This window comes from Carcharhinus amblyrhynchos, chromosome 2 (genome assembly GCF_965287045.1).
Source record: "Carcharhinus amblyrhynchos chromosome 2, sCarAmb.v2.hapA, whole genome shotgun sequence".
Classification (NCBI taxonomy): domain Eukaryota; kingdom Metazoa; phylum Chordata; class Chondrichthyes; order Carcharhiniformes; family Carcharhinidae; genus Carcharhinus; species Carcharhinus amblyrhynchos.
Window position 1 is genome coordinate 13,211,300 of NC_137325.1, and position 144,179 is coordinate 13,355,478.

The 144,179-nt window shown below is 44.9% G+C and overlaps 2 protein-coding genes across 3 annotated transcripts in view; one reads left to right on the top strand and one right to left on the bottom strand.

Moving 5' to 3' along the window:
• Window positions 1–6,756: 6,756 nt before the first annotated feature.
• glb1 (galactosidase, beta 1) lies at window positions 6,757–80,786 on the bottom strand. Its single transcript, XM_080202468.1, has 16 exons — window positions 80,674–80,786; window positions 74,698–74,867; window positions 73,081–73,231; window positions 72,936–72,996; window positions 71,041–71,135; window positions 70,024–70,204; window positions 67,716–67,774; window positions 66,172–66,293; window positions 66,029–66,069; window positions 63,283–63,395; window positions 58,844–58,918; window positions 57,131–57,220; window positions 47,128–47,241; window positions 37,110–37,241; window positions 28,646–28,873; window positions 6,757–7,663 (listed from the first exon to the last, which is right to left on the bottom strand). The coding sequence occupies exons 1-16, from the start codon at window positions 80,746–80,748 to the stop codon at window positions 7,394–7,396; spliced, it is 1,977 nt and encodes a 658-aa protein (XP_080058594.1). The 5' UTR covers window positions 80,749–80,786; the 3' UTR covers window positions 6,757–7,393.
• A 10,370-nt stretch (window positions 80,787–91,156) lies between these two features.
• LOC145352517 (regulation of nuclear pre-mRNA domain-containing protein 1A-like) overlaps window positions 91,157–144,179 on the top strand; it is a 60,038-nt gene continuing 7,015 nt past the window's right edge. Inside the window, exons 1-7 of one of the 2 annotated variants that reach the window (XM_080202488.1) lie at window positions 91,157–91,424; window positions 103,102–103,231; window positions 111,832–111,938; window positions 112,049–112,146; window positions 117,536–117,662; window positions 117,780–118,022; window positions 118,100–118,188. In XM_080202488.1, coding sequence (XP_080058614.1) covers window positions 91,274–91,424; window positions 103,102–103,231; window positions 111,832–111,938; window positions 112,049–112,146; window positions 117,536–117,662; window positions 117,780–118,022; window positions 118,100–118,146 — 903 coding nt within the window. In that variant the 5' untranslated portion in view covers window positions 91,157–91,273 and the 3' untranslated portion in view covers window positions 118,147–118,188. Of the gene's footprint in view, window positions 91,425–103,101; window positions 103,232–111,831; window positions 111,939–112,048; window positions 112,147–117,535; window positions 117,663–117,779; window positions 118,023–118,099; window positions 118,189–144,179 lie in introns of those variants that run through there. The other variant, XM_080202479.1, reaches the window with a different exon arrangement.

The window sequence follows — 144,179 nt, forward strand, 5'->3', positions numbered from 1 at the left end:
CTTGCACAATTACGCAAAAAAACCAGAAAACTAACTTCTTTTAAACCCACATGACTATTGCGCTTATCAGGTGCAATATCTGTTTGATACAATTCTCAGCAACAACATAGCGTGGGTTTTGTGAAATAATGAGGGCATCAACTCACCGGAGTTGCTGTTGTTGCATACTGACAGGCAGTAAGGGGCAACATGAGAGAATGTCAACATTTTCCTCCGAAAGTTAGCAGCAATAATTATTGAAAATCAGATCTTTCCGATTTGGCAAAGGGCGACATAGTTCCCACAATTATATTTTGTCCCTTTGTTCCACGTCCCTTCCTCTCCTTTCTAAGCAAAGGTCAATTGAAAACAGTCATGACAACTTCTATTAAGTTTATTTATTAGTCACAAGTAAGGCTCACACTAACGCTGCAATGAAGTTACCGTGAAATTTCCCCCAGTCGCCACGCTCCAGTGCTTGTTCGGGTTAATGCACCTAACCAGCAAGTCTTTCAGACTGTGGGAGACAATCAGAGCACCCTGAGGAAACCCACGCAGACAAGGGGAGAACGCGCAAACTCCACACGGACAGTGACCCAGGCCAGGAATCAAACCCAGGTCCCTGGCACTGTGAGGCAGCAATGCTAACCGCTGTGCCATCGTGCCGCCCATAGAACCATAGCATGGCGACAGTGCAGAAGGAGGCCATTTGGCCCATCGAGTGCACTGACTCCCTGAAACAGAATCTTACCATGCCCAATCCCTGTAACTCCACGCATTTACCATGGCGTGTCCCCCTAACCTACAATAAGGGGCAAGTTTTCATGGACAATCCACCCAACCTGCACATCTCTGGAGTAGGAAACAGGAGCACCTGGAGGAAACCCAGGCAGACATGGGGAGAACGTGCAAACTCCACACAGGCAGTTTTTGAAAATCCAAGGATTGTTTGAATAGTTTAATATTATTTGAACATCCAGGGATTTTCCGATTTCCATTGGGACAGGGGCGAGGTGAAGAACCAGCCATGTATATCGAACACCCTGGCTAAAAACCTACTGACTTTCAATAGGACCAAACAATCCCAGTGGTGGGTGGGGCAGACTTGTCTTTTTCTGGGGGGGTGGATAGTTGGGGCGAGGGGTGTGGAAGAGTTCCAGATTTCCGTTACATTTTGCATGAAGAAGTGTTCCCTGATTTCGCTCCTCAGTGAGGTAGCACAGATTTTAGGATTGTGTCCTCTTAGCCTGGATACTCTGAACAGAGGAAAGCATTGCCAGATATCATTCCTTTCTGACCTCTCGCCACTTTCGCTGCACCCCTCCTTTGTGTTTTACAGTTCCCTCAGTTTGCTGGATGCTTACACTTACTGGCATCCATGAAAGCCTTTTATTAAATCTTGACATGGTCTCCTCCCTGATCTATTGCATCTGGTGCTTAACCACTCAAGCTCACTTTGCTTTTTAGTGATATGCAAATTCTAGAGACTGAATTCTTTAGATTGATACTAAATAGTTCTTTGAATGCATCCCACAGTTTGTCTTTAAATTACTCATTAACAGCCCTGCCAATGTGACTGTGGTTGGTTAATTACTCATTCCTTCAAAGTCGTTCTTCCTGAAATTTAAAACGTTAGCATGTGGCTCCCTTCTTCCTCGTGAGGCGAATATCAAATTCAGTCACATCTGGTCAGTAATTTCACAATGTTCTCTTATGCTCTGATTGTTAAAGAGATAAAAATTAAATGACATCTTTTACGACCACCCTTTGCTTCAGAGCATTTTACAGCCTATGAAGTATTCTTTAAGTGTAGTCACCATTATAAAGCAGGAAATATGTCAGCCAATTTGGATAGGCGGCGGCACAGTGGTTAGCACTGCTGCCTTCCAGAGCCAGGGAACCAGATTCACTTCCCGACTTGGGTCGCTGCCTGTGAGAGTTTGCACATTCCCCCCGTGTCTGTGTGGGTTTTCTCCGGGTTCTCCGGTTTCTTATGTAATGTAGAGACAAGGCATAGAGGAGAAGGAAAGGACAGCGCAGGATGTAATGTTACAGTCATAGCTAGGATGTAGAGAAAGGTCACCTTAATAGGAGGTAGATCCATTCAAAAATCTGCTGGCAGCGGGGAAGAAGATATTCTTGAGTTGGTTGGTACGTGTCCTCAGACTTTTTTATCTTTTTCCCAATGGAAGAAGGTGGAAGAGAGAATATCCGGTTTGCATGATTATGCTGGCTGCTTTCCCGAAGCAGCAGGAAGTATAGACGGCGTGAATGGATGGGAGGATGGTTTGTGTGATGGACTAGGCTTAATTTACAACCCTTTGTATATTCTTGCAATAGACCATATATGATGCAGTGGACCTACAATCACTGCTGACCGTGCCAATTTATCAAACTTTAGCTCGAACCAGAATAAAGCTAATATTGATGATGCGTGTCAGCTGATGCTTTGGGTGTGACTGTCATTGTTGGGGGTGGCACAGGGGTTGGGGGGGTGGGGCACAGATTGGTGGCACAGTAGTTAGCACTGCTGCCTCACAGCTCCAGGGACTCAGATTAAATTCCAGCCTTGGGTGACTGTCTGTGTGCAATTTGCACCTTCTCCCCTGTGTCTGTGTGGGTTTCCTCCCACAGTCCAAAGGTGTGCAGGATCGGTGGATTGGCCATGCTGAGTTGCCCCTTTGTGTCTGGGGGATTAGTAGGATTAGCATGTGGGCTACGGCAATAGGGTGGGAACTTGGGTGGGATTACTGTCAGTGCGGGCTGGCTGTACAGAACTGAAGAGGGATAGGAATGTGATGAATTATGTAGTTGGAGAGATGGATGGATGAAGTGGGACAGAAAAGGAGGACAAGAATAGGTTGGAGAATAGGACCAATTGACAAATGTTCAAGGATTTCCTATCCCTAGGAAATAGGAATTAATTTTATTAATCTAACCTATCCCTGCCCTTTCATTCTGCCTGAGCTCTCTAACTACATAATTCATCATACTTCACCCTCCTTCATTCTGTAGAAGGGTCATATGGACTCGAAAGGTTAACTCTGTTTCTCTCTCTCTCCACAGATGCTGCCAGACCTGCTGAGTTTATCCAGCATTTTCTGTTCTTATTTCAGGTTTCCACCCCCCCCCCCCCCCCCCCCCCCCCAGTTCTGCTTGTATTTGTTCTGAAAATTGCCTTGAACGCAGTCTGCAAATCCGCTGCCTTTACAACCTGAGCTGTCCCACGCCCACCAGTCTTTGTGAAAATTAAAACCTTTCATTTTGCTCTTGCTGTGTGCTTCCCTGATCTCGGCGCTCATATAACCTTTCCCACACACCTCGCATTGCCACTGACACCTGTTCTGCAGGTGATTCCCAGCAGAACTTTGTTTTTCACTACCACCCTATCCAAAGCTTTACCTGACTATTCTGGCTGAAATCCTTTATTTCCTGTTGTGCCTATCACTCTTGTCCCTCCTCTCCTAAAAGGACAGCACAGGAACAGCCCCTTTGGCCCTCCAAGCCCATGCTATCCTTCCCCTTCTACAGACATGACGATCTCTGATTATAGCCACCTCCCTCCAAAGGCAATGACCTTGGAGTCAGCACGGCATTATATTCTGTGGGTCCATCCATCCATTCTGTTTTGCAAAATTTGCAACTCAGTTCTGCTAAATGTACAACAGGCATCTTTTGGTTTTTGTCTTCCGCTGAACTCAGCTAAAACCAAGGTTAGGCTGTTTAATAGGAAAAAGTCTACCCCTGATCACAAAAGGTCACCACTATCTGTGCGGAGTCTGCATGTTCTTCCTGTGTAGGTTTCCTCCAGTTGCTCCTGTTTCCTTCCACATTCTGAAAGACGTGCTGGTTAGGTGCATTGACCTGAACAGGCGCCAGACGGTGGTGACTAGGGGAATTTCACAATAACTTCATTGCAGTGTTAATGTAAGCCTTGCTTGTGACTAATAAATAAACTTTAAACTTTTTTAGCTTCTGTTAATTTATCGAATCTTGCTTGGGAAAACACCTGCCCATTTGAAAACGTTGTTATGTTTTACTGTCTCTTCTTATAAGCCGGGGTCACGTAACTTGATCCAATTGGTCATTCCAGGAATGAGTGCTGTCCTTGCTTTTAATTAACTTTAGTCTGTGGTTTCCAGTGACAGGAACCTGCTACAGCTGAAGACGGGTAGAAATGTGATGAATTATGTAGTTGGAGAGGTGGGTACAACCTGGTACAGCTGAAGCAAATGCCTTTTATTACCTTGGATCCCTCTCGCCAAAGGGTTAAGGCTCTGTTGACTGAGGGCGGCATGGTGATTAGCACTGCAGCCTCACAGCGCCAGGGACCTGGGTTCAATTCCTGGCCTCGGGTGAACTGTCTTTGAGGATTCTGCACGTTCTCCCCATGTCTGCGTGGGTTTCCTCTGGGTGCTCTGGTTTCCTCCCACAGTCTAAAGATGTACAAGTTAGGTGGATTGGCCATGCCAAATTGCCCCTTTCTGTCCCTAAACGTGTAGGTTAGGGGGATAAGCCCCGTAAGAATCTGGGATTACAGGAATAGGGTCTGGATCAGATGCTCTATCGTAGAGTCGGTGCAGGCTTGATGGGTCGAATGGCCTCCTTGTGCACTGTGGGGATTCTATTCTAGGACTGATACTTGGACTTACTAACCCATCAATTCTCTTTCGCTGCTCACTTGTTTTTTGTTGTTTTTAGTGTTTCAATATTGTCACTGTCGTGTAGCTCTTGTTACTGTGGCTTTAGCCTCTTGGCCGGGCTGTAATTGTAAATGAGAGGTTGGTTCTGAATTGACTCACTGCCTAAATAAAATAAAATTATTAAATGATGGGCGGTTTGGCAGATGCTGGTTCTTTTATTGCTGCTGTTTTGGATATGCAATATTCAATAAATTTTGTGAGTGATGCCTCACCAAGTCTGTTGTATTCTCTTTCCTCCTTTACTTAATCTTCGAACAGTGAAATTGGGAAAATCTATCTGGCTGTATAGCTGGCAAGAGCCAGTTCACCAAAGGTAATCTCCTTGGAGATTCAGTCATGTTTCCTCAGAGATTGGATTGAGAGTGATTGTTGAGGGAAACTGCACAGAAACGTTGCCACGTATGTGTAACGGTGTAGCCCCCGTGCAGACAGTACTGCAAGAGGCCAACGTTCCTCGAGAATAGTTTGGGTGTAATTCTTTGCAACACAGGGTCCACGAGTGTCACTTCCTGGCTCTAAAATGACTTCCCAACCGGTCTGCACAACCCCATTCCATGTCAACCACAATCGCTCGCACTGCATGAATTCCTGACCTTGATCAGCAAATGACTGAAGTGCCTTTCACAGATCGATGCCAGGAACCATTGGGCCTCTTAAAGGGGAAATTGGATCAATATTGTCAGCATGGGTTGTGAACACATGCTGTGCAGGGTAGGGGAATTGGCCATGATAAATTGCCCTTTAGTGTCCAAAGATGTGCAGGTTAGGTAGATTGGCCATGGTACATTGCCCCTTAATGTCTAAAAGATGTGCAGGTTAGGTGGATTGGCCATGGTACATTGCCCCTTAATGTCTAAAGATATGCAGACTAGGTGGATTGGCCATGGTACATTGCCCCTTAATGTCTAAAAGATATGCAGGTTAGGTGGATTGGCCAAAGTAAATTGCCCCTTAGTGTCCAAAGGTGTACAAGTTAGGTGGATTGGCCATGGTAAATGTGTGGGTTAGGACAGAGGGGAGGTCATGGGTAAGACACTCTGTCAGAGTCGGTGCAGACTTGATGGGCCACATAGCTGCACTGTAACGATTCTATGGGTTAAGATTTGTACATGAGGTAGTGGGATTACTTATAGATTGTACTGCAAAGGAGAGCGCAGGCACAGGGTGAATGGTCTTCCCCTGTGTTTCATTGATTAGAATTCATCATTCCCTCTGGAATGAATTGCCACTGAAAGGTCTACACTGAACCCATCCATGATCTGCCACCTTAATTCAGCTTCGATTAAAAAACCTTCTATCCCAGTAACATGGGAAGGGCATCCCAAACAGTCATTGTGCCAATATCTAATTGTGACTGTTGACTAATCCTTCCAACCACAGTGGTTAGCATTGCTGCTTCACAGCGCCAGGGACCTGGGTTCAATTCCTGCCATGGGTCACTGACTGCACTTTCTCCCCGTGTCTGTGTGGGTTTTCTCTGGGTGCTCCGGTTTCCTCCCACAGTCCAAAAAGACATGCTGGTTAGGTACATTGGCTATACTAAATTCTCCCTCAGTGCACCTGAATAGGCACCGACGTGTGGCAACTAGGGGATTTTCACAGTAACTTCATTGTGCTGTTAATGTAAGCCTACTTGTGACACTAATAAATAAACACAAATTAAGCAAGATGTGGAGAGTGGAGTGACTCACCTGATGAAGGGGCGGCGCTCTGAAAGCTCGTGATTCCAAATAAACCCGTTGGACTTTAACCTGGTGTTGTGAGATTTTTTACTAAATTAAACAAGATACCTCCCCTTTTGAAGTGTTTATATCTCTTTTGCTCTGTTAACTAGAAGTTGCTACTTTACCAAAGCGGTTTCCCTGAGGTTGAAAGAGGACAGGAGGATGGGAGGTGTGAGTCACTGTGTCTCAGAGCTTGCCTCACCGGTGGGACCAGATGTAAGGTCCTTTGCTGACTATCTCTGTCTACTCTCCAACATCTTGTGCAAGAAGTAACTGACAGCAATAGATGTGAAACATTCTGCAGACCGCCCACTCGATTCCAATCAAAGACTCCATTGAGACTTGCACAGTCAGATGAACAAAAAGATCCCGGAGACTTTTGTTTATTGCATTAAAAATGCAAGAGGAAGTTTGACAGTAGTCAGAATTTATTCCTTACATTCATTGATAACTTGACAGCCGTGCCCTGATTTTCTGTGAAGCTCATTTTTAAATCGAACAAAAGTATTAATCTAACCAGTGTCACATCACCTCAAAAGCAGTCTCATTTTTGAGCGATTTTACTTTTTAAACACATAGGCTGCGATCTTACCGCCCGTTCGCGCCACACTCCCGCTGCAGCGAGGTCGCAGAATTTGGCGGAATGGCCAAATCTCTATTCACCGTGGCGGGATGGGAAAATCCCGCCAGCGTGAATGGTTGTAATGTTCCGGCCATTATCTGCTCCTCCAGTGAAAGGCTTCTCAAGGCTTAGTGGGGCTTTCACCATTTTTAAGAGTGGAGAGAAAGGCGCGGGTCTGTGCAAATGAATCCTTACTGTCCTCTCTCCGTACAGTGTTTTCCCAGGATGGTTCTATGATTGCAACACTGGTTATGTATCAGCAGCTTGAGTCAATGCAATGAAAAAGAACTGATAGAACAGCATTGTCTTCCATGGAAAACAGGCAGCATTGTCAGTAACCACCCCTGCTCTCACATACTGACCCTTCACATCAGGGTGACAACATTCATTTCATTCTGAGCATTCAAAGATCCGCTGCCTGAGTGGATGGTGCCATTCAAAACAGGGGTGTCGACAAACTGCACAGCACAGCTGGAGTTCGGCGCTCCTCCACACGGCGCTCTCTCCAGCTCCAGCACGGTGACGTTGTTGGCTGCGGAGGTGCTGAGAATGTGAGCAGGGACGTACAGGGTGATTTGGGGCCCTCGGGTCGGCCAGTAGCGACCCAGGTTGAAGCCGTTGATCCACACCTGACCCTGAAACAAAATGCAAAGGAACATTTTTACCATTCACGATCCCGATCGGTGGCCTCACAGTCCCGAGACCAGGCGCTATGCAAATTGACAAAGTGGGAAAACACCTGACATCTCGGGCTGAGTTTCACCCTCTGGTTAATGATGATCCAGTCATATAGGTTCATGGGGCATTAGCCAGAGCAAATCCAGATTTGCTTCCCTGAAGGACCATATAGATGGCAAAAAACAAAACAGAAAATGCTGCAAAATCTCAGAGGCTCTGGCAGCATGCGGGGAGAGAGAACAGAGCCAATGGTTCATAGAAACCATAGAAACCCTACAGTGCAGAAGGCGGCCACTCAGCCCATTGAGTCTGCACTGACAACAATCCCACCTAAACCCTACCCCGTAACCCCACCTATTTACTCCACTAAGCCTTCTAACCTACGCAACCCCGTGACACTAAGGGACAATTTAGCAAGGTCAATCCACCTAACCCACACATCTTTGGACTGTGGGAGGAAGTCAGAGGAAACCCACACAGACCACGGGGAGAATGTGCAGACTCCGCACAGACAGTGACCCAAGCCAGGAATCGAACCCAGATCTCTGGAGCTGCTAATGTGTTTAGCAGTGCTAACCAATGTGCCATCGTGCCGCCCATTTCGAGTCTGGATGACCTTCCACCACATTATACACAAGCTGGGTCTTTATCACAATCCAGTAGATATCACAGATACCAGCTTCTTCAACCAGACTCTTAATTAACTGAATTAAAATTGCCCCAGCTGCCAGCTGGGCTTTGAACCCAAGTATTACGAGTTCAGGCTTCTGGATTATTAGCTCAGTGACATAACCACAATGCTACCAGACTGGCGCACATTGGCTGCAAAGTGGGCATGAAGAGACTGAAACATTATATATATGATACACACAAAAATAGAAGTTTATTCTTTGTGTGGTACAAGTTCAAACGGTGACAATAAGGGGGGGGGGGGGGCATGGTGGCATAGCGCCAGGGACCCTGATTCAATTCCTGGCTTGGGTCACTGTGTGGAGTTTGCATGTTCTCCCTGTGTCTGCGTGGGTTTTCTCCCACAGTCCAAAGATGTGTGGGTTAGGTTGATTGGCCGTGCTAAATTGACCCTATTGTCAGGGGATTGGCAGGGTAAATATGTGGGGTTATGGTAATAGGCCTGAGTGGAAAACTGTGATCAGTCAGGAAAACGGGGCTGAATGGCCTCCTTCAGCCCTGCAGCGATTCTATGGTTCTATGAATAGTGGGGTGGAAACAGGAGACTGTGACCTTCTGCTTGGCCATCTCTGCATATTCGATTCCACCTGAATACCTGACTTTGGCTCCATGGTGTACATTCACACCGAGTTCCTGCCCACTCGAATGGCCAGTGATTAATGGGAGATCATGCTACATGTACCTGGAATTTGGGAGTCTTCTGGAGAAATTTCCAGGAGGTTGTAAACTATTTAGGCCAGGATTCCAGGGAGACAATGGCCTAGTGGATAGACTATTAATCCAGAATAATCAGCTGGGTTCGAATCCCACCATGGCAGATGGTGGAATCTGAACTCAGTAAAAAAAAAGATCTGGAATTGAGAATCTACTGATGACCGTGAAACTATTATCGATTGTCCAAACACCTCATCTGGTTTACTAATGTCCTTTAGGGAAGGGAATCTGCTATCCTAACCTGGTCTAGTCTACACGTAACTCCAGAGCCACAGCAATGTGGTTGACTCTCAACTGCCCTCTGAAACAGCCCAGCCAAGGGAAACTAGGGATGGGCAATAAATGCTGGCCAGTCAGCGATGCCCATGTCCCACGAATGGATAAATAAAAAGGTCTCGTCTGCCCTGCTACCGCTGCCTGCGAGAATGGAGAATTTTGGCGCTTAGCAAAAATTCCACTCACTGCAGCAGGACTGGAGAATCACAGCCACAGGTGAGGTCGGAGAATTCTGGCCTTAGAGTGGGATTTTCTGCCCCCCACCATTGGCTGGCGGTGGGATCTTCCAGTCCCGCTGATGTCTAAGGGGTTTTGTGTGTCCTGCAATCTCGCCTGTAGGGGTCACCATCAGCAGGACTGGAAGATCTCACTGGTGGAAATAGCCAGAAAATTTCAGCATTAAAATGGAGATGGCAGGGGCAGTATCTTGGAAGGAAACCTACCCTGAATTAGACAGGTTACAGCTGTCTCAGGGTCTGCCATTTCCTCATTCCCCATTAGAATTACATTCACATTTACTTTACTAATTTCTTCCAAATTATACATTCACAGAAACATTTACAATCTGTTTTTGTGTCTCTTCCCAGTCTATCCTCTATTCCTTTTCACTCTATTCATTAGTCCTCATTTACTGAATTCTAAGCTCCTTTCAATTCCCAGCCTTTACTTTTTTTGGGAGGCAACAATACAAGTCTCTTCCTTTGATCTAATATGACATTTTCATCTCTTCCCAGTAGCACAGCTAGGTCACATTTTCAATGGTTTTTTTTGTGCCCTAAAATGATGCAGGTGATGTATTAATTCTTTAAATACTCACCATTGTTATCCACCATCGCATCTTTTAACAGTTTTGCAACCTGCCTGAACCAACTTCCCCTTATGTCTGCATAGTTTGTTTTGTTTTCTGATTATTCTCTGCTCTACTCCGGAACTATTGTTAGAGGACATATAAATAATTTCCGTCCCTTGATGTTTCTCAGCTCGCCTGTCCAAACTGCTTCTAAGCCTCGATTTTCTTTCTAGTGTCTCAACACGTTCTTTATTACCATGCTTGTTCCTCTTTTTCGGTTTTGCCCACTCCTTCCAATAGTGTTCTTATATTCCGATAATGAGCAGAGGCCACGCAAAGTGGGGCAGATTGCTGGAAGAGGGAGGAGAAGGGCTTTTCAGCAGCAGACTATATCTGCCCCGTGTGTTGATGGAACATTCTTCCTGCCTCTACAGCGACAACCAAAGTAAGTGATGTCTGAGTTTCATGAAGGATGTTGGCATTGAAATCGGCCAATTGCTGCAGCCACAACTCCAGTCTCAGAGCAGTGTAAACACCGCATTGCCGTCGGCAATGAAGGTGGCCATAGCTGCGAACTTTGATGTTTTTATCTTCTAGGCGTTGTTGGTTAGCAACGCACTCCTCCTACACGGACATAGTTCAGAAATAGGACAGCAAGAAGCTTTGAGATCTGTGGAGGACTATGCGGATAAGGTGAGCCAAAAGTGTCCCACACCAAACATCCAACAAAAATCACTCAATCAAACCAATTCCTTTGTTTGTGGCGTGGAACTGCAATTTCACGGCTTCACGCTCACTTGAAAGACCAAACACTCTTGCAACACCGTGTTGCTCCCTAACCATTTAATCGCACACCATGGATGGGTTCAGCTGTCAGTGAAGACTCTGTATAAACTAACAACAACCCAGTGCTACTTTTCCGTTCACAGACCAATTTAACAGGAGATATAAAAGTCTGAGGACACTTACCAGCCCACTCAAGAACAGCTCCTTCTATGCTGCCTAGCTATGACTGTAGCACTACATTCTGCACTCTCTCCTTTCCTTCTCTATGAACGATATGCTTTGTCTGTGTAGTATGCAAGAAACAATACTTTTCACTGTATGATACATGTGACAATAATAAAGAACAAAGAAAATTACAGCACAGAAACAGACTCTTCAGCCCTCCCAGCCTGCACTGACCATGCTGCCCGATTGAACTAAAATAATGACAAATCAAATCAAACGTTACCTATTAAATGTGATTGAAATTAAGGCTCGGACTTGCTGTTTTGGTGAAGGCAAACGATATCTTAAGAATATTAAGATATCTTGGGGGGGGGCGAGCGACACGGTGGTTAGCACTGCTGCCTCACAGTGCCAGGAACCCGGGTTTGATTCCCAGTTTGGGTCACTGTGTGGAGTTCTCTCCGTGTCTGCGTGGATTTCCTCCGGGTGCTCCAGTTCCTCCCACAGTCCAAACGACGTGCTGGTGAGTTGCATTGGCCATGCTAAATCTCCCTTAGTGTACCCGAGCAGGAGTGTGGCTACTAGGGGATTCTCACAGTAACTTCATTGCAGTGTTAATGTATGCCTACTTGTGACTGATAAATAAAACTTTATTTTATTTCTACATCTCTGGTTAATAATCCACCTTTGGACAACGACACCCAAATAACTGCAGCACCATTTGTAGGAACAAGCTGGACAGATACCGGCTGCAGTTCTGACCTGCAGTGTGACTGTCGCCACGAACCCAACCTAATCCATTGGCTGCAAAGATCTGGAGGTGACAACGTGAAGGTGTGAATCATGCTGTAAAAATACACAGGCTGGCATGATCCTGAAAGAAATGTCTTGATTCGATTCACCATTCATGGTGCGCACCATGACTCAGTCTGGTTGCGGGTACCACTGGCCAAAGTGCCAATTTCACAGGGCTACAGACTTGGTGGGATCAGCAGCAAGGGGCTAAAGGCAGATACAGGGACAGGTCTCCTTTCTGAATTGGGTAAGGGTGCCAACATCCACTACTCTCACCCTTTACCCTAACCTCTGGCATTTCATTTGTGACAAATCACATCCACCGCTCTCCCAGCCTCTCCCTGCCCCATTAGCTTTGGCTGCACAGTCTTCAGGGAGTTGTAGCCTTCTCTCCACCATGCAGCGATGGAGAGACCAGCTGGTGGGATTTTAGGGCCTTTCCTGCTGACAGGATCTTCCAGTCCCACCGAAGATGATCCCGCACCTCCCCCTCTCTGGCTCCCCAGGCCGGCACCTCCTTCCTTGATCTTTAACGTCTTCCATAGCAGCCTCACTTGCCTGCGTGGGTTAAACCCCCCTCTGGCTGCTTTGTTGCTGGGGATGGCTGAATTGAAGGGCACCGTGCTGTGGTTGGTACTTCAGAAAGAGCGTTCAGACTGCTTATGGAGTCTACTTGTCGCCTGAACTGCGAACAAAATGGCAGCCAAAACCAGTGCCCAGTGAGATGCCTCCACAGAGCCTTTAGAATCCTTACAATGCAGAAACAGGCCACTCGGCCCACCCATTCTCTGAAAGAGCATCTTACCCAGGACCACACGCCCTCTCCACTCCAGTAACTCCGCACATTTACCACGGTCAATCCACCTAACTAGCACATCTCTGGAGTGTGGGAGGAAACTGGAGTACCCGGAGGAAACCCAACGCAGACACGGGGAGAACGTACCAACTCTACGCAGATAGGCACCCGAGGCTGGAACTGAACCTGGCTTCTTCCTGGAGCTGTGAGGCAGCAGTGCTAACCACTGTGCCACCCTCTTCGCCCATAATTCAGGTAAGCTTTGAGCCACTTAAGGCCAATATCGACACGGGGAGGGATAAGATTGGGATAGGCACAGAATGTCATTGTGGTGAGGAGGGACTGTGATTGGTGAAGGGATTGGTGAAGGGATTGCTAAGGGAGTGTTCCCCAAACCACGCACCCCACCCTCGTCCAGTACTTGTACTCCTCCCAGATCAAAGACATTGCTACCAAAAAACGTAGTTGGTTGGTTCCTGTCACCATTCAGCTGCCAACTTTTCCAAGGTTCGCCACCATTAAATTTAAATTAGTGACCCACCCATTCCAACCCCCCCACCCCCCACCCCCCACCTCCCCTCCCCCCCCCCACCCCACCCCTCCCCTCCCCCTCCCACCCCACCCCTCCCCTCCCCTCCCCCTCCCTCCCACCCCACCTCCCCCTCCCTCCCACCCCCACCCCCCACCCCCCCCACCCCCCACCCCACTCCCCTCCCCCCCCACCCCCCACCCCACCCCTCCCCTCCCCCCCCCCCTACCCCCACCCCACCCCTCCCCTCCCCTCCCCCCCCTCCCTCCCACCCCCACCCCCCCCCTCCCCTCCCCCCCCTCCCTCCCACCCCCACCCCCCCCCTCCCCTCCCCCCCTCCCTCCCACCCCCACCCCCCCCTCCCCTCCCCCCCCTCCCTCCCACCCCCACCCCCCACCACCCCCCCCTCCCCCTCCCCCACCTCCCCTCCCCCTCCCTCCCACCCCCTCCCCCTCCCTCCCACCCCCACCTCCCCCCACCACCCCCCCCACCCCCTCCCCACCACCCCTCCCTCCCCCCCCACCCCTCCCCCCTCCCTCCCCCCCCCCTCCCTCCCCCCACCTCCCTCCCCCCCCCACCCCCCCACCCCCTCCCCACCACCCCTCCCTCCCCCCCCCACCCCTCCCCCCCTCCCTCCCCCCCCCCTCCCTCCCCCCACCTCCCTCCCCCCCCCACCCCTCCCCCCCTCCCCACCCCACCACCCCTCCCCCCCTCCCCCACCCCCCCCCTCCCCCCTCCCCCACCCCCCCCACCCCCACCCCCCCCACCCCCCTCCCCCACCCCCCCACCCCTTCCCATCACTCTCAGACAACCAAATGAACTGTGGAGCTCTGAGTTAAATATTGCAATCTCGAGAGTTGGATATCAATACACTGGGTGATGATCCTCTACTCCAAGGCTGGCAACAGGTAGCTTTTCCTAATTTTGTAATTTTAATTTCCCCCCCCTCAGACCTTTTCTTCCACCTGTCGTGGTGGAGTCACCAGTTAGCACCAACCCCAGGAAGCCTGCAATGAAGCATTTCTTTAGCAGACAATTCTCCGTATCTTGGCTGCTTTAAATTTAAGTCCCAGGACTTCCCCCCAGAGCTGGGTGTATTGCCTGAACGAGTAAAGGGCACAAATGAGTCAATTGTACTGACTGTGACCTTTTGAAAAGACTTTCTAGACACTTAACCCCCGAGAACATCTTTCTCACCCTCCTTTTGAGTAATGGGAGAATACTGAGTCTCACACCCTATTACACATCTCCGGTGCTCTCAGTCGATGGACTGCCAGCATTAATGCAAAATCTAGCAGGTACTCAATAAACAACTTATCATTGAATCCCTACAGTGCAGAAGGAAGCCAGTTGGCCTATTGAGCCTTCACCGTCAACAGCCCCACCCAGGCCCCATCCCCGCAACCCTTCATGTTTATCCCACTAATCCCCCTGACACTAATCGGGATGAGTCACACGCGCAAACTACAGTGGCAATTTCCCTCTGCCATTTCCATAAACTGATACGAATTCTCCCAACGCCGGCACAACATTTTCTGTGGTAATGTGATTGGGAATCCCTCTGCCAGGAATTCCTGGCGCTTAGGCTCAGTGATGTGGAGATGCCGGCGTTAGACTGGGGTAAACACGGTAAGAAGTCTCACAACACCAGGTTAAAGTCCAGCAGGTTTATTTGAGTAAAACGCCACTAGCTTTCAGAACGCTGCTCCTTCGTCAGGTGAGTGGGGAGTTCTGATCACAAACAGGGCATATAAAGACACACACAGTTTACAGAATACTGATTAGAATGTGAGTCTTTCTGCGGACTGTGGACCACTAAACCTGCCTTTTAAGACCAGCCCCAACTTTTATATAGAGTTTAAACAAATGAGCAAGGAGCAACAGTCACGATAAAACCATATCTCAGCAAGCTTTGCTACAATAACAGTGTTTATCTCAATATATATGGAATGTTGGAATTCACAGATGAGAAGGTTATATGAGCCACTCAATGGCTATTTAATGAATGGCAGGGCACGGGGAAGCTTCAAGGAACAGATGGATCTTGGAGTACTTATCCCCAGACCCCTGGAGTCAGCAGAGGTGAATAGAGTAAATTCAGAGGCATATGGGACACTTGCTTTTATTAGCCATGGCACAGAGTATAAGATGTGGAGATGCTGGCATTGGACTGGTGTAAACACAGTAAGAAGTCTCACAACACCAGGTTAAATCCAACAGGTTTATTTGGTAGCAAACGTCACTAGCTTTCGGAGCGCTGCTCCTTCAACTTGCAACTTGGCCAATATTGTCTACCTGATACGCTGCAGGAAAGGATGTCCCGAGGCAAGGTGCATTGGGGCGACCATGCAGACACTATGACAACAGATGAATGAACACCACTCGACAATCACCAGGCAGGAGTGTTCTCTTCCTGTTGGCGAACACTTCAGTGATCACGGGCATTTGGCCTCTGATCTTCGGGTAAGCGTTCTCCAAGGCGGCCTTCACAACACACAACAGCGCAGAATCGCTGAGCAGAGACTGATAGCTAAGTTCTGCACACATGAGAACGGCCTCAACCAGGATCTCGAGTTCATGTCACACTATCTATAATCCCCACGACTTGTCTGGACTTGCAAAATCTCACTAACTGTCCTGTCTGGAGACAATACACACCTTTTTACCTGTGCTTAATGCTCTCTCCACTCACATTGTCTGTACCTTTAAGACTTGATTAGCTGTAAAGACTCGCATTCCAATCATTACTGTGTAAATTGAGCTTGTGTCTTTATATGCCCTGCTTGTGAACAGAACTCCCCACTCACCTGAAAAAGGAGCAGTTCTCCGAAAGCTAGTGGCTTTTGCTACCAAATAAACCTGTTGGACTTTAACCTGGTGTCGTGAGACTTCTTGTAGAGTATAAGAGCAGGGAGGGTATATTGGAGCTGTACAGAGTTCATCCGGCTCCACAAAGACCAATCCAAAGGCTCCTCCCACCTCCTAAGGAGCAAGTGTTCCATTTCCAAAGCCAGCGTGGGGATAGCTGTGGGACAGACAGTGACCAGAAAAGTTCAAAACTGGCGGCTATTTTGTGCCCTCCTTTCTGGGTTCATTTTCCTCAGCCAACTTTGGGCACGCATGCCCACTCCAAATGTAACCTCAGCGCACAGGCTGCTTGCAAGCAATGCCCCTGTTTTGGGGTAAAGATGGAGTCAGACACAAGAGGAGAGGGGAAGAGAAAAATCAAGCATTTATTATTACTGAAACCTCTAAGCGCCGATGTAATTCTAACCTCCACTCTTCCAGCCAAATTCTTAATTGCCAACACCACGCTCAAGCAACAAATAAACTTACATAACATTGTGCGTTAATTTCTCTGTGCCAACCTCTTCTTGACATGCAATTGGAATCACAATTATTATATTATCCTTGCAAAATTCTCAGTACGCGCAGTAAACGTTGTGAAACAGTCAGCTGGTAGCAGGCCAACATATAGTCCTACCCACCCCCCCAGCCTTTCAAAGCCCCCTCCGTGCTCCCCAGATCCCCTGCCCTCTTGTCACTGAATAAAGTGAAGGATTTACACAGGATGGCAACGTATTGAACAGGAGTTGACAACACGGCAAGTCCACGATATGAACTGCTACGCTATTTTAAAATTCATTTCCACTTATTTAAGGGGGTTCCTGCATGTGTTAAAAAGACTATTGGAATTTTTTTTTTATCCATTTGTGGGCATTGCTGGTTGTACCAGCATTTACTGCCCATCCTTAGTTGCCCTTAGAGGGCAATTGAGAGTCAACCACATTGTTGTGGCTCTGGAGTCACATGAGGGCCAGCCCGGATAAGGGCGACAGATTTCCTTCCCTAAAGGACATCAGTGAACCAGATGGGTTTTTCTGACATTCGATGACGGGTTCATGGTCTGCGGTAGATTCTTAAGTCCAGATATTTGCACGACAGGTGATGAGGACGCAATAGCAGATTTATCTGATGGATATAAAAAGCGATAAGCCTGTATTTGTACAAACAATGAGAAGTTATAAACCGCTGCGATTTTTTTTCGCACGTCCACCTTCTGCAGCTCAATTTAACTGAGCAAACAAAGCAAGTCAAACTACAGGAATTATCGTTTCACCAGCTAACTGATTGCTTATTCTCTAACTTAATGATCAGTCAAGTCAAGAGCAAAAGTTAGCAGACACCTCGTCACACCAAGAATGTTGTTTTATGATATTAGTCTGCTTCGTGCCATGACTGAGTAAGAGCTGAATTGTGGAAATTGAAGGTGTTACCTTGCAGACATGCGTGAAACCTGAATATTTTGAGATGGTGTCAGATTTATTTCCAAGTAAAAAAACAGCACAAGCCCTCCTTTTCAATGAAATGATTTTTTTTCGTGCTGTCTTACACAAAAGAAGAAGAACTAAGGGCATTTTTTTTTCTCTCAGGAAGCAGCATTAGGGGGTAGTGGGTTTAACTGAAGGAAGAGTGAGACATCCTGATCAATGAGGGAGGGCTTAACGAAGCAATTTAAAAGTGCACAGGAGGCACATTGATAGGAGGACAAGTGCTCTTATGGTGCGGTGGAGTCATGTCCCTGTCTTTCCAAACTCAAAAGCTCTGGGTTCGAGTCCCAATCCAGGACTTGACGGACAAAGGAGGTGTGTTGAATATCAACTTATAAACCTTTCCAACATGCCTATGGCAAGCAGTAGGAGTGGGAGAGTCTCCTGGTGAGCCAGAACGTGCAGAAGGCAACTGCAAACCAATGCAGCACATTGCCAATGCCACCCTTGGGCACGGCACGGAAGGTTGTGTCCATTCCTTCCGGCTTTCTGCTAGACCATCTCTACTATAATCCTAAGGTATAGAATCCCTACACTATATAGAAGGAGGCCGCTTGGCCCATCAAGTTGACGCCGACTCTCCAACAGAGCATCTTATCCAGGCTCACCTCTCACTACCTCCATAACCATTGCTAATCCCGTTAACCTACACATTCTGGGACACTAAGGGGCAGGACGTTTAGGGGGGAAATGTGAGGAAAAACTTTTTTTACCTGGAGGGTGGTGACAGTCTGGAATGCTGTGCCTAGGAGGGTGGTAGAGGCAGATTCCTTCACATCTTTTAAAAAGTATCTGCATGAACAGTTGGCCCATCATAACACTCAGGGTTTTGGGCCAAGTGCTGGCAGATGGAACTAGATGGGAGTTCGGGTGTTTCTAATGTGTCAAAGCAGACTCGATGGGCCGTAGGGCCTCTTCTGCGTTGTATGGTTCTATGATTCTATGAATATAGCATGGCCAATTTACCTAAGCTGCACATCTTTGGACTATGGGAGGAAACCGGAACACCCGGAGGAAACCCACGCAGACACCAGGAGAATGTGCAAACTCCACACAGACAGTGACCGAAGCCGGGAATCGAACCCGGGTCCCTGGCACTGTGAGGCACTGTGTCACCGTGCTGCCTCTATGGCTCCCCAGATCGCTAGGTCTCCTAATTCTAATAATTGGCTGTTTGTAAATGCTGTGGTTTCTAGTTCAACCACATTCTCTCTCTCTCTCAATCTATACCCCAACAATTCTTTTTTTTTTAAACTAACTTCACTCTCAGTGACAAATTTAAATTGAATAGCCCTTTAGGGTTATGCTCCCCCCCATCCCCCAATCACAGGGAAATGGTTTTACCTCATTCACAATTCCTAAATTTAATATCCTTTATTCAATTTCTGCTCCAGTGCAAATAGCCCTCATACACAAGGGTAGGCTGGTTCTATCACCTGCTATTCACCTGTCAATTGGCCCCAGCAGCCAGACATTGACACATCTGAGTCAGAAAGGTGGGGTTCGAGTTCCTTGCCAGAGCACAAAATCAAGGGTGACACCTTAAGGCCGTAGGTGCCGTTTCGGCTGAGATGTTAAATCAAGGCTTTAATATCCTACCTATCCGGCAAGATCCGCAGGTTAGGTCGATGGGTCAATTTATCGTGGCCATAGTGTCAGGGGGTTAGCCGGGTAAACTGGTGGGGTTACAGGAAGAGGGCCTGGGTGGGTTTGTGATCAGTGCAGACTCGATGGGCTGAATGGCCTCCTTCTGCACTGTAGGGATTCTATGAAAAGACCTATTGACCAAAGACGAGGAAAAGTAGGACCATCCTGGGCCATATTTGTGCCTCAACCCAACACCACTGAAAGAATACAAATGTGCCGGTCCTTGTGGGATCTTGCTGTGCGTCAACTAGGACATCTGGAGGCTGTGAAAGATGTCATATTAATGCAAATATTTTCTTTATTTTTTTTGCCTCTCAGCTAAAGAGGCTAAGGCAGCATTGGTGATAAAGCAATGTTTGGTTGATTGAATGTCGGAACAGGCTCGTAGGGCAGAAAGGCCTCCTCCAGCTTCTAGTTTCTATGTTTAAGTCCATCTCAGTTTTTCTCTGTTCCACCACCAGACATTGCCTGGGGGTGGACAGCAGGGAGGAATATCGGGCAATGCATTATATCTAGGCCCCCAAGGTATGATGCTGTACAGGAGGAATTTTATAATGGCGACACGGGTCTCGGCCATGTTGCTGGCTTTGTTTCCAGATCAGGTTACAGGGACAAGGGGCATTTTAACACAGCTTCATAACCACATTGCAGAATACCCATTTTGATTTACGACCGAGGCAGATTTCCTGCATCCAACCAGGTTGCTGACATTTGTCCTTTCCTCACCCCGGATATTTGGAACCACAGCTGTCAACCCAAAAATATTACTTTGTGCAAAATACTGAAGAAAGCTAGAACGTCTATACAAACAGCACCAGTTGGAGGCCTTCTTCAGTCTCTTTGTTCACATGGCCATTGGCTGAGTTTTTTTTAAAAGAGCTGATTACACTCCAGGGTCTATTTCCAGTGTTTTGTGGCTTTCTCTGTGGAGTTTAATGGGTTAGAATAATGGTGGTTGGAGATCTCACTATCTTCTCACCTCCAGCCTAGTTAAGTTCCTGGTGGGAAGAGCAGGCCCTTCCCATCCCCACCGCCAAGTGTGGCCCTCAAATAGGGTGCACGACAGGCAGTCCCGTGAGAGTTGCTGGTGGTTTCCTGTGCCAGCTTCAGGGAGTGTGTCCCTGTCCTGACATCCCAACTGCCCCTCCACTATGATCACCTCCCCCCGCGCCCCCCCCCCCCCAACCCCACCTCCCTCAATCCCCAAAGGCCTCTCCTGCCATCACTGACCACTGGCCTGGGTCACTCCTCGACCCTACCACTGAGCAAAGGAGAACTGCCAGCCTTGGATTGGCCGGCTGCTCTCAGTGGGCGGGACTTCCCCTGGCCCTGCAGCCTTGGCCCCGTAGAGAACCCGCTGGTGGTCTATCGCGTCTATCAGAGTGGCCCGCGATTTAGCGGCAACCAAAGGAGGCAAAGCAGGTCTCTCTCTGACCCGCCGACCAGCAGGTGAGTTCCCTGCCGCCACCATAAAATTCCCCGGACAGCGTCACACCTTGGGGGCCTGGATGTAATGCACTGCCCAATATTGCACCCTGCTGCCTGCCCTGGGCAATGCTCAATGGTGGGACAGAGAAAAATTGGTGCCTTACCTACAATCTTGCTGCACTTAAACTAGAAGCAGGAGGACGACATTCGGCCCATCGAGCCTGCTCCGCCATTCATCTTGAGCATGGCCGATCATCAAATTCAACATCCTGATTGTGCTCCCCCCCTATACTGCTTGATCCCTTTAACCTCAAGAGCAATATCTATAGAAACAGAAAGTGTCACCACTTCCTGCTTTGAATCACAGTCCATTGATGCAAGCGTGGCGCAACAAGACCTGAGTGCAGAAGACGGTCAAAGACTTAGCACCGGGATGGCCACGTTTTGCAACATTGGCAGACTTGCCTGCCTGTCTGCTCAGACTGAAGCAAAAAAAAAACAAGATTGAAACTATTTGAAGAACAGCAAAACATCCTGACCACAATCAGCAAAAATAGACTAACCGGTCAGTCTTTACTTTGTTATTTGTGAAATGTTAGTGTTAAAATTGATCGCTGTATTTTACCAAAGCAAAACTACACTTTCAAAAGGAATTCATTGGTCTGGAAATGCTTTGAGACATTCGGGGGAGGGGTGGGGGGGGGGTGAAAAATGCTTCGTAAATGGAAGTAACGTTCATGAAATGCACAGAGGCTGAATAAATAATGCCTGAAGCTAAGCAACTCCTGGATTCCTATGGACCTGAAAGAAAAAAGGACTTTGAAAGTTTCAAAGACACTAAATACAAAAGCAAAGCAGGTGCTGGAAATCTGTCCCACTGTCGAGCAGCGCAGAGAGACAAAAACCTGCAGGAAATGCAATGAAGAAACATTGAAACTACCATAGCAGAGAAGGGTATCAACTTTCCCAAACACAGCAGAACCACAGTACAGCCACAAATCTTATCAACTGAATCAGCACGTAAAGCCTGTTATCTGTCCCAACACCTTGAAGGCGTAGCAGTGATAACATCTGTATGTTTCTGCCCCACTGTAAGAGTCTTCTCATAATCTTCCCCCTCCCCCAGTCACTAAACTTGATACTTTGAGTCAGAACTTTCTATTGTTCTCTTTACTATCAAAAGGAAACTTGCTCACACACCATACATCCAAACTTAGCCAAAGAGAAGCCCAGAGAGCCTAAACCGCTTAAAAAAGGGGAACTTAAAATCGCTATTTTATGTTACAGCTCATTGTTAAATGTTAGAAATGATTACATCTGATCGACAAAACAGAGGGCGCGCCATCGATGCGGGGAAGGCAACTTGCCTCGTTGTTAAACATAGTTTCGGGTGGCACAGTGGCACAATGGTTAGCATTGCTGCCTGACAGCGCCAGGGACCCAGGTTCAATTCCAGCCTCCGGTCTCTGTCTGTGTGGAGTCCTGCACATTCTCCCCATGTCTGTGTGGGCTTCCTCCGGGTGCTCCGGCTTCCTCCCAAAGATGTGCAGCTAGGTTGATTGGCCGGGCTAAATTGCCCCTTAGCATCAGGGGGACTAGTTAGGGTAAATGGGGCTGTGAGGATGGGTCCTGGGTGGGATTGGGGTCGGCGCAGACTCGATGGGCTGAATGGCCTCCCTCTGCGCTGTACGGCATACGGAATGAAAAACACTGTAGCAGTGTGCTGATATCTCAAATCGAGGTTGTATGGTGAGGTGGTAAAGGTAGTTGTCTTATCAGTCACAGCATATCTTAGCTGACGTGCGTTCACCCCCTGGTGAAATTGGAGCTCATGTACCATTGCAAAAAAACCCACGCTGCCCTGTGCAACACCCTGTAGGAACTGCGCGATTGTGGAGCTCCTCCACTCACTCAAAGACGTTAAATACAAAAGCAAAATACTGCAGCTGCTGGAAATCTGAAATAAAGGCATTTGATGCCAGGCGCGGGCCTGAACCATTAACTCTGCTTCTCTCTTCACAGACACTGCCTGTGCTGCTGAGCATTTCCAGTGTATTCTGCCTTCTAAACAAAATAACCTCAAAAACATTTTAAGGGGGAGACGATGGCCTGGTGGTATTATCACTAGATTGTTAATTCAGAAACTCCGCTAACGTTCTGGGGACCCGGATTCCAATCCTGTCACGGCAACTCGAATTCAACAAAAAAAAAATCTGGAATTAAGAATCTACTGATGACCGTGAAACCATTGTCGATTGTCGGAAAAACCCATCTGGTTCATTGATGCCCCTTAGGGAAGGAAATCTGCCGTCCCTACTTGCTCTGGCCTACACGTGACTCCAGGCCCACAGCAATGTGGTTGACTCTCAACTGCCCTCGGGCAACTAGGGACGGGCAATAAATGCTGGCCCAGCCAGCGATGCTCATGTCTCACGAATGAATAAAAAAAAAACAACAGTTCAGTAAGGGTCAGAAACTGCTGCCTTTAAATTAAAGGTGCTTAAATCCTGGACTGGAGCTGAAACTTGAACAATTAGATTCAGATGTCAGTAAACATATTTCTTTAGCGGAAAGGTAATGGGATCGTCACTCCCTGGAAATGGGCAATTCTGTACAACGGGTTTGATGTTCAAAATCAAGCCTAGAGCTTTCTGCAGTTTTGGTCTCCTTTCCAGAGGAAGGATGCTCCTTGCTCTCGAGGGAGTGCAGCGAATGTTTACCAGGCTGATTCCGGAGATGGTGGGACTGATATATGAGGAGAGATTGACTAGGTTAGCATTGTTTTCACTGGAGTTCAGACCAATGAGGGGAAATCCCATAGACACTTATAAAATTCTAACAGGACTAGACAGGGTAAATGCAGGGAGGATGTTCTCGATGGTGGGGGAGACCAGAACCGGAGGTCACAGTCTGAGGATTCAGGGTAGACCATTTAGGACGGAGGTGAGGAGACATTTCTTCACGCAAAGAATGGTGAGCCTGTGGAATTCATTCCCACAGGAAGTGGTTGATGCCAAAACATTGAATGTATTCAAGAGGCGGCTGGATATAGCACTTGGGGCAAAAGGGATCAAAGGTTATGGGGAGAAAGCAGGATTAGGCTATTGAGTTGGATGGTCAGCCATGATTATGGTGCATGAAGGGCCAAATGGCCTCCTCCTGCTCCCATCTTCTGTGTTTCTAATCAAGGCGACCACAAAATAGAGGCGTGTTTTTTTTTAAACACCTGGCGTTGACAGCCATCCCTCTCCAATTTCTTATCCCAATAAATCATTTCATATTTACTGTTCAATTGTTTGATACTCCAGTATTGTCTATATTTCCAACAATCCCAACCACCCATAATCAAACCACATAGCGCTCTTGTCAGACAACAGACAATTCAAGTACTGCGTATACAAGGGAAACATCAAAGTGTTCAAACATAAAAAACATGCTCATCTTAATGTGGAAATAAGGGGAACGACCTTACCGGCTCAGCATTCTAAAATAGGGCGAGAGGCGAAAAGCTGGGTTCGCGCCCGGTTTCTCGCCTCTCCAGATCTTGCCAGCTCCATTTCACCGGCGAAATCAGCCTCACGTCCAGAAGTATATTGGGAGATTGGGATGCCTGCGCAATAGTGCCCATATAGCTCAGTGGTCGGCTTTACAGATGAGCTGAGGCTCCACCCCCACTACTGGCAAGAATCGCATTATGATCTCTGCATTGTGCAGAGTGCCATAAATTCCCATTGCTTACCTTGCGGAAAAATAAAACGGCAAGGAAACCTACCACTTCCTCACTCGTTTGACACTTGGAATTGTTTTGAGAAAATTCTGTCCAAGGTGCATTGGAAATAATCTTAGGGATTTACAAAGAACTGATTTCTACAAAAAAGGTAAATCCAGAAAATGAAATTAAGTTGAGGACACAGACTGAAAGTGTAAGACTTGGTGGAGCAGGCTCGAAGGGCTGAATGGCCTGCTCCTGCTTCTAGTTTCCATGCCTGAAAGCACTTCAATACACAAAGAATGATCAGGACATGGCATGACTTTCTTTTACAATAATGGAGGCAAAAACTCCTGCTGTTCCAATGATGCCGCCTTCCATATCAGAGCTTCCAATCTGTCTTTCCTTTTCCTCAACTGAGGATTCCCCTCCACCGTGGTTGGCAGATCCTTCGGCCAATCCTGTTTCCATTCCCACATTTCTGCCCTCACCTCTTACCCTCCTACCCAGAACTAAACGAGGATTCCCTCTTGCCCTCGCCTTTGGCCCTGCCAGCCTCCAATGGGTCACCCCCTGCCAGCTCCCACGTGATGCCATCACCAAATGCATCCATCTCAAACCCCCCCTCTCCTTCAGCATTCCAAAGGCACCGTTCCCTCCATGACACCTTGGTCTCTCCTCAATCATTTCTGATGCCTCCTCCCCTACACATGGTACCTTGCTGGGTGATGCAACACCTGCCCTGCCTGGGTCAGCAATGGTTAGCACTGCTGCCTCTCAGCCAACATCTTCATGCACAGTTTTGAACAAGACTTTTTCATCGCACAGGACCTTCAACAGATGCTATACATTAGATACATCGATGACATTTTCTTCCTTTGCACTCATGGGGAACAATCACTGAAACAACTATATGACGACATCAGCAAGTTCCATCCCACCATCAGATTCACCATGGGCTACTCTCCGGAATCGGTTGCATTCTTGGACACATGCATCTCCATTAAGGATGGTCACCTCAGCACCTCACTGTACCGCAAGCCCACAGATAACCTCATGATGCTCCACTTCTCCAGCTTCCACCCTTAACACGTTAAAGAAGCCATCTCCTACAGACAAACTCTCCGTATACACAGGATCTGTCAGATGAAGAGGATCGCAACAAACACCTCCAGAAACTGAAAGATGCCATCATAAGAACAGGATATGGCACTTGACTCATTGGTCGACAGTTGCAACACGCCACAGTGAAAAACCGCACTGACCTCCTCAGAAGACAAGCACGGGACATGGTGGACAGAGTACCCTTGGTCGTCCAGTACTTCCCCACAGCGGAGAAGCTATGACATCTTCTCTGGAGCCTTCAATGTATCATTGATGAAGACGAACATCTCGCCAAGGACATCCCCACACCCCCACTTCTTGCCTTCAAACAACTGCACAACCTCAAACACAGTAAAATGTCTGACAACACCAGGTTTAAGTCCAACCGATTTATTTGATAGTAAATTCACTAGCTTTCGGGGTTTGTCCCTTCGTCAGGTGAATGGAGAGTTCTGGCCTCAAACAGAGCATATAAAGCACAGACAGTTTACAGATTACTGATTAGAATGCGAATCTTTACACCTAACCTGCTGTTCAAGTCTTAAAGTGGCTGACAGTGTGAGTGGAAGGAGCGCTGATCACAGGTTAAAGAGATGTGTATTGTCTCCAGACAAACTGTAAGCTGTCTGTGCTCTGTCTGAGGCCAGAACTCTCCATTCACCTGATGAAGGGACAAACCCCAAAAGCTTGTGAGTTTATTATCAAATAAATCGGTTGGACTTAAACCTGGTGTTGTCAGACTTTTTACTGTGTTTACCCCAGTCCAACGCCGGCATATCCACATCATGACAACCTCAAACAGACCATTGCCCGCAGCAAACTACCCAGCCTTCAGGAGAACAGTGACCACGACACCACACAACACTGCCACAGCAACCTCTGTAAGACGTGCCGGATCATCGACATGGATGCCATTATCTCACGTGAGAACACCATCCATCAGGTACACAGTACATATTCTTGCAACTCGGCTGATGTTGTCTACCTGATACGCTGCAGGAAAGGATGTCCCGAAGCATGGTACACTGGGGAGACCATGCAGACACTATGACAATGGATGAATGAACATCGCTCGACAATCACCAGGCAAGACTGTTCTCTTCCTGTTGGGGAACAGTTCAGCGGTCACAGGCATTTGGCCTCTGATCTTCGGGTGGGCGTTCTTCAAGGCGGCCTTCATGACACATGACAGCGCAGAGGCGCCGAGCAGAGACTGATAGCCAAGTTCCGCACACATGAGGACGGCCTCAACCAGGATCTTGGGTTCATGTCGCACTATCTGTAACCCCCACAACTTGCCTGGGCTTGCAAAATCTCACTAACTGTCCTGTGGACAATACACACCTTTTTAACCTGCACTTAACGTTCTCTCCACTCACATTGTCTGTACCTTTAAGACTTGATTAGCTGTAAAGACTCACATTCCAATCATTATTCTGTAAATTGAGCTTGTGTCTTTATATGCCCTGTTTGTGAACAGAACTCCTATTCCCCTGACGAAGGGGCAGCAAGCACTCCGAAGCTAGTGGCTTTTGCTACCAGATAAACTTGTTGGACTTTAACCTGGTGTTGTGAGATTTCTTACTGTGCCTCTCAGCGCCAGGGACCCGGTTTCGATTCCCAGCTTGGGTCACTGTCTGCTTGGAGTTTGCACATTCTCCCCGTGTCTGCATGGGTTTCCTCCCAAAGTCCAAAGATGTGCAGGTTTGGTGGATTAGCTATACTAAACTGCCCTTTAGTGTCAGGGGGACTAGCTGGAGTAAACGCATGGGGTTATGGGGATAGGGCCTGGGAGGGATTGTGGTCTGTGTAGACTTGATGGGCCAAATGGCCTCCTTCTGCACTGTAGGGATTCTATGTTTAAAAAAACCTCCTCCTGCCCCACTGTCAATAGCACACCTTCCAGATAAAGCATCGATTTACTCGCACCAATTTCAATTGAATATACTGTACTTGCTGCTCACCACACCGCTTCCTCTACAATGGGGAGGTCAGTGGGTGACACTTTGCAGAACATTTCCTCTTGGCTGCAAGCCACAGCTTCTATTGCTGGTCACTTTGATTCTTCGCTCCAGGCTCACTCTGATCTCCCTGATCCGTGGCCTCCGATATTGTTCCGCTGAAGGTAGAGGCACGTCACCGCATCTTTCGAATAGGTACTTTACTGTCTTCTGGATTTAAGACGGAGCTCATCGATTTAGCACAACGTTTCTGCCTCCGTTATTTAGAGCAGCAACTGTTGATAAGGATTTTGCTTTTATTTTACTTACACCTCCGCTGGATTCATTTGCTGTCCCCTCACTTATCCCATGACTTGCCCTACATGCTCATCCCATTGTCAATCAATCTGCCCTGCCTCCAGCAATAATTTATAGACCTCCTGATCTTGTCCTCTTTTCTTCCCTCCTGCTTTCCCTCCCTCCGAACCCTCTTAAAGCTTAAACACCTCCTGTTCTAACAAAGGGTAGCCTAGCTGAAACGTCCGGTGGGATTTGCAGGTCCCTTGGGTCTTGCCATCAACACCACACCCCAGGATCACAGAATCGTTATGGTGCAGGAAGAGGCCATTCGGCCCATCGTGCCTTTATTCTATGAAAATAATATTTAAAAATCTACACATCAGCCCTTAGCTGGTTGGACAGGCACTCAGTGACAGGGGAGACAAACTAATTGGTGATATGGGGTGGCACGGTGGCACCGTGGTTAGCACTCCTGCTTCACAGCGCTAGGGACCCAGGTCCAATTCTGGCCTTGGGTCACTGTCTGTGTGGAGTTTGCACGTTCTCCTCGTGTCTGCCTGGGTTTCCTCCGGGTGCTCTGGTTTCCTCCCACAGCCCGAAAAACACGCAGGTTAGTTGGATTGGCCATGCAAAATTGCCCTTTAGTGTCAAGGGGGACTAGCGAGGGTAAATATGTGGGGATAGGGCCTGGGTGGGACTGTTGTCGGTGCAGGCTCGATGGACCGAATGGCTTTCTCCTGCACTGTAGGGATTCTCCAAGTCAGGCATTCCTCTAGTTTAAGTGGATTGAAGATAAATGGATGGATGAAAATGGAATCAACAGTGCGATGCCTATAATGTGTTGTATTCCATTCTGTTCCAGGGTTAGTTCATGACTGAATACAGCTTACATCTTTGTTTGTTGCTATTATTGAGATGGCATTCAGGTCTCACGCCTACCTTTGACCATCCGGGCAACTTAAGGTACGTGTCTTGCGGGAGATCAGGAATCTTGCTCGGAATCTTAAAGGCGCCCAAGTAAAATGCCGGCACGTTGACCTCAGCGGGCAGAGGCAGCCTTTGGTTGTTGTTAAGGTAGCCAGCTGCCACAGCCTCATCAATGTTTAACGAGTAGATGATCCAGTTGGTCAGGATATTCGAAGCCAAAGTAAGGTTAGTAACCAGTCCCTGTGGAGGAGATTCAAAATAGAAGGATAGATTCATAGAAAAGTTACGGAATGGAAAGAGGCCATTCAGCCCATCATGTCAGTGACAACAGAAAAATAGAAAATGGCCACACATTCTAATCCCATCTTGCAGCACCTGGTCCATACGGCGCCTCAGGTGCGGATCCAGGTACCCCTAGAATAAGTTGAGGGTCTCTGCTTCCACCACCAAACCAGGCAGCCAATTCCAGACACCCTCTGGGCGGAGGAGGCTTTCCTCATCTCCTCCGTAATGGTGCCTGCTGCACCTTTCCCCTGCCATCTACCAGCCCACATAAAAACCTCAGAGACCCAAGCACTCAAAAAGATGGACAGGGCCTTGTATTGAGAACGGCGCCAGAAATGGAGATTCTGGGCGGGATTTTACAGCTTCGCTCGTCCCGAAACCGTTAAAATCCCACCTGAGGTCAACAGACCTGTCCATCACCTCGCCTCCACCCCCCCCCCCCCGCCCACTCCGATTCTTGCAGTGCGCAGGGCAGTAAAATTCCGGTCACTAAGTCTGACTGATGACCATTAGCCTTTAGCATCAGCTTATAAATGGGTTCCATGCCTTCTATCAACAGATTTGTGTGACTGGGGGACATTCTGGGCCAAATTCTTGGAGAAACTTATGAACCCATACTCCAGTTATGGTCTCGATAAGGCCCTTTTACAGTCAGTAACACTTCCCTACTTTTATATTCCGTTTCCCGTGCAATAAATGGCAACATTCCCTTTGCTTTCCTAATCACTCGCTGTACCTGCAGATCAGCCATCCTAAGTTTTGTTTAAGTTTATTTATCAGTGTCACAGGTACATAAGAACATAAGAAATAGGAGCAGGAGTAGGCCATCTGGCCCCTCGAGCCTGCCCCGCCATTCAATAAGATCATGGCTGATCTGTCGTGGCTCAGTTCCACTTTCCCGCCCTCTCCCCATAACCCTTAATCCCCTCTCTTATCAAAAACCCATCAACCCGCTTCTTAAAAATATTTAGCGAGGCAGCCTCCACCACTTCAACGGGCAGAGAATTCCAGAGATTCACCACCCTTTGAGTGAAGAAGTTCCTCCTCAACTCCGTTCTGAACTGCCCCCCCTTTATCTTGAGGCTGTGCCCCCTAGTCCTACTGTCTTTTTTGAGCGGGAAGAGTCTTTCCACCTCTATCCTATCCATCCCATTCATCATCTTATACGTCTCAATGAGATCTCCCCTCATTCTTCTAAACTCTAACGAGTACAAGCCTAGTTTATTCAGCCTCTCCTCATAGCTCAACCCCCTCAACTCCGGTATCAGCCTAGTAAACCTCCTCTGCACTCCCTCCAAGGCCAAAATATCCTTGCGCAGGTGCGGCGCCCAAAACTGCACACAGTACTCCAGCTGCGGCCTCACCAATGCCCTATACAGCTGCAGCAAGACCTCCCTACTTTTATATTCAATCCCCCTCGCTATGAAGGCCAGCATCCCATTCGCCTTCCTGACCACCTGCTGCACCTGCAGGCTGGGTTTTTGCGACTCATGCACAAGGACCCCGAGGTCCCTCTGCACCGTCGCCTGCTGCAGTTTTTCGCCACGTAAGTAATAGTCCTTCCTACCATTCTTCCTACCAAAGTGGACCACCTCACACTTGCCAACATTAAATTCCATTTGCCATTTCCTGGCCCATTCGCCCAGCCTATCTAGATCCTTCTGCAGACTCTCCACACCCTCCGCACAATTTGCCTTTCCCCCAATCTTGGTGTCATCAGCAAATTTCGACACCCTACACTCGGTTCCCTCCTCCAGATCATCTATATAAATGGTAAATAGCTGAGGCCCCAGCACCGACCCCTGGGGCACCCCACTAGTCACCAACCGCCAATCCGAATAGCACCCATTGACCCCCACTCTCTGCCTCCTATTTGACAACCAATCCTCTATCCACGCTAACACCCTACCCCCAACTCCATGTCCTCTGACCTTCTGCAGTAACCTCTTGTGAGGTACCTTATCAAACGCCTTCTGAAAATCCAGAAAGACCACATCCACCGGCTCTCCTCTATCCACCGCCCTAGACACATCCTCATAGAACTCCAGTAAATTGGTCAGACACGACTTCCCTTTAATGAAACCGTGTTGCGTCTGCCCTATCAAGCAATTCCCTTCAAGATGCCTCGCAATTTCCTCCTTAATGACGGATTCTAACATTTTACCTACCACAGACGTTAAACTAACCGGCCTGTAATTCCCCGCCTTTTGCCTGGCACCCTTCTTAAACAACGGCGTAACATTAGCCGTTTTCCAATCCTCCGGCACTTCCCCGGAATCCAGCGACGTCTGGAAAATAACCACCAAGGCATCCACTATCACCTCCGCCATTTCTTTCAGAACCCTCGGATGCATTCCATCCGGTCCTGGGGACTTGTCCACAATCAGCCCCTCCAGTCTGTCACGCACCACCTCTCTAGTAACAGTAATGTCATTAAGACCCTCCAGTCCTACCACCTTTCCATCGCTAACACCCGGCAAATTATTCACGTCCTCCTCCGTGAAGACAGAAACAAAAAAGTTATTTAAGACCTTAGCCATATCCCCATCCCCTACCACTAGGTCCCCTTTCTCATCCGCTAAGGGACCAACGTTCACCCTAGCCAGCCTCTTCCTTTTTATATATTTATAAAAACTCTTGCTATCCTTTTTTATATTAAGTGCTAGCCCAGCTTCATAGCTTCTTCTACCCTCCTTTATCAACTTTTTTGTCAATCTTTGTTGACATTTAAACCTTTCCCAATCCTCTTCTCGCCCACTGCTCTTAGCTACTCTAAATTCCTCCGCTTTTAATTTAACACTTTCCTTCACCTCCTTCGTTATCCACGGCTTATTACCTCTCTTCCTACTGTCCTTTTTAACCATCGGAATAAATTTCTGCTGAGCACCAAGAAAGATCTCCTTAAAGATCCTCCACTGCTCCTCAGCAGACCTACCTTCCAACGCGCTCCCCCAGTCCACATTCGCCAATTCTTCTCTCATCCTACCATACTCCCCTCTATTCAAACAAAGGACACGTGTCCGGGAACCCACTTTCTCCTCCTCCATCTGCAACAGAAACTCCACCATACAATGATCACTCTCTCCAAGAGGATCCTTCACCTCAAGGTCCCTAATTCTACCCGCCTCATTACATAGCACCAGATCCAAGATAGCTCGCTCCCTCGTCGGCTCCAACACACACTGTTCCAGGAAACTATCCCGGCAGCATTCCAAGAACTCCTCCTCGAGCCCACCTCGTCCAACATGGGTAGGCTTACATTAAGTTACTGTGAAAATCCCCTAGTCACCACACTCCGATGCCTGTTTAGGTGCCATGAGGGAGAACTTAGCATGGCCAAGGCATCTAACCAGCACATCGTTCAGACTGTGGGAGGAAACTGGAGCACCCGGAGGGAACACATGCAGACATGGGGAGAATGTGCAGGCTGTGCACAGACAGTGACCCAAGTCGCCAATCGAACCTGGGTCCCTGGCGCTTGAGGCGTCAGTGCTATCCACTCTGTGCCACCCATCAAAATCTACTGTCAGGACTTTACAAGTGTATCATTAGAGACCAAGTTCCTCAAAATAGTTCAGTTGATTGGGGAGACCCAGTATAGAACTGTACAGGGCAGATCATGCCTAACAACCTGATAGGATTTTTTTGAAGCGATGATTTAAGACATGAACGAGGGATTATCTATGGATGTTATTTATATGAACATCCAGAAGGCATTTGGTAAGGTTTCTCGATAGAGATTATTAACTAATGTTAAAGATTATCAAACTGAGAGTAAATTATTGACCTTATTCAGAAGCTAGCTGTGAGCGGGAGGAGACAGAAAGTTGGGATAATGGACAGGAGCGCAAATCAGTGTCACGTGACGGGTGGTGCCCCATAAACATACATCTTTGTACATTAACAATTCTCTGCTTCAGCGGTGGATTAGAAAACCACATATACAAAATTGCTGGTGACACCAAGCCAGAAAGCATTGTAGGCGGTTTGTATGGAGAGATAATATTACCAAAAGATGGTAATCAATTAAATGAAAGGAAAAAGACAGAAATGGATTTCAATCTCGACAAACGTGAGGCCTTCTACTTTGGAGATAAAAAGAATAGATACTTTCGAAATGATGAGAAGCTGAAAACGCGTTAAGTCCAAAGACACATCAGAGTCCAGGTACGTTGATCATTCATAGCGAGAGGATTTGAGTGTAGGAATAAGGATGTTTTACTGCCATTGTACAGGGCAGCGGTGGCGCCACACCTGGGCAGCGTTGTGGCCGGGGTGGGGGGGGAGGCCACCCACCTGGGCAGTAACGTGGCCACCCACCTGGGCAGTAACGAGGCCACCCACCTGGGCAGTGATTTTCCCATTCTGCTGCTTTAGCGGGCCAGGAGATTCTCGCGTTGACTGATTCACGGGGTTTACACACGCGTTCACGCCCCGCTTGCATCTCCCAGCGTCGGATCTCCGGCGGCATCTGCTCCGTGCCGGAAGTCGGTGGGGAGACACTAACACCATTCAAAACGGTCATTTAAATATCATTTAAATTTCATTAGCGAACTCAGGGCTGCAGTCTCTGGGCCCACTAGCATCTCCCCCCACCTCCGCCAAAGTGTTTCACTCCAGCAGGGATTACAGTAGCTCCCCACTAACGGGGAGCTAGTGGCCCGACCCCACTGGAGTGAAGGGGGCCAGTCAGGGCTCCACAGAGGGTTGGACAGTGGGGGGGGGTGCCCCTGGCCATTGGCACCCTGGCACCACCCAAGGGGCAAAGTGCCAATGCCCATGGGCTACATTGGCACTGCCTATCGGGCATAGGGGCAATGCGTTGGGGGGGGGGGGGCAGGGCCAAAGGGATGATTTGTGGGGGGTTGGGGGGTCCTACTGGCACACTGCTTAGGCATCGGTTGGGGAAGGAGGGAGGCCAGTGATCAGGATGGGTTATGGGGGAGGTCAGCCAGAGTAGGGGGAGGGGGTGTCGGGGTCAGCCTGCCCTTGGGGGCTGCGGATTCTGTCAGTGGGCCGGGGTGGGGGTTGTCATACGGGGGTGGGGGGGAAGGGGTGGGGAAACGAGGAGAAATTTCTTCACCTAGAGTGAATGTGTGGAATTCACTACCATCACATGTAGTTGAGGCGAAAACATTGTTCGATTTCAAGAAGGAATTAGATATATCTCGTGTGGAAGTTAAAAAGTTCAGATTGAAGTTTCATCGTTTGGAAGTTAAATTGTGTGGAAGTTAAAGCGTTTAAATTAAAAGCTCATGCTATCCCTGCACAGTAGTGGGAAATGTTTACCAGCTTACTGACCTTCTAAAGGAGGCAGTCTCTGCTATTTCTTCACAAGCCCCCATAACAGTTTTCTCTTCCAGAGGGTGAACAAGATCAGATTTTTTTCCATAACAAATACCAAAGGCAAGATATGAGGATGTGCTATGCAAATTAAGGATTAGCAGCAGTCAATTTTTTAATCGAATGAGAAAGGGCGAAAGGGCCGGGATTTAATTGGCAAATATCCATGTCAATGAAAGGTGTGAACAATTTCTTGTTCCTGATATGCTGTAATTGACCACAACTGCTGAGCTGTTCCTCTGTGCACTCAGAACTGCTCAGGCCATTCCGTGTTGGCCGTAGAGAGTTCTCCTTGTGCACAAGCGATTAACAGCTTGCATTGGACGCATGGTGTCCAGCGCTGTTTGTGTAAGGAGTTGACCAAGTGTGCCTTTAGCTTGCTGTCACCCAAGAGAACCCTAACAATAGATCTTGGGGCTAAAGGGACCAAGGGATTTGGGATGGGGAAGGGGGATCAGGATATTGAATTTGATGATCAAAATGAATGGCGGAGCAGGCGTGAAGGGGCGAATGGCCTACTCCTGCTTCTAGTTTCTATGTTGCTATTAAAATGTCATGATCAAATAATCATGATGTTTAATTAATGGAATGCTGGATTCTTTATCCAGAAAGCTAGAGTACAAGGAGTTTGGAGTTATGCTTCTGCCTCTCCCTGATTAGATGAGACCTGGAATGCTGTAAGTAGTTTTGGTTACCACACCTCAGGAGGAACACATTGCTCTTGGAGATGGTGCAATGCAGAGTCACCAGGATAACACTCGGACTCCAAGGGTTAAATCACACACGCTCAGATTATGCAAACAAGGATTGTTTTTACCAGGCATTTAGAAGATTAAAGGATCACGTGATTGAGGTTTTTAAAGCATGAAGAGGAGGAGCTTGGGCAGACAGAGAGAAACGGGTCGGAATCACGTCCCGCCACCACTGCCAGGGAGAAACGGAGCATCTGACGCTCAGCTAAATCCCAGTGGAGCTTTAATGTAACGGACTGGGCTACTTCAGAGAGTGGAGTCACGCACGGGCCAGGCTGGGTAAGACCAGAAGATTTCCCTCCTTAAGGGCGTTGTGGATGATCATAGAATCCCTACACTAGGAGGCCATTCAGCCCATCGAGTCTGTACTGACCACAATCCAACCCAGGTCCAATTCCCGTAACCGTCATTTACCCTGCTAATCCCCCCTGACGCTAAGGGAGGATTTAAGCCTGGCCAAGCAACCTAACCCGCACATCTTTGGACTGTGGGAGGAAACCGGAGCACCCGGAGGAAACCCACCCAGACGTGGAGAGAACGTGCAAACTCCTCACAGACTGTGACCCGAGGCTGGAATGGAACCTGGGTCCCTGGCGCTGTGAGGCAGCAGTGCTAACCACTGTGCCACCCAATGTGGCAGAACTTTAACACCTGCCCGTCAGTTGTGACCCAGCAGACAGTCTGTTGCAAGGGGGCACACCTGGCAGAATGTTAGGGGCATGGCTGATCTAGCTGGCATCTCTGGTCTGCTTGATGAGGAGGGGAAACTCCAGATATGATAAAACAACAGGAGTAGGCCATTCGGCCCCTTGAACCTGCTCCGCCATTCAATGAGATTGTGGCTGATCTGATTGTACCTTCCCCGATATCCTTCCACCGTCCCCCTCCAAGTTTATCAAAAGTCTTTCTAGTTCTGCCTTAAAACCTATCCAAGCATTCTGCTTCCACCATCACCTTTTTGAGGAAGAGCGTTTCTCACTATCTTCTGAGAGAAAGAAATTCTCCTCATCTCTATTTTAAATGGTCGATCGCATACTTTTAAACTGCGAGTCCCAATTCTAGATTCTCCCACGATGGGAAACACTCTCTCCACATCCACCCTGTCAATAGCCCTCAGGATCTTAAATGTTTCAATCAAGTCACCTCAAAACTCCGCCGTCTTACCGTATCCCTCATTTTGTGGGTTGTCTATCCGATGGTCTGAAAAAGATTGCACACAAATGCCACACATCTCTTAATGATAAGTCTCCACTCCTGCAGCAACGGATGGTCAGGGAAAGGTAAGGGGTAGGGCTGACAGGGAGGCAGTCAAATCAGGAGAGTAGTCAGGGAGTTGTGGGGTAGTCAGAGGTAGTTGGGTAGTCGGTGGGGGGGGGGTGGGTTTGTCCGGGGATGCATGCAGAACTCGACAACTTAATGCCAACCATCATTTACACAGCCAAGCAGTTACAGTGACCCAGGACGATCCTAACAGCAATTTCAGCATCAAAAACCTCAGGCCATGTACCCAGGAGACACAGTGTTGCTCTGACAGAGCTGTTTTAATGTAAGGCCAACAGGGAATTATTAGTAAAAAGCAATGGAGGAGACGTAAATACAAAACGTATCCTGGACAATCTCTCTACACGGCTGTTGAGAGGCTATGGGCGGGATTTGGCAGGCGGGCCGGATAATCCTGCCTGAGGCCAACGGACCTTTCCATGGTCCGCCCCTATTATTCCCGTGGTGGGCGGGACAGGAAAACTATCCCCCCCTGCCAGTGTAGCCCAAGAGTTTACAAGAAAATAAAGAGCTTCAGTTGTTGCTCTTGGCAGCTGAAAATAGTTGCAGGGACGTGGAACTTCAGTTATTGGAGTTATCCATTCAGATTGGGCTGCTTTAGAGAGGAGTAAGAGGAGGTTTGATAGAAGTGTTCAAAACCACGAGGGACTTGGGACAGTGCAGATCGGGAGGACACATTCCCCTTGACAGCAGGATGGAGAACCAGAAGGCACCAACTTTAGCCACCTTATTAAAGTTGGATAACTCAAGACCTTCCAGTAATATCACAGGGACAGTAGTGTAAGATTCATTTATATATATATATATATTTTTACCTTTGGATCATTGATACCTCCCCCAAAATTAATCCTGCCCATGTTTTCCACTAAGATATCGAGTGTTGATCCAGCCCGTCCAGTGACGTTGATCGTGTTGACTTTATTTCTCTCCAGAATTCCTTGGAAAACCTAACAGACAAACATAGAGGCAAAACTGAGACACTTTTGAACACAATGTAAGTTTGTGAGTCACGCAGTCAGACCGATAATATAGACTGTGGTTTTGGATGCACCAAGTTCATGATAATCAGCGATCGGGGACAAGATCAAGGCTTTCATTGTGAGGAATTTAGAATTAGTTTCAGTCACAAAGTTATTTCAGAAGCTGCGTAGAACTCATCATATCAACCAATGTATCCAGCAGTGATTTTCAAAGCTGCAGGTGGTTAAATATCCGCTCAATTTCAGAGCAGCTCAACACTTGGCGAAAAATGTTATTAGTGCTGGAGGTAAAATGCCTTCGCAGTAAATTATTTCTGTGTTTACCGCGTGATATCTACTAGCCTTCTACAACAGAGGAACGAGGAGCAGGAGTAAGGAGTTCAGCACTTTCAGTCTTCTCTGCCATTCAATCAGATCATGGCTGATCTCTTCCTGGTCTCAAATCCACCTCCCCACCTGTTCCCCAAATCCCTTCAACCCATTTTTTAAAATCAGAAATATATCTATCTCCTTCTTGAAACCATTCAACGATTCAGACTCCACCGCGCTATGGGGCAGCAAGTTCCGCAAATCCACCACCCTCTGCAAGAGGTATTGACAGCTCATTTAATTTGATTTATTACTGTCACATGTATCAGTATGTAGTGAAAAGTTTAGTTTCTTGCACGCTATATAGACAAAGCACGTAGGGGCCGAAAGTAGAGAGAGTGCAGAATGTAATGTTACAGTCACAGCTGGAGTGTAGACAAAGTCAACTTAATGTGAGATCATTCCATTCAAAAGTCTGATAGCAGCAGGGTAGGAGCTCATCTTGAGTTGGTTGGTATGTGACCTCAGGCTTTTGTATCTTTTTCCTGATGGAAGAAGGTGGAAGAGAATATGTCCGTGGTGTGTGGAGTCCTTAAATATGAGGCAGCGGGAAGTGTAGACAGAGTCAATGGATGGGAGGCTGGTTTGTGTGATGGACTGGGCTTCGTTCGAGACTCTTTGTAATTTCCTGCGGTCTTGCACAGAGCAGGAGCCATACCAATCCATACTGTGGTGGTGTCGTTGAGTTGGAGGGGAATTTGGCCAGTCAGAGGTGTATAAGGGGTATAATAAGGGACTGGAACACAGCCTTGTGGGGCACCGGTGTTGAGGATGATCGTGGAGGAGGTGTTGTTGCTTATCCTAACTGATTGTGGTCTGTGGGTTAGGAAGTTCAGGATCCAGTCGCAGAGGGGGGGAGCCGAGCCCCAGGCCATGGAGTTTGGAGATGAGTTTTGTTGGAATAATGGTGTTGAAGGCTGAGCTGTAGTCAATAAATGGGAGTCTGACATAGGTGTTCTTATTATCTAGGTGTTCCAGGGTTGAGTGCAGGGCCAGGGAAATGGCGTCTGCTGTGGACCTGTTGTGGCGGTAGGCGGACTGTAGTGGATCCAGGTAGTCTGGGAGGCTGGAATTGATTCGTGCCATGACTAACCTTTCGAAGCACTTCATAATGATGGATGTCAGAGCCACCAGACGATAGTCATTAAGGCATGTTGCTTGGCTTTTCTTTGCTACTGGGTTGATAGCTGTCTTCTTGAAGCAGATAGGGGCCTCAGGTTGTTGTAAAGAGAGGCTGAAGATGTCTGCAAATACCCCCACCAGCTGATCCGCGCAGGACCCGACTACTCGTCCGGGTACCCCATCCATGGGTTGACTTTCACGAAGGCTGCTCTGACATCTGCAATGGTGAACCCAGATACAGGTTCATCCAGGGCTTCCAGAGTGAAGGATGTGCTCTCACTGGCCTCTTGCTCAAAACGGGCATAGAATGTGTTGGGCTTATCTGGGAGGGCTGCACTGGAGCCGGCTATTTTACATGCCTTCATCTTGTAATCCCCGCCATATTTGGCAGGGATTAGTGTGGCTCGCCTGGGACTCTAGCTTGGTCTGGTGCTGTCTTTTGGCATCTTTGATGGATCTCTTTAGATCATATCGGGCTTTCTTGTATCGGTCAGTGATGCCTGACTTGAACGCCTCAGACCTGGACTTCAGCAAGCAGTGGATATCCCTGTTCACCCATTGTTTTCGGTTGGGAAACGCTCGGAGTTGCTTTTTTGGCACACAGTCTTCTACACATTTACTAATGAAGTCAGTTATTGTACTAGCCTCTCATCGCGGCTGGTCACAGAGTTTTTAAGTACTGACCAGTCTACTGACTCAAAGCAGTCCTGTAAGAGATCATCTTAGCTTTAAATCTAAATATCACTTTTTCTGTTGAAGTGTTTGCCATAATGCATTGTCCACAGCTACTTTCAGTGCAATGGCTAGGAGGAGGTTTATATAGCTTCAGTCATTCTCTCAAACAGAGGTCTTAGTTTTGAAGAAGGTTAACAAAGTTAAGATTGGTCCCTTTGGAGAAAAACAACATCTATCCAAAATAAAGCTTGCAAACTTCTCAATGAGAGAAAATTGGCCAGCCTTAATGCTTTTCAAAGTGTAAATTGCTCAAATCACAGGAGAAAGGTTAGTTAATAGGAAGTTAGGACAATGATAGTGGTTAAGTGGTCACGTAGGAACTGATAGGGCAGCATAGTGGCACAGTGGTTAGCACTGCTGTCTCACTGTGCCAGGGACCCGGGTTCAATTCCAGCCTTGGGTCACGGCCTGTTTGTACGTTCTCCCCGTGTTTGCATGGGTTTCCTCTGGGTGCTCCAGTTCCCTTCCACAGTCCGAAGACGTGCAGGTTAGGTGGATTAGCCGTGCTAAATTGCCCCTTAGTGTCCCACGATGTGTAGGCTAGGGGGAATGAGAGGGGTAAGTACATGGGGTTACGGGGATAGGGCGGAGGGGTGGAATTGTTGTTGGAGGGTCGGTGCAGGCTTGATGGGCTGAATGACCTCTTTCTGCACTGTAGAAATTCTACGATTCCCGTACTTGAGTCCTCTTGCAATGAAGGCCAACAAGCCATTTGCCTTCCTAACTGCTTGTCACATCTACAGGCTCGCTTTCGGCGCCCTCACTTGCCACCTACTGCTTAGGGGTGGGGTTGTGCACTTCCCCCCTAACCACCCACAGTGCGGAGGTGGGAAAATGACCTGCAAAGTGGCTCTTGGCTGGTGGTGGCAAACTGCAACTCTCAATAACCGTTTAAAAATTCAACCCTCAGCTTCACTACCTTCTGCGCAGCCTCTTGGGATCTGTCTCTAAGTGGGAAAGGAGCCATAGATGCAAGTTGTGGTTAATATCTGCAGTTTGTTTACCATGTTAAGCTACAGTGCACAATTTTAGCTCGCTTCGGTTGCCTTTTTTGTGAGTTCACTTCCCTTATCTTCACATTTTAACTTCAATGCAGCGTCGCATGTAAAAAAAAATATAGAGGAAGACAAAATAAGTTGAATTCAATCCCCGCTGAGGATGTGGTCAGTCACAATTTCAAAGACAGTGTTAAAAACAGATATTCAAATCAAGGGATTTAAATGTCGGAAAGGTGAAGCAACTCATAAGTGCTTTAAAGCACTTTAAGGAGTCTGTAGAAACAAGATAAAGATGGTTAAGGTGAAGACTTTAAGGCTTGGAAACTGCACCAGTTGACTGGTTATGGTCTTGAAGCAATGACTTCCGTTTACATGCAATTGAAACAATATTTGTTTATAACTTTTAAACGTTTGTTGAATAGTTCAATAAATATGCTCAAAAATTGGTGCTGTTGACAAATGTTGTAGCTGTTTTTCTTTAAATCTCAATTAAAAAACTCATTTTTCAATATTGATAATGGCTATTCATTGAGTGAACTGAAAGCGGTGTGTAAGTGGCAAGACAGAGCAGCAATATTACAAGTGACTCAAACAGCAGGTTCTAAGATGGCTAACCATTAGTACCACTGCACCTGGAAAATTCTAAAGCCATTAGATTGGAGTCAGTCAGCCTAGAGGCAGACTTATAGAGATCCATAAAATAGTGAGGGACATTGATCAGCTAGGTGGTATTGATAGCTTTTCCCAAAGGTAGGCGAATCTAAAACTAGAGGGCATAGGTTCAAGACGAGAGGGAAGAGATACAAAAGGGTCCAGAGGGGCAATTTTTTCACACACAGTGTGGTGAGTGTCTGGAACAAGCTGCTAGAGGTAGCAATAGAGGCGGGTACAATTTTGTCTTTTAAAAAGCATTTTTACACGGTCACATGGGTAAGACGGGTATAGAGGGGTATGAGCCAAACACGGGCAATTGGGACTAGCTTAACGGTTTTAAGAAAAAGGGCAGCATGGACAAATTGGGCCAAAGGGCCTGTTTCCAAGCTGTAAACCTCTCTGACTCTATGATTCTAGCCCATCAGAGACAAATCAATTTGGATGAGTGTGTAACAACTTTAATCAGGCAACTGAGGTGGGCCTGTTAGAACATAAACTCCCTGACTAAGAGCCAAATTGATGGGCCAATCAGGAAGCCTCTTGCTTTGTACTTAACCAGGCGTGTCAGTTCCTCTGGGACTCCTAGTATAAACTGCTAGCTGAAAGCACTCTGTATACTGTCGTCAGGCATATAAATAAGGGTATTTTAGTGAAGGGACTTCTGCCTCCGAGGACTTGTTATGGTGTGAATACAAAGAACAAAGAACAATACAGCACAGGAAGAGGCCCTTCAGCCCACCAAGCCTGTGCTGATCACATTGTCCTATCTAGATCAACTGCCTGTATCCCTCTATTCCCCGCCCACTCATCCACCTATCAAGATAAAGCTTAAACGTGGCTAAGTATCTGCCTCAACCACCTCACTTGGCAGTGTATTCCAGGCCCTCACTACCCTCTGTGTAAAAAACTTCTCCCACACATCTCCACTGAACCATTCCTTCCTTACCTTTAACTTGTGCCCCCTCGTAATTGTCGCCTTTACCCTGGGAAAAAGCTTCCAACTGTTCCCCTAATAACTTTATAAACTTCTATCAGGTCACCGACCCCTCACCCCAGCCTCCATCTTTCAAGGGAGAACAATCCCAGTTTATTCAATCTCTCCTCATAGATAATAGCCTCCATACCAGGCAACAACCTGGCAAACCTTTTCTGTTCTGAATGGTCCATCCCCTGAACCAATCACAAAAACATCCAAACGGTCTCCAATGTTGCCTCGCAGCACCAGGGACCCGGGTTCAATTCCGGCCTTGGGTCTCTGTCTGTGTTGAGGTTGCTTGTTCTCCTCCCTGTCTGCATGGCTTTCCTCCGGGTGCTCTGGTTTCCTCCCATGGCCCAAAGATATGGGGGTTTGGTGCATTAGCCATGGTAAATTGCCCCTTAGGGTCCCAAGGTGTTCAGGTTAGGGGGATTAGCAGAGTACAGGTGTGGGGTTACGGGGATAGGATGGGTGAAGGAGGCCCGGGTAAGATACTCTGTCAGAGAATCGGGGCAGACTTGATGAGGCAGATGGCCTCTTCTGCACTGTAGGGATTCTATGTATATGGGTGCGGAACAAGCCATTAGATGCGATCACCATGGGCAATGGACCACAGCTGAGAAAGGAACTCGTCCAGCCGTAACCTAATCCATTCTAAACTGAGGGGAAGGGACAAAGGGTAGATCCTTAACAGTGCAGTATGATCGAAAGGTGAACTTTAACGGTTGTGGGTAAACAGCTCAGGATTTTCAGACTACCTGAGGACTTTGAATAACAGTTTCAATGGATCCATTAAAGAAAACACATCAATTAATGCATTTATCATGAAACAGGCACCATTTTGCTCGTAAGAAATTTCCATTACGACAAACAAAAAGGGATCAAAAGAGAAAAGTTCATTTCAAGTGATTTGTGCAAACCAGGGGTTCAGATCGTCTAATAAAAGTGATAATTTTACCTAAGCATGGGATCTGAGGGAACAAAAGGTCAACAAAAAGTGCTTCAAACATGGCAAGAAAGAGACAAATCATACAAAGAGGAAGCGAGTTGCAAGATAGAGATTGAAAGAGATATGTTCATAGGGGAAAACACTACAACATAGCTCAAGAGGTCAGGTCTAGAGGACAGATATCTCGGAGATTGTGGTGGGGGGGTGGAAGATGAAGGGTGTAGAAGCAAGCCCCTTTAAAGGGGGCAAATGTCTGGAGGTTCATGTGACCCGATTGCCCAATGGGGCAGGCGTTGCATGATTTCCGGGGCTGAGTACTGTCAGAATGGGTTATTGAGCTGAATGGAGAAGACGCGTATTAAAATCGCTCTGTACGTAGTTTGGGTTAGTTACTAAATAGTTGTTGTTAACCTGGTGGTTGCCCATCATTATGATTATGACATTGGTGATAAGGAAAGCGGAAGTGCGTGAACTCAACAGTAAAAAGTGCGACAGAAACCTAATCTGAATTGGTCCACCATGAATGGGCGGCACGGTAGCACACTGGTTAGCACTGCTGCTTCACAGCTCCAGGGACCGAGCTGGGTCACTGTGTGGAGTTTGCACATTCTCCTCGTGTCTGCATGGGTTTCCTCCGAGTGCTCCAGTTTCCTCCCACAGTCCAAAGATGTGCGGGGTAGGTTGATTGGCCAGGCTAAAATTGCCCTTAGTGTCCTGAGATGCATAGGTTAGCGGGATTAGCAGGTAAATATGTAAGGATATGGGGGAAGGGCCTGGGTGGGATTGTGGTCGGTGCAGACTTGATGGACCGAATGGCCTCCTTCTGTACTGTAGAGGTTCTAAGTCATTCTAAGCCTATGTCGACTAGGATCCAACCTGCAAAGAGGAAATCAGCAACATGCCTATCTTTGGGAAAGTAGAGCCATTAGAGGCAAATTCTGAAGACTGGGTACAGTATGTGGAGTGTTTGCAATAATGTTTCCAGGCTAATGGAATAGAGGGGGAGGATAAGAAGAAGGTTATATTGTTCCTGTGTGTAGGACACAGATATGCAATTTGATCAGAATTTTAACATCCCCGGATGCTCCTGATATCAAAACCTTTGCAGAGCTTGTGGAACTAATAAAAAGGGATTACCAGTCTCAGCACTCAGTAATAGTGCAAAAGGTGCAAATTCAACTCAATGGGGAGGGACCCAGGGGACACCACTGCAGTCTTTTTGGTAAGGGTAAAATACATAGCAGAACACTGAGTTTGGTTCAGTATTGAATGACATGTTGAGGGGCCACTTAGTATGCAGTGTATGCAATACAGCAATACTGAAATAATTACCAGCAGAATCAGAAGTAACTTTTAAAAAGACCCTGGAAGTGGCCCTTGCAATGGAAAACACAGGAGGATACCCTAGAGTTACAAAGCCTGCGGAATGACGAGGTCAGGGGTTTGGCAGGAAGTGGCTAGCAGCAGTGTCGCCAAGGATGAGGGTGCTGGCTTAAGTTTCTTTTCATTCATTCATGGAACATCACCGGCTAGCCAGCATTTATTGCCCATCCCTAATTTCCTGATGATAGTTGAGAGTCAACCACGTTACTGTGGCTCTGGAGTCACACGTAGGCCAGACCAGGTAAAGATGGCAGATTGCCTTCCCCGAAGGGCATTAGATCACCCTTTAGAACTGAGATGAGGGGGAATTTCTTCAGTCACAGGGTGGTGAATCTATGGAATTCCTTGCCACAAAAGGCTGTGGAGGCCAGGTCATCGAGTATATTTAAGACAGAGATAGATAGGTTCTTGATTGGCAAGGGGATCAAAGGTTTCAGGGAAGAGGCGGGAGAATGGGGTTGAGAAACTTTTTCAGCCTTGATTGAATAGGGGAGCAGACTCGAGGGACTGAATGGCTTAATTCTGCTCCTATATCTTATGGTTCTATGGTCTTTAAGGGATGAGTGTCAAGAGGGTCATGTGACCTGATCATCCATCCTCGAGCTGCGCATGGGCTTTTAGCATCAGAATCGAGCCTGGAGCTGATTGGAGGAGAAACATGTTGAAGCAGTCTTGACATGGACTGATTAAATAAATTGCTGTTTTTAACCTGGTGCTCACCAATCATTACCATTGTCACAAAAGTTTCAATCTACGCACTACACCACTGTATGGACACTTCCAATATCTGCGGTTACTTTCCAATAATCTTTCAATTTTTCCAAAGTGAGGGAGTTAGCTACATTAACTCTATCGGCTTAATACCATTGCAATAAAGGCTCGAACAGTCAGCAGAATTGGGTAGAGAATGGCCTTTTATCCCATCTGCCTCATGTCAGAGTACACAATCTCCTTTCTTTCTATAACACCTTCCAATTCCTTTCTCCGTCCTGTGATTAACCAGCTTTCCTCTATGCTATTGGCCTCAACTACTCCTCATTGTAGTGAGTTCCACCATACGACTACTCCCTACACGGAGAAGTGTTTGACCAATTCCTTACTCGATTTCAATCAGGTGAGATTTTCTAGCCATTCCCGCCAGCGACCTCTCCTCCACTCCCGGTATGTGAGCAACCCATTGATAGCGGCGAGACAGGAGGATCGCATCACCCGCCAATGGCAGGCTGCCTCCACAGAACACGCCATGGAGGGGGAGCTGAGAATCCTGCCCACTGATATCTCATATTTGCGATCACTACTTTTGGTCTCCCGAGCAACTGAAGCGTTCCTCAATGTCTACCCATCTCAGAATTTATACGCCCTCTGTCAGGTCATCTTCAGTCGTCTTCTTTCTGGAGGAAACAGTCCCAGGGCGCGATCTTACCAGCCGTTCACACCATGTTGCCACTGCAGCGAGGTTGGAGAATTTGGTGCCCAGCCACATCTCCGTTCACTGCAGCGGGATGGGAAAATCCTGCCGGCATGGGCAGTGGTAACATTCCTGCCCTGGTCTTTCCTGAAAAACGTGTCAAGTCAGGTCTGGAGCCGTTCTTTGAAACACTTGTTTGTATCTTCTCCAGCGTCTCCATGCCCTGTTTATAATATAGAGACTATGGCTGTGCGCGGTGTGTGTTGCTCTGTAACACTGTACACTGGGATGTCCTCTAATATCATCAAGTTTGTAGTGACAAAGGAGAAGCCCCTAAATTTGTGTAAGGCCAAGCAGGCACTCCTGCCACAATAGGGGCACCTCCAGTGCCCACCCTTCCACTTGCACCAGAGACAAACTTTCTCACCTGCTGCAGATCCCTATTCCACAGGCACTAGCTAAATCCCTCTTCAACCCCATGCAACAGCACTCTTACAGCTTTTGAGTGGAACTCCCTAATGATCTGCTCAAATCATAGAATCCTACAGCAGAAGGAGGATGTTCGGCATCGAGTCTGCAGCAACCACAATCCCACCCAGGCCCCATCCCCATAACCTCATACATTTACCCCAGATAATCCCCCTGAGGGGCAATTTAGCCTGGCCAATCCACCTAATCTGCACATCTTTGGACTGTGGGAGGAAACTCGAGCATGTGGAAGAAACCCACACAGAGACGGGGAGAACGTACAGACTCTACACAGACATTAACCCAAGCCAGAAATCAGACCCTGGTCCCTGGCACTGAGAGGCAGCAGTGCTAACTACTGTGCCATCGTGCTGTAGCGTAATTCTCAAATAACACAAAATACTCAGTAATTCTCTTATACTCTGCTACAGTAGCACAGTGGTTAGCACTGCTGCCTCACAGCGCTAGAGACCTGGTTTTGATTCACAGCGTGGGTTTCCTCCGGGTGCTTCAGTTTCCTTCAACAGCCTGAACGATGTGCTGGTTGGGTATATTGACCATGCTAAATTCTCCCTCAGTGCACCCAAACAGGTGGAGTGCGGCGACTAGGGGATTTTCACAGTGACTTCATTACAGTGCTAATGCAAGCCTGCTCGTGACATTAATAAATAAACTAAACATTGTGCAATGCGCTATTGATTTAATGCATTAGTTTTGAACAGGTTATGAGTTCAGGTTGAAGTCAGGGAAGAAGAAAGAAAACATCAATCGTTCGATAACAACCAGCTTACCCCATCCACCATCACGTAGGCTCGGTCGCGAATGCCATTCTGGGGCGATGCCAGCGGGGTACCTGTGGTGCAGTTGATTGGCAGGGTATTCCGATAGAGCATATAGCCAAAATACTGCCAGAGAACAGAAACAATATGTTCAAATCAGCTGTTTTGTGGTAAGTGGTCTAACCGCTTTCCAACTAAAGAGAAAGGGCTGGATTGGTGCAGAATAAGACGACTGACAACACCAGGTTCAAGTCCAGCCGATTTATTTGATAGTAAACTCACAAGCTTTCGAGGTTCCCCTCTTCGTCAGGTGAATGGAGAGTTCTCTTCAGGTGACTCTTCAGAGAACTCTTCATTCACCTGACGAAGAGGGGAACCTCGAAAGCTAGTGAGTTCACTATCAAATAAATCAGTTGGACTTGAACCTGGTGTTGTCAGTCTTCTCACCATGTTTACCCCAGTCCAATGCCGGCATCTCCACATCATGACTACTACTGGTGCAGAATGACATGTCAGGAAATGGCCATTGGTAGCAAATCTGTGACAATGACAAGCAAAGTGACAGCCACACTTCAGAGCCACTCCCAGCTGATGTACGATATCATACACTATAGTCCCATCAGGATCAGGGGCTACAGCAAGCACTAAAACAAGTGTGCTGCTGACTGACTGACGAAGGAGAATTATCATTATAGAATGGTGGTGAGTGTCTGGAACGAGCTGCCAGGGGTAATAGTAGAGGCTGGTACAATTTTGTCTTTTCAACAAGCATTTAGACTGTTACACGGGTACGATGGGTATAGAGGGATATAGGCCAAATGTGGGAAACTGGGACTAGCTTAGTGGGCGGCATGGACAAGTTGGGCCGAAGGGCCTGCTTCTATGCTGTAAACCTCTATGACTCTACGACTAACAGTAGTTGCTTCAACAAATAATGGGGCAGCGCAGTGGGGCAGCATGGTGGCACAGTTGTTAACACTGCTGCCTCACAGCGCCAGGGACCTGGGTTCAACTCCAACCTCGGGTCACTGTTTGTGTGGAGTTTGCACATTCTCCCCTTGTCGGCGTGGGTTTCCTCCCACAGTCCAAAGATGTGTAGGTTAGGTGGATTGATCATGGTAAATCATCCCTTAGTGTCAGGGGGGCAAGCAGGGTGAAATACTGGGGGTTAAGGAATAGGGCCTGGGTGGGTTTGCGATTGGTACAGACTCGATAGGCCAAATGACCCCCTTCTGCGTTGTAGGGATTCCATGAAAATTGGAGTTAACACAGCTGGCACCAAGCCTTGCTAATGCCTTTCAAACGATAGTGATCGAGATCTAAAGAAGGAGAAATGGATTAATGTAGACACAAAACAGAAAAAAAATCATTCCCTTTCCCTGGCTGAAAACTTGGCTTTAAAGTTCCTTATCTATGAGGAAAATGTGAGTGAGCTTGAGCGATGCAGGGTAGAGACAGAGCTGGGGCACAAGATTCAATTTAGTAAATTTATATCAATTCCCAAGAAAAACTGGGAGAAGATCCACAACATCAACATTTACAAATTGATGTTTAAAACAAAACTTAAGAAACAAAAAACAAGTCACCTAATGATGCAAAAATCTGTGTCTGACATTTAGTGATGACAGGCAAGGACGGTGCAATAAAAGCGAACAGCGCCAGCTACAGGTTGGAGCAAGTTTACAATAACTGCACTCACTGCGTACAGAACTGAACAGATAACCATAGGATTCCTACAGTACAGAATGAGGCTGTTCAGCCCATCGAGACTGCAGCAACCACAATTCCACCCAGGCCCTATCCCCGAAATCCCACACATTTACCCTGCTAATCCTCCTGACACTAGGGTCAATTTAGCAGGGCCAATCCACCTAACCCGCACGTCTTTCAACTGTGGAAGGAAAGCCACGGGGAGAAGGTGCACACTCCACACAGACAGTGACCCGTAGCGGGAACTGAACCTGGGTCACAGGTGCTGTGAGGCAGCAATGTTAACCAGTGTGCCACCGTGCCGCACCAATACATTACCAATACTTTCCAACAGCTTTTGAATCCGCGACTGTTGAACGTGAAGGGGCGTTAAGTAGAACACAACGCAATATGTCACCAACTGAGGTGAGCAATCCAATGCGTTCCACTCACTCAGATAGCCAAAGCCTTCTGCCCCTCACGCAATAGATTATTTTCTTCCAGGACTGTTTCAGTATTGCTTTTGGATCTTTCTTTTGCTTTTTTTTCATACTGCTCTTCCAAAAGAAATTCAATGAAGTCCTAGTTAACAGACTTGTGTCAGGAATCTTGAAGCTCAGGGGATTAAAAGGAGCAATGGCTGCATTGGTACAGAATTGGCTAAAGGACTGAAAGTACGGCGTACTGGTGAATGGTTGTTTTACAGACTGCACAGTAGCAGACGGTAGTGTTCTCCACACACCCCCAGCCCCTGGAGTCAATATTAGGTTAAAGCCCAACAGGGTTATTTCGTAGCACGAGCCACTAGCTTTCGGAGTGCTGCCCCTTCATGAAAGAAATGGCGGAGGTGATAGTGGATGCCTTGATGATTATTTTCCAAACCTCGCTGGATTCCGGGGAAGTGCCGGAAGATTGGTAAACGGCTAATGTTACGCCGTTGTTTAAGAAGGGTAGCAGGCAAAAGGCAGGGAATTATAGGCCGGTTAGTTTAACGTCTGTTGTAGGTAAAATGCTTGAATCCGTAATCAAGGAGAAAATGGCGAGGCATCTTGAGGAGAATTGTTTGATAGAGCAGACGCAGCACGGTTTCGTTAAGGGGAAGTCGTGTCTGACGAATTTATTGGAATTCTATGAGGATGTGTCTAGTGCGGTGGATAGAGGGGAACCGGTGGATGTGGTCTTTCTTGATTTTCAGAAGGCGTTTGATAAGGTGCCGCACAAGAGGTTGTTACAGAAGGTTAGGGGGCATGGAGTTGGGGGTAGGGTGTTAGCGTGGATAGAGGATTGGCTGTCAAATAGGAGGCAGCGAGTGGGGGTCAATGGGTGCTATTCGGATTGGCGGTTGGTGACTAGTGGAGTGCCCCAGGGATTGGTGCTGGGGCCTCAGCTATTTACCATTTATATAGATGATCTGGAGGAGGGAACCGAGTGTATGGTGTCGAAATTTGCTGATGACACCAAGATCGGTGGAACGACAAATTGTGCGGAGGGTGTGGAAAGTCTGCAGAGGGATCTAGATAGGCTGGGCGAATGGGCCAGGAACTGGCAAATGGAATTTAATGTTGGCAAGTGTGAAGTTGTCCACTTTGGTAGGAATAATTATTACTTGCATGGCGAAAAACTGCAGCAGGCGACGGTGCAGAGGGACCTCGGGGTCCTTGTGCATGAGTCGCAAAAACCCAGCCTGCAGGTGCAGCAGGTGGTCAGGGAGGCTAATGGGATGCTGGCCTTCATAGTGAGGGGGATTGAATATAAAAGTAGGGAGGTCTTGCTGCGGCTGTATAGGGCATTGGTGAGGCCGCAGCTGGAGTACTGTGTGCAGTTTTGGTCGCCGCACTTACGCAAGGATATTTTGGCCTTGGAGGGAGTGCAGAGGAGGTTTACTAGGCTGATACCGAAGTTGAGGGGGTTGAGCTATGAGGAGAGGCTGATTAAACTAGGCTTGTACTCGTTAGAGTTTAGAAGAATGAGGGGAGATCTCATTGAGACGTATAAGATGATGAATGGGATGGATAGGATAGAGGTGGAGAGGCTCTTCCCGCTCAGAAAGGACAGTAGGACTAGGGGGTACAGCCTCAAGATAAGGGGGGGAGCAGTTTAAGAACGGAGTTGAGGAGAAACTTCTTCACTCAAAGGGTGGCGAATCTCTGGAATTCTCTGCCCGTTGAAGTGGTGGAGGCTGCCTCGCTAAATATATTTAAGACGCGGGTAGATAGGTTTTTGATAGGCAAGGGGATTAAGGGTTATGGGGAGAAGGTGGGAAAGTGGAACTGAGCCACTTCAGATCAGCCATGATCTTATTGAATGGCGGGGCAGGCTCGAAGGGCTAGATGGCCTACTCCTGCTCCTATTTCTTATGTTCTCAAGGGTTAGTGCTCTGAAAGCTAGTGGCCTGTGCTACCAAATAAACCTGTTGGGCTTTAACCTGGCATTGTGAGACTTCTTACTGTGCCCACCCCAGTCCAACGCTGGTATCTCCACGTCAATATTAGGGCTCCTCCTATATACTGACTTCTTCTCCTATATACTGATGGCATAAATATGGATTTACAGGACAAATTTCCAAGTTTGCAGATCAGACAAAATGTGGAAAATGTAACAGTGAGGAGGACAGTCACAGCCTTCAATAGGAAATGGAGAAAATGGTGAAATTGGCAGGTAGATGGTGGATAACACATGAAATAGGTGCAGGAGTAGACCGTGCAGTCCAGGGATGGGCAAACTCCAGCCTGGGGGCCACATGCAGCTCATCTGGGTTCTGAGTGTGGCCCACAATGCATTCTGTTGACTGTGGCCCATGCACAGGATTACCACATTTGGTTAGTTTCCATCCAAGTAAGTTTTTCCTCCCAGTATGACTGAAATGATACTCACGTAAAGCAAGGTCATGTGATGTGAGGTGCGTGCTGATTTCTCAGAACATAGACTGTGAGAACCGTGTGCTCCCTCTGTGCCCAAAGCGTCAATATTTATTTTGCTTCACCATTTGAAGTTGATGACAGTTTTATAGCTATTTGAATGATTGAGCATCTATGAAATATTGGGCGTGTATGAAATGTATTTAATCTTATTCATGGGGTGATGGTTAGTGAACAAGCCCGATTTCAAACTTACGGCCCATTGAGATAAAGGGGGGCCAGACATGTGGCTCACTCACTAGCCTGGACTGTCCATCACTGATACAACCCATCAAGTCTGCTTTTCAACAAATCTATGTTGACATCAAAGAATCTTACAGTGCAGTAGGAGGCCATTCAGCCCATCGAGTCTGCACCGACCACAATCCCACCCAGGCCCTATTCCTGTAGCCCCACATATTTACCCTGCTAATCCTCCTATCACTAGGGTTATTTTAGCATGGCCAATCAACCTAACCTGCAAATCGTTGGACTATGGGAAGAAACCGGAGCACCTGGAGGCAACATCAATATCAGAGCCGTTGTTGTTGTCCCATATGTTGATGGTACAAAAGTAGATGTACAGGACAAATTTCCAAGTTTGCAGATCAGGCAAAATGTGGAAAATGTAACAGTGAGGAGGACAGTCACAGCCTCCAAAAGGAAATGGAGGAAATGGCAGATAAATGGTGGATAACACATGAAATAGGTGCAGGAGTAGACCGTGCAGCCCAGGGATGGGCAAACTCCAGCCTGGGGTCTACATGCAGCTCATCTGGGTTCTGAGTGCGGCCCACAATGCATTCTGTTGACTGTGGCCCATGCACAGGATTACCACATTTGGTTAGTTTCCATCCAAATAAGTTTTTCCTCCCAGTATGACTGAAACTATATTCACGTAAAGCAAGGTCACGTGAAGTGAGGTGCGTGCTGATTGCTCAGACTGGAACTGAACCCAGGCCCCTGGCGCTGTGAGTCAGCAATGCTAACCACTGTGGTTCTGAAACTCATTTTCAAACACCCATTGGGTTGTCAGTCTCCTCTGTCTCTGCGCTGTCATTCCACATTCGTGTAAGCAATATTGTTGTGTGGTGGCCACACACTAATTTAACATTTATCTCTCTTTCCTCTTGAGGCAGGAGCCTCGAAGGCCACATACATATAAGTAAAAATTAATCTCCTGAAGTTGGGAAAATCCTGCAATGCCATAGTCACCCCCATCGCCATAGTCACCAGATCCCAGTGAGCTGAATTCCTCCAGCATTCCACACAGGTCTGCTACCACCTTCTAGGATACAGTCTCCAGAGATGCTAGTTGCAATGATCTTGGACTGAGTTTCAAATTACACTCAGCTTGTATTCCTTGCTGGATAAACGTAGCGGAGCAACAAGGGAGAGTGGAAGGTGGCCGGCATTTGCACAGCTAGTAGTTATTATCCATGCGGCAGACGTACAAGAATAGTTCCAGGGATAAGGAATTTCAGTTACATAAGTTGGGACTGTTTTCTGTGAAAAAGAGAAGACCGTAAAGGGATTTGTTGGAAGTATTCAAAATCATGAGGGGTCTGGATAGAGCTGATGGGAGACAAACTGCTGCTAATGGTGGAGAGATTGTGGGTGGCACGGTAGCACAGTGGTTAGCACTGCTGTTGCTTCACAGCTCCAGGGTCCTGGGTTCGATTCTCAGCTCGGGTCACTGTCTGTGTGGAGTTTGCACATTCTCCTCGTGTCGGCGTGGGTTTCCTCCGGGTACTCCGGTTTCCTCCCACAGTCCAAAGATGTGCAGGTTAGGTTGATTGGCCATGCTAAGAAATTTCCCCTTAGTGTCCAGGGATGGGTAGGTTAGAGGCATTAGTGGGCATAATATGTAGGGGTATGGGGGTAGGGCCTGGGTGGGATTGTGTTCAGTGCAGACTCGATGGGCTGAAGGGCCTCTTTCTGCACTGTAGGGTTTCTATGGTTTAAACAAGAGGATACAGAATGAAAGTAACTGGCAAAAGAAGCAATGGTAACATGAGGAAAAACATTTTTGGGCTGGCACAGTGGTTAGCACTGCTGCTTCACAGCGCCAGGGACTCGGGATCGATTCCCGGCTTGGGTCACTGTCTGTGCAGAGTCTGCACATTCTCCCCGAGTCTGCAAGGGTTTCCTCTGGGTGCTGCGGTTTCCTGCCCAAGTCCAAAAGACGTGCTGGTTAGATGCATTGTAGGACTAGGGGGCACAGCCTCAAGATAAAGGGGGGGCGGTTTAGAACGGAGTTGAGGAGGAACTTCTTCACTCAAAGGGTGGTGAATCTCTGGAATTCTCTGCCCGTTGAAGTGGTGGAGGCTGCCTCGCTAAATATTTTTAAGAAGCGGGTTGATGGGTTCTTGATAAGAGAGGGGATTAAGGGTTATGGGGAGAGGGCGGGAAAGTGGAACTGAGCCACGACAGATCAGCCATGATCTTATTGAATGGCGGGGCAGGCTCGAAGGGCTAGATGGCCTACTCCTGCTCCTATTTCTTATGTTCTTATGTTCTTATGTACCCGAACAGGTGCCGGAGTGCGGCGACCAGGGGATTTTCACAGTAACTTCATTGCAGTGTTAATGTAAGCCTACTTGCGACACTAATAAATGCACATTAAAAACTTAGAAGTTTTCACACAGCAGGAGGTTGGGACCTGGAATATTCTGCCTGACAGTGTGGGAGAGGTAGGTTTAATCGAAGCATTTAAAAGGGAATTAGATCGGGCAGGGTTATGGGGAAAAGGCAGGGGGCAGGCACTAAGAGGACTGGTCAGAGACCCTGTGCAGGTAATGGTGGGCTAAATGGCCTCCTTCTGTGCTACATCGATTCTGTAATTCTGGGGTTGACGTATAGTGTGCATACTTTGGGATTCAACTAGCTAATCGTTATTAGTGATGGCGAGGGAGGGGGGGGGTGTGGGTAGGGGTCGAGGAGGGGTGCCTTACCATAGGATTTTCCTCAAGTACCTTTTCACCCGTTCCCAGATCCTGTGGCTAGTGTGCACGGTGCTGACACTGATCACTACATCCTGTCGGGCACATTGCGCAGCTAACAACAAACAGAGCAGAAGTTCTGACACCCACCAGAAACCGAACAGAATCCACTCCACTATTTCTTCATTTTGCTGGCCACTTCCTTCAACTCATCCAAGCACCAAAAAGGCTGAAAACGGCCACTTATGTATAAGTCCCAAGGTATGCGGGTTAGGTTGACTGGCCATGTTAAATTAACCTTAGTGTCAGAGGGATTAGCAGGATAGGTGTGTGGGGTTATGAAAACGGGGCCTGGGTTGTGGTGGGTGCAGACTCGATGGGCTGAATGGCTTCTTTCTGTGATTCTAATCGTTCCATTTTGCAGTCGCTAATGCTTAAGGTGACCACATCCCTTTAAATGTGGTGGGCTGGAACTTACAATATGCAATGTAGGTAGATCTCTGCACCAGGGCTGGAGAAGTACTTGTACGACTTGCTTGTCAAACTGAAAAGCCGGGACACACGGAGAGTACGGACCTGGTGCAGAAAAGTGGGATTAGGCTGGCATCCCTCTTCACTGCCTGGCACTGATACGAGGGGACAACTGGCCTCCTTTAGTGATGTAAATTTTCCATGATTTCTATAGAATGAGAACAGTTTTTGCATGGAATTTTCTGTTGAAATACTTCTATGTATTTTGAAACATCAGAGTGACTTTATCATTTCAGTGGGAGTACTTAGAGAACTATTCCTTTCAGCAGAAGGGAGTTCCAAGTTGTCCTGCCTGATTAAGCTCTTTCAAAAAAATTACCTTTGTCTCCGAAAGACTAAACGTCACTGAAGATGTCACAAATAACAAAGAGGGGTGATGCTGACAGAAGCGCTGATAAAGCACAAGCAGATCAGTGGATTGTAAGATTGTAAGGCAACCCATCCAAATTATAACGTAGGCACAAAATGGACTGGATGCTGGAGAAAATTGTGTGAGACTTATAATGAATGGTATGAATATGAAACTTGTTGGGGAAACTTTGCCTTGCAAAGGACTACAAAATAGAAAGCCTCACGGATGGACCCATATAATGCAGCACAGGATACATTTTTAAGCAACAGAGAATGAAATTCTTCAATAAAGACAAGTATAATGTTCTAGTTCACTCAGGAAACATGGTACGGGCAGCCTCTTGGAAAATATCTGCGTTATCAGTCAGGAGAGCAGGGTGTGTTGTAGTTGGCTGTACATCCATTCGAAGATGGCATCTGCGCAGGATTGCAAGCTTCTGCCATGGGCAGTGTGGATAGTCAGAGTCTTTTTCCCAGGATTCAATTGTTAATTACTCGGGGGCGTAGGTCAAGAGTGAGGGGAAAAGTTTAAAAGAGATGTGAGGGGCAAGCTTTTTGCACAGGGCCTGGTACGCGCTGCCGGGAGTGGTGATGGAAGCAGATTCTGCAACAACATCCAAGAGGCATGTGGATAGCTTCATGAATAGGCAGGGAATAGAGGGATACAGAGACAAGAAAATAGTAGATCAGAGAGGGATCTACGTCAGCACAGACTTGGTGGGCCAAAGGGCCTGTTCCTGTGCTGTTCTTTTATCTTGAACTTTATTTCAGCCCCGATGCATCATTCTGCCTGGGATTGAGATTGCAACTAAAAACACAAAGGCCACCCAGCCTATCAGTCTGACCACCAACTGTAAAAGCTGACTGGCCCCACAAAACCAGATGCAACTGCCCCCCCAGTGGGTCAAATTGCCCCCTTGATTGTCGGTGGGCGCGCTTCCGAATCTCGCGCGGTCCCCCCAACGGCAACTTCAGAAGTGTACAATCACACCAGGATGCACGCCTGATATCTTTGCGCACAATCTCACACGTTTGCAGATTGGGAGTTGCACCCTGTCCACCAAAATTCTAGCACCAAGCGATTCGCTATTCTTACAGCTTTGTGAACTGTTAGACAGATGGGCGGCACGGTGGCACAGTGGGTTAGCACTGCTGCTTCACAGCACCGGGGACCCAGGTTCAATTCCAGTCTTGGGTGACTGTGCCAAGTTTGCAGGTTCTCTTTGTGTCTTTGCGGGTTTCCTCCGGATACTCCAGTTTCCTCCCACAGTCCAAAGATTTGCAGGTTCGGTGGATTGGCCATGCTAAATTGTCCCAGGATTTGTAGGTTAGAGGGATTAACGGGGTAAGTATGTGGGGGATAGGGCCTGGGTGGGTTGCTCGGTTGGAGAGTCGGTGCAGACTCGATGGGCTGAATGGCCTCCTTCTGCACTGTAGAGATTCTATAAAAATATTTTAACTAAACAAACCCAAAATAACACCACACCCCCTCGTATGGCTTGCCTAATGACTGTTGTTCTTTAATCTGAAAATGATTCTAATCTGTTGAAAACACAAAGAAATGAAACCTTTTTGTCTCGCCTCCAAGAATAGTAAAAATCTCACCTGCTTCATTTCCACAAAGGTCAGCGGATAAACAGACTTGACTGGGTCAGAGAGCGACAGCACGTTCACCAATCCTGCAACACTCTGCAACTGGAAAACATTCCCAATTACTGAGCACAGCTTTCAAACGCTGACTTTAGAAGCACAATTCTTAATACTCAGTGGCAAAACAGAAGCAATAAAGAAGGGTTTGATGGAAAACTTGCAAAAGATCAAAGCATCGCATAACCAGAGCATTTCAAAACATAGAAACTAGAAGCAGGAGTAGGCCACTCGGCCCTTCGAGCTTGCTCCGCCATTCATTTTGATCAACAGATTCAATATCCTGATCCCACTCCCCCCTTCCCTCCATATCCCTTGAGCCCTTTAGCCCCAAGTGCTATATCTAACTTCTTCTTGGAATCACACAGTGTTCTGGCCCCCACTACTTTCTGTGATAGTGAATGCCGAATGTTCACTCAGAATCGTAGAATTCCAAGAGTGCCGGAAGAGGCCTGCACCAAAAACAATCCCTCCCAAGGCCTATCCCTCTAACTCTTTGGAAAGTTACATCATGGTCTGCTTTCTGGCAACACCAGAACATGTAGACATTCCTTGTGTCATCAATACCATGGCAGTAATGAGCGAAAGTGCTGGTCTATTTCGAAGCTTGGTGTAAATTTGGCTTCATCAAGAAAGTGGGCACAAATAAATTGGTTTCAGTTACAAAGGAAACTGGGCAGAGTGTAAAATGGCTGCCGATTGATCCATTGTTGCCATTTTGTGCTCCTGCCAGTTCCACACCCATTCTGATACAACAACAACTTGCATTAAAAGGGGCTTCTAATGCATCAAAGACGTCCTGAGGTGCTTTCACTGGATTGTTACAAGCTACAATCTGACACTAAGCCACACAAGGAGATATTAGAGCTGATGAACAGAAACTTGGTCAAAGAGGTTGTTTTTAAGGAGCAGGTCCACCAATGGCAGAGTAATTGAAATTGAGAACACTCAAGGTTCCAGCATTAGAGGAAGGTGAGAAGTTGGGCTAGCGAGCCTGAAGGAGATTACTGAGAGAGGGAGGAGGTGAGGGCATGAAGGACTTGCGAATAAAAAAGGTACATTTTACAGCCAAAACAGTTTCCTTTGGAGAGTTGTTACTGTTGCAATGTGAGAAAGCACAGCAGCCAAATTGCACACAGCAAGATCCCACACACAGCAATGAGATCATCTGTATAAATGACGATTGTTGAGAGACAGGCAGAGATCTGGAAACCAGGGAAATCTCCCCTTTTCTCCTCCAAATATCACTGGCTCTTTTACACCCAGGGTGGCAGACAAGGACACAGTACAATGTCACATCCAAGCCTCGGAGCGCTGCATGGCATTGCACCCGCAACTTTGGGCTCACAGAGCAAGACGCCGGATGGGATTTTCAAGCCCTCCCGCCATGGCGTGTGTTCCAGCAGTGAAAGCAACTCGGCATCAACTGCCTGCGGGATCTTCCAGTCCCGCCGATGTCAACGACATTTGGAATGGCTCACCCAGCAATGGGGAACCTACCACAGGGAGTCACTTTGGTGGGACTGGATAATCCCGCCAGCAGGAAGAACTGGAAATCCCATCCTGCATTTTTCACTAATTCATTGCACTTTTACGGCAAAGCTTTTGTTTAAAGACACAAATGGCTACAAGTTAAACTCTTATACAAGCTACAGTGTAATCCATTCTTACCTGCGTAACTTCTATTAACCCATAGGCAAATTTAGGGGTAGCAGGAGGTATTGGGCCAGAAGGTAACTCTCTGTACTAATAAAAGAAAGAGAAAAACATTGAGATGACCTCCTTAGCAAGTCAAATCTATTCCAAACACAGTGCATAAGATTCGTAAGAGCTAGGAGCAGGAGTAGATCGTTCAGCCCCTCGAGTCTGCTCCGCCATTCAATATGATCATGGCTGATCTCATCTCAGCCTCAACTCCACATACCTGCCTGTTCACCATAACTCTTCAAACCCTTACCAATTAAAAACCTGTCCACCTCTTCCTTAAATCTACTCAATGTCCCGGCATCCACCGCACTCTGGGGTAGTGAATTCCACAGACTCATCACCTTTGAGAGAAGTAAATTCTCCTCATCTGTTTTATATCTGTCACTCCTTACCCTAAAACTAGGGCCTCTTGTTCTAGATTACCCAACAAGAGGAAACACCCTCTCCATGTCTGCTTTGTCAATCCCCCTTATCATCTTGTACACCCCAGTTAGATCTCCTCTCATTTTCTCAGCTCTGGACAGTATAGCCCTAAATGGCCCAATCTTTCTTTGTAAGACAAACTTCTTATCTCTGGAATCAATTTAGTGGATCTCCTCTGGACTGCCATCAATGCAACTACCTCCCTCCTCAAGTAAGGGGACCAAAATTGCACACAATATTCGAAGTGCAGTTTCACTAATGCTTTGTACAGTAGCAGCAACACTTCACAGTTTTTATATTCTATTCTTTTAGCATAAAATGCCAAGATTCCATTTGTCTCCATTATTACTTGCTGGAGCTGAATGCTAGCTTTCTATGATTCACGCATGAGGACACCAGATCCCTCTGCACTGAAGTTTCTCTCCATTTAGATAACAATTTGCCTTTGTATTTTTCCTACCAAAATGGATAACCTCACACTCATCCACATTAAACTCCATCTGCCAAATTTTGCCCCATTCACTTAATCTATCTTTATCCATTTGTAAATTTCTTATTCCATTATTGCAACTTACTATCCAACTATTTTAATATCATCCACAAATTTGGCAAAGGTACTTACTATTCCTGCATCCAAGTCATTAACACAGATTGTAAATAGTTGGGGCCTGAAGACCGAACCCTCCGATATCCAATTAGTTAAATCTTGCCAACCCGAGAAAAACCCATTTATCCCAACTCTCTACTTTCTGGTGGTTAACCAAGCCTCTATCCAAGCAAAGTAAACTCTCTGTTTCTCTTCCCAGGGAGAGCTGCCAGGATCAGTTGAGATTTTCTAACATTTTCTGCTTTTATTTTGAGGGAACTGCAGATTTGGAAACAGACTTGAAAAGTTAAGCGTGGCTTCACTGGAGCTTTTATTTATTCATTCGTGGGAGATGGGCAGCATTTATTGCCCATCCCGAGTTGCCCTTGAGAGGGTGGTGGTGAGCTGCCTTCTTGAAACGCTGCAGTCCACACGGAGTTGACCCACAATGCCATAAGGCAGGGAATTCCAGGATTTTGACCCAACTGTGAAGGAACGGCGACATATTTCCAAGTCCGGATGGTGAGTGGCTTGGAGGGCAGTTGCAGGTAGTAGTATTCATGTACCTGTTGCCCCTGTCCATCTAGATGGAAGTGGTTGTGGGTTTGGGAGCTCCTGTCTAAGGACTTTTGGTGAATTGCTGCAATGCATCTTGTAGACACTGCTGCTACTGAGCGGCGATGGAAGAGGTGTTAGGAATGGGTTAACCGCAACCTCCCTCTTTAGACCTAATTTGTATGCTAACTGTTGAACAATAGTCACCAGGATATATAAATGGGTTACAGGTAGTACTGGGTGTTGGGTGTGTATGTGGAGTGGTAAAGAGAATAAAGTGAGTTTATGAAGAAGCTGGACTTGCATCATCTTTTATTACTGGACTGCAGCTGAGAGGCTTAACAGGGAGAGTAGATGTTTGTGGATGTGATGCCAATCAAGCTGAGGTGATATGAAAAAGTACAAAGGGTTACTATTAGAAGGATCAAACGCAGGCGAAGTATTCATCCTGTGCCAAACCCCAAGGCAGTCTGCACAAAGACAATGTGATCAAGGTTAAATAATACACGATTGAATTTAAATCTGAACTCTCATAAATTCACATGTGTACAGACAGATATATCTGTCGTACAGACACAACAGATACACTCCACATTTCTCTTACCCCTAAACACCAGCCTTCTAGATGCTGAGACCCTGACAAATCTGGAGCTTATTGATAAATACTGGTGCGAGCTTGCGATGAAGGGAAATAATTAAAATGACATTAAAATTGTAAAAATGTAACTTCAGCTCAGAAGATGATGAAGCGAAAGATCTATAAAGTTAAGCTCCATAACAATAATGTGATCTTTTACACCGAGAAACCACTGTGTGTTGTCTGTGAATATGTTAATATAACCTTTCATAAATGTGTTGGCGTTTTGACTCTTTATTTATGTATCAGGTCTAGACTGAAGACAGCAGCTTTTCTCACGCCTTAAGGTTATGAACAGGCAGACAGTGACGTACTGTTTCCATCGCTTGCTGATGAGTACAACAAGCTCAACTTCAAGATAATCACCAAAACAGAAGTTCAGGCACAATTTCTTTACACAGAGGGTGATTCATAATTTGTGCCATGGAGTATTGTTCAAGCAAATGCTACGCCTTTGAAAAGTAATCCGACAGGCTAAGAAAGAGGAATAGCCCTGGGTGTGTAAAGCGTAAGCAGCGTGGAACAGAAACAGAAAACGTTCTCGGAAAACATTGAGTCTGGATGACCGTTCATCAGAACCGTGTGGAATTAGATTAGGTGGATAAGGTAGTCAAGAAGGCATTGAAGGCATGCTTGCCTTCATCAGTCGGGGCACTGAGCATAAAAATTGGCAGGTCATGTTGCAGCTGTACTGAAACTTAGTTAGGCCTCATTTGGAACACTGTGTACAATTCTGGCCACTACACTACCAGAAGGATGTGGATGCTTTGGAGAGAGTACAAAAGAAGTTTACCAGGATATTGCCAGGTCTGGAAGGTATTAGCTATGAGGAGAGGTTGACTAGACTCAGTTTGTTCTCACGGGAAAGGCAAGAGGCTGAGGGGGGCGACCTGATTGAGGTTTACAAGATAAAAGCAAATTACTGCAGACGCTGGAATCTGAAACTAAAAGAGAAAGTGCTGGAAAATCCCAGCAGGTCTGACAGCATCTGTGGGCAGTTTTGGTCGCCGCACTTACGCAAGGATATTTTGGCCTTGGAGGGAGTGCAGAGGAGGTTTACTAGGCTGATACCGGAGTTGGGGGGGGTTGACCTATGAGGAGAGGCTGAATAAACTAGGCTTGTACTCGTTAGAGTTTAGAAGAATGAGGGGAGATCTCATTGAGACATATAAGATGATGAATGGGATGGATAGGATAGAGATGGAGAGGCTCTTCCCGCTCAGAAAGGACAGTAGGACTAGAGGGCACAGCCTCAAGATAAAGGGGGTGCGGTTTAGAACGGAGTTGAGGAGGAACTTCTTCACTCAAAGGGTGGTGAATCTCTGGAATTCTCTGCCCGTTGAAGTGGTGGAGGCTGCCTCGCTCAATATTTTTAAGACGCGGGTTGATGGGTTTTTGATTAGAGAGGGGATTAAGGGTTATGGGGAGAGGGCGGGAATGTGGAACTGAGACACGACAGATCAGCCATGATCTTATTGAATGGCGGGGCAGGCTCAAGGGGCTAGATGGCCTACTCCTGCTCCTATTTCTTATGTTCTTATGTAGAATAGTTTCAAGTTCAGACGACCCTTTATCGAAGGTTTACACGATTATGAGTGACATGGACAGAGTGGATAGTCAGATGCTCTTTCCTAGGGTAGAAAAGTCGAGTGCTAGGGGAAATAGGTTTAAGGTGCATGGGGGAAAGTTTAGAGGAGATGTGCGAGGCAAGTTTTTTAAACACAGAGGGTGGTGAATGTCTGGAATACCGTGCCCAGGGAGCAGGTACAACAGCAGCATTTAAGGGGCATCCAGACGGATAGATGAATAACGTGGGAATGGAAGGACACAGGCTCCCGTAAACGCACATCGTTTTAGTTTAGACAGGCATCATGATTGGCGCAGGCTTGGAGGGCCTGTTCCTGTGCTGTCTTGTTCTCTGACTCATATAAAGCATTGAGATGGACAGATCGGGTCAAACAACTCAATTCTGTGCTGGAACATATGGGCCAGAATTTTCCAACCATTCATGCCAGCAGGATTTTCCCATCCCGTCGCAGTGAACGGAAATTTGGCTTGTTGCCAAATTCTCTGTCTTCGCTGCATTAGCAGCAATGACGTGGATGAGCGGCAGGATCACACATTTCATTTGTGTTGCTCCATCAATCACCCCATCCTTCAGAGTAGAACTGGATAAGCAACTACATATTTGACATTCCTTACCTTTCCAATAACCTCCCGGACACTGTAGTATTTTTCAGTCGGGTCTCCTGCTTCTGACAGAGGGGCATCGTAATCATAGCTCGTTGGCTGTGGCCAATAGGGAGAGTTTGCTCCTACAGCAACAGAAGAAAATGTATTCAAAAACCAACCCAAAGCACCTCTCCTCCTTACAGCCTGGTCCACTGGCTATAACACTTACAAATCCAAGGACATTATACCAAGTGAAAGGATGACTAAATTGGATTTACGTTCTCTGGAATTTAGAATCACAGAATCCATAGAATCCCTGCAGTGCAGAAGGAGGCCATTCTGCCCATCTGCACTGCTCACACTCTCACCCAGGCCCTGTTCCCGTAAATCCACATATTTACCCTGCAAATCCCCTGACACGAGGGCCCGTTAACCAAGGCCAATTAGCCTAACCTGCACACCTTTGGAAGCACGAGAGGGGATCTTATTAACACATTTAAGATTCTGAAGGGCTTCGACAGGACAGACAACGAGGCCCGAACTCTCCAACCATTCACATTGGCAGGATGAGAAGACCCTGCAAAGACCGCACCCCCGCTACGGGTATTGCGGCGGCGAGGGGTGCATTCAACAGGCAACCCCGTTGGCAAGGGCAGGACCAGAAGACCCCTCCGCCGGCCAATGGCAGCCCGCCTCCCACCGCTGCGAAACACGCTGTAAATCCCGCCCTGAGAGGGTGCTTCCCCCTGGCTGTGGGAGTCTAGAACTAAAGGCCACAGTCTCAGGATCAGGGAACAGTGATTTAGGACTTAGCTGAGGGAAATCCCTTCACCCAGAGGGTTGTGGGTCACTGGAATTCTCCGCCACAGAGAGTGGAGAATGCTTCAATATCGGATGTATTTAAGACTGAGGTAGATTGCTTGGTGTTCCCTTACAGAGTCAAGATATGTAGTGTGCAGGCAGAAAGGCGAGGATAAAGACCAGCTGTGTTCATACTGAATGGCGAAACAGGCAAGACCAGTCCTACTCCAATCTCTTTTGTTCTCATGTAAATCATGCAGGCTACACGCAATGAAGTACTTTTCAGTGTAGTCACTGTTGTAATGTAGGAAAGGTGGCAGTTAATGTGCGCACAGCAAGATCCCACTAGCAGCAACGTGATAACAACCAGATAATCTGTTTTTAGCTATGCCGACTGAGATGTGGAGGTGCCGGTGTTGGACTGGGCTGGCCACAGAAACAAGTCTCACAACACCAGGTTAAAGTCCAACAGGTTTATTTGGAATCACAAGCTTTCGGAGCACAGCTCCTTCATCAGGTGAGGCGATTCTGTATTTTTATCTGCTTGTACATAAACCTGTCGGACTTTAACCTGGTGTTGTGAGACTGCTTACCGATTGAGGGATAAACATTGGTCAGGAGGATTCCCTTGTTCATCTCTGAAATAGTGCCCTGGGATTTTTTATGTGCACCTGAGCAGGAGTTTGGAGCCTTGGTTTTAACATCTCATCCAAAAGACCGAACCCCTTCCTGTGGTACAGTGGAGTGTTAGCATTGAGCTTCCTGACTTAAGTCCTGGAGCGGGACTTGAACCTGCAACCCTGCGGGTTCAAGTGTTACCAGCTGAGCCACAGCCTGCACTGAATGGCCTGCTAACTTAGCAAATGAAGTTGAGAGAGGCAGCTGTGGCTTGGAGGTGAGTGCTGTATCAACGTGCACGTGAAAATAAAGTTGGCAAGGGGGAATGTGTAGATGAGAAATAGGAAGGGGTGGGAGCCGAGGATAAATCCACAAAGGACACTATGTAATGGTGTGGGACCAGGAACAAAAGCCAGGGATTCTCTGGCTATATTTAAATTTCTGCCCTTGGATGCCTTTCCAAATTATTAACGTTAACATTCGTTTGGCAGCCGAGAACTTGAATATTGCTGAAAAAAGAGACATGTCAAAGATTTTCTTATCTTGCATTCATCAGGATATTCCACAGGAGTACCAGTAAAAGGGGAAAACAACAACTTATACCGTATGAGTAGCAAATGCTGATTGGTTGGCAATTAGACCCTGATTGGTAGATGTGTTGTCATGGAGAATGCACTAGTTGATGATGACTGGTAAATAACTGCCAAGCATTGATTGAAATTAAATCTGACAGCTTGACCCTGATTGATCAAGGCATCACCATGGAAAATGCACTAGTTGATGCTGACTGACAAATAACTACCAAGCATTGATTGAAATTTAAATCTGGCTGCTTGACCCGGATTGGTCAATGCATTGCCTTGGGGATTGAATCTGTGATTAGCTGGTCGTTATAGATACGTACACCAGGAGGGTCATTTGATCCAGGGAACGAGTGCGGAGATCTTGGTGCAGAGTGTGAGCTTTTGCAGCCAGAGTAGATTCAAGAGCTGGAAGTGTTAACATAGAAACTAGAAGCAGAAGTAGGCCTTTCGGCCCTTTAAGATGCTCAAAAGTACTTTTACATGTGTATATTTATTTGCCTGTAAATTAACTGTTATAGTTCATTAAGGGCCAACCCTTCCAATTAATACAATCAGTGAATGGCTACCAATTATTTTGTTTAGTTGAAACAGACTCAACTGCCTATGTGTTCTTTTTTCAGCAATAATTGTGCTAATAAAGTTATTGTTCAACACATATTAACACCAGTACTTAATACTGTGGAGGTTATTGTTACAAGCTCAATGTTTAACACTTATGCAGTTAACGATAAATTTTAACAACACTGATAATCTGTTTTCTGTTGGACACTCACCATTCCAGTAACCAAAGTTTGTTCCACCTTCAAACATGTACCTGAAGATGTGAAAACAAGGATTTGATTTCAAAAGAGAGTTGCAACATTCAGCTTTGGAACATTGAGAAATCACATTCTAAAAGTACCACATTATTACTTACATGTTAACATTAGCTCCAAGGGCAAGAATTTCATCCAATGATTTAGCAACAATCTCCTTCTTGACCACAGAGTGTTTCTGACCCCAGTGATCCAACCATCCTGTATAAAACTCCGAGTTTACCTAATAAACCAAAAAGTACCTGATTCATTAACTTAATTTCTGGCAATTAACCCGGAGTAAAACATCCCACTTGTAAATGTTAATCACACCTCCCACATTCCCCTCTTCATAAACATAACGTCATCCTAAATTCTGTTGCCCATGTCTGAACTTGCTTCAGGAAGCATAGTGGAGAACACGCCCCGTGTACATCAATGGGGACAAAGTGGAAATTTTCGAGATCTTCAAGTTTTTAGATGTCCAGATCACCAACAACCTGTCCTTGTCCCCCACATGCCGAACTATAATTAAGAAAGCCCATTAACGCCTCTACTTTCTTAGAAAGTTCAGGAAATTTAGAATGTCAGCTACGACTCCCACCAACTTTTACAGATGCACCATAGAAAGCATTCTTTCTGTTTATATCACAGCTTGGTATGCCCAAGGCTGCAACAAACCACAAAGGTTTGTGAATGTAGCCCAATCCATCACGCAAACCAGCCTCTCATCCATTGACTCTGTCTACACTTCCCGCTGCTTTGGAAAAGTAGCCAACATAATTAAGGACCCCTCGCACCCTGGGCATTCTCTCTTCCACCTTCTTCCATTGGGACAATGACACGAAAGTCTGAGGTCACGTACCAACCAATTCAAGAACAGCTTCTTTCCTGCTGCTATCAGACTTCTGAATGGACCTACCTCGCATTAAGTTGGTCTTTCTCTACACCCTAGCTATGACTGTAATACTCTCCCTTTCCTTCTCCATGAACGTAGGCTTTGTCTATATAGCGCGCAAGAAACAATACTTTTCACTGTCAACTAATATACGTGACAATGATAAATCAAACCCTGTCTTCACTGGTCGACACTGACCCCCCACTAAACAGCGCCTTAATTTTAAAATTCTCATCCTTATTTTCAAATTAGCCCTTGCTGGCGACTCTCCAACCAAAGTAACCAGTACTTCCCCTGTTCACCATCAAAAACCCCCCAGAAAAAAATCCCTAATGGGGACATGCAACCATGTCATGAAGGCCAGAATTCTCCAGTCTTGCACACCCTGCTACCACTGCTGGCGAGAATGGAAAATCTAGTGCTCAGCCAAATCTCCATTCATTGCAGGGGGACTGGAGAATCCCAACAAGGTTGGAAAATTCCAGCCAAAATATATTTCCATTTTTTTTAAAAAGAAAAGTTTTGGTTAAACCCCAAATTTTATAGATGGAATTAAAAACAGCAGAGGAAAACATTTTGATTCTATTTTCCCGTTCCCTTTTTCACGCTTTGCCTGCTCACTTTAAAAGGTACAGTCTTCATCCAACAGAGGCAAAACACTAATATAAGTAACTAATAAATCCACCAAAAGGCCAGCTGTTCTTTTTTATAAGCATCAAGCTGATTTTGCAGTCAAATCTGAAAGTAGGTCTTGTGGTTTTTACTCACCATTGGGCCATGAGGTTCTACATATCTCTGAGATTGAAATAGTTGGGTAACATTCCCACCTGCCAAGAGAACACACCGTACAAAATGAGGCATAGAACGTCTAGTCCTTCCACATGGCTTAATGATTTAATGTTGTAAGTACATACAGGGAGATTCGGTGGCACAGTGGGTTAGTACTGCTGCCTCACACGCCAGGGACATGGGTTCAATCCTGGCCTCTGGTACACTGTCTGTGTGGAGTTTGCACATTCTCCCCGTGTCTATGTTGGTTTTCTCCCACAATCCAAAGATGTGCGGGATAGGTTGGTTGGCCATGCTAAATTGGCCCTAGTGTCAGGAGATTAGCAGGGTAAATACGTGGGGTTACAGGAATAAAGCCTGGATGGGATTGTGGTCAGTCAGATGTGATGGGCCAACCAGCCTCCTTCTGCACTGTGGGGATTCTACAGATTCTGTGACAATCCCCACTGCTTACGGCAGACAAGTGCAGTTTACCCCACTAAATCCAAAGGCCGGTTGAGTATGCTACTTCTTTCTCAGCTGTCAGCCATGGTTCAGTTGAAAGCACTTTCGCCTCTTGAACAAGAAGATTCAAGTCCCACTCCAGGATTTGAGCACAAAAAAACAAGACAATAAGATGCAGTACTGAGGGGATGCTGCACTGTCACAAATGCCATCTTTCAGATGTGACAGTAACCAAAGGCTCCATCAGCTGGATGTAAAAACTCCCACAGCTCTATTTCAAACAACAATGGGGAGTTATCCCCTCTGTTCTTGTCAATATTTGTCCCTTAACCAACATCACAAGAATCATACAATCCCAACACTCCAGAAGGAGACAATTCAGCCCATTGAGTCTGCATGACCACAATTCTACCCAGGCCTTATTCCTATAACCCCACATATTTATCCTGCTAATTTCCTGACAAAAGGGTCAACTTAGCATGGCCAATCAACCTAACTTGCACGTCTCTGGACTGAGGGAGGAAACCCATGCAGACACGGGGAGGCTCTGCACAGACAGTGACCCAAGCCAGGAGTCGAACCCAAGTCCTTGGCACTATGAGGCAGCAGTGCTAACCACTGTGCCACAGTGCATCCCTAAATATAACTACTTCATTTTGATTTACTTATAAAGTTTTGGGCGCCGCATTTGCGGAAGGATATATTGGCCTTGGAGGGAGTACAGAGGAGGTTCACTAGGCTGATACTGGAGATAAGGGGGTTGGACTATGAAGAGAGACTAAATAGACTGGGTCTGTACTCGTTGGAGTTTAGAAGGATGAGGGGGGATCTTCTAGAGACGTATAAGATAATGAAGGGGATGGATAGGGTAGAGGTAGAGAGATTCTTCCCGCTTAGAAAGGATAGCAGGACTAGAGGACACAGCCTCAAGATAAGGGGGGGTGCAGTTTAGATCAGAGTTGAGGAGGAACTTCTTCACTCAAAGGGTGGTGAATCTCTGGAATTCTCTGCCCGTTGAAGCGGTGGAGGCTACCTCGCTAAATATATTTAAGTCACGGGTAGATAGGTTTCTGATAGACAAGGGAATTAAGCGTTATGGGGAGAAAGTGGGAAAGTGGAACTGATCCACTTCAGATCAGCCATGATCTTGTTGAATAGCGGGGCAGGCTCGAAGGGCTAGATGGCCTACTCCTGCTCCTATTTCTTATGTTCTTAATCCAGGAAGGAGCAAAAGAGAGGGGGGGGGGGAGAATGGAGAAATGAAAGACCAGTAACAGCACAAATAGTGATTATAATTTTTTTAAATGTTACTTGTAGAGGCTTAAACATCAAAGGAACAAAATGTCAGTCATGACATCAAGCAGCTTCACTGAAACAAAGGTAAAGGGAGTTGATGGCCTAGTGGTATTATCACTTGACTATTAATCCCGAAACTCAGCTAATGTTCTGGGGAACCGGGTTCAAAACCCACCACGGCATATGGTGGAATTTGAGTTCAATAAACAGTAACTGGAATTAAGAATCTACTGATGACCATGAAACCATTGTGGACTGTCAGGGAAAGAAAAAACCACCTGGCCTTTTAGGGAAGGAAATTTGCTGTTCTTATCTGCTCTGGCCTACATGCAACTCCAGAACTCCAGCAATGTGTTTGACTCTCAACTGCCCTCCAAAGAAACTAGGAATGAGCAATAAATGTTGACCAGCCAGCAACGCCCATGTTCCATGAATGAATAAATAAAAGATCTGCTTTATTCATGGGAGATGCCAACTGAAATATTTCCCTTAATCTATTGACAGTCGGAAGTGTTCAGTTCTTCCAAATAATTACACTTTAACATACCGGGACCAAAGTCCACTGTAGCATAGAGTCCTTGCAGAGCACCACACTTGAGATTCGCCTCCGCTGCTCCATCCGTCGTGAACAAAACAACTTCGTCGCCCAAGTAGTGCCGAAAGAGCTTCAGTAAATGCCGTAGGTAATCGTAATCACAAGCAAAGTAACTCCCATACTCATTCTCCACCTGAAACAACACAAAAGTTCTGACCCACTTCCAATACTACAGTTAGATACGAACCATTGTATAACTACTCAACATCTGAAAGAACAGAAAGATGTGCATTTATATAGCACCTTTTCCGAGTCACCGGAGATCTCACAGTGCTTTATAGCCAATCCAGGGAAGTGCTTTTGAAACGTGGTCACTGCTGCACCGAAGGAAACACGGGAGTCAGTTTACACACAGGAAGCTCCCACAAACAGCAGTGTGATCATGGCCAAATAATGGCCCACAACTTCCCGGTTTTCCAATGTCGCATCTGTGGGAGGTACCTCAATGATTCGCTGGGGAATCCTGGTTTCCATGACAGGGTTTACCTGGTAATTGTCCAGGAGTGCTAACTTCCTTGGGCAATTGCACTGGGCTGGGAACCTTCCGACAGAAGCAAGTTAAATCGTTAAAATTGGCAGAAGCATCCAAAGTTATTTACCCTGTGAGTTACTCTGAAAGAGTTAAAAGGAAAAGGATCACTCCAGAGTACCAATGTAAACGCCCAGGCTGAGCCCCTGCACACACGACTCCCCAGCGGATCCCTCATACCACCCCCACCCTCACCCAACTCTTCCTAATTCCCTTCCTAAACTAATCTGCCGTTTTCCCTATTTCTCCTCCTTAGAGCCTATTTATATCGCGCTTGGCTCGGTATCAAATGCTGTCTGATAATTTGCCTCTGAAGGGCTTTGGATAAGCATTACAGAGGCTATCTAAATGCAAGCTGTTGTTGCACATCAGCCATCCAAGTCACCAGCTAGAACGTTAGATACTGCGGATCAGTTTAATTGATCATTCAAGCTCTGTACCTGCACCGCAATTACTGGTCCATGGTTCTGATAAAGAAATGGTTTGACCTTGGGCAGCAAAACATTCATCCACCTGTCAACAAACTGCAGATAATCTGAAATGAGAGCAAATATATCAGGAAATATATGGAACAGTCTTTATTTACGGGACAGTTACACAACCTGCTGTGGGACTAGGAGAGGAAGTCATCACAACTTGCTGCTTGCTAACCTTTAGTAAAATGCATTGTCCGTTAATTATTCAATTTCAAAATGAGGGCATCACTGGCAAGTCAGTGTTTATTCTCTCTCACTAATTGTCAAAGGAGGTGATCATGGGACTTCTTCCAGAATCGCTGCAGTCGATATGTAAGAGGTAGCCCCAAAATGCTGTTAGGCAGGGACTTATAGGATTTTTGCCACGAAAGGGTGGCATGGTGGCACAGTGATTAGCACTGCTGCCTCACAGCGCCAGGGCCCCAGGTTCGATTCCCAGCTTGGGTCACTGTCTGCGTGGAGTTTGCACCTTCTCCCCGTGTCTGCATGGGTTTCCTCCGGATGCTCCGGCTTCCTCCCACAATCCAAAGATGTGCAGGTTAAGGCCATGCTAAATTGCCCCTTAGTGTCAGGGGGACTAGCTAGGGTAAATGCACGGGGTTACGGGGATAGGGCCTGGGTGGGATTGTGGTCATTGCAGACTCGATGAGCTGAATGGTCTCCTTCTACACTGTAGGGATTCTATGAAAGGCAGGGTGAGATCTGTCTAGGTCAGGGTTGATGTGTGACTTGGAGAGAAGCCTTTAGGTGATGATGTTCCTGCCATCCTTGTACTTCTGGGTGGTGGAAGTCATGGGTTTGGGAAGTGCTGATAGAGGAGTTATTGCAGTCACCGTGTCGATGGTACAGACTGCGGTCAATGTCTCCACCAGGCTGTGTCACATGCAGGCGTTATTCTGAATAAAATACCGAGCTGCACACAACACCTACATTTTAAAGGAATACCGACAGCAGCTATGGTGCACCAGTGATGGTGAACGAGGGTGTTCAAGTTGGGGGTGAATGGGCTCTTGTTCAAGCAGGCTGCTTTGATGTTGAGTTGGAGTATTGTTGCTGCTATACGCAACCAGGCAGGCAGGTGAAGAATATTCCCACCACACTCCTCTGATTCATGCCTTGTCTACACTTCCTGCTGCCTCAGAAAAGCAGCCAGCAAAATCAAGCACCCCCCCATACTCCAGACATTCTCTCTTCCACCTTCTTCCATCGGAAAAAAGATACAAAAGTCTGAGGACATGCACTAACCGACTCAAGAACAGCTTCTTCCCTGCTGCCATCAGGCTTTTGAATGGACCTCTCTTATATTAAGCTGATCTTTCTATACATGCCAGCTATGACTCTAATGCAATATTCTGTATCACTCCTTTCCTCCTCCCCTTGTGAAAGGTATTTTTTGTCTGTATAGCACGCAAGAAATAATATTTTTCACCGTATACCAATACATGTGACAATAATAAATCAAATCAAATACAGATGATTTAAGTTTTAAGTTTAGTTATTAAAGTCACAAGTAGGCTTACATTAACACTGCAAAGAAGTTACTGTGAAAATCCCCCAGTTGCCATGCTCCAGTGCCAGTTTGGGTACACTGAGGGAGAATTTAACATGGACAATGCACCTAACCAGCACAGCTTTGGACTGTGGGAGGAAATCGGAGCACCCGGAGGAAACCCAGACAGATACGGGGAGAACATGCAGGCTCTGCACAGACAGTGACCCCAAGCTAGGAGCCGAACCCAGATCCCTGGCGCTGTGAGGCAGCAGTGCTAACCACTGTGCCACCCTTGGAGATGATACGGGGAGTCAGGGGATGAATTACTCACTGGATTTCAGGTCAAATCTGTGATTTGGTATCTCACCTGGATCGGAAGATCGGAGACGAATGGATTTCTTCTGGAGCAGCCAGGCCGGAAGACCACCCTTAAAAACAAAAGCGAAAACACTCAGAGCTACTCGAACCACTTTTTCTAAAAATGCTTCCAAGCTGAATTTAACCACACTCACCATGTCCCATTCTCCACAAATATAGGGCCCAGCTCGTAAGATGACCAGCAATCCGACATCATTGCATAACTGTAAGAAGGACTCCAAATCTCGATCTCCTCTGAAGTCATATTTACCTGGTATGGTCTCATGGTAATTCCATGGCACGTATCTGTATCATTAAAATAGGATTTATTTTATTATGCAGTTGCCACAGTTTAGTGACGCTGTTAGAATATCAACCATGAGTATGCACTTCCACATTCTTTAAATAGTCTTTGGTCTGTTGCATAACAATTCACAAGCTGGAATGTCTACCAGGTCACTATACTGTCCGAGTTGGAAGCAGCCTTGGAATCTAGGCAACAATTACTGTCTGATCCCAAATAAATCCTCATTCTATAATTGCAGCTTGATTCTTTCCAATGGAGTTAGTAGCACAGAGAACAATTTGATGTCCCGATAAGAAATGCCCATTAAAAAGAAGTGGTCTTGTTGTCTTGGGCAGAGCAGGAGCCACTCCAAGCTGTGATACAACCAGAAAGAATGCTTTCTATGGTGCATCTTTAAACATTGGTGCGAGTCGTAGCTGACATGCCAAATTTCAGATGAAGATTTAGATCAAACCCAGGAGGGGGTGCAATGTCTCATCATGTCAACATGGATCTGGTTTGATTAAACCCACGATGGGATGCAATCTCAGTTTGGATCTTGTTTGTCCCTCAAGTTGGGACCACAATTTGGATTTAATTTGAATTGGGATTTTTTTCTTGGAATAAATGTACCGAGAGGTACCAATAAAAAATAAGGTCAAACGTACTTTACCTTTCTGACTCCTCTATATTAACCAAATCTTTATTTCTCTCCTGTTCTACGCCTCATTTTGACAGTGAATTCACCCACTCCAATAGACCCTCCTTCATAGTCCTTACTTAGTTTGTTTATTTCCTAATTTTAAATTGAATTGGTTAAAAAGATACCCTGTTGATTGCCTGTGTGCATTCAGGGCTAGATACCCTGTCCGCAACTTTAGCAATTTTGTTGTTTTTTTGAGTTGAATTAACAGCAGACAGTCATAGGTGCAAGAGCTCTGTCAAAGTTGGATTCTGGACCTATTATCGTCCATATCTTAGTGCATTAACTCTTCATTACACAGCATCAATGTGCACACAGGCAGGTCCCACAGACAGCAATGAGATAAGTGACCAGTTAGCATGCAATGAAAATCTGGCTTCAGGGATAAAAGTTGGCCAAGATAAGTAGGCTTACATTATCACTGCAATGAGGTTATTGTGAAAATCTCTTAGTTGCCACACTCCGGCACCTACTCAGGTACACTGAGGGAGAATTTAGCCTGGTCAATGCACTTAACCAGCATGTCTTTTATACTGTGGGGGGAAACAGGTGTACCCAGAGGAAACCCACGCAGACACAAGGAGAACATGCAGACTCCACACAGACAGTAACCGAAGCCAGGAATCATTAAACCTAGGTCCCAGACGCTGTGAGGGAGTTACGTGGCTCTTTTAAAACATCTTAAGACATTATATAGTCAGGGCCGTACATCTTACACAACTTTCAGCTTAAAATATCAAAAAATGAAATACTCTAAGTGTAATTCTAAGCTGCCATACTCACGTTTGAATAGCATTCAGTCCTGCCATGTACATTTTCACAAGGCGGTCCTTCCAGTAATACCGAGGTACACGGGAGTAATGTATGCTCCCTGAAATATAGCGGAACGTTTTCCCGTCCTTTCGGAAACAGTCATTGTTGTAGTCAATCTGAAATGTTCTGCTGGGCGAACTCTGCAGCAATAAGAGACTGAATGAAACTCTCCTGAACCTAGTTGGCAAAGATCACGTGGCCAGGCACCTACTGACAAAAAGGAATTAATCAAGAAAGATTTTTACATGAGGGAATTACAATTTGTCCTGCGGGACAGGGTGGGATTGGATGTGATGTGGTTGCCTGGCACTGGTGACACAGCGGCCTGTGTAGCCTGGAGAGAGCACAGAACAGGAACAGGCCATTCGGCCCACCAAGTCTATGCCAACACAGATGCCTCTCTCTGGTCTAATATTTTCTTGCCTCTACCTGGTCCATATCCCTCTATGCCTTTTCCTTTATTTATTCAGGTGTCTCTTGAACATTGTTACAGAATCTGCTTCCTCTGGCAGTGGGTTCCAGGAATTCACCACCCTCTGTGTGGAAAAATTGCCCCTCACATCTCTTTTAAACTTTCCCCCTCACTCTCAACATTTGCCCCTGAGTAATTGACCCTTTGATCCTGGGAAAAAGACTCTGACTAACCACTCTATCCAAGCTTATCATGATCTTGAGAACCACTATCAGGTTTCCCCTCATCCTTCACACTCCAATGAAAACAATCCAGGTTTGTTCAACCTTTCTTCATAGTCCATATCCTCTGAACCATCCTGGTAAATCTCTTCTGCATCCTTTCCAATGCATCAACATCCTTCCAGTAATGTGGTGACCACAATTGTACGCAATATTCCAAAGCAGTCTAACCAAAGCCTTATACAGCTGCAACAAGATTTTCCAATTCATATACACAATGCCCTGACCGATGAAGACCAGTGTGCCATACGCCTTCTTGACCACCTTATCCACCTAGGTTGCTACCTTTAGGGAAACGTGGATCAAGATTTCTAACCCCTCCACCATGTTTAAGCTGAAGATAAAACAGATAACGACTACTGTATTTTTATTTGGGATTTTTTTGTTTGCCTTTCCCGGAAGACTGCACAGCCACTCGTGGATGAAGAGCTTTGGGGGCATGTTGTCTAGTTTTTTTTACTAATTTGTGCGACATAGGCATTGCTAGCTGGCCAGCATTTGTTGCCTATCCCTTGTTGCCAGGGGGCAGATAAGAGTCAACCACATTGTTCTGGAGTCACAAGTCGGCCAGACCAGGTAAGGACAGCAAGTTTCCTTCCCTAAAGGACATTATTTGATTTGAATTAATTTATTATTGTTACATGTATTAATATACAGTGAGAAGTATTGTTTCTTGCGTGCTATACAGGCAAAGCATGCTGTACATAGAGAAGAAGAATGTAGTTTTACTGTCATAGCTAGAAAGCTATGAAAAAAGCCAACTTACTGCGAGGTAGGTCCATTCAAAAGTCTGATAGCAGCAGGGAAGAACTGTTTTTAAGTCAGTTGGTATGTGATCTCAGACTTTTGCACCTTTTCCCCAATGGAAGAAGGCAGAAGAGAGTATGTCCAGGGTGCATGAGGTCCTTAATTATGCTGGTTGCTTTTCCAAGGCAGGGGGAAGTATAGACAGTGTCAATGGATGGGAGGCTGGTTTGAATGATGGACTCGGCTTCATTTGTGACCCTTTGTAGTTTCTTGCAGTCTTGGGCAGAACAGGAGCTATACCAAGCTGTAATACAGCCAGAAAGAATGTTTTCCGTTGTGCATCTGTAGAAGTTGGTGAGAGTTGTAGCGGACATGCCAAATTTCCTTAGTTTCCTGAGAAAGTAGAGGCATTGGCGGGCTTTCTTAACTATAGTGTCCATATGAAGGGAGTAGGACAGGTTGTTGGTGATCTGAGCACCTAAAAACTTGAAGGTCTCGACCATTTCTACTTCGTCCTCATTGAATGTTAGTGAACCAGGTTCGATTGCAACAACTGAATGAGGCAGACTCAATGGACCAGCTAAGAAAATACAATTATGCAAACCTTACTTTAATTTTATTTTGATGATTGTCTATGGTAGTGACGCAAATTTGGATTATTTGTATCATCATCACAATTTGGCACCATGATGATACTTTAATAAACTAATCATCTATCAAGCTATAAGAACAGGAGGGCCATATAGCTCTTTGAGCCTGTTCCCCCATTCAAGGAGATTGTGGTTAATCTGTGATCTACCTTTGTGTACCTGCCTTTGCACCATATACCTTAGTATCTTTGCTTAACCAAGATCTATAAGTTTCAGATGCTAAATTAACAATGAATTTAGCATCAGTTAATATCAATGGAAGAGAATTCCAAACTTTGACACCCCTTTGCATGTTGAAGTTTATCCTAACTTTATTTCAGAAAGATCTGGCTCTAATTTTTGAACTTTTCCCACTTGAAACTGCTCTCCTACCATGCTATCTGTCCCCCTTCATATCTGCCATCATATCACCTCTTCACTTTCAAAATCTCAGGGATTACAATCCTAGTGTGTGTAATGTCTCCAACTAATTTAACCCTTGAAGCACATTTATCGTTCTGGTCAAACCCATGCTGCAATCCCCTCCCAGGGCCAACATAATCCTTCCTGAAGGATTTGTGTTACCCAGAAGAGCTCACAGTACTCCGGATATGGTGTAACCAGGCTTTGTATAGCAGAAGCATTACTTTGACCCCTTGTATTATTTTTCTGTCCCTTTTGTTTTCATAGAATCCCTACAGTGTAGAAGGAGGCCATTAGGCCCATCAAACCTGCACTGACAACAGCCTTATCCCATAACCCCATGTAGTTAACCTAGCTAATCCCCCTGATACTAAGGGACAATTCAGCATGGTCAGTCAACCTAACCCGCTTATCTTTGCACTGTGGGAGGGATCCGGAGCACTTGGAGGAAATCCACACAGACATGGGGAGAACGTACAGACCCCACACAGACAGTGACCCAAGCCGGGTATCGAACGCGGGTCCCTGGCGCTGTGAGGCATCAGTGCGAACCACTGTCACCATGCTGCCAGCTTTTCACATTTAGATGTATTTTGGATATTCTGGCATGCCCAACAACCCTTCTCTTCTTCCAAAATTTTATCCTGGCTTTATTAAACTACAGATAAAGAGGAGGTGGTGACCGAGTGGTATTATAGCTAGACCATTAACCCAGAAACTCAGTTAATGTTCTGAGGAACCGGGTTCAAATCCCACCACGGCAGATGGTGGAATTTGAATTCAATAAAAATATTTGGAATTAAGAATCTACTATTGACCACGTAACCATATCTGATTGTCGGAAAAACCCATCTCGTTCACTAATGTCCTTTAGGGAGGGAAATCTGCCACCCTTACCTGGTCTGGCCTACATGTGACTCCAGAGCCACAGCAACGTGGTTGACTGACTGCCAACTGCCCTCCAAGTACATCTAGGGGTGTGTAATAGGTGCTGGCCTGCCAGCGACGCCCATGCCCCATGAATCAATAAACAAACATGGGTGCCTCCTATTCTTCTTTAAACAGTTTGAATTTCATAGGCAGAAATGGCGCTTCCACAAAGGAATAGCTGTGGATTCAGCCACACATCACCCTTGGAATTTCAGACGTTCTCCTGCTCTCGGGTAAAAGTTCTCAAACCTGGGGCACAATTTAAGGTTCAGTGCCAGGGAAAGGATCTTGTCTAAAATGTAGTTTTTGCACCTCCAATGACCTTTTTGGGCCCAGTGACGCTGCCTTGTCCACTGTTGCCAGCAATTTCCATTTTTGTTTCAGATAGTGAAGTAATGTATGGCTGAATACAGAGAGAGAGAGAGAGAATGAGGAAAACAAAAACAAAATCCCACAGATGCTGGAAGTGGGGAAACAAAACAGAAAATGCCGGAAGCACTCAGTTGTATCTGTGGAGAAACACATTTCAGGGTGTTGACATTCCACCAGAACTTTTACCAGCAAATATTGAAAAGTCACGCTTACCAACTGAACAGAGATGTTCAGCACAGTGTCTCCCCGATGCAGAGCGCCTGCACCATGGCCAATGAGGACAGTTGAATGAAATATGAGAAAATAATTGAAGAGTTGTCAGTACACTTCTTTGTAATAATCTGTTCTGTTCAAGGCCAAGGCCATCCCCACACCTCCACTACTTGCTTTCAAACAACCTCCTCCAAACTCAAACAGACCATTGTAAGCAGCAAACTACCCAGCTTTCAGGAGACCAGTAACCATGACACCACACAACCTCTGCAGGACGTGCCGGATCATCGACACGGATGCCATTATCTCATGCGAGAATGCCATCCATCAGGTACACGGTACATACTCTTGTGACACATAAGAACATAAGAACATAAGAAATAGGAGCAGGAGTAGGCCATCTAGCCCTTCGAGCCTGCCCCGCCATTCAATAAGATCATGGCTGATCTGTTGTGGCTCAGTTCCACTTTCCCGCCCTCTCCCCATAACCCTTAATCCCCTCTCTTATCAAGAACCCATCAACCCACTTCTTAAAAATATTTAGCGAGGCAGCCTCCACCACTTCAACGGGCAGAGAATTCCAGAGATTCACCACCCTTTGAGTGAAGAAGTTCCTCCTCAACTCCGTTCTAAACCGCCTCCCCTTTATCTTGAGGCTGTGCCCCCTAGTCCTACTGTCTTTTTTGAGTGGGAAGAGTCTCTCCACCTCTATCCTATCCATCCCATTCATCATCTTATACATCTCAATGAGATCTCCCCTCATTCTTCTAAACTCTAACGAGTACAAGCCTAGTTTATTCAGCCTCTCCTCATAGCTCAATCCCCTCAACTCCGGTATCAGCCTAGTAAACCTCCTCTGCACTCCCTCCAGGGCCAAAATATCCTTGCGCAGGTGCGGCGCCCAAAACTGCACACAGTACTCCAGCTGCGGCCTCACCAATGCCCTATACAGCTGCAGCAAGACCTCCCTACTTTTATATTCAATCCCCCTCGCTATGAAGGCCAGCATCCCATTCGCCTTCCTGACCACCTGCTGCACGTTATCTACCTGATACTCTGCAGGAAAGCATGTCCTGAGGCATGGTACACTGGGGAGACCAGGCAAACACTACGACAATGGATGATTAGACACCGCTCAACAGGCAGGAGTGTTCCCTTCCTGTCGGAGAACACTTCAGCAGTCACGGGCATTCAGCCTGTGATCTTCAGGTAAGTATTCTCCAAGACGGCCTTTGTGACACACAACAACGCAGAATCGCTGAGCAGAAACTGATAGCCAAGTTCCACACATGAGGACGGCCTCAACTGGGTCTTGGGTTCACGTCACACCTCTTTAACCTGTGCTTAACCCTCGCTCCACTCACATTGTCTGCACCTGTAAAGATCTGATTACCTGTTAAGACTCACATTCCAACCATTATCTTGTAATTGAGTTTGTGTCTATATATCCCCTATTTGTGAACCAAACTCTACACTCACCTGATAAAGGGGCAGTGCTCTGAAAGCTTGTGCTATCAAATAAACCTGTTGGACTTTAACCTGGCGTTGTCAGACTTCTTACTGTGCCCACCCCAGTCCAACCCCAGCATCTCCATATCACAGAGAGAGGGAAGGAAGCTCACAGAGAGGAGAGAGGGAGAGGGAACTGACAGAGAGAGGGGAGCACTTACAGAGAGACGGGAGGACTTAGAGAGAGAGACAGACAGACAGACAGAGAGGGAACTCAGAGAGAGAGGGGGGAACTCACTGAGAGAGGGAACTCATAGGGAGAGAGAGAAAGAGAGGGAACTCACAGACAGGAGGAAACTCAACTCACTGAGAGGGCGGGAACTCACAAAGAGAGAGAGAGAGAGGGGAACATTGTGCATGTTACAGAGAAGGAGGGAGCCATACTGCCAGATACAGACAGGGAATTTAGGAATGGAACAGAAAGACTTACTGGTGAACACAAAGAGAAGCCCAGAGCCAGCGGCAGCCACACACTCGCTCGCATATTTCTTGTAACTGCCTCCATCAGCTGATTGGGAACGTCAAGTCATGAGCACGTCGCCTTCCTGTAGTTACTGGCTAATGTCTGGGTGCTACCAATGACTGACAGCTAGACAGACCAGCAGAGGAGGAGCTGCGATCCGTGTACTGCTGTATATCACTGAGTGTGTGTCACTGTTTCTCTGACAGTATCAACGCCTCTCTCTCTCTTTTTCTCTGTTTATCACTGAGTGTGTATCACTGTCTCTGTCTGTGTATCACTATGTATCACTGTCTCTCTAACATTATCACCGTCTCTCTCTCTGTATCACTGTCTCTCTAACATTATCACTGTCTCTCTCTCCGTATCACTGTCTCTCTAATATTATCACCTCTCTCTCTCTCTCTCTCCGTATCACCGTCTCTCTCACTATGCATCACTGTCTCTCTAACATTATCACTGTCTCTCTCTCTGTGTATCACTGTCTCTCTAACATTATCACTGTCTCTCTCCGTATCACTGTCTCTCTATCATTATCACCGTCTCTCTCACTATGTATCACTGTCTCTCTAACATTATCACCGTCTCCCTCTCTGTGTATCACTGTCTCTCTATCATTATCACCGTCTCTCTCTCCGTGTATCACTGTCTCTCTGCATTATCACTGTCTCTGACTGTGTATCACTGTCTACCCACCTTTCTCGCTCTGTATGTCTTTGTGTCTCTTTGACATCGTTCACTGTATCTCTGACTATGTATCACTGGCTCTCTCTTACTGTGTATCATTGTCTATCGCTGTCTCCCTCTGACTGACCATCACCATCTTTCTGACTGTGTATCATTCTCTCTCTGACTATACATCACTGACTGTGTATCACTGTCTATCGCTCTTTTCTCTGTACCACATTCTCTCCATCTATTGCTGCTGAATGTTGCAGCCTTGTTTCCTCGCTCACACAAGCTCCCAACTCCAGGCTGCATTTTGGTTGGGGACGATAGAAAACCTGTTCCGCAGTACATTACAGCTTGCATTTAACTTTTCATAATAAGAACATAAGAACATAAGAAATAGGAGCAGGAGTAGGCCATCTAGCCCTTCGAGCCTGCCCCGCTATTCAATAAGATCATGGCTGATCTGTTGTGGCTCAGTTCCACATTCCCACCCTCTCCCCATAACCCTTAATCCCCTCGCTTATCAAAAACCCATCAACCCGCGTCTTAAAAATATTTAGCGAGGCAGCCTCCACCACTTCAACGGGCAGAGAATTCCAGAGATTCACCACCCTTTGAGTGAAGAAGTTCCTCCTCAACTCCGTTCTAAACCACCCCCCCTTTATCTTGAGGCTGTGCCCCCAAGTCCTACTGTCCTTTCTGAGCGGGAAGAGTCTCTCCACCTCTATCCTATCCATCCTATTCATCATCTTATATGTCTCAATGAGATCTCCCCATATTCTTCTAAACTCTAATGAGTACAAGCCTAGTTTATTCAGCCTCTCCTCATAGCTCAACCCCCTCAACTCCGGTATCAGCCTAGTAAACCTCCTCTGCACTCCCTCCAAGGCCAAAATATCCTTGCGTAAGTGCGGCGACCAAAACTGCACTGGTTCCTGACACTGTGAGGCAGCAGAGCTAGACTGCCACCAAAGATAGGTGCTGTAGCTGTTGAGAAAATAAGCTGGCAGCTTCTTCACATTCAGGGATGATTCTGAGTAGTAAACTATTTTGGGCCCAGGTACATTTGACAATTAATGGTTAATTCAACTGTCCACTATATCCGTTCAATGTTGAGGAAGCTATGGAAGCATCATCATATAAAACTTCCACAAACCACGAACAGTCTTTCTTCCAAGATGAAGGTGGTTCAAGCAAGATAGTTCATAGCCAGCCTAAAGTACATGTCTGCTCTCGCAACAGCGCCACTGTGAAGCTGTGAACTGTTTGAGCATCTGAAACAAGGTTTGAGAGGAGAACAACTCGGGGTTGAAGAAATTGCAGTGTTTGAAGGCATTGGGAAGGTGTAGGAATGATTTTTTTTTGTTATGTTCTTAATTCTTTCATGGGATGAGGGTATCGCTGGCAAGATTACCCATCCTTATTACCCTTGAACTGAGTGACATTTCAGAGGGCAGTTAAAAATCAACCACATTGCTGTCTGGAGTCACATTTTGATTAAACCTCTTTGTTCTCTTATATGCTTTTCCAATTCCTTTCTAAACCTTCTGTATTCAGCCTGGTTCTCAATTGTATTTTCTACCTGACACCTGTCTTAAGCACACATCTTCTTATTTATTTTCATTTCTATCTCCTTCTTCAATCAGGGAACTCTGGGTTTGTTTGTCCACCTACAGGTCCCACCTGCCCCAGAACCAGTCCCCATAGTTCAAAACTCTGATGTCCTCCCTCCTGTGCCAGTTCTCCAAGGAAAAGATGACAAGATTAAAGAAGTAATTTTATGCAAAAGCTTGGTTGACCGTAGTTGGAGTGCTATTGTCAGTATTATTGGCGACTCAGTGGCTAGCACTGCTGCCTCACAGCAGCCAGGGACCCAGGTTCGGCTCATGTCTTGGGTCACTGTCTGTGTGGAGTTTGCACATTCTCCCTGCATTTGCGTGGATTTCCTTTGGGTACTCTGGTTTCCTCCCACAGTCCAAAGACATGCTGGTTAGGTTCATTGCCTGTGCGAAATACTCCTTCAGTGCACCTGAACAGGTGCCGGAGTGTGGCAACTAGGGGATTTTTGCAGTTACTCCATTGCAGTGTTAATGTAAGCCTACTTGTAGCACTAATAAATAAACTTTAACTTTACTGAGTGCTCCATTATTGAAATATGTTAAAATCATTGACTGATCATTCAATACGGATTCATCAGAAATGAGAAACTGTATTTGTGGGGGGAAAATACAGGGACTATTTCCATTTGTTCAAAGAAAGCTGAGAAATGCATTGGATTTTTATTAATTGTGAAGAGTTTTCCAGATTAGTAAGGCCAGACCTTATTTGGAGCATTGTGAGTAGTTTTGGGCCCCATATCTAAGGAAGGATGTGCTGGCCTTGGAAAGGGGCCAGAGGAGGTTCACAGGAATGAAGAGCTTATTGTATGAGGAATGGTTGAGGACTCTAAGTCTGAACTCTTTGGAATTTAGAAGAATGAGGGGGGATTTTATTGAAACTTACAGGATACTGCGAGGCCTGGATAGAGTGGATGCGGAGAGGATGTTTCCACTAGCAGGAAAAACTAGAACCAGGGAGCACAGCCTCAAACTAAAGGGACTATTCTTCAGAACAGAGATGAAGAGGAATTTCTTCAGCCAGAGAATGGTGAATCTGTAGAACTCATTGCTGTGGAGGGCTGCGGTGGGCAGGTCATTGAGTGTTTTTAACACAGAGATAGATAGGTTCTTGATTAATAAGGTGGCTGGGAGTTGTGAAGAAAAGGCAGGAGAATGGGGATGAGGAAAATATCAGGCATGATTGAATGGTGGAGCAGACTCGATGGGCCGAGTGGCCTAATTCTGTTCCTATGTCTTATGGTCTTATGGTCTAAGGTCGATGCTCGTGGTTGCAGTGCAATGAGGAAAGGCTCATTGCTTCAGGTGAGAATGGTGAATGGAAGAAACTCTAACTTCACATCTCATCCCGGAGATGAGGGGGTTAGACTATGAAGAGAGACTAAATAGACTCGGTCTGTAATCGTTGGAGTTTAGAAGGATGAGGGGGGGATCTTATAGAGACGTATAAGATAATGAAAGGGATGGATAGGGTACAGCTGGAGAGATTCTTCCCGCTCAGAAAGGATAGCAGGACTAGAGGGCACAGCCTCAAGATAAGGGGGGGCAGTTTAGAACGGAGTTGAGGAGGAACTTCTTCACTCAAAGGGTGGTGAATCTCTGGAATTCTCTGCCCGTTGAAGTAGTGGAGGCTACCTCGCTAAATATATTTAAGACACGGGTAGATAGGTTTTTGGTGGACGAGGGAATTAAGGCTTATGGGGAGAAAGCGGGAAAGTGGAACTGATCCACTTCAGATCAGCCATGATCTTATTGAATGGCGGGGCAGGCGCGAAGGGCTAGATGGCCTACTCCTGCTCCTACTTCTTATGTTCTTATCTTGAGGGGGATGCATACAATGAAGAGGGCATTTAACAGAACGGACTTCAACTAAAGAATATGTTATGAAACAGTTACCTGCAGCTTTCAATAACTATTCAACTAGCAACTTTACAGAACTATGTTTAACTTGAAGCGCTAACTGAGCTTCTCTTTCCACAGATGCTGCCAGACCTGCCAAGTATTTCCAGCGGTTCCTGTTTTTATTTCTGAGTTATTTCACGTCCCTCCTCCACTCTAAGTTCTTGTAAAGTCCCCTCACCGGAAATTTTTTGGCCCAGTTCCTTCTTAGAATGGAGTTTAGATGTTCCCTGTCATCATTCTAATCCCCAAAGACTGAAAGCAGATACAGAAGTGAACCTCAGACTCACATGTTTACTTCATATTGTGAGCTATTCTGATACCTACATCTGTAGTTCAGCTTTCTTAATGAGAATGCTCCTGTTAGACAATTTGAGAGGTTTCATTCTATGAAATGAATGATCTGTATGAATGTAAGTTGTTGCTGTTATTGTTTGAACAGTGGACGATATGTATTAACGAGTGCCAAGGTATAGCTTAGCTATCCATATGAGATCATTAAACTTCTTCCTGCACAATTGCTGAAGTGGTGGGGGTCGCACCTACAGTGCCAAGTTAGCCTGCAACACCCTTTTATGAGATTTACTGCCCTTTGTGCCCAAGATTTTTGCTCTTCTAGCAAAGAAACATCCATAGATGTCTTTCAGGAGCTGCTCCAAACCTTTTCTTTCACTGTTTTCACTGGCAGCAAAACTTCTAAGAACATAGTGACAGGAATAGGCCATTCAGCCCATTGAACTTATTCTGCCATTCTGTTCAAACCTGGCTGACCTGTATCTTAACCGCATTTACTTGCTTTGGCTCCACATCCATATCCTTTAAAAGCCTTGCATAACAAAGATCTAGCCCCCCAGCTGTTAAGCATGTGGGGTTACTTTCAGTACTTTAGTCTGTCTGGACTTTGAGAGTAATTGGGAGGAAATGGCAGTGGGTTAGTGGTGGATACATGTTGTTGAATGGAATTCCCTCTCTTCCATTAATCCACCAATGTGTTTTCAGGGGTTAGCGCTGCTACTCTCACAGCGCCAAGGACCCAGGTTCGATTCTGGCCTTGGGTGACTGTCTGTTTGCATGTTCTTCCCATGAATGCATGGGTTTCCTCCGAGTGTTCCAGTTTCTTCCCACAGTCCAGAAATATGTGGTTAGATGAATTGGCCACATTAAATTGCCCCTTAGCGTCCCAAGATGTGTAGGTTAGGTAGATTGGCCATGATCAAAGCATGGGGTTATGGGACAGGGAGGGGAAGTGGTCCTAAGTAGACTGCTCTTCAGGAGGGTCAGTGCAGACTCAATGGGCCAAATGGCCTCCTCCTACACCATAAGAACTGTGTGATTCAAAGCTTTTAGCCCCTGCTTGAGGATTTGCAAGTATAGGTTTGGTTTCACGCTGGAAAACATAAATAAAAACATAACTTTATTTCTAGCATTTCAAAAAACTGGGAATATGAATGTAGTGGGGATTTCGTAGAACAGCAATTATGGCTCGACCTTAACTTTGATAGGAAGAATTTATATTTGTGTGGACATGCAGCTATTAGTTTGTTAATCTATTGCCCACCCAAACTTGGTGGTGAACCACTGTCTGCTGGGACAGGACCACGTTATTTCACCGCTTCCTGAATTGACTTGCACTGTTTTGCTCACTTAGTCTCACTCTGACTGCTGCTCTGGACATGTATTGCTGCTGCAAATTGCTCCCTGATCTTCCTATGGTTCTGCTGAGACTGCTGCTGTCCAAGTTTTATTCTGGATCTCCACAGACCTGCGGGTGCTTCACGTTGCCCCAGCTGCCAGTTTAAGCCTCTTCCGCCACCTGGTGGGCTGCCCCCTCCACCACAAGGGATTGCTCCTCTCGCCTCTGTAGTCACTCCCTGTCTTCCAGCCTCACAATGCTTCTGTTGCTGAGCTCCACATGGCCTGATGCTCTGGTTGTTCCCGCACTCCTAAACTAACCTCCATCTGATACCCCACTAGTTCCTGTACTGACTCCATTACTCCAACATTCAGTCCTTAACCAAAATCTGCTCCTCTTTTTTCTTCATTCGTGGGACATGGGCATCCCTGGCTAGCCAGCATTGTTACCCATCCTTAGCTGCCCTTGAAACTGAGTGGCTTGCTGAACCATTTCAGAAGGAAGTTGAGAGTCAGCCACATTGCTGCCACAGGGGTTATATGTAGGCCAGACCCGGTAAGGATGGCAGATTTCACCCTAAAGGACATTAGTGAACCAGATGGGTTTTTCTGACAATCAACAACGGTTTCATGCTAATCCGTAGATTCTGAATTCCAGCTTTTTTTAAAAAAAATTCAAATTCCACCATCTGTTGTGGAAGGATTTGAACCCGGGTCCCTAAAACATTCACCAGGTTTCTGGATTACAGTGAAACACTAGGCCATTGCCTTCCCATGGCTGTTGGTTCAGTCTTATGTTGACTTCTCGATGAAATCGGGAAGGCTGCATCCTTATCTGGACATCAGGTCTCTGTTGGCTCCTGATCCATATTTCACTTTTCACAACCTCTGAACTGTACCTTCACTTCATCCCGGCCTCCAAGTGAGACTTTGCACCACCATTGCCCACTACCCCCCCCCCGCCCCCCCAAACCATACTGTGTTGTCCTCCTTCAAGAGATATATCTTGAATTATTGCCCTGGTCACTGTCTGATATTAGCAATTAGCTGTGTCAATATTCCTTGCATTTTACCTATTGTTGTCTTATGGCAGCCATACATGGGGAGAGGGCAGGAATGTGGAACTGAGCCACGACAGATCAGCCATGATCTTATTGAATGGCGGGGCAGGCTCGAGGGGCTGGATGGCCTACTCCTGCTCCTGTTTCTTATGTTCTTATATTCATTGTCTTTTCATAATCCGCCATTTATAGCCAGTCCCTTTTATGTTCCTTTCACTCTGGCTGTTTCTGGCCTGTCTTTTCTCCCTCCTCCTCTTCATCTCTCCAATCTCCAATCTCCAATCCCACCCCCACCCCCACCCCCACCCTCTGCCCCACCATGTTCCCCACAAGCTCTCTTTTCATTTTAGATTAGGCACCAGTCTAACACCTTTCCAGGCTTTAATACCTCTTCAACAATTTGTGGTGTTTATATGCTTATTGTTTGGTATTCCCGTTTTGTAAGCTTTCCAGAACCCATGGCTGGCTCCCAGAGTGGATGCTCCAACCGTTTAATAGCCTGTTCTCAGTGACCATCTCACCAAGATAATTCCATTGAATAATCCCTACAGTTCAGAGGGAGGCCATTCGGTCCATCAAGCCTGAACCAGCAACAATCCCACCCAGACCCTAACCCTGCATATTTACCCTGCCAATTCTGCTGACACTAAGTGACAATTTAACATGGCCAATCCACCTAAGCGGCCCATCTTTGGAGCGTGGGAGGAAACCGGAGCACCCGGAGGAAACCCACGCAGACATAGGGAGAACATGCAGAGTTCACTTAGACAGTGACCCAAGGCCAGAATTGAACGGCACTGTCAGGCAGCAGAGTTAACCACTGTGCCACCATGTTGCCCATATAATTTCTTTGTGGCTAATGTCTTTGACACCCATCTTGTCTCTCTTCAGCTCCGTTTCCCTAGGATCTGACCAGTGGGTCAACAAAATTCAATTGCCCTAATCCAGTGCTGCAGCCTGGGGAGAAACACTAGACACATCACCACACCTGCATTTTTCTCATTTGAATCCCCATTGGCAAAGCGCAGTCATTGATGCAAGAACCATGCAAATTGGGTGTGGAAAGAATAACATATATTTGTAGAGTGCTTTTTATAACCTTTGGCTGTCTCAAAGTGCTCTACCACCAATAAAGTACTTCTGAAATGTATTCACTGTTGTAATCGAGGAAATGCATTTTGTGCACATTAAGGTTCCAACTGGGACCAAGGCCACGTGTCCGAGGAAGGGGAGGACTCTCAGCTGGGGCCAGAGAGGAGAAGATTTGATTTGTTGTCACATGTATTGGGCCTCCTTTAAGGTCAAACCAAATAAACAAACTCAAGTTAAATCAGGACAAAGTAAAAGGGGCAGCTCCCCAAAAGGAAGGGGAACAGCCCAAACAAAATCAAAGTACAAAGGAAACTTGAAACCATCAAATTAAAATCACATGTATTGGGAAACGTTTCTCGAGTGCTATACAGACATAGCATACTATTCATAGAGTAGAGAACGCATAACGTAGTGCTACAGTCATAGCTAGGGCATAGAGATCAACTTAATGCAAGGTAGGTCCATTCAAAAGTCTGATTGAATTAGAGTTTTATTAGGAAGTTTGAAAGAATTAGAATGAAGTTTTAGAAATATAGAACGAGATTAAAAGATAGAAGGTATGCTGGGCACAGCTTGTAAAAAGTCACCTCACCCCGGCGCCATCTTGATTTGTTTGCAAATCTAAGAGAGCATTCCTGTGCATTTAATAAAGCTTACAATATACTAAGCTTTATTGACTGGGCATAGAGAACAAGCACTGGGAGATTCTGTTAAACATGTATAAAATACTAGTTCAGAATCATGAGGGTTCTGGAGAGGGTGGATAGTGAGAAACTGTTCCCATTGATAGAAGGATTGAGAATAAGGCCGCAATAATTTAAGCTAATTAGCAAACAAAGCAGAAGTAATATGGGCAAAAATTCTTTTCCACGGCGAGTTGGTAAGGGCCAGAATGCACTGCTTAAGAGTGTGGTGGAAACAGGTTCAATCCAAGATGTTACATGGGAATAAAAGGGTTATCTGAAAAGAATGTGCAGAGTTTGATTTGATTTATTATTGTCACATTAACAGTATACAGGGAACATTGTTGTTTCTTATATGCTGTACAAAGCATACCATTCATAGAGAAGGAAATGAGAGAGGGAATATTGCAGTGATACAGACATAACTAGGGTGCAGAGTTACGAGGGAGAAGGCAGGAGAATGGTACGGGGTGAACTATTCATTCGAAGGGCTGGTGCAGACATGATTGGCTAAATGGTCTCCTCCTGCACTGTAACAACTGATGTTGATGCCAGAGCTGATGTGGAGATGCTGGCGTTGGACTGGGGTAAACACAGTAAGAAGTCTCACAGCACCAGGTTAAAGTCCAACCGGTTTATTTGGTAGCAAATACCACTAGCTCTCGGGACTCTGTCCCTTCGTCAGGTGAGTGGGGAGTTCTGGTAACAAACAGAGCATATAAATACACACACTCACTTTACAGAATACTGATTAGAATGTGAGTCTTTACAGCTAATCAAGTCTTAAAGGTGCAGACAATGTAAGTGGAGATAGCATTAAGCATAGGTTAAAGGGATGTGTGTTGTCTCCAGACAGGACAGTAAGTGAGATGTTGCAAGCCCAGGCAAGTCATGGAGGTTACAAATAATGTGACATGAACCCAAAATCCTGGTTGAGGCCGTCCTCATGTGTGCAGAACTTGGCTATCAGTCTCTGCTCAACAACTCTGTGTGGTTGTATGTTGTGAAGGCCACCTTGGAGAACGTTTGCTTGAAGATCAGAGGCCGAATGCCCATGACCGCTGAAGTGTTCATCAACAGCTGGCCAGAGGATTGCCAACTGTGATGGTGTATTCCTGGGACTTGTCCCAGGTTCCAGACATCATCCAGCAAACATAGCAATCCTACAGCCTACGACAATGCTCAACTAACCAACAAAGAGTTTCTGCATCCCACTGTCAATATTTTCACATTCATGGTAAAGAGAAAGCGGGTAAGGAAATGAAAAAATACTTCAGTTAATCTTCTGACACATTTTCTCCATAGCTGTGTCCTGGTAATTGATCTTCAGATTCCAAAAGCTAGAAGCTTTGGTTACCAAATAAACCTTTTGGACTTTAACCTGATGTTGTAAGACTTCTTACTGTGACTCCCGGTTAGCCATGGATAGTTGGCAACCTTGGTCGCCAACTCCTGACGTCAGGGGCTGGCCACAGAGCGATGACGTCATGGCCTACCGCAACACGCTGACGTCGGAGTGGCCGAGAGTTCGATTACGTCAGGGCGGGGGGGAGCGAGGGGCTCAAGGGCAGGCGGGCCCCGAGAGCACGGTGACAGCAAAGAGCCTGATAACGTCAGGATCGATTGCGTGTGTCCTGACGTTCGGGGTTGACTGCGAGCGTGATGACGTCATGGCAGACTATGCGGCGCGATGGCGTCAGGATCGATCATGAGCGTCCTGGCGTTCGGGCTGGTTGCCAACGTGATGACGTAATGACCGGCCAGGGTAGCGCGCTGACATCAGGCGCAGGCCGCCGCCGCCGCCGCCATCTTGGCCGGTTTTCTTTCTTTCCCTCTCTCTGTGTCTCTGTTTATTTGTTGGGGGTGGGGAGGGGGGGCAGGTGAATAAAGAGTCCCTACCCCTCCTGACAGAAGAATGTCCGCCTTTTCTGAGTCAGCTCTGGAAAAGAAACTGGCGGAACTGAGCAACTCGCAGCAGAGCGTGCAGACCCTGTCCCTGTGGCTCATCCACCACCGCAAGCACTCCAAGACCATCGTGACGGTGTGGCACCGGGAGCTGAAGAAAGGTGAGCGTGGGGCCCAGCAGCCACACTGAGCAGGCACTCTGATGCCTCTTCACAGCTAGAGACCTTTCACGCAGGAGCTCCCTGTTCCCCGGTCACCAGAGAGGGCTTCAGCTTCTTGTGTATCCCCAGGAGCGGCGTGCTGAGTTTCAGGCAATGCCTTTTATACACAAACAGAAAATGCTGGAAAATCTCAGCCGTTCTGACAGCATCTGTGGAGCGAGAATAGAGTCAATGTTTCGAGTCTTTTATCTGAATGCCTTTTGTACATTAGTTTTAAATTTTCACACCTCTGTGTGGTGACTGCAGACTTACCAAGCCTCACTCATTTTCATTTTGTTCAGAAATGTAAATCATTTTGATTTATTATTGTCACATTTTATGCAGCGCAAAGTATTGTTTCTTTCAAGCTATACAGACAGCATACCGTTCATAGAGAAGGAAATGAGAGTGCAGAATGTAGTGTTACAGTTATAGCTAGGGTGTAGAGAAAGATCAACTTAATGCAAGGTACTTTTTGGGTTTTTTTCAGAAAGGGAGATCAGCTGTATTGTTGGATTTTAAATTAAATTCACTCTTCAAATATTGCTCCCTGATCATTTTACATAATCCTCATGTGTACTATCAGTTAAAAGACATCTTTTGGAAAGAATTGCCAGTACACCATTCCTGCTATCTAATTTGACGCTAATGAGTTGAGGTTCCTGTAATAATCCCTGATCTATTCTAAACCTTTAATGACATCTCCCACTTTGTGCACAAAGGTTCTGCTGGCAATGTAATTTGTGATCTTTCCGACCAAATAATTGCCTAGTGCCAATGTAAATTTTAGATTGGAAATTTGCATTAGCTGAACTCGCTCTACAAGTTAGGCCAATCACTTGAGGCAAAGATGCCACAAAAGTTTATTTAAAACATTACTTTCACACTTCTGACACCAAAACTGAATGAGCAGCCCATAGGCTTGATGCTATTACGGTGATTTAGATGGGCATTGCCCGATAGCCAGGTAAAGTGCTTTGGGATCCCTGATGCAGCTTCTCTTTCCAAACTGGATGAAAGGACTGACATGATCTCTGACTGCCACAAACCATGCTGCCACTTGTTTGGTTCGTAGATTGAGAGAAAGTAGAACTGTCATTGTTATTCAGAGGGAGGTATTGTATTTTCGGTTCAAAGGTTGAGATTGCAGTGCTTCAGGAAGGCAGCTCACCATCATCTTCGCAGTGACAATTAGGGATAGGCAAGAATGCGGGCCGGGCCAACAAAGCCCGTGTCTCTTGATCGAATTTTCAAAAATGTTATCAAAGTAACCAGGAAAAAAACAAAACAAAGTAGGAATAAATGATCCTTGCTTGGGGAGGGTTGCCAACTGTGATTAAATTTATTCTTAGAGGCTTTGTCACATGAAACCACACACTTCAGTCATTAGTTCTCCAACACATCCATCCTTGTGACATACTGCCTACACCAATAACAAAGTCAAAAAAAAACTATTCAGTTGGCTGATATTTGACTGTCAGCCGAGCAGCTTTTTACCCTTCTATTTTAAATCTTTTTGTTTTTAATCTGGTTAAGAAAAATGTTCAAATCATGCTGTGATTTTTCTCCAGTATTGCACACAACAGTGTCCTGGAGACTGATTTTTGGAGGGTTGGTAACACTATTCTTAGTTTGGCTGGCAGTGACTACTGGAATGCAAACCAATGTAAGGGCTCCAGCTTTTTACAATTCACATTAGTGATTTGGATGGGGGGAACCAAATATAATATTTCCAAGTTTGCTGATGACAGAAAATCAACTCTGAATGTGACTTGTGAGGAGAGTACAAAGAAGGCTTCAAATGGATCTGGACAGGATAAATGAATAAACAAGAACACGGAGATAGCATAGAGTTATAAAAGTTCTATTCTATTCTATCTATTGTCCCATTTTTCTAACACTTGGTCCGTAGCCTTGTCTGCTATGCTGTTTTTAGTGATCATTAAATTGCTTCTTTAAATGTTGTGAGGATTCCTGTATCTACTTCTCTTTCAGGCTATGAATTCCAGATTCTCACCACCCTCTGGGTGAAAAAAATTTCCTCAAATCTCACCATAAATCTATGCACCTTTTTACTAAGGGGAAAAGTTTCTTCCTATCTATGTCCCTCAATTTTGTACACCTCAATCAGCGCCCCCCCCCCCCCCCCCCCTCCCGCCGCCGCCGCCCTCAGCCTTGTCTGCTCTTAAGGAAAATAATCCCAGCCTCTCTATGTAGCTGAAATGCTCCAGCCCTGGCAATGTACTGGTGATTCACCTTTACACCCTAGTCCAATCATGTCCTTCCTATTGTTTGGCAACCAGAACCGTACACAGTATCCCAGCTGTGGCCTAACGAATGTTTTATACAACTTTGTCATAATCCCCCTGCTCTTGACTTTATTAGCAAAGACATAGAATATAAGTATCCCAAATGCCTTGTATAATGTGAAGTTAACCACTTCGGTAGCCAAAAATGCAGAGTATGTTTTAAACCCTAGATTGGGAAGGGAACCTATGTATCCTTGTTCACAAGTCACTGAAAACTAGCAAGCAATTAGGAAGATAAATAGTATGTTGGCCTTTATTACGTGTGGATTTGAGTACAGGAGTAACAATATCTTGGTACAATTATGTAGAGCCTTGGTGAGACTAACTTGGAGTGTTTGCAGTTTTGGTCTCCTTGTTTAAGGAAGGATAAACTTGCCTTGGAGTGCAAATTTGTGGGATGGTCTGATTTTGGTGGCTGGACCTGCATTTTCTAGATTTTAGAAGAATGACAGGTGATCTCATTGAAACATACAAAATTCTTAGAGGATTCTATAAGCAGATACAGGAAGGATATTTTCCCTGGCTGGTGTTGAGTGGTCTAGAACTGAAGGGTGCAGTCTCAGAACAAGGGTGGAGGTAGAGACATTCTTCCCGCTTAGAAAGGATAGCAGGACTAGAGGGCATAGCCTCAAGATAAGGGGGTGGGCAGGCAGTTTAGATTGAAGTTGAGGAGGAACTTCTTCACTCAAAGGGTGGTGAATCTCTGGAATTCTCTGACGGTGAAGTGGTGGAGGCTACTTCGCTGAATATATTTAAGTTACAGGTAGATAGGTTTCTGATAGACAGGGGAATTAGGGGTTATGGGGAGAAGGCGGGAAAGTGGAACTGATCCACTTCAGATCAGCCATGATCTTATGGCGGGATAGGCTCGAAGGGCTAGATGGCCTACTCCTGCTCCTATTTCTTATGTTCTCATTAATAAGGGACAGGCCATCTCAGACTTCTGAGGAAGAATTTCTTCACTTGGAGGCAGGTGAATCTTTGCAATTCTCCACCCCAGATGGTTGTGGCGGCTCAATCGTTGTATAGGTTAGATAGATTTCTAGATTGTCAAGATATCAAAGGGTATGAAGATAGTGTGGGACAGTGTTAGTGGGGTACGTCATTAGCCATGATCTAATTGAACGGCAGAGTAGGCTTGAGGTGCTAAATGACCTACTCCTGCTCCTATTTCTTATGTCCCCAAGTTGACAGCCTTGACTCCATGGTATCACATTGGCCTGAGTCAGTAGGATACTGGCTGTAGCTTGCCATGAGAATTTCAGCATGTGATCCAGCTGACATTGGGAGGGTGCTATTTTGTTGGAGTTGCCAATGTTTGGGTGAGTTGATAAACCAAGATTGTCTGACTATTAATGGAGATGACAAAGATCTTGTTCAAAAAACAGGGAAGTTTCCCTCATCCTGACCAACATTTATTCCTAAATCAACACAATCTATTAGCTTGCCATTCATCTTCTAACTGTGGATTTCCCTGTTCAATGCAGCCTTTTCTGTAACCTTAATCAACGTAGATTAAATGGAATTGAGAGATCGCAAGCTTTGAGTTTCTGCATGGAATAATTGTAATCTTCCAAGATCTGTAGAATTGTCTTGTAAGTTTTCGGGCCTTCTCGTTGAAGGTTATTTAACTTGTACATTTTTTTCCCCTACATATCTTGTCATTCCTGAGAGTTGTTTATTTTATAAAAGTATGAACTGAGCCTGTGTTTTGCTCGTTGGTAAGAATTACTTACGCTGGCACAAGGAGATTTTTAATTTGCCACCACGTTCCATCCCAAACCAATGAACAAATCTCCCTCTAAAACTTTGCAATTGAAAACCCCAATCGTTGCAGGTTTAGCATTTTTACAGACTCATCCAGTAGAGATGAAGACCGTTCAGCCTAGATTGGGCAGACCTTTCAAAAGACAATGAGTGTCCTGCCAATTCACTGTAGCCTATCATTTCTTTTTCATGTAGAGACCCCATTTCCCTTTGAAAGTTACTTTTGCATTTGCTTTTATAACCCTTAATTTCAACAATTCCATATCTACTTCCACCTCTATCTTTTCAGATGGCAGCTGTTGGTGATAATTCTGATATGACCATTTAATCCACTATTGAACCTGTCCCTTTGCTTTACTAATTGTCCTATTATCATCGCTTTTTGTTTTATACCATCATCCTTTCTGTTTCTAAATCTCTCTTGTCTATCACATTATCATCAACTTTCCCATTTGATTTCCCCCACCCAGTCTGCTTGCCTATGTACTTATTTAAACCTATTAACATCTCTAACTGTTTCCAGTTCTTATGCAAGACCATTGATCTAAAACATTAATTCTGTTTCTCTCTCCACAGATGCTGTCTGACCTACTGATTTGTTTCCAGAATTTTCTGTTTTTATTTCCGGTTTCCAGCATCCTCTGTTTTATGCAATTGTTTTGTTACTTTAAAGCTGTTCTGTTTGCCGACCGTATCGCCTGCCGAAAGTTTTGCATCTGATCAAAACAGTCATAACTTTGAGCAACCTTCTCTGCTCAACCCTACCTTTGCTGTAAAGAGAATAATGCTATCTTTCACTTGCCTCTCCACATAACTAAATCTTTCATTTCTGATGCTGTTCTAATAAATCTCCTTTCTTCCATTACCAAGGACTAGACATGTTTCCTAAAATGTAGTGCCTAGATTTGGACTCAATAATCCAGCTGACACCTAACCAGCGATTTATGGAGGTTTAGCATTACTTCCTTAACTTGTTACTTTGTTATTCCATTTATAATGCCCAGCGTCCAGATTGCTTTCATAACAGCTTCTTCATCTTGCCTGCCACCTTCAAAGATTTGTGTGTGTGAATGCCATTGCTTTTCTGTTCCTGCACCCTCTCTAAAATTGTACCACTTAGTTCATGCATTCTACCAAACCAAAATAAGTTACTTAACATGTTTCTACGTAAACTATTAGCTGCTGTGTCTCTGCCCATTTCCCCAGTCTATATCATCTTGCAGTTTGCTATCTTTCCAAGTTTTGTGTTCTTGGTAAACTTGGAAATGCCCATGCAATGTAATATATATCAAACAAAGTCTTGGTCATAATACTGACCCCTGGAGGGGAGATGGGTTTTTGTGGGGGTGGGGTGGCGGAGCAGGAGCAGAAATCATATACTTTTCCTTGGACTGCAAACTAACAGTTCACTGCCATGTGTTGTATTTCTGTGCCACTTTCTTGTGGCAGTTTATCCAAAGGTGATAGTCTACCAACTTTCAGCAAAGGTTGGGATTGAGTCTTGGTATACTACGCAAAGTACTGGACTGAAGCTTTGAGATTTTTGTTCACCATTTGCAAGTACTACTTTGACTTGAGCAGAGTGATTGTTTAAAATGTTGACAGGTCGGCGCTCCATCTACAACAATCCCGGATGCTGTTGGCCTTGATATGCTCTGTTCAAACTGTATAAGGTTGATCAGGTTCGCCTTGAATGGTAATTACAACTCATCGAATGACCATGATGAAAGCCCCTCTCAAAGCTGTTAGTGCTTGCATGTTATACATCACTTTAGCAGATTGCCAATAAGAAATGGCCAAGGATATAAAGCACAATCAAAACACTTGCACATTGTTTCTATCTTATCATTATACTGGCTTAAGTGGCAAAAGCCCAAATAAGCTTAAGCATCCGTGCATATGGCAGGCAAGTATTGAGATAACGTACCCAACATCCACGTCTATTGTATTTGTCTTTATTTACTAATTTAAAAAAATACAATTGGACCCATTTAAATTTTCAATAAGCCACACATAGAACATAGAACATTACAGCGCAGAACAGGCCCTTTGGCCCACGATTTTGCGCCGACCAATTAAAAAGCAATGACCCTCTAACCTAAACCAAACCCTTTCCATCCATAAACCTATCCACGGATCTCTTAAACGCCCCCAAACTAGGCGCATTTACAACTGCAGCAGGCAGGGCATTCCAATCCCTCACCACCCTCTGGGTAAAGAACCTACCCCTGACATCCGTCCTATAACTACCACCCCTGAATTTAAAGCTATGCCCCCTCATGCTAGCTTTCTCCATCCGAGGAAAAAGGGTATCACTGTCCACCCTATCTAAACCTCTAATCATCTTATATGTTTTAATAAGGTCCCCTCTTAGCTGCCTTCTTTCTAACGAAAACAACCTCAAATCCCTCAGTCTCTCCTCATAGGACCTCCCCTCCATACCAGGCAACATCCTGGTAAACCTCCTCTGCACCGTCTCCAAAGCCTCCACATCCTTCCTATAATGTGGGGACCAGAACTGCACACAATACTCCAAGTGCGGCTGCACCAGAGTTTTGTACAGTTGCAATATGACGCTGCGGCTCCTAAATTCAATCCCCCTACCAATAAACGCCAAGACGCCGTATGCCTTCCTAACAACCCTATCTACTTGATTCCCAACTTTCAGGGATCTATGTACACATACACCTAGATCCCTCTGTTCATCAACACTATTCAGAGTCCTACCGTTAGCCCTGTACTCTATACATCTGTTATTCCTGCCAAAGTGAATTACCTCACACTTTTCCGCATTAAACTCCATCCGCCACCTCTCGGCCCAGCTCTGCAACTTGTCCAAGTCTCTCTGTAAACTAAGACACCCTTCCTCACTATCTACCACACCTCCGACTTTGGTGTCATCAGCAAATTTACTAATCCACCCAACTATACCCTCATCCAGATCATTTATAAAAATTACAAACAGCAGTGGTCCCAAAACAGATCTCTGAGGCACACCACTCATAAATGAACTCCATGACGAATACTTACCATCAACCACCATCCTCTGTCTCCTATCCGCCAGCCAATTCCTGATCCAATTACCTAAATCACCCTCAATCCCATACATCTGCATTTTCTGCAGAAGCCTTCCATGGTGAACCTTATCAAACGCCTTACTAAAGTCCATATATACCACGTCAACTGCCTTACCCCCATCCACCTCTTTGGTCACTTTCTCAAAAAACTCAATAAGGTTAGTAAGGCACGATCTACCCTCCACAAAACCATGCTGACTATCTCCAATCAATTCATTACTCTCCAAATAACTATAAATCCTATCCCTAATAATTTTTTCTAAAACCTTGCCCACAACAGAAGTAAGACTCACCGGTCTATAATTCCCAGGGAAGCCTCTGTTCCCCTTCTTAAACAATGGGACAACATTCGCTATCCTCCAATCTTCTGGCACTATACCTGTGACCAACGACGACCTGAAGATCAGAGCCAGAGGCTCTGCAATCGCCTCTCTTGCCTCCCAGAGAATCCTAGGGTAAATCCCGTCCGGCCCAGGGGACTTATCTATTTTCAAACCCTCAAGAATATCTAGCACATCCTCCTTATCAACTGCAATACTGTCCAGTTTACAACCCTGTAACCCAGTGTTCTCCACAGCTACATTTATGTCCCCCTGCGTGAACACCGAAGAGAAATATTGGTTCAATGCCTCTCCAATCTCTTCCGGTTCCACACATAAATTCCCACTGCTGTCTCTAACTGGCCCTAATCTCGCCCTAACCAACCTTCTGTTCTTAACATATCTATAGAACGCCTTAGGATTAAGGAGAATCCTATCAGCCAAAGTCTTCTCATGTCCTCTTTTAGCCCTTCTTAACTCACTCTTTAACTCCCTCCTAGCCAATCTAAAGCTTTCTAGTGCACTACCTGAGCCCTCAAGTCACATCCGGACATTAGCCTCCTTTTTCTTTTTAACCAGCGAATCAACTTTCCTAGTCAATCATGGTTCCCTAGCTCGACCAATTCCTCCTTTCCTGACAGGGACATACATATCAAGGACTCGCAGTAGCTGCTCCTTGAAAAAACTCCACATTTCGGACGTTCCGAGACCCTGTAGTCTCCTAGTCCAACCTATGCTTCCTAATTCTCTCCTAATAGCCTCATAATTACCCTTCCCCCAGCTAAAACTACTGACCCGAGGTTCATGCCTATCCCTTTCCATCACTCAGGTGAACGTAACCGAATTGTGGTCACTATCACCAAAATGCACACCAACTTCCAAGTCTAGCACCTGGTCTGGCTCATTTCCCAGCACCAAATCCGATATAGCCTCACCTCTAGTTGGCCTATCAACATACTGAGTCAAAAAACCTTCCTGCACGCTTTGTACAAAAACTGACCCCTCTAATGAGCTAGAGCTATAGCTATTCCAATTAATATTAGTAAAGTTAAAGTCCCCCATAACAATTACCCTATTACTTTCACTCCTATCCAGGATCGTCTCCGCAATCCTTTCCTCAACCTCTCTAGAACTTTTAGGAGGTCTATAAAAGACTCCCAACAGGGTGACCTCTCCTCTCCTATTTCTCATCTCAGCCCATACCACCTCAACAGACAAGTCCTCATCAAACTTCCTCTCTGACACCGTGATACAATCCTTGACTAATAATGCTACCCCTCCCCCCCCTTCTACCTCCTTCTCTACTCCGACTGAAGCATTTGAACCCCGGAACCTGCAGCAACCATTCCTGACCCTGCTCTATCCATGTCTCTGGATGGCCATAACATCAAAGTCCCAGGTACTAATCCACGCTGCAAGTTCATCCACTTTATTGCGAATACTCCTCGCATTAAAGTATACGCATTTCAAACCCTGCTCCGCTCCGCTTCACCCCCACGATGCCGTGTATTGCAGTCCCCATCTATGCCCCCCTCACTTTCACCCCCGCTACTCAGGATCCCACCCCCCCTCTGAATCAGTTTAAACCCCCCTGCATAGCCTCTGCAAATTTTCCCCCCAAGATATTGGTTCCCCTGTGATTCCGGTGTAGACCATCACTCCTGTAGAGGTCCCACCTTCCCCAGAATGAGCCCCAATTGCTTAAGAACCTGAACCCCTCCCTCCTGCACCATCCCCTCAGCCACGAGTTCAAACGTTCCCTCTCTCTGTTCCGCTCTAAACTATCCCGTGGCACAGGCAAGAGTCCCGAGATAACCACTCTGTCCGACGTGGCCTTAAGCTTCCACCCCAACTCCATAAATTTCTGCTTAATATCCCCTTCCCTTAACCTCCCTATGTCATGCGTCCCCACATGAACTATGACTTGGGGTTGATCTCCCTCTCCCTTAAGAGTCCTGAACACCCTCTCTGAAACATCCCAGACCCCAGCCCCTGGGAGACAACACACCAGCCCTGAGTCCCTACCATTACCTCTGACTCTCCTATCCGTCCCTCTAACTGTGGAGTCCCCAATCACTAGGCCCAATCTTTTACATCCCCTAACCACCTGAGCCTTCACAACAGGCTCACCTCCAGAGACCTGCTCCCTTTGGCTATCTCCAGTTGATTCCTCCTCAACTGTAGCCTCCAGGACAGAAAACCTATTTTGGAGGGGAACAGCCCCAGGGGATTGTCCCCCCCAATTGCTTCTTTCCCCTCTTCCTGGCAGTTACCCAAGACTCATTTCTAGGAGTGACTATCTCCTTGTAACTCCTATCGATGTCTGCCTCAGCCTCCCGAATTATCCACATAGCTGGTGACTAACATAATGAACAGCACACCTGTAGCATATTAAGTTGCACGTGCTTCAAACAGAACGTGACAATACAATCGTTTGACTGCCAGAATGATCAGACATTTGCTGTTACTGATTCAAATTCTTATCTGCGTTAACATTGCCATTTTTATGAAGATGGCTGGTCTGATCACTATAGTTCAAAATGGCCAAGGCCCAACTGCATCCAGCCATGTTGTAAATGGAGAGCAGGCGTGTGCAGAGCATCCAGCCATGTTGTAGATGGAGAGCAGACATGTTAGTTGCATCCAGCTATGGAGGTGGAGAGCTGAAGTATGCATAGCATCCAGTATTGTTGTAAATGGAGAGCAGATGTGTCAACATTTTAAGCAATCACTCTGATCGAGTCAAAGTATTGCTTGAAAATGCTGAATAAAAGGCTTCAATCAAGCGCTTTGCCTAATATATTCATGCCTAAATGCCACACTTTCCTGAAAGATAAATGGACTATCTCATTTCATGCTGAATGGTGGTAGATGTTACATATATAGTTTTAAATTCATTTGTAGGAGCTCTAAAATTAGTGCATCAGGCTAGAATAATGTCAAAACACTAACATATATGATGAGTCAGCAATTTGCATTGGACAATGTTGCACTGTAACAACAACTTGTATTTATATAGTGCCCTTAGTATAGCTAAGATGATCTAATGTACTTCGCACAAGCGACGTCAAACAAAATTTGACATGGAGCCATATAAGGAGATATGAGCAGATGACAAGCTGGATCAGGGTAGGTTTTGAAGGGCATCTTAAATGGAGGGAATTTGAATATTCAGGGCTGTGACAGCTGAACGCGCAGTGACCAATAGTGAAATCAGAACATTCAAGGCCAGAATTGAAGGAGTTGAGTTCTGAGGGCTGGAAATGATTGCAGAGTTAGGGACAGAGTCAGGCTGTGGAGTGATTGGAAAACAAGGATAACATGTTGCTTGAATAGGAGCCAGTGTATGGTGAAAATGGTGATATCTGAACTTATTTTGAGTAATTATAGATTTCTTTCTGATTGAGTGGAAGTATGCTTCAGACCTTGCAGTGTTACATCTGTTGTGGGATTTGGATATTTTATGACTAATTTCAAAGGGGGGTATTCTTCACTTAGCTTGCTACTTAAATGAGTTTCCAGCAGAATCCTGATGACACTTTTATCCATTATATCATCTATAATTTTTTATGAGCAGTTAAATAAGTATTTTAATAGAGCTATTAATCTTTAACTCACTGTAGCTAATACATGAATACTTTAAATTGGACAAACATTTCAATGCTCCACAGAGCAAAGGTGCTGCCTTTTGAATGAGATGTTTGGCTGAGGGTCTGTAGAAGGTCCTAAGGCATATTTTAAAGAAAAGCTGAGGAGTTTTGTGTCCTTGCCAACAATTATCTTACCGTCCGAACCACTAAAACAGATGGGTATCATTTTAATTGCTGTTTTTGGGAGCTTGCTATGTGAGAATTGGTTGCAGCATTTGCCAGGATTACAATAATGACTACGTTTTAAAAGTACTAAACTGACTTTGCAGTGCTTTGGGATATCCTGAGGTCATAAAAGGTGCTATGTAAATAAAATTGCTTTTTGAGGGTTTTCCATTGCTCTGTATGTCGCTTAGCTGGAGTGTGGGAATATTAAAGCACTGTATGCATAAATATATTTTTATCATAACTATTCCACTTTGTGCATTGCTTTTTTCCATTTTAGTTTCTCACTGGAAAACCCATTAAATAGCATCACAAACTCTTGACTTTTCTTTTCCAATTCCTGTTCACAGCTAAACCAAGTAGAAAACTGACCTTCCTTTATCTGGCAAATGATGTGATCCAGAACAGTAAGAAAAAGGGACCAGAATTTACCAAGGACTTTGCTCCGGTTTTGGTGGATGCGTTTTCACATGTTTCAAGGTACCCTTTGTTCTGGTCAATGCAACCGTGGCGAGGCAGTGTTTCATTAATAATCCGACCACATCAAGGAAAGTAAATGCTGATGTTAGTCAATTTACTTTAATGGAAATGATTTTGAAACCTGATTTTTGAAAAAATACTGGAACTGTTGTGTTCTTTGAGAAAATGTCTGGTACGGTCCCTTTTGAAGGATGCCTGTGATGTATCAGATTTGCAGAATCTACTTTGCTTCCTTTGGACAGTAGAAAACATACTTAGAACTGCAGAGTGACCAATGGATGATGAAACCAAATATCATAGAATCTCTGCAGTGATGAAGAAGCCATTTAGCCCATGGAGTTTGCACCAACTCTGACAGAGTATTTTATCCTGGCACCCTCCTTCTGTAACCCCCACATTTACTGTATCCAATCTAATCTGCACATCTTTGGAAGAGAAGTATTTTTTCCCCTTTCCTGTATATAGACAATTTGAGTTTCATTTGGCAGGGGGAAACTAAACAAACTTAAATTATCTAGAATGAGCAGTTGTATTTCAGCAAAGGTGTGTCAAATATTGTAAAACATCTTTTGGTTTACACTGACTGTTGCGATCTGTTCTGAAGGCAATAATAACTAAGCATCCTCCACTTGGTTTACAGAAGTTTTCAATTTCTTCAAATTTTGCGCAAAATTAGTTGTCATTAAGGCATTTTGTGCCAGCAAGCATTCTGCTTTGCTGAACTTCTGAAATGTAGTACCGGTGTCATAGAATCCCTACAGTGCTGGTGGAGACCGTTTGGCCCATGAAGCCTGAACTGACAACAGTCCCACCCAGGACCTGTCCCTGTAACCCCATGTATTTGCCCTGCTAATCCCCCTGACACTTTGGGACAATTTAGCATGGCCAATCAACCTAACCATCACATCTTTGGACTGCCAGAGGAAACCCACGCAAATGTGGGGAGAATGTGTGCAAACTTCACACAGTGACACAAAGTGGCAATTGGATCCGGGTCCCAGGGGCTGTGAGGCAGCAGTCCTAACCACTGTGCCACCATAGAATGTATTTTTTAAAAGCTTTAAAAATTAGTCATGTTGAACTCAGCCTCCGGCAGCCCTTTACCATCTGACTGGCTCCATTAGCCCTTGCAGCTCTTGATTGTCTGACTGCATTTAGTACTGTACAGTCTCTCCAGAAAGCTGACTTGTTGGTAGGTTGTAGGGGGGAGGAAGCTCCAAAGCTGTCATCTTTGGACAAGTTGTGATTCACACTGAAAGCTGAGGAAGGAAAGGTAAACTAATTGAAACAAAAATATTGGTTATCACTCGCAGAACAGAAAGTGACCTAGTAACATGCTGTATAAAACACACCTAAGAAAGATTTGAAATAAATAGCAATCAGCCTCTGAAGTAGACCCTAGACCAAAAAGCAGCACACTTTTTCTCCTCCCCTGTCAGTGACCACAAGGAGCGCCAGAAAGCATACACAAAAAATCCTGACATTTTAAAAGACTGGCATCAACCCATACTGTGACAGCAGGAAACCAGGTGAGTGAACATTCTTCCTTGCAATATATATTGGTGTCAAATTGTTAGGGCAAAATCCCAAAAGACGCAGGATCCGTGACAAGTAGCCAGAGTCTTTTGATTGCATTAAATGACAACAGCTTAGTTGATCACCTCTCATACAACTGTTTAGGATATCTGTTCTTTTTCTCCTCGATTGAAGATTTCCCTCCAACGTGGTTGAAAGGGCTCACGTTTCTGCTCCCGCCCCTCCTTCACCTTCCCACTCGGTATGGAGTCTTCAATTTCAACATTGACGTCCTCCATGATCATTTACAACACCTCAACATGATATTGCCACCCAGTCATTATCATCACTATTCCTGTTTCAGCATTCTAAAGGGACCATTTGCCCATATCTCCATCCATTTCTCAAGCATTCAACACCTTTTTTCCTTCCCATGCAAGCACAGGAGATGCAACTTCTTTCCCTTTCCTGCCATCCAAACACTTTCTAGGTAAAGCAACACTTTCTAGGTAAAGCAGCACTTTACTTGCATTTTCAATTCAGTACATTTGTAGATGGCTTTCTACATAAGGGGAGATTCAGTGCAGATTGGATCACTGCTTTGCAGGACACCTCTGTTCAGTCAGCAAGCATGATCTGAACTTCCCCTGGTCAGTAATTTTATTTTTCCAACTCCATTTTTACTTCTTAGATTGAGCTGCATTGTAACAATGTAAATTCAAGGACAGCGTCTCATCCTTTTACAGCCTTTTGGACTCAAAATTCAGTTCAACAATGTTAGATCATAACTTCTAACTATTTTTTTCAGATAGCTTATGATTTTGCATTTCCAATTTAAAGCTCTGGAACCATGCTTTGCCATCACCTTTTGCCTTTCACCACTATCTTTTGGTCATTTGACCAGACTTGCCTTCTACCCTATCACAGACATTCCCTTTTTTATTCTTTCCCCTCCTCTGCTTGCTTAAAGCATGTTATATATGTCAGTCTTTTCTAATGTAAGGTCATCAACCTGAAATCATGTTTCTCTCCCCACAGATGCTTCCTGACCTCAGTATTTCCAGCATTTCCTGGTTTTATTTCAGATTTCCAGAATCTGCAGTATTTTGCTTCTGCACTGGGGCCTAGTGGAAATCTGCCGGACTGCTCTAGATTAGGAATTTATCTTTCACTTGAGACACGACAAAAGATACACTGGGTTGGAATGTTTCTTGGAGCAAGTTGAAATATTCCGTATTTTGTGCTGTGATATAAGCCCACTAGTCATCCTTGGCCATGCCTAGGATAAAGAGCAGTTCATCTAACCCAAACGTCCCTTCCCTGCGACCAGTGGCATCGCACTTGAGTCCTTCTCGTACCTCTCGGCAAAACTCATCTGATGCATTGCAGAGCACTAAGAATTACATGTGTTCCCCACAGCACTGTGGAAAACCAGCATCCTCTGTCTTGACTCACCTGATGAAGGGGCAGCATTCCAAAAGCCCATGCTACTAAATAAACCTGTTGGACTTTAACCTGGTATTGTGAGACTTTTTACTGTGTCTGTCAGGAAACATGGAGCTGCAGACCCAGGAAAACCTGGAACAAAGTTTAATGGACTTAGATTCTCTGTACAGGAGGCACTGAATGGAGTATGGAAGTAGCTTGATATGGGTCAGAGGACTGCTAAATTATTCCTTATTGGATGTTGGAATCCTCCTTATTCCAAATGCCACACACTGGGTAAGAAGCCAGGGAAATATCTTGCATATACCCATTGCCAGTAAATTTATAACTGGACGATTGCATAAATCAAGTGAGTAGATGATAATCTCATAGAACCTATTGGGATTACATGTTGCTCTAACTCTTGAGTGCCAAGCAAAGTTTCAAAAAACGGAGCAGTTCCTTTCCAACTTCCCCTGTTCCACTCTTTCAGGAAAATTGGTCCAAATACAGCCAGTGAGCTCGAACTGGCAATAAAACCTCTTATCGGAGAAACCCTCAAAGGCTGATAACACAAATTTTCCCTCTTATTCTTTTCTTGGTGAGTTCCACAAAACTTGCTCATCATGTAGACCAACATGTTTCTTCAGTTTTGATTACAAAATATTGGCGAAGATCTTCACATTGCGACTGGAAGTATTACTCCCTCCTGGGTTATGTCCATACAGACCAAAAAGACTACAACTGCTATGATTCCAGCAATACAAGTGCTGCTCAATTTCGTATCCTACTGCAGTAGCCTTAACCGCTGACTTGGGCCTACTCTGATGTGGTAGAAGCTTTCACCGGTGTTGAGTCACAAATTTCTTCCTTTTAGGATAATTGAAGCAAAGAGACGAGGCTCAGTTGCTTGCAATCATTTTCAGACAGAACTGTGTCATAGGTGTTCCACTTTGATGATCTAAGGACCCCACACTCTCTCAAAAGCCAGTCTTCAGCCAATTTACCTCATTCCAAGTGTTATCAGCAAGTGGCTGAGTGCACTTGATGAGGGCAAAGTCAGTGGCTTCTGACAACTTCCTGGCTGTAGTGCTGAAGGCGTTTTCCAGTAGCCAGTTGTTCCAGTACAGCTACAACACTGGCATCTACCTCTCAACGTGATTTGTCCTGATTTTTATAAACAGCCACGAGTAACTATAAAGGTTGTGTTGACTGTGCTCTCAAGTGGCAGTTGCCAATAATCTATTCACCTGTGCTCATTTAGAATCACCTTGGGCTACTTGACTCCAGACCTCATTACAGCATTGGTCCAAACATAGACTGAATTTGAGGTGAAGTGAGAGTAACTGTTCTTGACATCAAGCCAGCATTTGACTGAGTGTGGTATCAAGGCACTCTTGTAAAATTCGAGTCAACCTGAATCTGGGAGGAAAACCTTTACTGGCTGGAGACATACCTAGCACAAATGAAAATGGTTGTGACTGATGGAAGTCAATCATCTCAACCACAGGACTTTTTTTTGTACTCATTCAAGGACTGTGGGCTTTACTGGCTAGGCCAGCGTTCATTGCATCACTGGAGGAGTTCCTTTGCAGTGTTCCAGGCTCAATGATCTTCCCTTTTATTATATAGTCAAAAATGAGCATGTTCAGCGATTACTGCATTGTATTCGGTTCCATTGACACCTTCTTAGGTACTGAACCAGTTGTGGACATCATTCAGGCTTGGGCTGTTAGATGGCAAGAAACATTAATTTGAAAACATGTACCAACCCACTCAAAGCTTCATTCCTGCTGCCATTAGACTTTTGAATGGTCCTATCACATTAAGCTCTTTCTCTTCATCCTATCAATAATTGCAACATTCTACTTTTCACCTTATCCTTTTCTTTTGCCCTATGTACTCGATGAACAGTGTGTTTTGTCTGTAATGGCTCGCAAGAAACATTAGTGTTCAATGTATCATACATCTAACAATCAAACAATTCACCATTTGCATCAAGTTGTGCAGGCACTGATCATCTCCAGAAAGCCCAACATAGCTTCATCGTTCTCTTGACATTCGATGGCATTACTGTTGATTACAACATCTATGACTATCATTAACCAGCAACTTAAAAATATAGCACTGTGGCTACAAGAGCAGGTAAAGGTTGGAAATTCTGAAATATTGACTCATTTCCTAACTACCCAATACCTTTCTATGACCTACAAAGCGCAAGTTGTGTGAGATGAAATATTCTGCACTTGCCTGAACGAATGCAGCTTCAGCAATGCTGTAGTTGTCCAACATCTTGGACAAAGAAGCCCTCTTGATCAGCACTCCATCCTCTATCTAAACATTCACTTTCTCTACCGCTGGCAGACAGTGACAGCAATATGCACCATCTTGATAAGATGGAATGCAACAACTCGCCGAGGCTCCTTCAGCTGCCGTCTGGAAGAACAAGGGCAGCAGGTGCATGGGAACACAGTCTCCTGCAAGTTCCTCTCCCAGGTCATGCATAATCCTGGCTGGACGTATAATTGCCGTCATCAAGGCTCCGTTAAAATCTTGGCACACCCTACCTAACTCTGTATAGGAGCAACACCCCCCACTCCCACACACTTTTATTTCCCGAAGTAATTTAGGGTGGATAGTAAATGCTGGCCTTGGCTGTGACAACATTCCGTTGACATTTTTTTAAAATTGCACACTTGTGCAATATGCTCCACCGATAGCATGTCAGTGAGTTCACCCTCCATTGCACTGAACTACCAGACAAGGACGTGTTCTGATCCATTTCCTGTGAGCAGCAGTCATGGAATCAGTAGCGCCAGTTTCTAAGACAAATCCAGGAGCGAAGGAATGGACACAATTTCTCTGTGATATTTACAATGATATAATCAACCCAACCACCTCATTTTGGAGCATATTTCAAAGAATCGCACAATTCCACCTTATTGATTATGAAGTAAAACGTATAACACCATTGGGCAACTTGGACCAGAGTGACTAACCTAATTGCGCACACACACGCTCTAGGGCCGCTGTTCGTGGTTACTCATTTAACACAAAGTTCTCCCTTAATATGGGAACCCACCCACTGGCAAGAAATGGAGCCAATCCCAACCAACTGTTTTTCTCCTTTCCACACCATACTCAACTGTAACAATAGAGGCCAAGTGACCTGCTCAACCACTTGACCTACATTATTTCTGCAGGCAATTTGCAGTGGGATGTGTACGAGTCGATAAATTATGTATGGGGGTGTACTGTTGTAAGATGTGATTGTATATTAAAAATTACCTCAAATTCTCTCTCTCCATTAAGTATGCAATATTTTTATAAAGTATTAATTACCTTGTCTATAAAAGACATGTACAAAAGCTTTGTGAAATGTAACTTATCTCAATACATATTTCTCAAAAAATGTTGTACTAAAATTGGGGTGGCATGGTTGCAAGCACTGCTGGGCACAGCACCAGGGACCCGGTTTCGATTCTTGGCTTGCGTCACTGTCTGTGTGGAGTTTGTATGTTCTCCCCATTTCTGTGTGGGTTTCCTCTGGGTGGTCCAGTTTCCAACCACAGTCCAAAGAAGTGCGGGTTAGGTTAATTGGCCATGCTAAATTGCCCCTTAGTGTCAGAAGTTGTAGGGTTATGGGGATAGGGACTGGATGGGATTGTTGTTGGTACAGACTTGATGGGCCAAATAGCCTACACTGTAGGTATTCTACAAAATCTATGAAAATGACATTTGATGTGGTAATACTCTGGCAGTTTGACCTGGAGTTTCAGCTCAACTTGACCTTTATTTGGTGTGATTTCCTCTTATATCTGCATAGCATATGCAAAAGATTGCAGAATTTTAAACACAATCTGCATTCTGCGCAACTATAATCCAATTTGTGGATTTAATTTCAAGAACTTGTGCTGGAATGGAGAGAAACATAGCAGTCATTTTGCACACCAGTAGTTCAGTGAGAGAAATAATCAGATAATCTGTTTTTGATGGTTGAGGGAATATAAAGCTAGTCTCAGTAATGGTGACCATAAAATCGCTAATGGTTCACTAATGTCCTGTAGGGAAGGAAATCTTATCCTTATCTGGCCTAGCCTACGTATGACTCGCTCTCAGCAATGTGCTTGATCCTTGACTGTGCTCTGAAATAGTCTAGCAAGCCACTCAAATCAAGGGCCCTTAAAGATGGGCAACAAATGTTGGCTTTGCCAGTGATACCACATCCCATGAAAGAATGGAGAAAAAAAAATATGGTCAGTACTGAGGGAGCCCTCCTGCTCATCTTCAGATATTGTCAATATATCTGACAATGTATTGGCATGATTAATGGCATGATTAACACAAGGCTATGCAGAAGAGAGTAACTGAGGACTGTCAGTGGGAGAAACTATGATAAACAATTAAATGAGATGGAACCCTTCAACCTTGAAAAGAGATGTCTCGAGAGAAAGCCGTTGAGGTAAAGCAGATGCTTAAAAGGATGAGATAAAAAACGATGCTTTTGAATTTTTGGGAGCAGCAAAGCAAGCAGAGCTGTGAAGATAATGATTATATAAGAACTAGGAGCAGGAGTAGGCCATCTGGCCCTTCGAGCCTGCTCCACCATTCAATAAGATCATGGCTGATTTTTTTTGTCGCGGACTCAGCTCCACCTGCCTGCCCACTCACCATAACCCTTAATTCCTTTACTGTTCAAAAATTTATCTATCGTTAAAAACATTCAATGAGGTAGCTGCAACTGCTTCACTGAGCAGGGAATTCCGCAGATTCACAGTCCTTTGTGTAAAGAAGTTCCTCAACTCAACCCTAAATCTGCTCTCCCTTATTTTGAGGCCATGCCCTCTAGTTCTAGTTTCACCCGCCAATGGAAACAACTTCCCTGTTTCTATCTTATCTGTTCCCTTCATAATCTTATATGTTTCTGTAAGATCTCCCCTCATTCTTCAGAATTCCAATGAGTAAAGCCCAAGTCTACTCAGTCTGTCCTCATAAGCCAACCCCCTCAACTCCGGAATCAACCTAGTGAATCAATTCCACACCCCCTCCAATGCCAGTATATCCTTTCTCAAGTAAGGAGATCAAAACTGTACACAGTACTCCAGGTGTGGCCTCACCAGCATCCTATACAGCTGCAACATAACCTCGCTGTTTTTAAACTCCATTCCTTTAGCAATGAAGGACAAAATTCCATTAACCGCCTTAATTACCTGCTGCACCTGCGTACCAACTCCTTGTGATTCTTGCACAAGGATAGCCAGATGTCTGCGCAGCAGCATACTGCAATTTTTAACCATTTAAATAACAGTCCATTTTGCTGTTATTCCTACCAAAATGGATGACCTCACTTTACCAACATTGCACTCCATCTGCCAGACCCTCACCCACACTCTTAGACTATCTGTATCCCTTTGCAGATTTTCAGCGTCCTCTGCACACTTTACTCTACCACTCATCTTAGTATCACCTGTGAATTTTGACACTTTTTCATCTTTACTCGTTATGTTTGTACAAATATATGATTTCTTAATTTGCTCAAACCCAGTGGAATAGATGGCGCTGGCTAGCTTTGTTACTGCTCGACAGTATGTGTTGGTGAATTGGGCACAGACTGGGAGATAAAATCGACTCTAATTGGGTGTTGTCTTCCTCCTCAACAGTGAATCAGATGAGAATTGCAAGAAGCACTTGGAAAGAGTGTTAGCTATCTGGCAGGAGAGGATGGTCTATGAAAACAACTTCATCGATCAGCTTAAGCAAATTGTTTGTAAGTATAAATACATTGACCTCAGCAGTGGAAGGCTCAATGATTTCTATTTCATCTACTGAGTTTAGAAAGTAAATTTGTCTTTAATTTGTCTTTTGCTGCCCGATAAGCAACAGAAAAGAAGACCAAGAAACGTACCTTTGAACAAATACAGGAGGAAGATGACGATGACTATCTTTCCAACAGTACACCTAAAGAACCACCAGAGGTAATGCCAAGATATTTAACAAAACGATTATTGCATTAAAAAAACCTGTCAAAAAATCCAGTACCGGAGCTTCAACTGAATGCTTACGGTCAGAATACATGAATGAAATCGCTTGCTGCAGGTTGGTTGCAACTGACTTAAATTGAAATAATCCGTCAATAACCAGACCAGAATGGAACATGAATAAGTATGGTTGATAAAAAGCAAATTACTGTGGATGCTGGAATCTGAAACCAAAAGGGAAAATGCTGGAAAAACTCAGCATGTCTGGCAGCATCTGTAAGGAGAGAAAAGAACTGACATTTTGAGTCTAGGTGACCCTTTGTCAAAGCTTCGATAAAGCAACGGCAGCTCTTTTCTCTCCTTACAGATGCTGCTAGATCTGTTGTGACTTTCCAGCATTTTCTCTTTTGGTCCCTGAGTATAGTTGTCCTGCAGTGGATGCCATCCTTTCGTGTTTCTGTTTGCTGTGTTGCAGGATGACTGCTTTGTGGGAAATGTTTGCCAGTTGTGGTGATATGATTGCAGGTTTGTCTCAAAATAATTTGTAGGTCATTACTCGGAAATTCTGTGTCCAAATTGTAGTACATTGGCCCGATACCTAATAGAACTATTGGTGTAACTTGATCATCTATAGCTTTGAGGTTTCAATTGGCAGCTGCATTTCTGTGTCAAGTATTTCTTACGCATGCTTGAAACTTGAAATGTGCGAGGAATATTGAAGATGTCTTGGCCGCAGATGGATTTGATTGTTTGCCTGTCTATTTCACGAGCAAGAACGCCAAAGCAAAACTAACATTTTTTTTGTTTTAAAAAATTGAACTTTTTAAGGAAAAGCAGTAAAATTTGGTTTCTAAAAATGGTACATCACTAAGAGCACTAAGGCAGATATAAAATAAAAGTGCAAGTGCAGTAAGCACTGATTTATAGATGGAATTGTCAAGTTTTATTTTTCATTCTTTTATGGGACGCTAGCATTTATTACCCAATCCTAATTACCCTTGAACAAGGACCTTACTCAGCCACTTAGAGGATCTGCAGTCAGGCAAGGACAGCAGATTTCTTTCCTGATGGACATCATTAGACTTTTCTTCTAGTTCCAGATTTTTTATTGAATTCGAATTTTACCATTACCCATGGCAGAATTTGAACGTGGCTCTCTGGATTACTCCTCTACTGACAAGACCGTTACACCACCGCCACCCCTGTCAGGCTGTATTATTCACCCTTGTTTTCCTGTGGAAGGATTAAGTGTTTATGCTTTTGCAATACTTTTTTTTTAGTTTATTTATTAGTGTCACAAGTAGCTTACATTAACACTGCAATGAAGTCACCATGAAAATCCTCTAGTTGTCACACTCCGGCACCTGTTGGGATACACTGAGAGAATTTAGCATGGCCAATCACCTAACCAGCACATCTTTCGGACTGTGGGAGGAAACCGGAGCACCCAAAGGAAACCCACACCAACTTGGGAAGCACATGCGTGCACACAGTGATCCAAGCTGGGAATTGAACCTAGATCCCTGGCGCTATGAGGCAGCAATGCTACCCAAAGAGCTGCCATGCATTGTGTTCCTTATTATCCAACAGTATCCGATTGAGCAGGAAGCCTGCAATGCCTTACTTGAGAATTCTGGGCTAAGGCAAGATCAGGCTCAGCTCTGATAGCCGCTGCTGAAGAATCTTATCGAATAGTAATCCATTGGGTCAAGTTTTAAGTTGCGACAGGGAGCTATAGGATTGTAATACAGCAAGGAGCATGTGCTAAAGGAGAGAAATGATGTAGAGAAGTTTGACTGAAAGGAAAGCAATGAATGACAGCTAGACAGCTATGACTTTATGCATTGCGTATCCCTTGAAGAATTGACTTACTGGGCAGGATTGTACTGCCTTGCTCGTCTCAACTGTAAAATCCCGTCAGATGTCAATGGACCTTCACATGGTCCACCCCTCACCCGCTCCAATTCCTGAGGTGGATGGGGCAGTGAAATTCCAGCTGCCATATCAATATTATTGAGAAAACAATGCTGGAAGCTTAGAATATCTCCCATTTTATGAATGAGTCACTGAAGCAGGCATGTCCCAATCATGTCACTAACAGGAATCCCCAAGAACAAGCCACCATCTAGCTTTAGTGTGAAATGAGTTGGTCTGTATCTAAACTAGCTGTTGGTATTTGCTATTAAAAATCAGTCCTCTGCAGTGCTGAAGGGCTTGAATTTGTGCATGATGAGATATTTCTCAAGCTGAGACTCATTTATTTTTGGTATAGAAGTCATGACATTGTAATTAATGGTTGCACAACTATTTAAGAACTATTACATTATTTAAAAAAAAATTGTAACAAGCAGCCTTGAGTAGTTGACCAATGATAAATTTGCTACATTAAGAGCATTTTTCTAAAATTAGATGGGGACAGCATGTTCCTGGATTGAATTTTAGTGCTAAGTTTGTCCACCTCAGCCAGAGCAGAAAGTTGAATGCTGCAATTGGACTGGTCACCCTGGTCTAGGGAGAAGGAAGGTTCTCAACAAACCACCTTTCTCTTCAGTGCTGCCCAAGTAACATTTTTTGGAAGGTGTCCATGGTGTGTCATAAAAGTGGAGGAGCAGGGTTGGACTTGCTGTAAGTGACCTCCACAGTTGACTTTTGATGATATCCACACCGCGGTTAAGACTGGTGCCTGTGGAAACATATATCAGCAGAAAGGGGAAGAAAAGCTCAGTCGGGCTTTACCTAATGAGACTTGACCTGAATCAATATTGGTAGAACTGATTATATTCACAAAGAGAGTTTGTGTCGGGCATGTGCATAATCATGGATTAACCATTGTGCTACATGCTGTGCTGCATACAGATCCATGTGATTCGTGGCAAGAATATGGCCCCCATGAGAGAGTGTGAATAGACCTATCACAAACATAGAACTCTGCGACACTACCAACTTCCATCCTATTAATACTCACATTCCTGATGCTAAATGTGGTCCGAGGAGTTTGCAATGGTCTGAATTTTAAACCTCCATTTATTACATCACCCTGAATTTCAGATTTCAAGAAGCTTTTTATTTGGGCTGAATATTTTTGATTTATTTGTCTATTGTACTGAACCAGAACTTCCTTTGCATTTATCTTCCTCAGAGACAAATAAACTTCTTTGAAGTAAAAGGGCATATAATATCGACAATTTATCTACCAGTTACCAATTCAAAACAAAACAGCGTTAGTATTAGAGTTGGCACATTGCTACACAATTCCTGGCGGAAAGTCTTTTTGGGAAATGGCTTTGAATTGTTTTTATCCCTTAATTTGTCTGGGACCCTTTATTGAATGTTTTTTATTTTGACAATTAATAAATTTGAGGTGAAATTCTTTCAATGGCTTTCTCACTAGCCAAACCTTAATAGTTAGCAGGCACCTCAAAAGGTACATTGAACTGTTAAATCTAAATACATGTACTGGCCACAGAATTTCCTAGTCATGTACTACTGCAAGCTATTTCTTGACTGAAAATGTACTGTTTTATACTGTCCTTTGTTGAGCTGTATTTCATCATTATGAAATGGAGTAGCAAGAGAATCAGATTCTGCTTTGTTAGTGGCCTATAATGTGCCCGAAACTGAACAAAGCCACTGGATCAACTTTGAAAGAAATCTCTAGCTATAATCAAACCTGTGGTTCAAATGTCAAACCACACTGCTGTTAATATAAAAATGCAGCAATTTATAGTCATCACTTGAGTTATTCCCTGTACAGTTATTTGTGTTGTTCTGCAAATACTGTCAAGTATCCATCATTCTCTTCATAGCAGGCCTTTCTATAACTGTGCACTGTCTTTGAAAACTGTATAAAATGCTTTCTCTCTTTGCTGTCCTCAAAGTGAAAATTGTTGGCGTCCTCGCCCCCCTCCCCCAGCTCTGAGAGAAAATAATGCATATTATAGTTAAGGTATATTTTTTGTTTTCTGTGTGATCAAAAAGATTTGTTTTTAAACTAATTGACCCTGTTTTTGGCAGATATCGCATTTTGATAGATGTTAACTGCTTAATCAATGATATCAAAAAAAGTACATTAATGTAAGACCGTTTAGAATGTCTGTCTACAAAACAAATTATGTGCACAAGGTAATGCAACGTGCAAGTTAATTTGCAGTAACTTATTTTTGTGTTGGGCTGGAATATTAGTACATGTCTTATTGTTACCCAGGTAACAATAGGTTCATCGGGTTGATACCGGAGGTGAGGAAGTTAGCTTATGAGGAGAGATTAAGTAGATTGGGTCTGTACTCGTTGGAGTTTAGAAGGCTGAGGGGTGATTTTATAGAGACATATACGATAATGAAGGGGCTAGATAGGGTAGAGGCAGAGAGATTCTTTCCACTTAGAAGAACTAGAGGACACAGCCTGAAAATAAGGGGAAGTCAGTTTAGAACAGAGTTGAGGAGGAACAACTTCTCTGAGGGTAGTGAATCTCTGGAATTCTCTGCTCATTGAAGGGGTGGAGGCTACCTCGTTGAATATGTTTAAGTCACAGGTAGATAGATTTCTGATCAATAAGGGAATTAAGGGTTATGGGCAGCAGGCAGGTAAATGGAACTGAACGACTTTCAGATCAGCCATGATCTTATTGAATGGCGGGGCAGGCTCTCGGGGCTAGGTGGCCTCCTCCTACTCCTATTTCTTATGATCTTATGTACCCTTTTCTAGTGTTGTTATAGCAGTTTGAATTTGACATGTCAAATTGCATAGAGATGTAAGGCTCACGATTTGGCTAGAAATGTACATTTCATTTTCTGTCACTGTCGATCTATATAGCATTAATATAAAGCTACAAAGGTTCATGTTAAACAAATCCCATAATGCGATGTAAATAACATAGACTAAATGATAGAAAAAAGTTCCATTCCAGTATCTTGCTGGCTTAAGTTCCAAGTACTACATAGTGTGTTTTTTCACTAAGCAGTTTTCTCTAAACATTTTCCCTTTCTTGCACTTCCCTTTTTTCCCATCAGAAGCCATTTTTGTATAAAAAGAAATAATTGGTGGAATAAAATTGAGAGTACTGGCAGATATCAGTCACTTCTCCAGTGGTCACATCCATTCAACCTCTGAATTTGGCCAGTAAACGAATTTATGGTACATCAGTTCCTTGTACAGCTGTTTACGCTTGCAATGAGAACATGTTTTTTCTTTGTACTGCTTGCTTATTGTAGGGGGCTAATGCATTGTGATTTTCGGATTCCTATAAGTACTCCACCCCATCAGCAACTCTTTGCATTTATTTCAGCAGTTGTGCAATATATATTTATCAAAGCAATGTACTTTCAATGGCAATATGAGATTCAGGCAAGACCGTTCTGCATCTCATCATTTCTGTTTTGTGTGTCAGACTGAGGATCTAATTAAGTCATTGCAAGAGCTGGAAAATGCAGCATCTGGCGATGCAGCCGTTCGACAGAAGATTGCGTCATTGCCGCCAGAGGTTCAAGATGTTTCTCTATTAGATAAAATAGCAGGTAAGCGGGGATTTTACTCAGGGTACAAAATTGCTGGCTTTGATATTTTCAAGTGAAGTAATAATCGTACAGATTTCCTGTGAACGTGATGTTATGTGGTTTATGGTTCCACTTTAGACAAAGAGTCCGCAGACAGACTTTCAAAAACTGTGGATGAGGCCTGCATGCTCTTGGCAGACTACAACGGCAGACTGGCTGCAGAACTGGAGGATCGCAAGCAGTTGGCACGGATGCTGGCTGATTACATCCGTAGTCAAAACGAAATCCTAGCAGAGAAGGAACGTAAACTGGAAGTGCGTAATTTTTTTTTCACTTGTTACCTTTTTGTTTTAAAGCACTCCATATTTTTAGGATGCTGGGGTAAGTACCTAAATATTACTAATTTTTTTCCCCACTCCATAGTTGATTTTATTAACTATCCATAGCTTCTGTTACAGATGGTGGGCGTGGATATGCCACACATTGCTGGTCTTCAATCACTTGACAGTCTTCCAATTAAAGAAATAAACAAACCACAAAGAAACAATACGTGTTGTGTTCTCATTTTGAGCAGGATAGCTCAGGTACAGACCCCGTTAATAATGAGCAACTTTGGAGCCAAAGGAAAATTGACTTTGGAGTTGCAAGGCCCTTTTTCCAGAAATGTGCATTCTATAAAGAGGCAGTAGAGCATTTCTTTGTCCACCAGACTAAACATTAAAAAAAGTATCAACTCTTCTAAGTTCTGATCCTCCAATAAGGCTGATTTAATCAATTGAAAATTTAAAATCTACTTGATAAGATTTTATTAGGCCAGGTATAGGGCTTTGAACCCAAGGCTGGTGAAGAGAGTTAAGATACAGATCATCCATACTCCGATTGAAAAGCAGAACAAGCTTGAGGGACTGACTGAGCTACTCCTTTCCTTGTGCCAGAGAGCAATTTTTTCCCTATTTCTTCATGTAACCCTGTTTTTCAGTGTTATTTTTAAAACAGATTGAACATCTTGGTGAGTTGTATTTCAATTTTATTTGGTGTCAGGGACTAGGTTTCAGAATCCAGCTCAGACAGTGGGCTGTCCATCTCGTCTCTTTCATTTGCACCCAGCAAAGACGGGATGGTCTTAAACATCTTCTTTCATAACTGAAGATGTTTCTGAGTCACAGGGGCCAAGAACAATCCAAGATTTGTCTTTGGTCAGTTCTGAATTGGCTGATACCAGTTGACGCAGTGGTTAGGGTGCTGCAATCAGACATGGTCCCTCTGGGCCTAGGCCAGACAGAATGGGCCAAAGAATTTGCTGTCCAGCAACTCTTGCACCTGTGGACCCTGGGTGAGGACAAGTTTGAGATCGGCTATGACAGTTTCTGCTGTCAGCCAGCCTGTCGCCATACACTATCCAGACTCAGGTGAATAATGGCCATTTGGTGAGGCACGAGAGGATGACAACTGATTGATCCATTTATTGGAATATCAACAATGACGAGAGGAAGGATAATAATTGGAAAGAGGATTGCAACTCTTGGATTTTACTTTTGGACACTGTTACACTGCCCCCATGTGTCCAGGAAAATTATAGTTTTCACAGCTCTGTAGCTGAATATTAACTTTAAAAGATGGCTTTATAGTTGTTTTCTGTTCGCTCGGAATAAGCCTGATTAGTTGTCCAGATTTTACCAGTGATATGATTGATCTAGTCTGGCCGAAGTCCTGATGTTTGACAGACATGCTTTTCAGGTTCTGAGTTTCTCAGCACATTTATTGGATGGCGGGACTGATGTATGAGGAAAGGATGACTAAGTTAGGATTGTTTTTGCTGGAGTTCAGATGAATGATGAGGTGGGGGGAACCTCATAGAAACTTATTAAAATTCTAACAGGACTATACAGCTTAGATGCAGGGAGGATATTCCCGATGGTGGGAGAGCCTAGAACCAGGGGTCACAGTCTGAGGATTTGAGGTAGGACATTTAAGACGGAGATGAGACATTTCTTCACCCAAAGAGTGGTGAGCCTGTGGAATTCATTATCACAGGAAGTAGCTGATGCCAAAACATTGAATGTATTCAAGTGGCTACTGGATATAGCACATGGGGCGAATGGGATCAAAGGTTATGGGGGAAAAGCAGGATTAGGCTATTGAGTTGGACGATCAGCCATGATTGTGATGAATGGCAGAGCAGGCTCGAAGGACCAAACAGCCTCTTCCTGCTCTGATCTATGATTCTATGCAATAAATGGGTTTTTCTTTAAAAATCCAAATGTGTTATTACAGCAGCTGCCAAAACTGTGCAGAGCGCTGAGGGTGGTATGATAATAGATTTCAAATTAACTTTTTGGAATTCAGTGTAGTTATTTAGGCAATCCTAGATGGTACATTTCATGGATAATCCTAAGTAGCTCAAGTAAAACTAGATTCAACCCACTCTTGAGCGGGAGGGAATTCATTTTATCCGTAATTTGGCATTCAAAGAAGCTCCAAATTCTTTGTGTAATAAATGTACATAAACTAAGGAAGAAGAGAAGGATATTTGGCCCCTCGAGCCTGCTTCATCATTTAATACATTTATGGTTGATCCTCAATTTCAACTCCACTTGCCACCTCATCCTCATATCCCATGACTGCCTTTGAGTCCAAAAAACTATCAATCGCAACTTGCAATATACAAAAACTGAACATTCGCAGCCCTCTGGGGTAGCACATTCTTCAACGTGAAGAGGTCACTGCTCTGTGTATAAAGGTCAATTCCTTATCCCGGAAATCTTTCCCCAGTTCTTGAATTCTCCAGCCAGTGAAAATAGTTAACTCATCTTATAATCAATGGGTGGAATTTAATACCCCACCAGAAGCCAAGGGGTGTATGATTGAGTGAGATGGTGTGGAGTGGCTAACTCTACCCCACCTGATCTAAGTCTGGGGCAGAAAGGCTTTTTTTCTTTCATGAATGTGGGTGTCACTGGCAAAGCCTGTATTGATACTCATCGCTAATTGCCCCTTGAACTGAACTCAGCCATTTCAGAGGGCTGTCCTACTGCTGTAGGGCCAGACTGGGCAAGGACGGCAGATTTGATCTCCTAAAAGGAAATCAGTGAATCAGATGGGCTGTGCAACAATTGACAGCTTTGTGGTCACCATTGCTGAGACTAGCTTTCAATTCCAGATTTATTAATGTAATTGGAGTCCATCAGCTGCTGTGATGGGATTTGAACCTGTGTCTCCAGACCCCAGCTGGTCTTATGGATTACTAGTCTAGTGACATTGGCACTACACCACTGTCTTCCTGCCTTGTGGGCAGCCTTATTTCTTGGATGCCAGTTAAGACCTTTTAGGTGAGCAATTAATGCACACTTCAGGACAACATCACTGCTGGTATTTCCAACATCGAGAAGAGGGGGACCTCCTCAGAGATTCATCCCCTTCATTTTCCTCTGAACCTCTTCTTGCCCCATTCCCTCGTCCCACTCACTGGAGACTCGCCTGCCCGCAAACCCCTGCCTGCCATCACTTGCTTATCTACAGGGTAAAAAGTCTGACAACACCAGGTTTTAGTCCAACCTATTTATTTGATAATATTCTCACAAGCTTTCGAGGCTCAAATGTGTTATCAGTGACAGCAACATTCCCTGTGGTGCTTCTGGTAATGGAGAGCTGCAAGCCTCTGGCCAGCAGTTATTGGAAGCTTTCTGAAGATTTCTGCCCTAATGGGGCAAGTGCACCAACTCCACATTACTTGTGGAGCATAAGACACGTGGCTGGGTTCTTGCAACCAGTTAATGATTTAAATTCATTAAGTCCTGCCCTATGGTTGATCAGATTGTGGCCTCAACTCTGCTTTCCTGTGAACATTCTATACCCTTTGACTTCCTTGTTAGTCAAGAATCTAATAAGCTTAGCCTTCAAACATTCAATAACCCTACCTCTACTGTGCTCTGGGAAGAGAATTCCAGACTCTTACCCTCTGTGAAAAAAATTATAGTGTCTCCCACAAGGGGAAACATGCTTTCAGCATCCACCCTGTCAAATCCGCTCAGGATCTTGTTTTAGTAAATTCACCCCTCATTCTTCTAAATTGCATTGGATACAGGCTCAACCTTTTCCCATAAACTAATCCCTTTGTCCCAGGCATCAGGCAAGTGGGACTTCTTTTAATGCCATATGTCCTTTCTTAAATAAGGAGACCAAAATTGTGTACAGTATTCCAGATGTAGTCTCACCAATGTCCTATAAAACTAGGAAAACATCCCAACTTCTGTATTTCATTCCTTTTGCCATAAATTCCAATATTCAATTTGCCTTCCAAATCACTTGCTGTCCGGCATACTAACATTGTGTAATACATGTACCAGCACATCCGCTTCCTCTGTCACACATAATTCTATGTTCTCTCTATTTGAATAATATGCTGTTTTTCCATTCTTCTTGTCAAATTGGATATGTTTGCATTTTCTCACATCTGCCAAATTGTTGCCCATTCACTTAACCAAATTTGTAGACTCTTTATGCCTTCTTCACAACTTGCTGTTTGACCTATTTTGGTGTCATCAGAAAATTTAGCAATCACGCATTTGGTCCCTTCATCCAAGTCATTGATATAGATTGTAAATAGTTCAGACCCCAGGGGAAATCTGTTTGGTACATCCTGCCAACCCAAAAATGACCCACTTATGCTTACTGTGTTTCTTTAGTTAACAAATTCTCGTTCCATATTAATATGTTACCCCCTACGTGAGCTCATATTTTGTGTAGTAATCTTTGATGTGGCACCTTGTCACATGCCTTCTGGAAATCCAAGTGCACCACTCCTGCGGTTTTTCCTTTATGCATGTTGTTACCTCTTTGAAAAATTCAAATAAATTAGACAAATTGGTTTCCCTTTAGTGCAAAACCACATTGACTGCTGGGTTGCATTGAGATTAATATATTCCAGCAATTTCCCCCAAGTCAGATGTTAGGCTAACTGGCCTGTAGTTTCTTGCTTTCTTCTATTCCTTTCTTGAATAGAGCATTTGCTACTTTCCAGTCTGTTTAAACATCCCCAGAATCTGGGGAATTTGGGAAAATTGAAACCAAAGCATCAATGATCAAAACAGCCACTTATTTTAAGACCTTTCGATGAAGTCCCTCAGGATCTGGGGACTTGCCGTAGTTCTCATTTTATCAGGACCCTTTCCATGCTGATTGCTTTTAATTCCTCCCTCTAACCTCTTGATTTATAATTATTTCTGGCTAGTTATTTGTGTTGTTATAGTGAAGACAGATGCAAAATATCTGTTCAATTTATGCACTATGTCCTTATTTCCATTATTAATAACACAGCTCATTTTCTAGCACAACAGTGCTCTCTTTAGTTACCCTCAAATACCTGTAGAAACACTTTTTATATTGCTAGATAGCTTTCCCTGTACACTTAATTCTCCGTTTTAATAATTCTTTGTGTTTTATATTCTGTCCAATCTTCTGACCTACTAATCTTCATGAAATTTTACACATTTTCCTTCAATTTGATGCTATCTTTAACTTTATTTAGTCATAATAACTCCCTTAGTTAGTCACATATGGTGTGTCGTCCTAAAGTCTTTCTTTCTTGCTGCAATGTATCATTGCCAAGTGTCTGCCCCTTCATCTCTACTGATCCATTCCTTAACCTAATTTCCCAGTTCACTTTAGCCAGTATGTCTTCATACCTTCATGTTTGCCGTTATTCAAGTTTAAAACACAAGTCTTAGACTTATCATGTTATGACCACTGCTACCTAGGAGGCCGCGCTTGTTGGTTGTAAAACATGCTGCTTTTAAAAAGAAGTCCTGAAAACACTGTTATGAACTTTTCTTGTAAGCTGCCTTTGCCAATCTGATGTGTCTAATCCAAATGTAGATTAAATTCACTCATTATCACCGAATAGTTCTCATTAGCCCTCGTTATTTCTTCCTGTATCCCTGTCCAACCTGAAAATGTGTTGTTTGACTCCTATCTTTTCTGTCCTTTAACCAATCTTCTATCCATGTTAATATATCAACGTTCTCCAATCCCATGAACCATTGTTTTGTGGAAAAAATATTCACCTGGCACTGTATCAAATGCCTTCTGAAAATCCGAATGTACCATCTGCTAGTTAAAAGCAAATTACTGAGGATGCTGGAATCTGAAGCCAAAGAGAAATTGCTGGAAATTGCAAGTCTGACAGCATCATTTCTCTCCTGACAGATGCTGCCAGAACTGCTGAGATTTTCCAGCATTTTCTCTTTTGGTTTACCATCTGCTAGTGCCCCTTTATCTACCCTGCTAAGTTATATCTTCAAAAAATGCATTGATTTTCAATATGGTTCCCCATTCCTAAACCATGTTGACTCTGCCCAATAATGCAATGTTCTAACCGTCCTTTTATTGCTTCCTTAGTAACAGATGCCAGCATTTTCCAAATGACTGTTAGGCTGACTGGTGTTAAAGTTCCCTGTTCTCTGTCCTTTCTTGAATATTTTGTGTTTTTGCTACCTTCCAATTCACTGGGATCATTCCAGAATTTTGAAACATCACTGTCAATCACCACATCACTGCAGCCACCTCTTTTACAAACCAAGGGCATCGTTACGTTTCAGTTCCATCAATTACTCCAGTATCTTTTTCTTTGATTGACACCAAATACTTTTAAGTTCCTCACTCTATTTAGCCCTGTGGTTCTCTGTTTATATTTTGTGGTTTTCTACCATTAAGACAAACATAAAATATTTGCTTAATGTCTCTGCCACTTCCTTATGCCCCCAATTAACTTCTGTTCATCTTCAATTACTTTTGCTACTCTGTCTTCTATATGAACATTAGGGACCATTTTGTTTCTGAAGTGAATATAAATTCTTGGAACAGCTTTTTTTGGTAGCTCTTAACTAACAGACACTCTAAGTGCTTAAAGAAAATAAGTCATTTCTACCTACTCTACCTTGCAGGTACACATTTCACTAACAACAATGTAAGTTAATTAGTGACATTTATGTCTTTGCTAAAACATTTTCTTTATGATATATAGCTTGACTGAACATGTTTCAGTCGTGGCCGTGTATATTTTTATTTCGAGACTAAACGAGCATTTTGGCAGTGGCTGTGCATTGATTTGTATATCAAGTTGGTTAATATTTTGTGTTGAGTAAGCAATATAATTTTAATTGGAAAGGAACTGCTTGTTTATCAAAATACCCTATTTGATACTTTGGACAGAGTACATAACAGCAGCCCTGCTTTAGCAGCTGTTCGGTGCAATCAATGAGTCATTCTTTCTGCAATGTATAACCTTTGCCGTAAACTTTATTTTACAGCAACAGAGTTGTATAGCAGGAAAATAGTCGGATTTGTCTGTTTATTGTAGACATATTTTGTATTAACCCCACCCCTGAGTCTTTAGTGTGGTTTAAAAAAACTGAATTTATTTTTGGCAAATCTACATCAAGCATGTTGCAAATACCAGAAACTAGTACAAGAAAACTAATTAAAAACAAATTACTGTGGATGCTGGAATCTGAAACCAAAAGAGAAAATGCTGGAAAATCTCAGCAGGTCTGGCAGCAACTGTAAGGAGGGAGAAGATGTTTCGAGAGCAGATGACCCTTTGTCAAAGCTGTGATAAAGGATCATCTGGACTTGAAACGTCAGCTCTTTTCTTTCCTTACAGATGCTGCCAGACCTGCTAAGATTTTCCAGCATTTTCTCTTGGTTACAGGAAAACTAATGCTGTTCGACAGTTAACGAAGATATTATCAAGTGGACATTAAAAAATCCCAAGCCATGTTCAAAGAACAGAATTCTCCCAATCATCTGACCAACATTTCCTTACCACCTAAATTACTAAATATTCATTCTGTTACTTTTTGTGGGATTGGCAACATTTACCCACAAAGCCAATTCATTAGATACAAAGCATTTAGAATAATGTGCTATGTCAGCTGATAAAATTCATGTGCTGTGTCCCATTTATAATTTTTGAACCCGACTTTGAATCAATAGCTGCACAACTCGCAAATGGTACCTTTTTATTCTACCATTGTTTTTGTTTATGTTGAAGATAAAATATGTCATGAGTTTTAAGAAGAAAACATGTATAAATGACTTCTAATCCATGGAATAGAAGCATAGAATCCCTCCTGTGCAGAAGGAGGCTATTCAGCCCATCGAGTCTGGGTCAACTTTCTGAAAGAGTGTCTTATCTAGACCCACCCCTTTCAAAACAAATTGAATAAATACTTGAAAGGGGAACAGTTGCAAGACTATGAGACAGAGTAGCAAAATGAAACTTTACAGTAATTCAAAGAATTAGCTCAGGCACAATATGTTGAATAGCCTCCTGTGCAATGTGATTCTATTGGGAAAGCAGATACTGGAAGAGAGGAGAGAGTATTTTCACTGTAATGAAGGCAGAGTATTAATCTGACGTTTTAGCAATGGTATTTAAAAAAATTGGGTTAGTGCTAACAAAACTTAATCTTGTTTATAATCTTTATGGCAAAAGAGGGGATGTATTGATCACATCACTCTGGGTAGACCGAGGCCACAAGTGCATTGGGACATCAGAACCCAATGTTTGGCTTTTTTTTTAGGGACCAATCCTGGGAGAAATACATCAGCAGATATTCTTCCAGTTCTTGATTTGTTTCTGTTGGTTCATGATATCTGCTCAATGTACCAGACAATCTGCTATTGCACTCCACATGGGGGAAAGACCAAGTCATGTAGGAGTTCAGGAAAGCGGGAGGAAAAGCTTTTGGGGAGGGGAAAGAGGAGTGAGGAGAAATGTGTAGAGTGGGATATGAGGCAATCTCAATGATGGTGAGAGGAATAGGAAAATGTAGGTGCAGAAATGTAGGGAAAGCATCTTTAATTAGGGAGCTGGCAAAGTTTCTTCTGCTGAAGGTAGATGGAGGCCTCGGATGACGCATAAAGACACTCTGGAGGTAGATTCATTAGATACAAAGCATTTAGAATAATGTGCTATGTCAGCTGACAAAATTCATGTGCTCTGTCCCATTTATAATTTTTAAACCCCACTTTAAATCAATAGCTACGTGTCTCGCAAATGGTACATTTTTATCCTACCATTGATTTTGTTTATGTTGAAGGTAAAATGTGGCATGAATTTTAAAAAGAAAACATATATAAATGACTCTTAATCCATAAAATAGAAGCATAGAATCTCCCCAGCGTAGAAGGAGGCTATTATGGGACAATCTTGAGTGGGAACCAGGATTATCCATCCTGTGCGGAGCTTAGTAAGCTGTTCAGCTGTAAGCAGGCAAGGCAGGTATAGGCCTATAGTCAAGAGAAATTTGAGAATAAGACTCTTCAGATGGCATGCAACCAAAGCCAAGAAGGTGCTGTGTCCTAGGAAGGAGCCATTCAACATGAGGTATCAGCTTCCTTATATTTGCAGACACACTATATGCATATGATTGCTGGTAAATTGCATTAGTGAAAAACCAGCAAGTTTTCTTTACTGCAGTTGATCATTATTGAAGTGAAAGGTGTGAATCAGTATTTGCCCAAATAGATTTTTGGAAAGATTTGAGGATGAGCCTCAGAAAGATAATGGTTTAATTTTCAAATACATTTTCATTGACGTTCATCTCTGTGACCTGGTTCTCTAAGTAAAACTGGATACAGGAAAATTGTACTGGTGAATGGCCTCTGCCCAAATAGCTTTCTGTACGCAATTATATGTGGACACATGAGCACTAATTAGAATGACAGCTATTGCTGTTTAGACATGTTTTTTAAAATGATTTATATTTTAGAAAAAGCTAATACCTCCACCTAGAGGCATAACTAATATTAAACATTTTTATTCAATTAAAAAGACCCATTAAAGTGATTGATTATACAAAGAAAGGCTTATATTTGCATGTTTTTTCATGGCCTCGGGACATCCTAAACCACTGTACAACCAATCAGATCATTTTGTAGTAAACACACAGAAAATGCTGGGTAAACTAGATAGTCAACACCTTTTCCCAAAGGTAGGGGAGTCTAAAACTAGAGGGCACAGGTTCAACATGAGAGGGAAGAGATACAAAAGGGTCCAGAGGGGCATTTTTTTCACATGAGTGTCTGGAATGAGCTGCCAATGGGTAGTAGTAGAGGTGGGTACAATTTTGACTTTTTAAAAAGCATTTAGACAGTTACACGGATAAGATCGGTATAGAGGGTTATGGGCCAAATGCAGGCAAGTGGGACTAACCCAGTGGTTTAAAAAAAGGGTGGCATAGACAAGTTGGGTTGAAGGGCCTGTTTCCATGCTGTAAACCTCTATGCCTGAAATTCAGCATCTTAGGAGAGAGAAAAACAGAGTTAACATTTTAAGACTATGTTCTACCGTTCTATATAAGAGACTGGAGACACACATGCGCCAGACTACTGATGGATGGCAGGCCACGATCCTGAAAAGACATTGTTGAACCAGTTCTGTTTTTTACAACCAGGGAACAGCTTCCTGGTCACATCAATTTCTAGTAGCTCTTGCACTTACTCAAATTCTCAGATTGAATTTGGGTTTTCTAGGGTCAGGATTTTACAGCCCGTCTTGCCTAGCAGGATGGTATGTTCCCACTGTAGTAAATGGGGAATTTAAATAGGCTGCCATATCCACTGGTAGGAGATGCATTGTGTTAGGGCTGTAAATTCTTAGTCTACGTTTAGTCACAGGCTCAAGATTACTCTTTCAGTAACATAAGGAATTCTCATAGTACCTATCACAACCTCAGGGTGTCCCAAAACATGTTACAGCAATGAAGTACTTTTGAAGCGTAGTTGTTGTTGTGATGTAGTAAATGTAAGCAGCAACTTGGTGCACAGTGAACATCCTGAGAACAGTATTGTAACTGACCAGATAATCTATATTGATGATGGGAAAGTATTGACCAGCATGTGGGGGAGAACTCCCTTGCTCCTCTTTGAAGTTGTCACTGCGTCTTTTATGTTCACTTGTCAGGATAGACAGAGTTTTTGATCAGCATTTCAACTGAAAGTCGGGTGCAAAGAATCACTACGTTGTTGTACCCTTAAGTTATTTTACCAAGACCACACAATCGTTAATACTGGTGATCAGGCTGATTTATATTTCCTAACTTTTGGCATTACTATTCTCTTGTTAATGATCAAAAATGGGGAGAATTTGCAATGTTGATTCATTTTACCACCAAAACTAGCACAACTCCTGGCCAATATTGAGTTTTCCAATTGTCTAGGTTTACCACAGTGTTTTACAGTCACTTCTGCTTGTTAGGCAAATGTGGCAGTCAGTCCGTGAATAGGACAATCCTCCAAATAGCAGTGAATAGATGATCTGCTAATTTGTGTTTTTACAGTTATTGATTGTTAGTTAGAGCAAATACCCAGATTATTTTTAAGGCGGCCAACCTGAGTAAGGTATGGCCATTAAAATTGATGACATTTGGGCTTATCACTTACCTTTGAGCCTGCACCAATGTTACCTGAGTTAAATTGATCCCATCATGACACATTGTGGGCGGGGTTGGAGGAGAGGAGTCGTCGGAAAGAATTTTTTTTAGAAATGTGTAGTGATTGGACAGACTTTAGGTTAATTGTTGGACCATTGCTAGCTTGTCAAATTTTCCAATTAAACCAAATTAGTGAGAGTAGTGTCAGGGAAGTTGGGCAAAGTTCCATGCTCCTCTGTGGGCAGGTAAAATTCTGTGGGTCTTTATTGCCACCCACTCTTCCTGTCTCCCACCCCTAACCTAGCCACCATTTATGGGTGCATTAAGGCCCTTAATTAATGGCTGCTTCCCACCCAACCATCATTTTTTGGCTAATAGGAGGAGGTCATAATGGATGGGACACCTGACAGGTAAGCCTCATAGGGCCTTGGGCAGGAGTACGTTCTCCTTGGACCCCCTATTTTTGTAACTCATTTTCCATGGGCTATGGCTGTCACTGGGTAGACCATTGTTTATTGCCCATCCCTAATTGCCTTTGAGAAGGTGGTGGTGAACTGCTGCTGTTCCTGAAGTTTAGGTACACCCACAGTGCTGTTAGGGAGTTCCAGGATTTTGACCCAGTGACACTGAAGAAATGGAAATATGTTTCTAAGTCAAGATGATGAGTGACTTTGGAGGGAAACTTCCAGGTGCTGGTATTCCCAGGTATCTGCTGCTCTTGTCCTTCCAGATGGAAGTGAGTTTGGAAAATGCTATCTAACGAAATCTTTGTGAGTTCCTGCAGTGTATTTTGTAGATGGTATGTATGACTGCCACTGTTCGTGGGTGATGGAAGGATTAAATGTGGAATGGATTGCAATCAAGTGCGCTGCTACGTCCTTGGTGGTGTCGAGCTTCTTGAGTGTTGTTGGAATTGTACTTCTCCAGGCAAGTGGAGAGTATTCCATTACACTCTTGGCTTGTGTGTTGTGAATGGTGGATATCCTTATGGGAGTCAGGGGATGAGTTACTAGCTGTAGGATTCCTAGCCTTTGGCATCCTCTGGTAGCCATCATATTTATATGGCTAGTCATTTTCTGGTCAATGGTAACCCCTAAGATGTTGATAGTAAGGGATTTGGCTATGGTAATACCATTGAATGCCATGTGTTGATGGTTAGATGCTTTCTTTTTGGAGATGGTCATTGCCCGGCACTTATGTGATGTGGATGTTATTTGCCACTTCTCAGTCCAGGCCTGGATATTGTCCAGGTCTTGCTTCAGTTGGACTTGGACTGCTTCCATATGTGAGGAGTTGCGAATGGTACTTTGTGCAATCATCAATGAACATCTCCACTTTCTGACCTTGTGATATAAGAAAGGTCACTGATAAAGCAACTGAAGGTGGTTGGGCCAAAGACACTATCCTAAGGCACTTCTGCAGTGATGTCCTGAAACTGAAATGATTGACCTCCAACAACCATGGCTATCTTCCTTTGTGCTAGGTATGACTCTAACCGGTGGAGTGTTTTCCCCATGATTCCCATTGACTCCAGTTTTCCAAGGTCTCCTTGATGCTTGCCACAGATGATCAAATGCTGCCTTGATGTCAAGAGCAGTCACTTTCACCTCACCTCTGGCATTGAGCTGTTTTGTCCATGTTTGAACCAATGTTGTAATGAGGTCAGGAACAGGGTGACGCTGGCGGAATCCAAATTGAGCATCTGTGAGCATGTTCTTGCTGAGTAAGTGGTATGGCTGTACTGGAAGAGCTTGACTAGGAGATGGCATGTTCTGGAGGACAATTCTTGTGCTGCAGAACTTGCCATCTCCTAGTCAAGCTGGAATACTTTCAGGATCCATAGCTTTGCTGTATCCAGTGCCTTCAGCCATTTCTTGATACCATATGGAGTGAATCAGATTGGTTGAAGACTAACATGTCATGTTGGGGACCTCCGGAGGAGGCCAACGTTGATCATCCATTTGGCAATTCTGGCTGAAGATTGTTTCAAATGCTTCGTCCTCATCTTTTGCACTGACGTGTTGGGCTCCTCCATCATTGAGAATGAGCATATTTATGGAGACTGCTATAGAACATAGAAAGACTACAGCACAAACAGGCCCTTCGGCCCACAAGTTGCACCGAAATTATCTCTACCTACTAGGCTTACCTATAACCCTCAGTCTTACTAAGCCTCATGTACTCATCCAGAAGTCTCTTAAAAGATCCTATTGAATCCGCATGTTGTTTGATATGTTGTAGCTTTGCCAGGTTGACACCTCATTTTTAGGTATGCCTGGTGTTGCTCTTGACGTGCCCAATCCTACCCAGGCCCAATCCCTATAATCCCATTTATTTACCCTGCTAGTCCTCCTGACGCTATGGGGCAATTTAGCATGGCCAGTCAACCTAACCCGCACATCTTTGGACTGTGGGAGGAAACCAGAGCACCCTGAGAAAACACTCGCAGATACAGGGAGAATGTGCTGTATCCTGTGCCTTCAGCTATTTCTTGATACCATGTGTTACTTTTTCTGCAATCCTAAGGTTTGTAGTTTCCTTTTTCTATTCCTGTTTTCATAGAATCCCTAGACCCTTATCGAACAAAAAGAGCTAGCCAATTAGTCTCATTACTTGCCCTTTCCTGATAGCCCTCCTCTTTTTGTTTTCAAGTGTATATTTTTGTTTTTTGAAAGTTACCCTGTTGAATCTGCTTGCGGTGCAATCTAGATCATAGCTCAATTTTTTTTTTAAATCGTCCTCCAATTCTTTTACCGATTATGATATCTCTCTATCATTTGGTTTATGCCCCTTCTGCCTGTAGAAGCGTTTTCTCCTTCCATTCTCTCGGAAAATTCTTCATGATTTTGAATTTCTCTATGAAGTCTTCCCTTAATGTTTCTTTGTTCAGGAGGCCTAACCCCAGCTTCCCTGATCGCCACCTAACTAATCGTTGCATCCTAAGCACAGTAGCCATTCTTCCTGTGTAAGTTTAGACAGTTCATTTTAACCATGGCAGGTTGTGCTAAACGAGGCACAATCTGTCACTTTCCAGGAGCTCGGAATCATTTTGAATTATGGACAACACAAGGTAACTATAGAAGTAGGCACTTTCCCTCGCCCCTTACAAAAAGCCTGGGAAGGCCTGAGTTTTAAGAAGAGGCTGGATAGGCTGGGACTTTTTTCTCTGAAGCATAGGAGGCTTAGGGGTGATCTTATAGAGGTCTATAAAATAATGAGGGGCAAAGATTAGCTAGTTAGTCAATATCTTTTCCCAAAGATAGGGGGGTCTAAAACTAAAGGGCATAGTTTTAAGGTGAGAGGGGAGAGATACAGAAGGGTTCAGAGGGGTAATTTTTTCAGAGTGTGGTGAATGTCTGAAACAAGTTGCCAGAGGTAGTAGTAGAGGCAGGAATAATTTTATCTTTTAAAAAGTGTTTAGACAGTTACTTGGGTAGGAAGGTATAGAGGGATATGGGCCAGATGTGGACAATTGGGACTGGCTTAGTAGTTTAAAAAAAAGAGGCAGCATGGACAAGATGGGCTGATGGGCCTGTTTCCATATGTAAACCTCTATAACTCTAACAAGTCATTGCTTTTACTGCTGTCTCCATATGAGATCTATCAAGGTTGACCAAGCCTCAAACCAAGAATCTTGTACACGTGACTCAGCTTTAGAAAAACATTTTTATGAACTGCTTATGTTATTTTCTGTTCCTGAGAACATCTTCAATAATGGCTTGCAAATACTTTTTAACATTTGAAGTCTACAGACTTACCAGGGAAGCAACATGAGAGTCTCAGATGGGAATGATATCAGAGTCCAGCTAAGCACAAAAACATATTTCACCTCTCAAGTGAGATTAGGCAGCAAGAATAGGTGAGACCTTTTTCTAAGACAACTGCTGTTCCACATCAGCTGGCAGATCCAAAGACACAGCATCTGTCACCTTTTGTCTCCGTGCTATGACCTAGTGTGCCTCACTAATCAGATTTGGCCTCAGAACTTCTTTTTCCAGTTAAGTCCAAGTCACTAATTGGCGTTCTTGAAATTTCATAATCTTCCTTGATACCGCCTTATCAATCACCTGAAACAGCGGTTCCTGCATCTACAGTGAGTAACTCCCTGGTTCCCAAGCCCAATCTTGTAGAGGGCAAACTAATTCTCTCCCTTTTTGAAAGAAAGTTCTATTTGAGGAGTTCCCTCAAACCTTTGTCGTGAAACTTGGATAAGACACAGTCTCAGAAACAGCAGCAAATCTATTCCACTCCCTCACCTCCCAAATCCATCCACTATGCAGAGTGTTCAGGTATTCATTAGCTACCATCTGAATTGTAGTTATTGGAGATGTGAAGTGCAGGCTGGTATGAATATTATTGGCAAACCATGATGCTGCTACAACAATTGACCCTGCTTGTTTCTGTAGCAGGAGTTTGGATAATAATGTCATATTGCCCGTTTGGGTGTTGTACTTTTTGGGAAGAGCAAACTTTAGGCCTAGTTTGAAGCAACACTAGAGTTTTTTTGGCATCAGTGAAATACACAGAAACCCAAGCTGATTGCTGTACAGTGAAGAGTAACAGCCAGGTGTTCCGTACATGTGTTGGAAACATTCAATGCAGGCTGGTCATCACATCGCTCAGACTGTAATTCAGATTATAGGCCCATTCCTGTTCATGCCCCTCTCCCAAACTTACATTTGGGACCTCCCACTCGCATTAATGAAAAGCATCATCAGTCCGGTTGTGCAGTTGTTGTGTTTTTGACTACCCACTTTCTGCTGCAGAGTTTGTGGAAGTATTGTTGTTGGAGAAGTTGACAGAATCTCTTTTAAGCCAGAAGGGGGTGTTGCTGGACCTTTTGGAAGGAGTTTTGTGCACTGAAGATGCCACTGTCTCCCAGTCATACTTGGACTGCAGCGTCAGAGGAGTATGAAGCAGAGGCAGCAGAAAAGACAAGCTGCTGGCAGAAGGAGAGTGAGGACCTTACTCTCCTATGCTGTTCAGAGAGTATTTCTACCCCCCACCTCAGATGCAATATGTCCAGTGACTATTCTCTGACAAGAAGATGGTTACGGAACTGTGCCACCTCTCTGAACAGACCTGAATCTCAGAGCAAGGTGAGAATGGCACTGCCTGAAGCTGTCAAGATGACCGTGGCCCTCAGTTTTAATGCAAACGGATTCTTCCAGGCCAGACCAGATGACGTTGTCAACGTGTATTGCGGTTTGTCTGTTGCTGCGTCTGGGCAGTTGCTGAGAGTAGAGGCTTCGTTACTACCTATTTCAGTAGAGAGAAGCAGCAGGAGTGGACAGTGGTTTTGCTGGGATCGTGGTCTTCACAATAATGCAGGGAACCGTTGACCATACATGCACCCTTTTAGAAATTGTACGTTAATGGGGAAATACCAAAACTGCAAGAAGTTCCAGTCACCCAATATGGAGTTGGTTTGTGACCATGCCCCTAATATGTTGTTGAATACCCACTATCCCAGCAGCAGTCACAATTCTTTCATCCTGCACTCGTCCACAGTTCCAGCAATCTTTGTGCTACCAGAGGGAGGCTGCTCAAGAACAGGAGCCTATCCACTATATACTGATATATGGCTGATGACTGCCCTGTGGAGCCGGACTACATGTGGCCACTGTTTCTCCAGTGAGAGCCATGCTGCACTCAGACCGTCATGGAGCAGGCTGTCAGTGTTCTGAATCAGTGACTACCCTGCCGGATCTGCTCAGGAGAGCAATCCAGCTCTCGTCAGAATGCGTCTCCTGATTTATGCTGGCCATCTTGTGTGCTGCCCCTACTGCCTGAGCTTCGGCAACCACCTGAGGTGGGGGAAAGAGGCAGCCGCTCTATCTGCAATCCGGAAAGGCTTGTTTGTAAAAAGCTCATTAGACTGCGGTTCCCTTGAATAAATCCACTGACCCTTGTTGCTGCATGCTTTCACACTCTGTTATAATCGCACCATACTCTTGACTTGATACCTGAAATAAAACTCTACAAAGCAAGCATTCTGCTTCAATTTGTTCCAATAGCAACTAAAATGATCCATAAACTTTCAGCTGTTCACCCTCATGCCTTGCCTTAGTGCTTGTTTTGCAGGTGTTTTCATCTGGCCCCAGTGGCTGCATGTCAGCTGGCTGGTGGAAGGCTGCTGACTTTCAGCGGGAGACGCTTCCTTTGGCTTTGCAGGCTGTCCTTAAGCAGCTCTGGGCTTGAAGACCTGGCTTGGAACTGTACCATCTTGACATGGCACATCCTGGGCTGACTGACGGGGCACCACAAAGCCACCATCACTTCATTAGGGAACTTCCTCAGAGATGCTAGTTAATCTGCTGGAGTACAGGCTGCTGCATTGCTGAGAGACATTGTGTGCCCTTTAGGGCTCTGGGACCTATAGCCGTGGTAGCACTCTCAGCCATGGTAGCACTCAGATGCCAGGCTGGGCTTGCATGGTAAGAAGCACAGATTCCATGACTTCAGTCTTGGTTTCCGCTGCAGCACTCAGATTCTGTCCATGTTAGAATGGAAGCCAAGACATTAGTCATCTGATATTTCATCAGGCACGTGTCTGCACATGTTCTCATGGGGTAGGTCACTGTGCCCACATTGGAAAGGGTAGACTCCAAGCTTTGCATGAAGATCTGTGCTAAGTTGGACTGGACTCTTCCATACTCCTTGGCAGTGACAACAGGCTGCCAATGCACCAAACTTTGCTGTGTACGCCCATCCATCTTTAGCCATACATCACCTCAGCTGAATATTCTGTAGCAGACAATATCTGTGACCTTGCCCTCCAGTCAACTGGCACACAGGTTGCCTTTTCATTCCTGATCTGGCTGCAGCTCACTCATGCCCAGTGATCCACCAGGTACTGATCCCACCTCAATACTATCCTTGTGATAGGTGCAGCGCCAGTATGATGGCTATGATTGTCAGACCAAGTGATGGTGCTCTTATCTTGTTTGTCTCCTATTCATCCAAATCTTCATCCAACTTCAGCGCCACTCCCTGGCTGGCTGGCAGCCCTGGGGTATCTGAAAGCATAAATGCACAAGGGGAGGGTTGGAATGTGAGAAGGTGGTATGGGGGGGGGAAAGCAAGAGGTGTATAATTGGACCATCTGACATATGTGTACATCATGCCAGATTGTGGGGGTGGGAGTGAAGTGGGATTTGAGAAGATAGAAGGCTGGAATATACTGGTAGCAATCTTGGTGACAACTATGTCAGTAATAGCAAGCATTGTCCTCTTGCCTCCTGCTGTGGATCACTTTGTCCTGCAAGAGAGAGGGAAATGTAGGTGAGATTTGCAGCAGTGGTAAGTATAAGATGGGAGATGGTAGTTTAGTGGTAAAGTCCCTGAACTAGTAATCCCGAAGCCAAGACTAATGCTCCAGGGACACAGATTCAAATCCCATCATGACAACTGATGGAATTCAAATTCAATTACTAAAATCTGGAATTGAAAGGTAGCCTCAGTAATGCTAACCATGACATTATCATCAATTGTTGTAACCCACCCCCCTGCCCCCAACCAGTTCACAAAGGTCTTTTAGGAAAAGACATCAGCCATCCATACTGGTTTGGGCCTATACGTAACTCCAGATCCACAGCAGGTGTCTCTTAACTGCTCCAAATGGCTTAGCAAGCGTTTAGTTCAAGGGCAATTAGGGAAGGGGAACAATGTTCACTTCCCATGAAATAAAACAAAATCAAATAATTATCTGCATTGCCAATTAGCCGCATGTAGCTAGTGGTTAACATATTGGACAATGCTGTTCCTGAGTTTCTTCCCAATGACAGTAATATTGGAGACATTTAGCAACCAAAGAAAGGGGAAAAACGTCTTACTTTTTAAAAAAAAGCACAGAGGGTGGAAAAGGACTAAAGGGAAGCCTTGTGCTGAGGTGAAAGGCAGAAAAAATGAAATGACGAAAGGAATGATAATGTAAGACGGAAGGAATTGGCAATTTGAGGAATGAAGCTAAAACATTATGAAAGGACATTGCTTATCAAGACATCAAACTAGAATGTAGGCATATCCTGCAAAATTTAGCACTGGTCCGATCACTAGTTCATGGGATCAAAATTCCAAGAGATTGAAATCCAAAATTACGGCTGTATTGACGAACGGTGGAAAAATAAAAATATTTAAATATCAGTCCTATCCTAGCTCTGACCCATCGTACTTTGTATTAAATACTAGCATTAGCAGATAACTTTGCCTTTTCTGATCTGTAAAGGTTGTGAAATTTGATCAGAATTCATGCATTAACTTTTGACATGATGATGGCCCTCTACTTGAGAGGTGATTGCACCCTATGTAAATTTCTCAATTTAAACTATTCAGTGTTTTTGTGGAGAAATTTAATCTGGTATCATGGTTAATTATTGTTTGTCATTCTGAGGAATTTTTATAAACCTTGTACGAGCTCCTCCATTAATAACTAATCAGGTACAAAAGTGCCCACCCTTTGACAGCCTGCCACTTACATCCCAGTCCCTAATATAAAAGCAAAGGGAAAGGAGAAACAACAAAGCTGGAATTAAGAACAAAACAAAAATGTGATTATAAACAGGCCCCTCTGCCCACCCAGCTCTTTACTGTCTTATTAACCAGATATCACTGATGAGCAAATCATTTTGCCGTACCCCTTTGCTATGTTTCCTTATCCTGTTTTATTTCTTTGGCCTGTTTAATGTGATCTAGGATGTTGACATGTTTTCTACTTTGACCATTAATCCTGCAACTGAATTCTGCAGCTTCATAATACTGTGGATAAAGAGATTTGTTTCCCTCTTTGATCTAACCATCCTGAATACCAGGCCCCCTTATATTACTAGAAACAGTTTGCTTCTGTCTATCCTGTCCTGTTCCTTTATCATTTCAAATTCTTCTGTGCCATACAATCTATTATTCTAACAAAAAAAACACAATGATCCAACTGTGACCCACTCATTTGATTTACCTGATCACCCTGACATGAGGGTGACTAGATATTTACAGACACCAAATATTACAACCCAATGCAAAATAGCAATACCTGGACTATACCACTGCCAATAAAAATAAAGCCAAGATGTGGAGATGCCAGTGTTGGACTGAGGTGGGCACAGTAAGAAGTCTCACAACACCAGGTTAAATTCCAACAGGTTTATGTGGTATCCCAAGCTTTTGGAGCACTGCTCCTTCATCAAGAGAGTGCTGAGCTCACCTGATGAAAGAGCAGCATTCCGAAAGCTCATGATACCAAATAAACCTGTTGGACTTTAACCTGGTGTTGTGAGACTTCTTACCATCAAAATGAAGGACCGGCTAAACTAATACTTCCAACAGATTCTTGCATACTCAGCTCTGAAAGCCATAGGAAGAATATTTATATTTAAAATTCCTTCCAGTATTTTCACATCCCTGTGATAATCTGTAACACATTTTGCTATATTTCTTTGATCGATCAAATTAGTAAAAAGGATTAGCCTCCATTCAGGTACTGAAATTATATTGGTATGATAAAAGACTACAGGCATTTGTTTTCTCAAAGTAACTGAGTTTGAGGTCTGGCAATCTGCATGAGAAGTCAGGTTTGAGATTGCTTAAAATTAATTCTGCGATGCTCATCCAGTGAGATACAGATGCTACATAGGTAATCCACTTGATGGTACAATTCAAAATCTAACTTTAATGGTGAGTTTTATCGACATATCAGTGCTTGTTCAGGTAATGGACAAACATGTTGGAAATGGATCCCACGTAGCAAAAAGTTGGCAAATATCAATGTTCTTGTTGCCACCCTCAGTCCTAACAAGAATTTTGAAAGTGAATGCTGAAACAGTGATTGTAAGCATGTCAGTCTCATTTACTGAGATGCACCCCAATAGCAAAAGTTACCATTGGCTCATTGCACAGTTGGAATGCAACCACATCCAGCAGGCTGGTGAATGCCCCACCATCCTGGCAGAAATCATGAGAAGTTCAACCTGCATCATTCGGCTGTTCCATCCATCTTTTAGCTATCCTGTGAAACCAGGGGGCATCTGTTGCATAGCAAGGGCTCTCTGCTCTACACCCTGGCTGGTGACTCTATTCTTTGGTCTATCCCCTATTGGCTGGCATTTGCACCATGAGAGCAGTGCTACGAGCAGTGCATCCAGCAGAGGATTGTGGTATTGAAGCAAATGTTCTGGAGGAACCTTCCCGTACGCTCCAGAGGGATGTTTCTGTTCATGGTGGTTTGCTTTATCCTGCACGGCCTGGAAATTGTCTCGGGACAACCTTAGAGGGAGGAGGAAGGGAGAGCGCAGCTATCACAGGCACATTTCAGTCTGGCTGTTTGTGAGCTTCTAGTTATCTATGATTATCTTAAATACAACCCCAGATCCACATTGTCTATCAGGCCTATACCTTGTCATCCTTTAGTCACAGATCATCACAGCATTCTCTTAGCCAAATTCCTTCAACAAAAGCCACCGCAACACAGCTGTTTCATTGTCAACTTTAATCCATTCAGAAGTGAACTAATCACCCTTCTGCATTCCCCTAGTGCCTGTCTTGTAGGGGCTTTTGTTTGACCAAGAATCCCTACATGGTACTACCCCAGTGACTGCAACAGAACTGGTAAAACGCTGCTGACTCTCAAGGCGTGAGACTGCAGATGGTCTTGGCGGGATGCTCTTGAGCAACTCTGGGCTTGGGCCTAGTTTTGGAACACACCAACTCAACGTGAATGGCAGTTTGGACGGACTGACTGACAACCAACGACAAGGGCACATGTCGAAGGGGTCGGAACATGAATGCTGCCATTGTGAGAAAGACAGCTAGTTCAGCATTCGTGGAATAGCTGTCACTCCCCAACAGCAGTGCCTCAGCAATTCTACTGATCTGCTCAAACACAGATAGTTGGGTTGTTATGAGAACTTGTAAACCCCTTTAAGCGCAGATATTTCACAGTCCTCGTGGCAGCTGTCTGAGTCTGAATGGCAGCAGACAACACTTGTAGGTCAACAAGCTGAGATTTCATGACCTCGGCCTGAGTTTCCACAACAACACTCAGACAATTGGGTGGCTTCTCCCTGGAGGCTGAGACGTCTGACCTTGAATCATGGTCAGAACAACCAGTGCTTTCATGGAACAAAAACTGAAAATGCTGGAAAGTCTCAGTAGGTCTGACAGCATCTGTGGAAAGAGAATAGAGCCAATGTTTCGCTTCTGGGTGACTGTCAGAGTCATGAAGTTGGCCATCACTTCCACGCTGAAAATGTGGAACTCTAATGTCAGCAGAAACCTCTGTGCCAAGTTGGAACTGGTCTCCTCTATACTTCTTAACAATGAGCATAGGCTTTGTGTCCAGCCAGCCAGTACATTAAGCATGATTGTGTAGCTGGTTGTCAACAATATTTCTATGTGCTGCTGCATCAAAGTCCTCATCTGTGTCTTCAGCAGAACTCGCGTGTGACCTCATCCTCTGGGCAGTTCACAATCCTTTCCCTCCTCTCCGCTTGCAGTACACACATGTCCAGTATTCACCAATTGCTGGTCCCACCTCTGTGCTACCCTCTAAATTACTCAAAGCCTCTGAGCTAATGGCTGCAAGTGTCAGATTGAATGATGATGTCTGTTTGTCATCAGTCTCACCATCTTGGCCATTGGCCTCCCACACAACTGCCTGGCCCAGCAGCAGACCTTGAGCCTTTATACATTCAGACCTTCAAGACCAGTATTGGGGCGAGGGAAGAAGAGAAAACACAAAGTGCTGGGTCACACCGTCTGCAGCTTGTGACTCAAAAAGGGTTGTGGGATGTGGTGAGTTGGACAGGCTGGAACATACCCCGAGTTCTCAGTGGTTCATTGATTTGCTGCACTAGGTGTGGCTCTGTGCCAGTTAGTGGCCACTGCCTACTATATGCCCCTGTGACCCACAAGAGAGAGGAAAGTGTGTCAGTGAGTGTGGTGCAATGTGGTTGGGTGGTGTGCCTGCCACTGTCGAACAGAGAGATGTGAGTGTGCAGCTTGCATCATGGCTAAATGTATGAAAATGAAGGGGGGGAGGGGTGATAAAGTGAATTTGAATATCATGCTTGATAGAGATTATTGTTAGATAAGTGGAGAGCTGTGGTGAAGGGAGCAGTGTGTGAGACAGTTGATAAGATAGGGCATTTGAAGATGCATTCACTTACTTTGACCATTCATGGAAGATCCTTAAACTTCTTTTTGCACTGTGTCCAGGTTCTAGGGACTAGACAGCAGACACTGACTGGTAAAGGCTAGCTGCTGTCACTGCCTTCCTAGCACTTGCTTGGACGGGCTCCTGGCCTGTTACAGGAAGATATCTTCTCTCCTCCTGTGCATTGCCAACACTAAGGCTTCCAGCCATCTGAGAATCTTGGCACCCTGTCTAGCCTATCATGCCATTTCTATAGGTTCTTGGTAGTTCAATTCCTCTGTGACCAGTTCCAGGCCAAGCTGCAGCTGAATGGCATTTCTGTTTTAACTGGCTTTGAGTTGTTCTAATCTTGCACAAACTAGGCGCCCCATGTTGGGGTGAGCAGCCACTAAACAACGTGTCCAACATGGGCTGCATATTCTAATCATTATACTAAGCAGGTAACACAAAGTTTACAAACTGCCTGTATGACTTCAGTGGTTTCCTGTGTCTCATTTCAGGAGCTGTTCATTTTAGCGCCCCCCCCACCAACACCCTCTTTCTTTACTGAGAAATGGGAAGTTGTCAGAGGACATTTGGGGGTGGACATCTTTTTACACCCCTTTGATATCTAAGAGAGGTAGAGTACCTGGCACTCTCACCTAAAACAGGCAGGACGCCATTCTATATATAAATTGGGTTACTTGCTCGTTTTGAGATCTTATTTGCAATTTTCACGTACTAAAAGGTATGTCAAACATTGTGCACACTAGGCTGGGATTGCCGGTCCTTCAAGATTCTCCTGGAATGGGACAGATTTACACAGCCAGGGAGAACTTCATCCTTTATGTTTCTCATTGCACTGACAGCACAGGCTTCTGCTACCCTGATGTTCTCAATAGTGACCCCATTCTTCAATCTCCATCTCTGCTATTCTGTCTCTCTCGTGAATCCTCGTATTCAGTTCTTGTTCTGTGCCCTCTCATTCCCCACCAGTGGAAAGAAAACTACACCAAGATTGCCTTTACCGACTATTCCTCTCTCAGTGATGTTCCAACCCGCCAGATCAACAGCAATGGTGCTAAGCTCAATGCACATTGTTTCACTGTATTCCTCACTCTTCCCCGATTTCCTTTTAACATACATTTTCCAGTCCACCTTTCAACCCCAAACTCCCATTTTCCCCAAACCCAGTCTTCCTCTCTGTCCTCACCTGAGCCCCAAACTCCTGGTGCATAGACCTTTCCCTCCCTCTCCCACACCTGATCCTCATCTCTGAAATTCCTATTCCCTAATTTTCAGTGTCCCTCCCTCACGTCGCTATCTATGATTCCATTTCAGTCTCCCAAACTTCCATTCCTTGGACTCCATTCCCACTATCTCTCTTTCCAAGCCCAAATTTCCAGTACCCACCTAGCTTCCATTTGATGAGCCCTTTTCCCATCTCCCTGTCTCCCCAAATACCCATTGTCTACCAAAGTCCTTATCCCACTCTCCCTGTCTTGCTTGGGACCTCAGTCTCCCTTCTCAACCCTCAGTCTCCTCCTAGCCTAACTAGAAGGAACCAGAGGGAAGGGAGAAGAAAGATCTTTGCTGTGAAGGTCGTTAAAACATGAAGACCAACACTCCAAGCAGCTATTGAAGCAGAGATTAGAACATCATTTGAAAGTGATTATTTATTTTGTTTATTAGTGTCATGAAAAGGCTTACATTAACACTGTAGTGAAGTTACTGTGAAAATCCCGTAGTCACCACAGTCCGGCATCTGTTCGGTAGACTGAGGGAGAATTTAGCCTGGTCAATGCACCTAAGCAGCATGTCTTTCGAACTGTGGGAGGAAACTGGAGCACCCGGAGGAAACCCTTGCAGACACGGGGACAACATGCAAACTCCACACAGTGACCCAAATCGTGAATTGAACCCGGGTCCCTGGCGCTGAGAGCCAGCAGTGCTAACCGCTATGCCACCTTGGGATATATGTTTGGAGGAAATTGACCAAGAGGAGAAATTGCTTTAACCAATAGTCTCCTCCTGTGCTGGAATCTTTACCATTCTATAAAAACTCCCTTCTACACTGAGCCCAGTGAATGCTTTCGAAATGTTGGTACTGTGTTTAGCTTAATGTGTCCTTTGAGAAGTGTCTCAAACACCGAGTCTGTTTCCCTTTTTATGACTTCTCAGTTTGGTTGTGCCAATTAGTTTTTCATGTGTGAAGTCCAAGGACAATCAGCTGTGACTGTAGCTCACCCACAAACATAGAGAGAGTGACGTGGTCCAGTAACAATGATAACTGGGAAGCCTGATTGCACCTTGTGCAATGTAGTGGAATTCTGGCAATGGTTTCAGAGTGGGTTACAGGATGACTACTTATTATGGTTCAGATATTGACGACTTAGCAGGCATATATAGATTAACAGTGAGTTATTGCATAATTGTTATGAGGGAAAGTGGAGTGTTACCATTGCAATCCCACAGGCAAATTCCTCCTCCCACCATTGGTTGTCATCTTGCCCATCCTTGCTTTCCGTTTAGATGCTAACTGATTCAACTTCTCACACAACAGCTACTGGAATGAGTTACAGCCAACTGCATACTTGACTGCAGCCACCCCAAACTTTATATAGCAAATGTTACATCCTACTCTGTTGTCGCATGATCTATCCTCCAGGCATATCTCCAGCCAGAGTTGGGAACCCTACACTTGATCCAGTTGTATTAGGCGGGAAAAGGCCTAACTTTAACAACACTGCTACATGAAATTTGGCAAAGCATAGGTTTTTGGATTTTTCTTTCAAAGGTATCTGTGGGCTCTTCAGTGGCCTTTGAGTAGGTGCTGAAGGAGGAGACATTCAGGGGGATTGTAAGCAGGGGGTGGGTGGTAGCATGCCACAGCATTGCTGCAGAAGCAGGAAGAGCACTCCAGCTCCTCTAGGCTGTGCATTAAGGTGTGAATGAAATGTACCTGTTCATCAAAGGCTT

What these genes read in the sequence shown, in the direction of transcription:
- glb1 (XM_080202468.1), bottom strand. Translation starts at nt 80,748, where the DNA reads ATGGAGGCAGTTACAAGAAATATGCGAGCGAGTGTGTGGCTGCCGCTG. An exon ending in GAGGTATCAATGATCCAAAG is followed by an intron (nt 28,874 to 37,109) that starts GTAAAAATATAT and finishes TCTCCTCCACAG; the next exon opens with GGACTGGTTACTAACCTTAC. An exon ending in AGTTGCCCGGATGGTCAAAG is followed by an intron (nt 7,664 to 28,645) that starts GTAGGCGTGAGA and finishes ATTTTGTTTCAG; the next exon opens with GGTCAGGTGTGGATCAACGG.